Here is a 144,179-nt window from a genome sequence, read left to right as displayed (position 1 = left end):
CACTATTGCTTCTTCTCATGCTCTTGCACCTTTATTGGCACAACATAATAGTGATGGTAAAGAAAGTCTAGTTTATTATATAAGTTACACTTTCCTTGATTATGAGGTCCGATATATTGTGATAGAAAGGCAATGCTTAGATCTTGTCTTCATGACATAAAAGTTGATAAACTACATTTTGAATGCTAATGTAATGCCCGCCAAAATACCCTAGATAAATACAACTATCTAACATGCAAATGGAGATATTTTTTTTTATAAAATACCTACTAATGAATCATAACAATTCACTAGTCAAATGCATTAACATTCATTATCAAGATAGACAAATAATCATCATGAACATAGTTACAAGACCACATAACGCAAGCAGAAATAAACACAATACATCTGTAAAATACCATTTCCCAGGGTATCTCAATGCCAATACCTAATCCAAGCATATAACATAACCTTACCAAGAACATCTCATCATAGACATGATATCAAATTACCATCTTAGTTCAATGCATGCTAACTTACTAACATTCACTCTTTCCATGCATACATAAGGTACCTCTCTAATTTATATTTCATGATTTCTTACATTAATAATGAAAATGCCATTAAACCCCATTAGGTTTATTTTAAAGAACTAAACCAAATGTTCCTAATACCCATATATATCATTCATTAACACCATACATTTTCCTTTATATTATTGTCTACCATGTCCTACTTCATTCCTTAAATCACATTAGAAATATGTACAACACTGAATGCATAGCCATAGAGCCAATACCATTATTTCCATTAATGAATCTCTAACCAAGTTACACATGATACATCATTATAATAACTTAACATATCATCTACCATTTCTTATGAATAAAATTTCCATTTACATCAAGGAGAATAGCTCTCATCTATAAATACAATTTATCATGGATTTTACACATACTTATGCCATAAGAATCATATACATCGATCTGTCACATGTATCAATCTATAAGCTGAAGAGATAAGAGATCCATATCCACACAAGTATCTGACAAAAAACATCCCAATGGAAGAAGGCATCAAACAAACCAACCATGTGGAACCATAAGGAACTACCCCCTGTGCGAGGAGATGACACAAGATCCCACTCACACTCTAGATCTAGGCTAACACCTAACTACCATAGAGATGAAACTACTCCAAGACCACAAGACATGCCATAGTCAACCATACAGGACATTAAAAGACACCACAATACAAAGCATAAGGAACTAGGACCAACATGTAGGCAAGAGTGTCATCACATGCTATCACCAATAAGGATATCCTAAAACTCAGCCTAACATCCGTGATACACATGTGGAACTATCTCAACCTTTGAGGAATCAAGGGAGCTCAATTTATCCAGTTACCAGATTTACCACCTCACTCCGGTCTTCCAAGCCATTAGATGGGACACCACAAACACATTTATTATATTACTTAGATGAGTTACTACTGCCCAACCCACCTAAGATTAATTATTATGTTGTCACTTAATTATTACAATAAACCTCCAATGAGCTATCCAAATGGTCTAGACCTCAACTCCAACCAACAAGGAATCCTAGCAGTCTATTCCTCATGACCTCGATAGTCTCATGGAATCCCACTCTCCCTAACCATGCTCCTAGGCCTTAGGGTGTAACATACATAAAAATAACATCATAGCCACATCATGAAGGCTCACAACTGACATAGAAACTATCACATCGTCACTAAAAACATATAGATCATTACGAACACCTATGGCCACATATAAGGCACGAGCCTTACCAAAGCAATTCACACAATAACTAAAGCATAAACATGAAATCATGGCTAATGCAAAAGCATAGTCCAATCCTCATCAGTGAGGAATTACTCATCCCACTGAAGCTCTGATAATCATCCCTCAACAACGAGACATTCTCCCTCTGGTTGGAACAAGTATGCAAACTCCTTAATGGTAAGGCACATATCCTCTTACCGGAGCATAAAAATAACTCATAGAGATCCAAATGACATCAAAAAATATTCCAAGAAACTCAAAGCCTTCATCAAAATCCTCTGGAGAGTACTCTCAATTGAACAAATCTACAGGTCTCAAGACTGACAAAACCCACAAACTGGAACAGAACAATGCATATAAATTATAGATTGGCGCATTGGGGGTGAAAAATAGAGCACATGCCCCAAAAATTAGTGCATACACCCCATAAATTAGCGCATCATAGTCATGAAGCTAAAATGAAGGTTTATGAAGTCTGCAAGTGACGAGTGCACCTAGAATTGAACATAGACTGGTAAAACAACTCAATCTCATTCCCAGAAGGTGCGGGAGGATGAAAATCATGAAGGAAATAAAATAAAAGACATTATGATCAATAAGAATAAATTCAATAACAAAATCAAGTCACAATCGCACTCAGAAGTGCACAAAACCTCATCAACTTACACAAGAACAAAAGGAGATACAATAATGCAAAGGTAGGCATAAAATATCAATACAAAGACAAAGAAAATACAAAAAACTCTATACCATCCATAAGACAAGACAAAAACAAGAATGCATTTAACAACACTCAGGAAAACACATCTCCCGACAATTCCCATTGTAGAATTTAACCATGTTATTATATATGTATAACCAGACATTCATAATTTCTTTCCCCAAATCAAATGTAATCATTAATTATCAAATGCCTCTCCCCAAACAATATTTCCACATACATAGAGTAAACAATCTTTCATAATTAAAATTTGCAAAGAGAAGTGAAAGAACTCCAACCTAGAAATCGCAATCCAAACAAAGGAAGACTCGATGAAGAGCAAACCAATCCAAATCCAACAAGAAATCTTCAATCCAAAGCTTCAATGAATTCGAAAACAAAATTAAAATCCAAAATCCTCCCCAAAAAAAAAACCAACCCGACATCATGCATAGGAAAACCAATAAATAGAAAATCAAAGGCAAACTATAGGAAAATGTTGGCCAATCATAATATTGCATAAAAATATATTTCTTACCAACCCTTTCCAAATACCAAGGCAAGAATATAAAATATTTATTTAATTAACTTACCCCAATATCTCAGCCAATAGTAAAATAGGGTAGGTAGAATAAATAATTGTTAGAAATTAGGATATTAGGATACTAATCATTATAAACAAGATCGTAAAGTAAATGAAATGAGAAACATACATGCATAAATGTACACATTACACAAGATATACATGGGGAAAACCCTTTCGGATAAAAAACCCCAAAAAACATCATTTTATTGAACACTTACAAATATAGTCTATCATATAATAGACTTGAACTTGGGGATACTCCTCCAATACTTCCACATGGCCAATAATACCTCTTGTGCATAGTGATACAACTCACCATAAAGCTCCAAATTCAGATACTCTCAAATGAGAGAGAACCTTCTTAAATATAGGAGGAAGAGTGGCTTTACTAGTCACACCTTTTCAATAACCCCCACTCATAAATAATTAATAATCTAATCATTATTAGATTATAATTATTTCAAATGTTATATGCTTATAAAGCATATAATATATAAGGTTTGATAACCTTATATTAGAACATTATATATAAATGTTATAAGGATGTGATCCCTAATAACATTATGTTCTAATAATAATATATCAATTAACCCAAAAGGGTAAATAGGGAAAATAATATAAACAACCAATAATAAATTAAACCATGGGCACAATTAAATATAAAAGCCCATTAATAAAATAAGCAAGGGTGTATAAACAAATACCCATTTATAAAAGCCACAACTTAATAATTAAATAAATAACAAATAATCCTTGATAGACAACAATGATATAAAATCATTAATTAAATATAAATCCAAAGGATAAATAATAATATTTACACATTAATATTAAATACTATATCAACTATTTATTTAATTTATTATTATAAACTATGTTAATCCATTATTTTAATTTAACATTATTAAACTATATAAATCAATTAATTAATAATAAAATCATTCCATAACCATAACACTAAAAGCATTCCAACATAGGATAACTCAAGAAACCACTTGATGCTAATCAACAACTCACACCAAGACTCTAAACTAACAAGGGTAATCAACTTAAACCTAGAGTGTAGAATGAGTTTTCATGTCATCTCTGATCAACTTGTCATTGTGATAAGACACGCTCAAACCTGTGAAGCCAGGTGGAGTCGATGTCTGGTACCTGTAACCTGATAGTTCTGATACTTAATATAAGTACAGATCCAATAACCAACAAGATGAGAGGGGGAGGGGGGGGGGGTGAATCATACAAACTTAATCTTCCATAAAAACATCTGATTCAACCTCGGTAACATATACTTCAGTAATAAAACCAAAACTGTCAAACATGCAAACTCAAACATCATAAACCTCATAACACCAGATTTAACGTGGAAACCTAAATAGGGAAAAACCACTATGGGATTTCGGACCCACTAAGAAATATACTCTTCTAGAGTATGCTCGGTTAAAAGCAAATCCTGTTAAAGATTACAAACACATTGCTAGATGTGACCCGGTTAAGGGATTTCCCTCAGATCTGTTAGGATCTTCACCTTGTTAGAAGTGACCTTGTCAAAGGATTTCAAACACTCAATCAGAATGTCACCTTGCTAGAGGGTTTTACAAATAAGACTGTTAGGTCCACTCGGTTAAGAGATTTTTTGTCACTTTCACAAAATAACAGTAATAAAAATCTATCTGCAACCTCAAATCTAAAATGCTAAAGCAGATTCTTATTTGTTCAATACAATCTAGACATAGAACTAATCTTGTCTATCTGTTGGGCTTCTATACTCTGTTATTCAAACAGGTCTTCAAGCTTCTGTGCTCGGTAATCACTATGTAGCATCCCTATGCATACACTTGCTTGCATACATTGTTTATCAACAGTTTCCTATTTATAAACAATTAGGTAACCGCTTAATCTCCTTGATCACATTTCCCATGATCAATCATAGCCATCAGATCTTCAATCTTGTCCAGGTTCAATGCATCTTTTGATTTGAAAATGTTTTACCCCGCCTTGGAACTTGCATACATTTCTTGGAACTTGTGCTAGGGTTTTGCGGTTCAATCTGCATTGTAGATCTTCATGCCGACTTTCCATTGCCTTAGATTCATTAACAAACTTCATGCACGACATACCAATCATTTAATCAGTTCCAGCTCATCAGCTTCCTTCATTAAATACCGCATGTAAACATTTAATGCATTATGTTATAGCTCGGTTACAACTCGGTAAATACTAAACTTCACTCGGTAGACATTCCACCTTCATTAACCGATACCGATAACCTTAGGGTTTACCGACTAGGTTCCTTAGGGTTTACTGACTAGGTTCTTTGCTTGATAACATAGTATAGTATTAACCTTTACATTTTACAACATATGTATGATGTTAAAACAATCTAAACATCATGATCTCATCATTGTCTGACTCGATAATAGTTGCCCATTGAATACCTTATTCATCCCCTTATTCATCATATTCTTTCCCGTGTCTTTTACTGACATCTTTATAATCTTCATATCATACTTCTCAAGATATGGCAACATCATACTAAATTAGAAAATCAATTTCTTGACATTAATGACAAAATAAGAATATCAAGACAGTAAACATCTTTAATAAGTTATATCCATAATCATCAATAACCTTCTCAATATCCTTATTGAAATGCCAATAATCTTTCATTGTCTATTATAATGCAATATTGCCAACAATCTCCCCCTTTGGCATTGATGGCAAAACCAATTGATTTGACCTTAAAATATTCGGATTGCTGTGATTCTAAAATGCTGAAATGCTCTCCCCCATACATTAGACTTCTCCTATTTTCAGTCTTCATTTCAATCTGTAGTCTTCTCTCAGTCTTCTCCCCTGATAGGTCTTCTCCCCCTATATTAGTCTTCTCCCCCTTTGACAACAATTCCAAAAAGTAAAGAACTGAAACATAATTTCTTTCTATAAGAAGTTATTTCCTGTTGTTGTGTATCAACTGAGTCTCGGTCAGAGCATTTGTCTTCAATTCCTATTCCATGTATTGTTTCCTATATTAATTCCTGTACACCTTTAGAAAACATCCTAAAGGGTGTAAATCAGCATCAACTCCCAAAAGATATTCGATAGAGTCATCGGATTGATGCTTTCACCGAACTCGGTCAGTGAATAGAAGATAGGGGTATACTTATGAGATATTCAAAAGTATCCCTTGGTAGTGGCTTGGTGAAGATCTCTGCTATTTGTTCCTTTGTGCTAACATACTCCAACACCACTTTCTTCTCTTGAGTTTCTTCTCTAAGATAATGATATTTGATAGAGATGTGCTTTGTCTTAGAGTGCATAACAGGATTCTTTGAAATATTAATGACACTAGTATTGTCACAGAATATAGTTACTATCTCGGTAACTTTCTCATTTATACCTTCCAACTGTTGTTTGATCCATGCAATGTTGGTACAATTCAGTGCTGCAGCAACGTATTCAGTTTCTGCTATTGACTGTGAAACACATCCTTGTTTCTTGCTAATCCAACTCACTAGTCTTTCTCCTAAAAAGAAAGCTCCTCCACTTGTGCTTTTTCTGTTATCAATGTTGCCTGCCCAATCAGCATCAGTATAAACTTTTAAATCAAAATCATTTCCTTTTTGATATACTAAGCCATAATCCTCTGTGCCTTTCAAGTATCTAAAAATTCTTTTGATTGTTGTCATGTGTGTTTCCTTAGGATCTGTAGAGAATCTTGCAACATTACCTACTGCATGTGCTATATCTGGTCTGCTGTGAACAACATATTGTAGCTTTCCAATCATGGATCGGTAAAGTGTCTCATCAACAGATGCAAATTCATCATTCTTTGATAATTTACAGTTGGTAGTCATAGGAGTACTTACTGGTTTTGAATCCTCCATTCCAAATTTCTTCAAGATTTCCTTTGTGTACTTGGATTGAGTAATGAAAATCTCATTTTTCATTTGCAGTATCTGTAAACCTATAAAATACTTTATCTCACTGATTAATGACATCTCAAATTATTTGCTCATTTCATTTCCAAAGTTCTTGCGTAAAGAGTCATTTCCACAAAATATAATATCATCAACAAATATGACTGAGATTAGTATTCCATTTCCATCATTCTTCATGTATATATTGTTGTTCTCACTTGTCCTTATAAAACCAATCTTAATCAAATAAGAGTACAATCTTTCATACCATGCTCTAGGTGCTTGTTTCAAACCATATAAAGCTTTGTTCAATTTACATACTTGATCTTTATTCTTGTCTTCAACAAATCCTTCAGGTTGTTCAATAAAAACTTCTTCTTCTAATATTCCATTTAGAAATGCAGATTTGACATCCATTTGATATATCTTGAAATTCTTGAAAGCAGCATAGGCCAACAATGTTCTTACTCCTTCAAGTCTAGCAACAGGTGCAAAAGTTTCACCATAATCAATTCCTTCTTCTTGAGCATAACCTTTGTAAACTACTCTTGCTTTGTTTCAAATGACCTCTCCTTTTTCATTTAGCTTGTTTCTGAAAATCCACTTTTTACCGATTACATTTTTGTCCTTCGGTCTTGGGATTAGTGTCCATGTGTCATTCTTCTTGATTTGATCAATCTCTTCTGTCATAGCATTTATCCAATCTTCACTGTTAAATGCCTTTTTCACTATTCTCGGTTCAAATTCAAATATCAAACATGTGTTCTGTCTCAGTTTGTTCCTTGTCATCACTGGATCATCCTTATCTCCTATAATCTAACTTGGTGCATGATGTCTTCTGACATACTTGGCTAATATAGGCTCGATAGGCTCTGTATGATCTTCTTCATCACTCGGTAACTAGATATTCTCTTCATTTTCTTCAACAGTTTTCTCGGTAGGACTTGTCGGTTGAACATAGACAAATTCATCATAGTCTTCTGGTTCCTTGGAATTTCCTTCATCATTTCTTTCTGCAAATTCATCAATTTTTACATTTGCACTTTCTACTATTTTGTTAGATGATTTGATCAGACATTTAAATGCTTTGCTTCTAGAAGAATAACCTAGAAATGTTCCTTCTTCACTTTTCTGATCAAACTTGCCATTTCTATCATCTTTGTGAACATAGCATCTACTTCCAAAGATTTTAAAATAACTAACATTAGGTTTCTTATCATACCAAATTTCATATGGTGTCTTCAAAGTACCTTTCTTCAATTGTACTCGATTCAAGGTGTAAACTGCAGTGCTTATTGCTTCTCTCCAAAATGTTTGTGGCACCTTCTTTTCAATCATCAATGTTCTAGCACAATCCACAATAGATCCGTTTCTTCTCTCAGCTATTCCATTCTGCTGTGGAGTTCTCGGTGCAGAGACTTGTCTTTTAATACCATGATCATTGCAAAATGAGTTGAACTCATCAGATGTGAACTCTCCCCCTCTATCTGTTCTAAGACATTTCAGTTGTCTTCCTGTTTCATTTTCAATTCTTTCCTTGTACCATTTAAACATTTGAAAAGCTTCTGATTTTTCTTTTAAAAACATTACCGACATCATCCTTGAATAGTCATCCACAAATAATATGAAACATTTATCACCATAATAACTTTGAACTTTCATAGGACCACAAAGATCAGTGTGCACAAGATCTAAAATTCCCTTAGAAGTGTAAGACTTACTTGTAAAGCTTGATCTCGTCATCTTACCCATCTAGCTTCCTCGGCACATAGCATTCTTAGGTTTTTCAAGACTTTGTAGACCTCTTACTCGGTGCTTCTTACTTATTTTGATCAGATTATCAAAATTTACATGACAAAACCTTTTATGCCATAACTAGGTATCATCTATCTTTGCATACATGCACTTATTCTAAGTTGAGTCAAGGTGAAATGTGTTACCTTTTGTTTGTGTCCCAGTAGCAGCTAACTTTCCATTCTTGTCATGAACTTTGACAATTCCCTTCTGAAATTCTATTCGGTAACTTGTGTTGTTTAGCTGTGCTACACTCAACAAATTGTATTTCAAACCTTCAACCCAATAAACATCATTGCAACTTGCATTATCAAGAAGTGTTATAGATCCTTTACCTCTTACTGGACATGGTGCATCATTACCAAATCTAACATAGCCTCCATCATAATCTTCTAATGTAACAAACTTGTGTTTATCTCCTGTCATATGATGTGAGCATCCACTATCTATGATCCAAGAATCATTAGTGTTTATGTGTGATATTAGGGCTTTTTCTTCATACCTTTCTTCATCTGATCCATCTTTAATAGCCACATAAACTACTTCCTCTATATTAGTATCATCTGATTTATCATCATTGAATTCCTCATTAGCTATTAGGCATGTCTTTCTATCTCTTCTTCTAAAATATTGATGTCCTCTATAATGATTATCTTTCTGTCTGTCATCTCGGTAATCTCTCTTTTCAGTAGAATCTTTGTCAGGACAGTTAGAAGCCATATGTCCTATCTTATCACAATTGAAACATTTCAAAGGTAGTTTTCCTTTATACTTACCTTTGCCTCTCGGTAACCTTCTGGCTAATAGTGCTTCAAACTCTTCTTGCTTTCTGATTTCTTCATACAGTTTGTGTACTTCTTCCAGGTTCTTCCAAAATCTTTCACTTGCTCGACTATGATCTCCTTCAGAGTACTTATACTTTCTTTCATTGTAATCATTAGATTCATCAAGATGAAAAGAACTAAATGTAGATTCAACTTTATTTACCGAAGATCCACTGTTATCAAAGTTACTTAACTCAAATGCATGTAGCTTACCAGTAGTAGCATCTAAAGAAACTGGCATATTAGGTACAAACCTCAATTCATTGATTGTAGAGACTCAGATTGCATAAGCCGATAGAAGGGTTCTCAACAACTTACTTGTTATGTCCTTTTCTTCAATAGTTCCACCTGCTCCTTTGATTTGATTGACAATCTCCTTTAGTCTTGTACTGTACTGGGTTATGTTCTCACCTTCATTCATCCTCATAGATTCAAGTTGTCCTCTTAGACTATCTACTTTTGCTCTTTGAACATGTTCATCTCCTCCATATACTGATATGAGCTTATCCCACATTGCTTTGCATCATTGCAGCCTTCTAGATCATTAAACTCTGAATCGGTCAATGCAGATGTTATTTCAATCATTGCTTGAATATGTTCTTGCTTTGCCTTTATCTCTTCCATAGTCAATGGATAGGTGCTTGGTGAAACAAAATCATTCTCCAGATAGTATACAACATATTGTCCAACTCCTGATAGATGTAGCCTCATTCTTTTCTGCCATGTGGAGAAACTTGACTTGTTCAGCTTTGGTGCATCCCTCTTATACATCTTTGGATCTTTAACTCAAGTGCCTTTAAACTTTTCTTCTGGAGTCCAAAGCTCTGATACCAATTGATAGTTTTGATACTTAATATATGTACAGATCCAATAACCAATAAGATGAGAGGGGGGGGGTGAATCATACAAACTTAATCTTCTATAAAAACATCAGATTCAACCTCGGTAACATATACTTCAGTAATAAAACCAAAACTGTCAAACATGCAAACTCAAAAGCATATAAACATCATAAACCTCATACCACCAGATTTAACGTGGAAACCTAAATAGGGAAAAACCACTGTGGGATTTCAGACCCACTAAGAAATATACTCTTCTAGAGTATGCTCAGTTAAAAGCAAATCCTGTTAAAGATTACAAACACATTGCTAGATGTGACCCGGTTAAGGGATTTCCCTCAGATCTGTTAGGATCTTCACCTTGTTAGAAGTGACCTTGTCAAAGGATTTCAACACTCAATCAAAATGTCACCTTGCTAGAGGGTTTTACAAATAAGACTGTTAGGTCCACTCGATTAAGAGATTTTTTGTCACTTTCACAAAATAACAGTAATAAAAATCTATCTGCAACTTCACATCTAAAATGCTAAAGCAGATTCTTATTTGTTCAATACAATCTAGACATAGAACTAATCTTGTCTATCTGCTGGGCTTCTATACTCTGTTATTCAAACAAGTCTTCAAGCTTCTGTGCTCGGTAATCACTATGTAGAATCCCTATGCATACACTTGCCCGCATACATTGTTTATCAACAGTTTCCTATTTATAAACAATTAGGTAACCACTCAATCTCCTTGATCACATTTCCCATGATCAATCATAGCCATCAGATCTTCAATCTTGTCCAGGTTCAATGCATCTTTTGATCTGAAAACATTTTACCTCACCTTGGAACTTGCATACATTTTTTGGAACTTGTGCTAGGGTATTGCGGTTCAATCTGCGTTGTAGATCTTCATGCCAACTTTCCATTGCCTTAGATTCATTAACAAACTTCATGCACGACATACCAATCATTTAATTAGTTCTAGCTCATCAGCTTCCTTCATTAAATACCGCATGTAACATTTAATGCATTCTATTATAGCTCGGTTACAACTCGATAAATACTAAACTTCACTCGGTAGACATTCTACCTTCATTAACCGATACCGATAACCTTAGGGTTTACCGACTAGGTCCCTTAGGGTTTATCGACTAGGTTCTTTTCTTGATAACATAGTATAGTATTAACCTTTACATTTTACAACATATGTATGATGTTAAAACAATCTAAACATCATGATCTCATCATTGTCTGACTCAGTAATAGTTGCCCATTGAATACCTTATTCATCCCCTTATTCATCATATTCTTTCCTGTGTCTTTTACCGACATCTTTATAATCTTCATATCATACTTCTCAAGATATGGCAACATCATACTGAATTAGAAAAACAATTTCTTGACATCAATGATAAAATAATAATATCAAGATAGTAAACATCTTTAATCAGTTATATCCATAATCATCAACAACCTTCTCAATATCCTTATTGAAATGCCAACAATCTTTCATTGTCTATTATAATGCAATATTGCCAACAATCTCCCCCTTTGGCATTGATGGCAAAACCAATTGATTTGACCTTAAAATATTCGGATTGCTGTGATTCTAAAATGCTGAAATGCTCTCCCCCATACATTAGACTTCTCTTGTTTTGACTCTTCATTTCAATCTGTAGTCTTCTCTCAGTCTTCTCCCCTGATAGGTCTTCTCCCCTATATTAGTCTTCTCCCCCTTTGACAACAATGCCAAAAAGTAAAGAACTGAAACATAATTTCTTTCTGTAAGAAGTTATTTCCTGCTGTTGTGTATCAACTGAGTCTCGGTCAGAGCATTTGTCTTCAATTCCTATTCCCTGTATTGTTTCCTGTATTAATTCCTATACACCTTTAGAAAACATCCTAAAGGGTGTAATTCAACATCAACTCCCAAAAGATATTTGATAGAGTCATCAGATTGATGCTTTCACTGAACTCGGTCAGTGAATAGAAGATAGGCGTAGGACCCGTAACTTACTTCTGAGATATTCAAAAGTATCCCTTGGTAGTGGCTTGGTGAAGATATCTGCTATTTGTTCCTTTGTGCTAACATACTCCAACACCAGTTTCTTCTCTTGAGCTTCTTCTCTAAGATAATGATATTTGATAGAGATGTGCTTTGGCTTAGAGTGCATAACAGGATTCTTTGAAATATTAATGGCACTAGTATTGTCACAAAATATAGTTACTGGCTCAGTAACTTTCTCATTTATACCTTCCAACAGTTGTTTGATCCATGCAGTGTTGGTACAATTCAGTGCTGCAGCAATGTATTCAGCTTCTGCTGTTGACTGTGAAACACATCCTTGTTTCTTGCTAAGCCAACTCACTAATCTTTCTCCTAAAAAGAAAGCTCCTCCACTTGTGCTTTTTCTATCATCAATGTTGCCTACCCAATCAACATCAGTATAAACTTTTAAATCAAAATCATTTCCTTTCTGATATACTAAGACATAATCCTTTGTGCCTTTCAAGTATCTAAAAATTCTTTTGATTGCTGTCATGTGTGTTTCCTTAGGATCTGCAGAGAATCTTGCAACAATACCTACTGCATGTGCTATATCTGGTCTGCTGTGAACAACATATTGTAGCTTTCCAATCATGGATCGATAAAGTGTCTCATCAACAGATGCAAATTCATTATTCTTTGATAATTTACAGTTGGTAGTCATAGGAGTACTTACTGGTTTTGAATCCTCCATTCCAAATTTCTTCAAGATTTCCTTTGTGTACTTGGATTGAGTAATGAAAATCTCATTTTTCATTTGCAGTATTTGTAAACCTATAAAATACTTTATCTCACCGATTAATGACATCTCAAATTATTTGCTCATTTCATTTCCAAAGTTCTTGCATAAAGAGTCATTTCCACAAAATATAATATCATCAACAAAATATGGCTGGGATCAGTATTCCATTTTCATCATTCTTCATGTATATATTGCTATTCTCACTTGTCCTTATAAAACCAATCTTAATCAAATAAGAGTGCAATCTTTCATACATGCTCTATGTGCTTGTTTCAAACCATATAAAACTTTGTTCAATTTATATGGTATCAGAGCCTATAGGGCTTCATTGGTTAGTCTTTTGAGACTTTTTGGAGGCTTCAATTTTCAGATTTGGGGATCTTTCTTTTTAGGGGCGTCATACAACAATTTGGACATCACGGTTGAGTCCGAGAGGCTGTTTCCATCAATTTTGACTATAAAGTCGACTATATTTGGTGAGAACTTTTTTTTTGCCTATTTGGCTATAGTCGTACGGATTTCAATTTTTGTTTTTTAAAATATTTTCTGAAAAAAAATTTATTTCTCCACAAAATTTTTGGAAATATTTTGTTGATTTTTTTTTTTTTTGGAAAAAAAATTATTGGGAGGGGGGGGGGGGGGGGTCCTGTGACCACCCCCCATCCCGTACTCTGTGCATTTTAATTTCTATAGGCTTTCGCCGCCCATACTTGCTCTTCGAGCCCCGCAGACTGTCGGACCCCTCTGATTCCGGCTGCATGTCCACCGGTGATCCCTGCGTTTCCGGTTGCCAGGCCTAAGCCCTCACTGACGCTTTCCTCCTGCCGCTTCTCGGACTCCTGTCAGCCCTATGGTCTTCCGACCCCCGCGTTGACCGGCCTGTACCTCTTGTCGCTTCCCGGAAATCCCACCTGCTGGCCACTGCCACTTCTCTGACTGAGCCTTCCGCCGTCGGTGAACCTGCTCGCCGGCTCTTGCCACTGACCATCGGATCTCACCAGCCCCTCCATCAGCGATCTACCACACAGGTGCCACATGGGCTTCTGACTGGGCCCCCCGCCACATCATCACACCATGCAGAGATCTCTGCCAGATCAGCGAACATATGTCACACCTGCCACGTCATCCATCTGTACGGTACAGATGCCACGTAGGAAGGGAGGCAAAGTTTTGGTGATGGCCATACAAATGTCAAATTTAACCCCACAGTTTGCTGACATCATCATTTTTCAAATATTTTGCAAGCCCCTCTCATTGAGCTTTTTGATTTTGTAGTTCAACTTCAAATGGCCATATCTTGCTCATTTTCGCTCCTTTTTTGATGAATTTTTTTTTGAAATGGGCTATAATGTCATGCACTTCGTAGTGGTGGAAGATTTTTCTCATTTTTATGGATGTATTTTTCAGAAATTGCAGATCTTCATGACTATACCTATCTAATCCCCGATTTCGCAACTTCAGAGGCTTCGTTTGGGGTCATACGACCTCCTTTTCAGGTGCCGTTTTTTTTGAAAGTGCATAAGTTTTTGTCTACTTTCATAATATGCCATTAGTTTGAAATTATTTTGAGTAGAAATTGTACTTTCAATATTTGGTCATTTTTGGCCTATTCGGTACTTGTATTTTGCTTGGATCTTAGTTTAGATCACTAACAGTATTTGTTGGAGTCTCTTATATATCGTTTTGAGAAGTTGCAAATTGAATTCAGAAGTCCACTTTTCCTTGTTTTGCAAGTGGCCCATTATATACACACTAAGTATAAAGTGCCAAATCACCATTTTGGGGGGGGGTTTCTTGATTGAGTATTTTTGGGGGGTGTCTTGTGTGATTGTGACTCTCTCTATCTTGTGTTTTTTTTCATTTTGGTGCTATGGGTTCTCCTAAATTTCCACTTTTAACTCCTTATAATTATGCATCATGGAAGATTAAGGCATGGAGTAAACTAATGGAAAAAAGACTCATTCATTATGTAAATGGAACTATTAGAGAACCACCCGATCCTAAGGTTGATCCTAATGCTCAAATTGAATGGCTTACTAAGAATGCCATGACACTTGGAACTCTTAGAAAGTATGTATCAGATGACCTCATTTTTCACATTGATAAGTGTACCACAATTAAAGAGGCTTGGGATATTTTTCAGAAATTGTATGGTCAAGTTGATGAGATTAAGGGCTACAAGCTTGATAGTGAACTCACAACTTTGGATCCCAAGGAGTTTGATACAATCCAAGATTATGTCACAAAAGCAAATAAGCTAAGAGCAAAGCTAAAGGATTGTGGAATTGACAAAAAGGATGCTCAATTGGTTTACAACTTGTTGGACAAGCTTCTTTTAGAGTATGCAGCCTTTGTATCTAGCTTTCACATCGATAGGTTAGTTCAAGGTTCCTCATACACTTCTCCCTCATTTGATTCTTTCATGGAGATGTTGATACTTGAGCAATCTAAGTTGACCAAGATGGGGATTCTCAAATCTTCAAAGTCACAAGCTTTGGTGGCTAATAAATGGAGCAACAAGATGGAGCACAATCTTCCTCTCCACAACAAGATGATTCACCATTCTCACCTAAGAGGAAGACATATAAGGACAATCTTTTTTGTGGATATTGCAAGAAGTCAGGACATGATGAACATCATTGTTATAAGAAGGATATTGATGAGTTGAAGAATCTTCTTGAGAAGAACAAAATCAACCTACCTTCTAGATGGTCTACATTGGCTTCTTCTAAGGAAAAGGATAAAGGAAAGGATCACTCTTTTGGGACAGATAAAGGAAAGGGACAAGCTCTTTGTGCTACTACAAGTCATGATTTAGGGAGATGGCTTCTAGATTCAGGGGCTTCTCATCATATGGCATCTTCGTAGTCTATGTTTTCTACATTTGAGCCTTGCCACATGCCGCAAATTTTGATGGGAAATCATACATACATGGATGTGATTGGGAAATGATCTATTGCCATTGGGGATAACTCCTTCAATGATGTGTTGTGTGTACCCCACTTGACAAACAATCTTCTTTCCATCTATCAAATCACACATGGGCCAACTAGGAAAACTGTGGAGTTCACACCTGATTCACTTATCATTAGAGCCTTGGAGAGTGGAGTTATCATTGAGACTAGGGTGGTGATCATGCATCTCGGTTGTACTCTTTTTCATATTTTGGTCCTATTGACAAGGTTGATTCTTCCTATGTTGATGATTTAGATTTTGAGGAGAACATTGGGCACTTGAACTTGGGGATTCTCACATGTGACCCCATTCTTGAGCTTTGCATTTCATCTCCTTCTCTTGATATCACACCACCTATTTTGCCTGATGATGTAGCTAGTGCAACAGTTTTGCCTTCTTGTGATTTAGTGCAGCAGGATATATCATGTTTTCTAGCTTCAGTTGATTGGGATGACTACTTGACATACATTGCAGGTTTGTTTGTGGAGTCCTACATTGCAGATTTGGGAGATATCATTGATGACATTCATCTTCTCTTTGATGAAGATGATCCTTCTTCAATTGTTGCAAGGGAACACTCTAACCCTCTTGTGCATTCTCTACATGATCAATCTTTAGAGGTTGACATGATTGTGGATACTTTTGTCCAGCAGTTGGAGGAGGTCTCTTTATCTTTTGAGGATACATGTGAGTCTTTGGATATTGTTATACATTCTTCTCCACTAGATCTTGGAATGCCTTTTTCAATAGTGTGGCGCAGTTTACCACCTTTGGAGGGGGTAACTTTCAACATCGCCATGGGGACACTTGAGCAGTTTTCAAAGATTCCTTTCATCATGAGTATTTTTCCTACATCTTCCTTTCATGATTGGGGAGACTTCATGGATACACCTTTGGTTTTGTTTCTTCTTAAGGGGAGGAACGTGGTTCGACGTTCATGGAGAAGTTTCTTCATTCATCATCGATATTCTATCATTGGTGCAGATTCCACATTGAGGGGGGGCTTCCTAGTCTCTCTTCTTCTTCTCTCATATGGGGGGACTTTTTCCTCACATGGGGTTTTGTTCGTCACATACTTCTATGAGAGTTCTTTGTATCTAGTTTTCATCTCTCTTTTGGGGGAGGGTTTTTTCCCATTGGGTTTTTCTCTCTTTGCCCGCTTTGTGAGAGATTTCATTGCATTGGTTTGCATGCATTTGCATTTGTACATGTGCTCACATAACCATATAGCCCTGCCTATATAAGTAGACTCATATTCATTGTATGTAACAGTTGATGATCCAGTTGATCGGTTTTTTCATCTTGATAGAATACAATTTATTTCTATCATCTATTTTGTCTCTCTATTTTATTTTTCATCGAGCCCTTGATCTTGGCAAAATCTCACAAAAATCATCATCTCTATCACAAACGCAGTAGAAGACAATCACGACAACCAAGCACTATCAAAATTGTTGGTGTAAATAATTATTCATCTTGGATATTATTACACCTTACTTAAGTTTACTTAGGAAATGCATTTCATAGGAGTCTGGGTATGAGACACTTGGGTGTTTGTGCCACATTGGGATAGTGTGTGTAGGAGAATTTCCACATTTTGTGGACTTATCTTGTTGTTACATTTCACATTCAGTGGGCTATCCACCTCATTTGGAATATTATATTGTTTCTCCTACCTACCCACACCTATTTCCTACCTAACCCTTGTTTCTTATTGAGCCACATGTCATGTTTGTGTGCTCACATATCCATATAGCCTTGCCTATATAAGCAGGCTCATATTCATTGTATGTAACAGTTGATGATCCAGTTGATCAGTATTTTCATCTTGATAGAATATAGTTTATTTCTATCATCTATTTTGTCTCTCTATTGTATTTTTCATTGAGCCCTTGATCTTGGCAGAATCTCACAAAAATCATCATCATATCCAATATAATCATGTATTAGGGTTAGTACATGGTTAGACACCATCAAATCATCATAAATTAGACTAATCTATATCGATATGATCTATTGATGCACAAAAGACGAGATGAATCAGGGAGGGACACTACAACTGAGGTCCAGGTTATCATCAAATATGATCCTTTAAAACATCTCTTCTCCAAAACTGACCTTTCTGGGTGTTTAGCAAAATGGGTTATGATGTTGACTGAGTTTGACCTTGAATTTGTCTCTCAAAAGGCAATTAAGGGCAAGCTTTGATCGACGATTTAGCATCTAATGTGCCTTTCACCTCTTGCTCCACCTAATCATGAATCCTTCCTTGATGAATTTGATCTCCCTATTAATGCTGACGAAACTTGGGAGTTATATTTTGATGGATCTAAGTGTTGAACAGGTTTGGGGGCAGGTGTTATTCTAATATCCTCTATTGGAAAACCTCTTTCCTTGTCTTACTGTCTTAGTTTCTTATGTACCAACAACAATACTGAGTATGAAGCCCTAATAGCTAGTCTTAAAGTGGCTTTGGCTTTAAATGTCAAACATATACACATTTATGGAGACTCTCAATTGACTATTAAACAAATCACTAGGGAATATCAAGCTAAGTAAGATAAATTATTGCAATACCGTAATTTGGCTATATCCCTATTAGAAAAAATTGACTCTTATTCTATGGAACCGATTCCTTGAAAAAGTAATTGACATGCTGATGCAATGACATGTGTCACTTCTCTATATCTTTAGAGGACCCTTCAATGGATCTCACCTTCATTATTCATAACCTTACTTCGCCAGCTATTTTTGATAAATCTAGTGACATAGCCTGTTGTTATGCTTTAGAATATAATGAATGGTATTCTCATATATTTTGATATTTGACTGATGCTACCTTTCTAGATTCTACTAGCAAGAATACCAAGGCTAGGATTCGTAAGATAGATGCTAGATACATTATCTTTTCTAATGTCCTTTATAGAAGAGGTTATAATGGTCTTCTCTTACAGTGCTTTAATAAAACTGAAATCCCTATCGCCCTGGAGGAGGCACACTTTGGTGCTTGCGGGGGGAATTTTGGTGGTGAATCCTTGGTTCAAAGGTTGATTTGAATGGGGTACTATTGGAAAATAGTGGAAGAAGACTCCTTTGCGTTTGTTAAAAAGTGTCATTAGTGTCAGCAACATAATAGTTTGATCCATGCCCTTGCACAAGAACTTAGATCCCAAGTTGCCTCTTGGCCCTTCTCCTTATGGGGTTTGGATCTCATTGGTAATATTTATCCTCCTTCATCCCAAGGACATATGTTCATCATCATAGTTATAGATTATTTTATGAAGTGGGTAGAAGTGGTTCCTCTTCGATCCACTACTGCTGAAGTCATCTGTCAATTCCTCTTAGAAAACATTATTTCTCGATTTGGTATACCTTCCACTTTGGTCTCTAACAATGAGCCTTCATTAAAAAACAAATATGTGAAGAAATTACTCAAAAAATATCACATTCAACATCACTTTTCAATACCTTATACCAAGGCTGCATAGAGATTCTTAAAGAGCTCTTGCATAATAGTCATGAGACTTGTCCTGTCCCTCACAATCGACAAACGCTGGTGCAATATTTTTGTATCCGAGCGCTCCAACCATTTGAGAACCAGCATTGGTCAAGATAGAGGGGCATGGGGGAGATGCTCAAGAGCAATACCTCCCCTATATAACCTATTTGTCTGATTCTCAAAAATCCAAAGTTTGGTCATCGAATCGGGACAAAGACTCCAACTTCCTTCTTCATCAGCATTGCAAGTCATCCAATCGAACATCAGCCCCAACTTCGGACTTCATGCATAGGGAAGGTCATCAAATCAGGCATCAAACCTAACTTCTGCCTTCTTGTGCATGGCACGATCTCAAATTAGACATTAGACCCAACTTCTTCCTTCCTGCACATGGTGGGATCTCAAATCAAACATCAGAGCCAACTTCCACCTTCCGACGAATGATAGTTCATCAACTCGGACATTGGACCCAACTTTTGCCTTCCTGCACATGGCAGGTCATCAACTTGGACATCGGACCCAACTTCCACCTTCCTACGCATGGAAGTTTATCAACTCAGACATTGGACCCAACTTCTGCCTTCCTACGCATGGTAGTTCATCAACTCGGACATCGGACCCAACTTCCGCCTTCCTGCACATGATAGTTCATCAACTTGGACATCAGACCCAACTTTTGCCTTCCTGCGCATGGAAGGTCATCAACTCAAACATCGGTCCCAAATTCCAACTTCATGAGCATGGCTAGTAATCAAATCGGTCATTGACCCCAACTTTTGACTTCATCTGTAATGCAGGGTCTTTGAGATTGGCGCAATGCGTACAACTAGGGGAGTCGACCTATCAAGCACAACACCTCCCCTATATAAGCTATTTGTCTGATTCTCACAAATTCATAGTCTGCAACATCGATTAGGACATTGACTTTAACTTCTACCTTCCTATGCATGGTAGGTCATCAACTCAGACATCAGACCCAACTTCCACCTTCCTGCGCATGGAAGGTCATCAACTCGGACATCGGACTCAAATTCCAACTTCATGAGCATGTCTAGTAATCAAATCTCTATTACCCTCAATCTAATGGTCAAGCTAAATCCTCTAATAGAATCATCAAGCATATTCTTCATAAGGTTGTTAACAAGCATGGTAGGGATTGGCATACTTAGTTGACTTATGCCCTTTGGGCCTATCGAACCAGTGTTCACATAGCTACAAGTACCAATCCTTATAATCTTTTTTATGGCATCGATGCTATTATGCCTTTAGAGTTATAGATTTCGTCACTGAGAATTTCTCTTAAGGGGATAGTTGATGATGATTCTTATCGGGAACAACACCTTCAACAACTTGAAATTCTTGATGAACAACGCATAAATGCTCTTGAGCATATTGAAGCATATCATAAGTCCTTGCAACAAACTTACAAGGATAAAGTTCTTTGAAATGTTCCTTCTTTGTGGGTAATTTAGTGCTCTATGAGAATCAACGTAATGTGAATGCTTTACCTGAAGAAAGAGGAAAGTTTAGCTTGAATTGTCTTGGACCGTATATCATCACTAAAGTCTATGGGTCAAGTGATTACAAAATAGTGGATATGAAAGGTACGCATGTCAAGGAACCTATAAATGCTATGAATCTTCATAGATACTATGCTTAAATTTATTTATTTTTTGTCTTTCTCAAAATTGTATGATGTGTTAGTATGTCTTCATTAAAGCATGTAATATTAAATAATAATTATTTGATCTATATTGCTTCATTCTTGACAAATAGCTTTTAAAGCTTTGATTGTCTTGAATTAATTATGTAAATTTTTAGGAATTTACATTTTCTTATGCTAGCTTATCATGCAATTTTCTTTATGTGTTTGAGTTAGGATACATCATGTTGTGTTTAATTAAATCCTTAATTAGATCACATTAGTCATCTAGTTTTAACTTAAACACAATTTTCCTACATCATCAATTGTTTTATTTAATTAAATACTTAGGAATTTAATTAGATCACACATGTATCACTTTAATCATGTAGCACTGAGAAATCAATCACATAAGAATTAAATTAGACATACATGTACATTTCCAAATTTGTTAATTTTAATCAAAGAAATATACATACATTGTTTTGCAATTAAAAGAACACATTTGAGACTAAAAATATCATCGAGACTAAAAATATCATCATATATATCATCAATAAAGTTTTAAATACATCATAGATCACTAGATGCAAAATGTGGCCTCTAATACATCATATACATCTATGGATGGTGGCTACTCGAGCCCTCTGGCCCTTGTCGTGGTGGTCCCATATGTGTATAGTGAGTGACTCCTAGTCAAGCTCCTCCGATCTCGATCCATGAATATGCCCTGATACATGGCTGACTCCGCTAGGGCCTATGCTAGGTCATGTCGTAGCTGCTCCCTCTCCTCTTGTCGGAGCTCTATCTCTATCTGCACAGACTCAAATAGGTCCTCATGCCATCCTATAACCCTTTGAGATCTATGCATAACTTGTGATGATTGAGGGATACATGAAACATTGACAATATCAGACAATGCTAGCTGAATGAGAGCTTGCCACTCTTGGATGCTGACTGTAGAAGAGAGAATAAGGTTAATTACATAAATAATATTGTCTCAAGATTCATACAACTAATTTAAAGTAATGGTGAGTATATACCTAGGTCACCCTCCTACCAGTGTGGGTAAGATACAATAAGGGCTTGTGCCATGGTAGTCTATGGTCTAAAGCCTCTCCCCTCTCCATGCTCATAGTGCCTAGATACCCCAAGATGTAGGGATGTCTTAGATAATCAGTGTAGGTTGGAGATCAACCTCTCTAGTGCGGTCTCCTTTGTGACTCTCGCTGCATCCTTGGCTCTCTCCTCTGCTGATGGAAGATCTGGGTCTATGGGGTTAGGATCTATATGATCCGGGGCATCCCTCTCCTCCTCCTCTCTATCATCCTCCTCCTCCTCCTCACCATCATTCTCATCCTCCCGCTTGTCTGCACCACCATCTCCCTCCTATCCTCCCTCCCCCTCCATGTGAATCTCCTCTTGATGTCCCTCCTCCTCTCCCTCATCCTGGTAATCTTGAGTATCCTCGGGATCCTCGGACACCTTGTGGTCCTCACTAGTGGAATCAACTGATCTCATCCATGGACCAGGATTCCCCCTAGGATAGTCTAGAGGGAATATAGCTTCAGGATAGTTCTGATCCCACCAGGTGATGTAACTGTGCTGGACTCCGATGTCATCATTAAAAGGTACTACTACATCTCTCTCCTCATCATCTGAGTCTGTTAACTCTACCTCATCTGTGGTTGGCCTAGGAGCTGCTCCCAGTCTCACGATAGATTTGGAATGTCATATGAAGATTGACACGACTGATGGAACGCCTTTCTCTAAACCAAACTATCACCTCACTTGATCAAAGTAGAATGAGACGATGATATAACTATGGCGAACCTCTAGGTGGCGGTTCCTCTGCATGAGGTGAAGCTATCTATCCAGGCTTACCCATATGGCCATCCACTGGTATGGCCTCCATGTGATTTAATTCGATCTTAATCTATCTATAGTGATCCTCTAATGCGATAGATCACCCAGCTGCCATGGTCTGGTAAGTGGATATGCATAAGCCCTAGGCATGTGAATATCCAAATCTATCGGACACCTGGGTGGCCTCGTACATGTGATATGCTCAAACATCCATATCTGAAGAAGTGTACATGCATCAGGCTGTGACCCTCACCATAAGAATAGTCGCCAAGATCATGGTAGAGATGTGCTAACATGCTTCGTCCCCATGAAAACATTGTGTGCTGCTCCTCTATCCCCTATATCGTATATGTGAGACCACCATACTTGTGGCTTCCTCATCCATCAAGGCATATGGCTAGCCCCATAGTGGCTACCACCAATCTCCTAGCAAGAGGAATATTGTCAGTAGGGTGAAGTAGCTAGGAAATAAGAATGTGTCCCCTTGTCTCTGACGACATGGCTTTCTCGATGCAGTATATCTGCTCTCTCCTCTATGTCTCTATTGTCCAATCTATCAGATATCTAACTGTCTATCCCCTAATCAAGAGTTTAAGTATGTGGTATACATCCTGGGTAAAAGTACAAAGTTGTGTCACACTTTTATAAAGGAAATGGCCAAGGCTGATTCAAATTTTTAAATTGGATCAATAGAAAGTGAAATATATGTTTCGAATTTTGAAATGATGCAAACTAATAAAATGCATTTTTTTTGTGTATTTTATGTTTGTAATGTTTCAAAAAAATTAGAAAATTATTTGAATATAGTTTTATACAAAGTAAACACTATAATTTAGTTGTTGATAAAATGCTGAAATTGAAGCTACACAATGCATCACACTTTATATAGTAAATTTTACTTTTTTTTCTTCATTTTTTTTGTGTTTATTGATAACTTGAAACTTTAGAGCATGGGTATATTTTTTACTTTTTTTTAATAAATACATATTTTTCAATAAATTTGAAAAATTGCATGTACTGAAATATAACTCTTTTCATTTGGCACCACGTTTTTTATTAATCATTTATTCAAATTATAAAATAATTATATCATCTTGACATAGATTCTTTTCTCTACTGCATCGTATTTTAAAAAAAAAATTAAATAAATTTTAGTTATTTTTCTTGATAAGATAATCAACCTTATATTTTAGTGTTGATGGTCCCTACTTTCAATAAAAATAAAATATAAAATTAAAAAACTAATTAAAATAATAAAAGATATATATTTTATAAAATACACTTATAGATCTATAAAAGGGTATTTTTACATTTAAAATAAATAAATTATAAGAGTAGGAGTTGTTGAAACATCAAGTTTTTCAAAATAAATAAATTGGTAAGTAGACCCAAAGTGGTATAAAATATACATTCAGTGGACACTTCCAATTGAAAAATTTGTGGCCCATATATAACTTAGCTACACTGAATCTATATAGACCATATGTTTAACTAAAATTAATTTTTAGTTAGAAATTTACTTAAATTCACTTGTGCTGAAAAGTTGGCCTGAAACGTGACACAATTCTATACTTTTACCTTCCTCCAAGGTAACCGTCATCTCTCCCATTGGCAGGACAAAAGTATAGGTGTCTAGATCCCACCTCTCCATCAGTGCCATCAATATTTCCAGATGGAACTTGATGGATGGCATATTACATATCCACCATAAACCTACTGCCCACAACATATCTCTATCCTCTTGTGATAGACATGGAATTTGGCTCCACAGATTCTGATAGGTCATCTTGATGGTATGCTCTCGCATGTAGGGTAATCTCTACAAAATCAACAATAAAGAATCAATGATCTATTCACAAATCCGATTCATCAAATCAACATCTACAACCTAATCTTGTGACTGCCCTTGGTCACCTTGTCTAGGGACCAAGGCGCCATGGAAGGACCAGGCCGCTCTGACAAGACCGGGGCACCCTAGTGGTACCATGACGCCCTGGGAGGACTAGGGTGCCCCACAGGGACCATGGTGCCCCAGTGGGACCATGACGTCTTGTTGGGGGTACATGTGCCATCAAGATGCATAATCATCCTAAATAGTCAACACAGTCAAATCAAAGGTCAACAAAAAGTACAAGTCAAGTTGAGTGGAGCTACCTCATCGAGCACGCGATCTTGGATAATAGACTTCCATAGGATCTCCATCCGTGTGGGCTTCTCTGGTTGTCTTCGAGGCATATTGGGTGCTATGTGGGCTCCTCTCCTACACTACAAGACAAAAAAGTGAAAATGACAAAAGGAAATGTCATTGTCACTATTTAAGGTTTGACTTTTTCTAAACCCTGATTTCTCCTTTTTCACTTAATCCTTCATATCTTGAGCTAGAGAACTTTGCATTTTGTGACGTCGGTTGCGTTGGAATCGTGTTTTAGTTCTCAATATTACCAAATGTTCCATGATAAGCTTTGACCTTGAATCGAGCCTTGTTGTGAACATTTGTCATCATCTCTCATCACAATTCCATGTGGTAAACATTATACCTTGTCAACTCACTAATTAGCAAGCAGAAATAGGGGAGACATACAACTACCCTTGAGTTTCATATTTTCCTTAGTAAGCATTTAGGTGATTTTGTGATTTTCTCTAACAATGTGGTTTTGTACGATGCAATTCCTAATAGTGTATTGTAGATACCATTGGGGTCTTCATTCAACACCTTATGGATATATCCTTTTTCATGAAATGTTTACTTTTATGTACTTTATGTGGCATATGCACATAGTGTCATATGACTGCTAAAGTGGGGGCTAAATGTAACATCATAAATTGTACACCCTTAATTGGGTGGTACAATTCCACGCTTAGGTTTAGCACTCGTCTTAGTGTGTTTCAATGTTGCATTTTAAATTCACTTTAAGCATTTAATTATTTAATTAAATTAAATCTAAAGTATTCTTTTATCCCTTCACATATCATAAAAATGGGCCCTTAATCCTAAGTGTGCCCCTTTTCATTTTAATCTTTCAATTAATTAATTCATCAAAAGCCCTAATTATGTCCAATTTTGATTTTCAAGGCCCGATTTCACATATCAAAACATCTCAAATCCTTTCATCCTCCTAGGAATCACCTTATAATCACAATACCTCCCATCCCTAAAAATTTGGAAAAAAGTTGATCAGACCATGGTGATTCACCATGTTCCTAACTTTTTCTCCCCAAATTTTGGAATCATGTTTTGGCGGTATTATAATATTTAAAACCTACTTGTTATGAAAAAATATGATTCCTAGGTTTGCCTATGATCAAAAATAAATTCTAGGGTTTTATACATATAGCCTTTCCTTTCCTCATTTGAAGGATCCAACAAATTAGCAATTGAAGGAGCCTCTTATGAAGTGAAAGTGCAGGTTTATATTAAGTCTTCAATCAACAAATCAAGTCTATATCAAGCCTTTTCATTATCAAGTAGAGCTTGGAGGATATTGTCGAATTAGGGTTTGGTATGGTTTCATTTTATTCTTAAATATTTTTATAAGCTTCATGACACTTGTTTCAGATTTACATTCATGCTTTAGATCCATTATTTCATTTGAGATTTGAAGCATTTACATTTACACATACATTCATTTAGGGTTTACTCTCTAAGCATAGGGTATGACTCAAGATTTACATTTAGGATCAACTTGCATACAAACAAGGTTCTCGCACACACACTTTTTCAGCATTACATTGGCTATTTGTGTAGGTGGAAATCACCAAAGCAAGGGGTTTGACTAAGGAAAAACCCTAAATAGCCACCTTGACACCATTTTCCAAGTTGCAGGCACATGTACCTCCTTAAATAATGTTAGGGTTTCATACATATAGCCTTGCTACCTCTAATGTTTCACCTTGTTCCTCAAATAATGTTAGGGTTTCATACATATAGCCTTTCCTTTCCTCATTTGAAGGATCCCATCAAGAAGCAATTGAAGGAGCCTCTTATGGAGTGAAAGTGTAGGTCATTTGAAGTCTTCTCAAGTATTCATCAAGTATAATTCAACCATTTTAATTCAATCATTGTGGAGCACCTTTACATCATTCATTTGTAAGCAAGTGTGTGTGTTAGAAATTTTGTCATGCCATTTCATACAACATATGTGATTACATTCAAGAAGCAAAGCATCATTATCAGTCATTGCAGATCTGAGCTATACCTTTCCATTATTTATTTCAAGAATTTGCAATATTTCACTCAAGGTTAATTCCTAAGTCAGGGTTTAACTCAGGCAAACACCTATTCCCAACATATTTCCCTTCTTTTTGTGTGTAGGAAACAGGTACATAGTCGTACTCTTTAGATTAAGCTTTATTCATAGAGACGAATCAACCCCCTCTGGCGTGTGAAAAGTTCAGAGGACCGATGTGATGCGCCATGGTCCTAACACTTTTTGGGAAATTTTGGGGATTAGGTCTGATTTAGCTTACATTACTCAAATCTAGGTGCGTGAAAAAATCCCGCATCCGTAGCTTGTTGTTTTCATACTTTTACCTCCATTTTTTCAGCATTTTACCTAATTTCAGCATTTCAACTTACAAAAGAGGAAATCCCTATCAGTCCAAATTCACTTAGCATTTAGTCTTTATTTAATTTATAACTAGATCTAGTGAATTCCCCATCCTCTTTTGAATGTAATGTCCCTAAGTGAAAAATTAGTGGTTTTCATTCTTTTGGGTGGAAATCCTAATTTTTCCACATTACATTTTAAAATTTAAATATTCTAAGCAAATAAATAGAGAGAGTTATAATTTGGTTACACATACATACAACACAAGAAAAAATAGACAACCCAATCCTCCTCCAGTTATCTCGTTCTCGCTTCCTAATCCCCAACGTATTCTTCCACAAGCACCTCATATCTCACGAGCTCTTGGCAAAGAGTATGATCTTATTGAACAACTTAAAGCTACTCTCGCCAAGATATTCCAATTCAAACTTCTTCCATGTATCATGGAATGTTAAAATATGTCTTAAAGACTTTAGATGTCCCACCTATAGTGGCACCTAATAATGTGTCTTCTTTGTTTGACTTAATGATGACACCTATAGCTCAAATTACTTTCACACAAGATGAACTACCCTCTCATGAGGTTCAACACCAATATGATCCCCTTATGATTGTTGTCCTTATTAATGGTAATGCTATACAAAAAAATCTTGTAGACAATGGTTCTCGCCTCAAAATTTGTAGCATTAACCTATTGCACAAGATTAAGGTAGATACCTCACTCATCAAACCAGATTATCTTACTATTCATGGCTTTGACAATGTCACTAGGTCTTCACTAGGTATTATAACCTTACCTATTAAGGTAGTACCCGTTACTTTACCCACTCCTATTCATGTCATGCCCGATAATTTAACTTACAATCTGTTATTACGATGACTATGGATTCATAGTATGCAATTCGTGCCTTCTACTTTGCATACGAAAGTTAAGTTCATTTACAACAACAAGATGTACACATTGTTTGCGAATACTAATTTACAAGCTTTTTTGCAACATCTTCTTCCAAATCCTCTTTGGTAGACTCTTCCTTGACTACCTCTAATGTTTCACCTTGTTCCTCAAATACTCTTGTTTCTTTTAGTGATTCCAATGCTCCTGAAAGGGATCTCGGTCAATCTGAGTCTCCTCCCAAGGAAACCTTCTCCCCCAAGGAGGTACTCTTAGGTGATGATTGGGGATCTTTATAATTTACACCAACCTTTGTAGGAGAATATAGGCTTCCCCCAATAGAACCTAAGGTAGAAAAGGAAAAGGATACACATGAATTTGAAAAGAAACCCACTTTATCTAAACAATAAGTAACAACTTTGTGGCTGCTTCAAATTATACATCTCAACCCTCTCCAAATGATTATGACATTCAAACTTATGAGGCCCTGTCTTCCCTTTTGAAAATGGATACTCTTTATGGTCCTGGTTTTCACATCTTAGCTAAGAGTGGATATAATGGCAATGGTTGTGGTTCTCAAGAACAAGGGATAAAAGTTCCTTTAGAGAATAACTTTTGTGAAGGATCCTTTGGGTCTTGATTGATAAACCAGTTTTTTTCCTTTTGGCAAGACAATCGACATTGCATGACAACTCCTGATCAATACGCTCATTGTTTTTGGTGAGTTGGTCATTGTTGCATGATAGCTCCTAATAAAATATGGATTGAATGAGGAGGTATGAATTTATTGAAAATATTATTTTCTGATTTAGTTAGTATATAGTAGAATTAGTAGGCATTGTTTTAATAGAAATATCTGCCAACTCATTATTAACATTATAATTACAAAGTTTTAAGTACTAAACTAATGATGACAAAGAGACAAGGGAATAAATTTGAATGACACCATGACCAATTCAAATTTGAAGTAATTATTACTTCAAAGGCATGCACACGTCACGACTGTTGCCAATCTATGAATCAAAGAAGTATAGAGAAGTGGCATGCAGATGGTCTGGTTTGGTTAAGAAAATCAATGCAAAACATGTGACATAAATCATCACCCCTGTTAAAAATTTTGGCTGATAGAAAAAGAAAATATTCATTTTGTAGTGGGATTAACATTGAAATTGACAGAGATATTCCTAAAATTTGCAGAGCTAAAATGGTAAACAAGAGAAAGACAAAGCTGAAAAACTTCAATTTGGATCCTAAAACAAAAAGATGCTATAAGAGGTAGGTTATTTTTTCACTTCATATGGATGTATGAGGGATTTGAGTTGGAGTTAGTTGAAGAATTTGTCAAAAATTTTCATGTGAATGTCACGAGAGTTGGAGGGGAGATTATTGAAGTGAACCCACAAGTTATCAGTGAATTGTTTGGGGTTCCAGTAGAAGGGGAGCTAGTAAATAAAGGTCATATCAATTTAGAAGAGTTGGTGAATGCATTTCATTAGGAGCCACAATAGTGACTTGAGCTACAATTGCATAAGGGAAGCATGAAAGGTGTAAGCCATGCAAGTCTGGATGAACCCTAGAAAATTGCAGTGATGTGGTTGATGAAATTTTTCACTTATGTGAGCTAGTACGGGACAATACTGGGGTTGGGAATGCGACTTTTGACACATTTAAGGTATGGAAATACCCAGCCTGAAGTCAAGATTAGTCTCCTAGATTTCTTGTTTTCTCAAATTTCTTCTATGATATCTAGGGTAAAAGATAAGGGTAGCTTAATACGATATCATAGTTTGATTAATTTGATGATAAAGCATCATTTATTGAAAAAAGAATCTAGAAAAGAAGAGTGGTTTAAATTTATTTTTGCACCTGTTAAGAAAACTAAGAAAAAGTTTTAGAAGGGACCCACACCAAAAAAGGTAAAATTTGAAAAAGGAAAATCATCTGGAAAAAGAAAAAAACAGAAATTGAAAAGGGTAAATCTACTAGGGTAACCCGTTTCTCCTTAAGGAGAGCAATTCGGGAGCAAACAAAGGAAAAACCTAGCATTATCACTACCCCTACACAAGCTCTTGAGAACAACCCTAAATAGTATCCCAAAGTTTCTTAGGAGCCTCTTGAAGGTCACCTTGAGACTCAGAGCCTTGCACAGTCCCCTGCCCCCACAAAAAAAATTGTTGTCTCACAGTCCCTTGAGAAAAAAGATGAAAACCCTCCTGATAAGTAATGACTTGTCTTTATTACAGTTGATGAGAGATCTTCTGATGAGCCAAAAATGTAGGATTCTACCCACTCTCCTTCTTAGTTAGGGGACAGAACAAAGGAGGTTGAAGGCGGTCAAGACCAATATTCTCCTTCACCTCCTCTTGACCAACAGCTACCTCCTTCACCTCCTCCAATATATGTTAGAAGAGAAGGAAAAGAAGTGATGGTTGAAGAGGAGCCCTATGAAAAACTAGATAGAGGAAGAATTGAGGAAGAAAAATAATTGATGAGAGTTATGGTACTATCTAGATTGGAAACAGAAATGGAAGAAGCAAGAAGGAAAATGTAGCTTCTTGAAGAGATCTTGAAACAAAAAATGAAGAACTACAAGAAGTTGTTCAACGCATAGAAGAACTAAGTAAAGAGATAATAGAAAAAGAAGACAATTTTAAGAAACAATTGGTTGAAACAAAAGAAACACTTTGGTAGGCTAATGTTCAAGCGTTAGACAATACCGCGGAAATAAAGAAATTGAAAATGGATTTGGAACAAAAAGACAACCAATTGAGAAATCAAAATGTAAAAAGTCATGATCATGAAGCCTCTACTTCATCTACTCCTAGATACCTCTCCTTAGCTGCCATTAAATATAAACAGAAAAATGTTGAATTGAGAAAGGAGATTTAAAATTTGGAAAAATGTAAAAAATGAAGACAATCAGAGACTGGAACAAGTTGCAGAACTATCCTTAAGCATTATTGGTTATGAGGAAACCATCTAGATTGTATGCATTATTCTTGAGAGAAAGGTTCTTGCAGTGGAAAATTAATCAATTAGTTTTGGGAAGGAAAATTGATTATGGTGATGATGATGAATTTGTCGAGGATTTCTACAAAAGTGATCCTACTTTCCAAAATCAAATGTGTGAATATTATCAACATGAATTTCTTTTGGGAAATTTTCCTCAATCAATTTTAAATATATTTGCTAGTGAGGTGTAGATTAGATCCTTTGTGCCATTGTTGCAGAATCAAGTTATGTGGAAAGACATATTGAATTAGTATAGAGAAGAACAAAACAGACTGGGTCTTCCCATGAGGGATGAAACTCCATTGTTAGTGGCATTCATGACCAAATTTACTTCAATAGAAGAGCTAAATAGAGAGGCCCCGATATACATAAATAATTTAGCAATAAACAACAATATTGAAAGACTAAAATGGATTCAACCACCAAACCCTAGTCTAACAATGAACAAAGATCCACCATAACATATGAAGATAACCTAAGACAATGCAAAATAACTCAAAAATCACAAAGATTATACCATCACATGTCCACTAGGGTTTTGATCTCCATTCTTCCTATCTCCATTGATCTTGTTTGATATGCTTGCTCTCAGATTTTTGTATGCACAAGAGCTCAACAAAGAACGGAATGTGGTTGCAAGTAGAATTGTAGTGTAGTCAATTGATCTAGTAGTTAGGGTTTGGTAATGAAGAAAGCATCTCCTTAAATAGAAGACACAATAGAAAATGGAGGGTTAAGATTGAGAGGTGTAAAAAGGAGGTCGGCTAGGATTAGAGGGTAGGTATAAGAAATACCAAAATAATGAAAGGGGTAGGTAGTGTAGGAAATAAGAGATGAATGACATGTGTCATGTGTAGAAAAAGATAATGAATTAATTAATTAAATAAAGATTTATTTAATTAATAGAAGAAGTAGGGCAATTAAATAAATAAAATATTTATTTAATATAGGAAAGGGATAATTTAAATAAATAAATGTATTTATTTAAATGAGAAATAAGGCTAGAAGAGGATAAATGAATTAATTAAATAAATAAAGATTTATTTAATTAATAGAAGAATTAGGCTTAGATAATTAAATAAATAAAATATTTATTTAATTAGACATGACAATTTTGGGTGTCTACATTTTGCCCCTCTTTGAGACAATGCGGCTTGTCGCGTTGTTTCAAAGAAGACAAGATGAACTGATACAGAGTTGCCCCAGGATGGGAATGATATGCCCCCTCGAGAGATTGGATGAAAAAGTCTGGAAAGATTGCAGACAATCTCTCGATAAGAAAGATGGGATAGAATGGACTGATTGGATAAAGTGACAAAGTCACGGGATGAGGAAGACTGACTCGGGAAATGAGGGCGAGGGCTAGGGTAGGCTATAAGATAGACCACGGGCAAAAGACATCCTCATTGTCATCCACACCCATAGAAGATCACAGTGCAGAGCGAGAAAAGAGCAGCAGCAGTCAGCAGCGATGGCATTCGTTCATAGATTCGACCGTGTCCGCCGATTCCAGCGACCAGCCGATGCAGGAGAGCCGGTAAGTACCCGAAAACCTCCTCGTACTTTCACGCATTTTGAGTTTTGTCATTAATGCATGTTTAGGAGCAATAAATGCGCTAGGAATAGGATAGTGTAGAAGTGCAAAAACGCGCAACCGCGTCTGTGTCAGCGCCAGGCGCGTTTGTGTCCAACAGGCGCGTCTGTGTCGGGTCCAGGCGCGTCTGTGCCTGGAACCGCGTTTGTGTTGATTGCGGATGCGTTTGTGAAATTCAGCAGCGTCTGTGATTTTTAGTAGCGTTTATGTCATGCAGGGACGTCTGTGTTCCCTGGTCGCGTTTGTGTCTGGCATAGGCACGTTTGTGTTCAGAAAGCGCGTCTGTGTTGCAGAGGCGCGTTTATGCAGTCTATAAGCGCGTTTATGAGTTAAAAGCGCGTGTGTGTTGAAACAGTGCGTTTGTGTGTTTAAATGCATGGTTTTAATCCTTTAGGTCAAATCGGCAGTTCTGTGATGAACATACGCTTTCGATTGGATAAGCTGCTGAGAGGATACACTCAAGCAGGTCCTCTGGGAAGATTAGGATAGATCAAGGCACTTTGTGATGAACAGGGAGCACCAGGATATGCAGCACTTTGTGATGAACAGGGAGTGCGAATGTGAGTGACACTTTGTGATGAACAGGGAATGTCACACACGTAGTACTTTGTGATGAACAGGGAGCACTACTAGGATAAATAGCAACACTTTGTGATGAACAGTGAGTGTCACTAGGGTAGATAGCCATATGCATTTAGGTAGCAAGTAGCATTTTGTGATAAACAGTGAATGCCACGATAACTAACAAGATTGATTTGCTTGACTGCAGGAGTATTTGCCGATGTTGGAGTCACGGGAGAAATTCCCGTCGACACAGAGACTGCGACCAGAGTTGTCTATCTAGGACATGATTTCCGTTGAGGAGATGGGTCTCACACATATGCTTTATCAGTGGATACTTATGTCCAGACAGGGCCACACGAGGATTGGCAGTGGGCTGGGGAGGGGCCTTGGAGACGCTGATGGCAGAGCACACTAGGTATGCATGGGGGCCATGTGTCCTAGCACATTTATATTATGAGCTGCATCAGTTTGTATACCATGGATCAGTGGGGTTGGGCTGCGGTGTGACTCTCTTGCAGGTGTGGGCCTATGAGCACCTTCCCATCACACGGCCTATTCATTTCAGAGGCAGAGGACAGGGACAGAGTTTTGTGCACCTATATGCGATGATTACATCCCAGCCTCGGATTGGGAGATTGGAGCACTGGAGGAGAGTCATTGATGACATTGACATGGTGATCTGGAGGCCGTACCTGGGGTGCGAGGAGTGGGAGGACGATGCACTGGAGCTGCCCTACACCTTCCGGAGCAGGTACCTGATTGGGCGGACGCCCTATATATTAGAGAGACAGCTGGTGGACAGGGTATGCAGGCAGTATGGCAGGATTCAGAGGATGCCCCGAGGCTCGGGCATGTATGCCCGTACGGTCAGAGATCAGGTGCAGTTTGGCCCACTGCTATCATATGATCAGGCAGTTATGCAGCTAGCGGAGATGATGCCGATGCCATGGGACATGTGGCCAGAGGTAGATGATGCAGGGATGGACGCAGAGTACTCTGCGTACTGGGCAGAGCATCCATTTCCTAGGTTGACAGATCCAGCAGAGCCAGTGGATGGAGAGGGTGGAGGAGAGGATGATGAGGGAGGAGGGGAAGGAGGTAGGGGCCGGCGGAGGCGGAGGGGAGTGGTGGGAGAGAGACGGGTAGCACCTCGGAGGGAGGGAGGTCAGGAGAGAGAAACTCCAGTGGTGAGAGGACGGGGTGGACTGCCCCTACAGGTGCCAGCAGCACAGGGTCCCAGAGAGGGACAGAGACAGGTGCAGCCAGAGGGACAGAGACAGGTACAGCCACAGGTACCTATACAGGCACAGGGACAGGTGCAGGTAGAGGCACAGGGACAGGCACCTGTAGAGGAGGAGCCACAGGCAGGGACGGAGAGCGGAGACTCTGAGGAGGATGAGGTGCTTAGGCTGCGGGAGATCTGCCAGGGCCAGGCAGATGAGATTGAGGATTTGGTTCGAGAGAGGAACCACCTCAGGATCAGGGTCCGAGACACAGAGCGGGAGAGGGATCAGGCCATCCAGAGATACACCGAGGCCGAGACAGCTCTGAGGGCAGGGAGGCGGGCAGCAGAGGATGCAGGGGCAGGCTACGCATATGTTTTGCGAGCCGGAGAGGAGATCGCCTACTGGAGGGATCTATATTATGCAGCCGTGCCAGCAGATCAGCGGGCTAGGAGCTTCCATAGATCATCGCGCACAGCGACGGCTACAGGAGGGAGCCGCAGGAGACAGGCATCCAGCGGTGGGGTTATGGGGCCTCCACCACCACCAGAGAGACAGGGGGATCCAGGGGCGGGTCCATCTATAGCTCAGACTCCGTCGAGGCGAGGCGGCTCCGAGGGAGGGAGTTCCTCATAGCTATAGTGGGCTCCCATTGTATCAGTATATGTACCATTATTGTATTGTAGACACCTGCGGGTGATTCTTTTGTAGCCATATGATTCTTTTGACAGCATTGTATTATGACACATTTGATTATATATGAGATGATTCATTTTTTGCGGCAGCTATATGCATGTGTACCTTATGTGATGAAATGTTCTTATGTGATGTTTATGATATGGATGCAAATATGTATATGATGCAATGCAATATATATATTTTTTTGTTCTTTTATGTTGTATATGTGATGCAAATGAATATGATAATGCAAATGATTATTTACTTAATGAGAATGTGAGATGTGCTAACATGTGTATGCAGGATGTGATGCAATTGTGATATCTATATGTATGTATGAAATGCTTATATGTGGTGATGTAGGTGCAACTATATGAAATGCAAATGTTTTTTGGTGTGTCATTATACTCAGTCATGTGATAGCGGGCTACACGGACTTGAGAAGGACGATGGAAGTCAATCAAGAAAGGGGGATGAAAGACAGAAGATATGAACGTGAAAGAGCTTCTTGTGCGTTATCATCATTGAGCTTTATTATGGCAGAATAGGTTATGACAATCGAGGCATTTGTTCGGCCCAGAAAGTCATTGTACCTGTTTGCATGGAGATAAGACAGTCACAAACAAGGAATGCCCCAGTTCATACTAGACTCACAGTGTCCTCATATCCTTGGACAAGTCATAGCATTACTAAAAGACAATCCACAGACAACAAATGCAAATAAGTGACGATACCCCATCCTCGCCTTTCTAGTCAAAGACATCCTGGAGATAGAATCTCTAGTCAAAGACATTCTGGAAAAGCTAAAAGACATGTCACCAAAAAGATAAAACCAAAAGAAAACCAAGACTCGACACCAACATCCACTGTAGTCCTCAAGTTTAGTGTCTCTTGTCACTTGTATAAGTCAAATTTTGATTGTGGTCACAATGTTCACTTTCACAAAAAGGATAGATAGCACTGAACCATATGTTGTCTGAGTCTGTTGAAAGATTTGATTTTGTTGAAGCTCATTGTTGCTGCTGTGTCTCATTTGAAACTGACTGAATCCATGAAACTGATACTTTATTGTGGAGAAGACGAAACTTTATTGCGGATTTGCGATGCAAATGTTGCTTTATTGCGGATTGCGCGCGGATAGACTTGAAGGAAACTAGAAGAAACTGTACTCCTCGAAATATGTGATGTTCTCAGTTCCACACCCATTACTAGACGTAGGAATTGGCCGTAGTCACAGATAGGATCTGATTTATTATGGATGGAAAGGGAGTGAAAAGGGAGGATTTATTATGAATGGCTAACCAATCTTGGGTAGATCAATAACAAGCCATGATGGGAATGGGTAAGTTTATTGTGAGTGAATTGGTCGTGAGTGTGTGCGAAGTGAAAAGATGAAAGAGAATCCTGAAAGAGGGAGGAGCAAAGTCTCTACGCATGGCGCTGGTGACCCAGTTTTCACCATGGTACTTGCCCAGGGCGCCACCGAAGTGGTTTTCACCGTTGGACGAAATTATTTTTCTTTACTTTTCTCGATTTTTCAATTTTTTTTTGTTTTTGTTGTCACAAGGCGCCTGTTTGCCAGGTTTTCACCAAGTAACGATTTTTTTTTTTTTTTTTTTTTTTTTAATTTTTTTTTTTTTGATTTTTTTTGTGTTTTTGCATTAGGATACTCAAAAAGAGCTTATGTGTAGAACCTGCGAAGGTGCATGCTGTTGATAGGATCCTCCAAAGATTCCCCTTCTGTAGTTGAGAGTTGATATGCCCCAGATCCATATGCTGCTGTGATGATGTAAGGACCAAGCCAGTTGGGTTCAAATTTGCCCTTCTTTTCTCTATCTTGCTGATTCTTGGGGTTCTCTCTGAGGACTAAGTCACCTACCTCAAATGTGCGAGGCTTGACCTTGTGATTGTAACTGCGACTCATTCGTTGTTGGTAAGCCTTGAGATGATTAAAAGCAGTGTGTCGTCGTTCCTCCAGCAGTTCTAGTTCTTGTAAGCGAGAGACCCTGTAGTCTTCATCGTTGATTATGTTTCTCAAGGAGACCCGTAAAGAAGGTAACTCGACCTCAATAGGCAAGATGGCTTTAGCACCGTAGACAAGTGAGTAAGGTGTAGCCCCTGTAGGTGTGCGGACACTGGTACGATAGGCCCAAAGTGCGGGATTGAGTTGGACATGCCAGTTACGGCCAGCGTCGTCGACTGTCTTTTTAAGTATTTTGAGAATTGTTTTGTTAGACGCCTCAGCTTGGCCATTACCTTGGGGGTAATATGGTGTGGAGAAACGATGAGAGATATGGAAGCACTCACAGAGTTCACGAACATCCTGGTTCTTGAAAGGACGCCCGTTATCGGTGATAATGGAAGTAGGAATCTCGTATCGGCAAATGATGTAGTTCAGGATGAAAGTAGCGATTTGTTTCCCAGTAACTTGTGTGAGAGGCACGGCTTCAATCCACTTTGTGAAATACTCTGAGGCTGTGATAATGAATTTATGTCCATTGGAAGAAGGAGGGTGAATCTTGCCTATGAGATCGAGTCCCCACTGACAAAAGGGCCAAGGAGATGCAAGTGGCTGTAGTTCCTGTGCTGGTGCATGTATGAGGTCTCCATGAATTTGACACTGCTTACACCTCTTGACAAACTGATATGCATCTTTTTCCATAGTAGGCCAGTAGTATCCAGTCCTGATGAGTTTCTTGGCCAAGGTAGGACCACTAGTATGTGGACCACATATCCCTTCGTGCACTTCTCGTAACGCAATCTGAGCTTCGTCACTCTCTAAACATCTAAGGAGGGTGCCATCTAGACCTCGTCGGTATAGGATATCAGCTAGGATAACGTATCGGGAGGATCGACGGATGAAAGTGCGGCGTTGGTTGTTCGATAAATCGGGAGGTAAGATGTTGTCGCGAAGGTATGTGAATATGGAACCATATAACTGGGATTCAGGACCAACAACACATATCATTTCCGTAGGAGTGATCTCATATGACGGAATCAGCAGGTTGGCAACCAGGAACTCATAACAGGTCTCATTTTGCGGTAGGTCAATGAGTGAAGCAATTGTAGCCATGGCATTAGCAGCGCGATTCTGTTCTCTTGGTATCTGCTCAAACTCTATCTTTGCAAAGTGTTGTTTCAGATCATCTACCAGTTGTTTGTAAGGCATTAGCTTTTCATCTTTTGTTTGATAATCATCAGTTGCTTGACGGATGACAAGTTGAGAATCGCCAAAAACACGAAGTTCCTGGATCTTCCACTGAACTGCAATTCTTAACCCAGTTGTTAATGCCTCGTATTCCGCTATATTGTTGGTGCAAGGAAATGATAAGCGGTATGACTTTGGTATAGAATCACCTTGGGGAGTTATAAAGAGTATACCCGCTCCTGCCCCATGCTGTGTGTATGAGCCATCAAAGTATAGTTGCCATGGCTTTGCAGGTGATATTGTTAGAATGGACTCATCTGGAAATTCTGACTGTAGAGGAACATCATCTATCATGGGAGCATCTGCCAGTTGATCTGCGATGGCTTGTCCTTTGATTGCTTTTCTGTCCACGTATTCAATGTCGAATTCACTCAAAATCATTACCCACTTGGCCAGTCGCCCAGTAAGTGTAGCTTTGTTGAGCAGATATTTTAGTGGATCAATTCTGGCAATCAACTTGGTCTTGTGAGTGAGCATATAATGTCGTAATTTTTGTGAAGCGAAGACCACAGCGAGACATGCACGCTCAATTGGTGTGCAGCTTAGCTCATATCCCACCAATGTGCGACTGATATAGTAGACTGCTTTTTCCTTGCCGTCAGATATTTGCTGTGCTAGTAGTGCCCCCAGTGCTGTTGGAGTAGCTGATATGTAAAGTAGCAATGGTTGATCCGGAATTGGTGGCATCAAAACTGGCGGGTTCAAAAGATAGTCTTTAAGTGCCTGAAAAGCCTGTTGACAGTTCTCATCCCATTTGAACTTAATGTTTTTGTGTAGCAGGTGCTGGAAAGGATTACACTTGTCTGCAAGTTGTGCTATGAATCTTCGTATGGACTGGAGTCTCCCTTGTAAAGACCGAAGTTGACTGATATTCTTGGGTGGCGGCATGTCCAAGATAGCCTTGACTTTTGCTGGATCCGCTTCTATTCCTCTTTTAGACACAATGAATCCTAGGAGCTTCCCGGAGGTTACTCCAAAGACACATTTCTTTGGATTTAATCTTACCTTGTATTTTTCCAGCCTATCAAAAGCAACTGAAAGTATGTCCAAGTGTGTATTTCTGTCTATTGATTTAACCAAAAGGTCGTCGACATAATCTTCCACCTTTACATGCATGAGATCATGGAAGATAGTAGTCATGGCTCGTTGATACGTGGCACCTGCATTTTTCAGCCCAAAGGGCATGACATTCCAGCAGAAGGTTCCCCATGGACAAGTGAATGATGTTTTATGTTGATCTTCAGGTGCAATCCTGATCTGATTATATCCAGAGAATCCGTCCATTAAAGATAACATCTCATGGCCTGCTGTGAGATCAACAATTAAATCAATGTTTGGTAATGGGAAATCGTCCTTCGGACAAGCCTTGTTGATATCCCTGAAGTCTGTACATATTCGGATGCTGCGATCTGGTTTGCTAACAGGTACTAAGTTGGAAATCCATTCGGGATAATCAATTGGGTGTATGAATCCGACATCTAGTAATTTCTCCAGCTCTGCCTTGACTAGCAATGCCACCTGTGGATGCATTTTCCTCAATTTCTGTTTTACTGGTTTTGCCCCCGGTTTGACTGTTAAATGATGCATTACTAAGTCGGGGTCTAGTCCAGGCATATCAGCATAAGACCATGCGAAGTTGACTTGTCGTTCCTTAAAGAAGCTTATGAACCTTGCTTTCTCGGCCTCTGTCAATGATTGAGCCAAAAATATGTTGTGTGGAACCTCTGCTGTACCAATGTTTGTCTTTATAGTCTCCTCTACCAACATGGATGATTTTTCCTCGTATGATGCTGGGAGAATGTCAAGCCTTCCATCTTCGGGCGCCTCAGAGAGGTTTTCACCCTCAGATACGTCCTTTCTTTTTACTTTTTTAGAGTCAGAGAGCGCCACAGTGTGGTTTTCGCCATAAGACCCTTGTTTTGTCTTTATTTTCACATTTTTGCGACTAGAAGGCCCGACACCTTCACCAAAGTATGCCATGTTATTTAGCTCTATGGCATATCCTGCTTTATGGTCTCCAAGAGGAAGATCATCGCGAATGCCAAGATAATCAACAATAGCTTCGTCATTTTGAAATGTATCAAACTGTGGTGGTCCATCCTGATCCCAGTCAATGAGTTGGGGGTGAACGAGGGGAAGGTCTTTAGTGTTTTTAGAGTCCGCAAGGCTAATAGTGAAGATGTGGTTATATTCAGGTATGTCAAGGTAGTCATCGAGGTCGTCAATGACACTCTCCTCATCAGTGTCGATCGTGAGTGAGTCCAAATTATCATCACTAGTAGCACCCTCAGGGACAGGTGTCCTCATCCTATGTGATCCTGACCTAGGGCCCTGAAACGAAGCTTGTGCGGGATCCTTATGGGTCGGTTCTTGACCAACTCTGAATTTATTGTAAAACTCCTCCTCCTCTGTAGGTTCATCTGGCTCTCTAAATGTCTCATTAAGTTCATAGTCGCTGGAGGATTTGTCTGAACCCCATTCCCACTCATTGGAGTCTGTGGAATAATTATCCTCTTGTTGAACTTCAGCCACTTTGACTCGCCATATCTGTTTTGTTCTCTTGTTTTGAATCTTGGGATTTAGAAAACCAAGCCCCTTAGAGCGTTCCCTTCTTGTAGTTAGCTCAGGTTGTAGAGGCTCCATGACACCTTCTTTGCGTAGTCCGAGAGGACTTTTTCCATCATACCCGAATCTCTGCAGAATTTTGAAACCTTTACCATAGTTTTCACAGGGTATTATAATTTGATCATGTGTATCATCTTCAGCGTCCTTATATAGCATTTTATATAAACTTTCTTCCTCTAGTTCGCCCCATTTTTGAAAGAAGGTAGGATCCCATTTGAGGAGCATGATGGAGATTTGCTTATTAGGATGTGGTCTCCCATATTCCTTGGGGGAGTTCATGACTTGTCGTAAGAACATTGTTTGATTCAGAGTGTATTCTCCCATGCCTTTGTCTTGAAACTTGGCTCTAAGTTCACCTTGTTTGGATGTCGAGGGCTTTAATGACTCAGGATCAATATATGCTGAAGAAGGAGTAGCCTCACGATTGCTGGGAATGATAATCTCAGTATGTGATCTCAAGTTATTGCAATATATGAATGGATTTGGATCACCATTGACCGTTACCTCGACTCCATTATGAGGAAATTTTATGCACTGATGGTACGTTGATGGGACTGCTCTCATTTCATGAATCCACGGACGTCCTAGCAATATGTTATATGTGAGGTCTAGATCCAGGACTTGACAAATCACGTCCTTTGTGACTGGCCCTATTCTTAGTGGTAAGATGACTGTGCCCTTGGACGAACGCTCTTCATCATCATAAGCCTTAATAGTGATTTGGTTTGTAGCATTCACAGCTTTGTCAGAATATCCCAATTGTCTGATGGTGCTCAATGTACAAATATTAAGACCTGCTCCTCCATCTATCAGGACTCGTTTTATTCGGTGTTTATGTATGAAGGCTTCAATATGTAGAGGTGCATTATGAGGCTGACTTATGGAGGCGTCATCGGCTTCTGTGAATGTGAGGGAGTGTGGAACGGATAGGTATCCCACCATGGCTTGAAACTGATCCACGTTCAGATCAGTAGGGACAGCAGTATCTCTCAAGGTTTTGTCAAGGACAGCTTTATGTGCAGGAGATATACGTAAGAGCTCAAGAATAGAGATGAGTGCGGGTGTTTTCCCTAATTGCTCTACAAGATCGTACTCAGGCTTAGTTGACGAAAGATTGGTATTCTTAGTAGAGGTACCTGGCAATGTGATCTTACCTCGACGGGTTGTAACATGACATTCAGAGGTAGATGCGGACGAAGATCCCACACCTTTTAGGACAATTTTAGGTCGCTGAGGAGGATTCTCAGGATTTTTATTTTTGATAGTAATGGTAGAAATATGATTGTCCATTGAGATGTGATTAATAGTGGAATCATAATTGTAAGATGTTCTGGTGTAATTGGCTTGATCATCTGTGACTTTGCCTTTTTCCTTGTCATGTTTCGGGAATGGTTCCTTAAACACCTCATGCTCTTGGTTAGATGAATGTCCCTCAATCTCAATATCTCCTCTGTCAATGAGATCTTGTACAATGTTTTTCAATCGATGGCAATTACTTGTCTTGTGACCCTTGCTCTTATGAAATTCACAATATTCATCATCATTCCACCAATTCGGTTTTACCTTTGGTTCATATGGAGGAAAATCTGGGACCGTGATCACTTTGTTTGCTACAAGCTTTTTGAATGCTGATTCAAGTGGTTCTCCCAATGGAGTGTACTTCCTTCGTGGTTTAGCAGCCGTTTGATTGTTCACTTGATTGTTGGTAGAATTTGATCCAGAAAAGATGAACTTTGGTCTCACTGTGTTGGCATCAACAACACCATCATTAACTGTGTTCTTGTTCTTGTTCCAAAACTTTGGTTTGTCCTTTCCCTTAAAGTCCTCTTTGTTTTCTTTGAATAGTTTGATAACTCCTTGTTCAATCAAGACCTTTTCTGTTGCTAGGCCCTTTTCAATGACATCCTTAAATGTAGACAAACAAGCTTTTCTGAGATCATAGCCAATAGCCTTGTTAACATTTTGTGTGAACATTTCCACCATTTGTTTTTGCGGGATTTCACAAGAGCATCTGCTAGCTAAGTTTCTCCATCTTTGTAAAAATGACGCAAAAGATTCTCCTTCTTTTTGTTTCGTATTGCACAAGGTAGTAACTGAGACATCTGTTTCAATGTTGTAAGAGAAATGTTGAATGAATGCCTCTGCCAAGTCGCCCCATGACTTAATACCAGGAGGTAATTGAGAAAACCATTCCATCGCTTGATCTCCTAAGCTCTGTGGGAACAACCTCATTAAGTATGTTTCTTCTGCCGCTACCTCAATGCAAGCTGTGAAGAATTGTCTTATGTGTGCCTTGGGGTCTCCTCTCCCTCTATATTTGTCGAATTTCGGCGTTGCAAAGTGCGGAGGAAACGGAGGCATTGGAATGCTCTTATCAAAGGGATAAGGGCATATATCTCTCATAGTATATGTGGGTTTTGATGTGCCCATGTCTTCCACTTTCTTTTGTAGATCTCTAATTTGTTGCTCCAAATTATTTTTGGGAGGAGATGGATTTCTTGTAGCATATCCCATGTTTGAAACACCCATTTGAGGAGGAGCTTGTTGCATATATGGATGATACTGATCGTAGACATGTCCATATGGAGGTCTATATTGTTGTGACATGTATGGAGCACTTGGCATAATTTCTTGTTGAGGGACCCCATATCTGTTTTGTGTATATAAACCATATTCAATGGGCCTTTCATTTTCCATTATGTTGCCCCCAATTTTGGCACGAGGTCTTCTTGTGTCAAAATTTTGAGGAAGTCCTTGAGTATCCATTTGTCTTGGTTGACCCATATCTTGAGCATGTGTTTGAACATAAGGCCTCCATGATGGTCTTTGAGTGTAAGTATCATGCATTTGAGCTTGTGTATGTGGGATTGCTGGTTTCTGAAGCAAAACTGATGGTGACTCCGGCATCATATTATTGGGTCCTCCACTATTTGGTTGAGTTTGTTGTGAAGGTCTACTTTCCATAAGTTGAGATAAGTCAAAATCATGTGGTATTTTAGCTCCACTTTGTGCCATCATGTTTAGAAAGTATTGACGATCTCTCCTCATTATCTCTTCAACCAATCTATTGAATTGAGGATCCATTATAGATTCTTGTATGTCTGCTGATAGTATTGAAGAATTGTCAACATTGTCATTGTGTGTAGCGTTGTGTATAGCGTTTGCGCTTTCCATATTTGGATTGTGTCTATAAACATTCATGTCTGGTAATGTAGTGTGCTCAGGATTGTAGAAGACATCATTGTCATACTCATAAGAACTCATGTTTACGGACCCTTGAGCTTCTTTAGCTTTTCTCCTAGATTTTTGAAGACGGGTTTCAACCATGAACTAGGTGTTTAGCAATATGTGAGAGTCTTAGACGAAAATGACAAGAGTATGTAAGACCAAGAGTTGTATGGAGTGTAAATGAATCTGAAGTTTACTTGCAATGTCCAAAGTGTAAGACCAAGTATGTACGTAGTAGAGTAGGTGTGACTTCCAAAGAGAGGATAGTTTCTCTTGATGAGGTAAGCTGATCTTGACTCTAAGTAAGACCAAATGAGACCCAAAGGTAAGAAACCTTGATGAGGGACCACTTAACAAAGTGTTGTAGTATGTAGTGTGTTGACAAAGTATAGTGAGGACAAGCAAGTGACCTTTTGACTCAAGTTTAGACAAGTATGAATGTAAAATGAGGTATGAAGCAATGATGAACTGTGTAAGACCTTAGAACAGGCTGAATGCTAGATGAAACCTGAAGAGACAACCTAGGAAGCTCGAGTATGCCGAAACTGATTTCTTTGTTTGCTTGACTGTTAAACTTTTTTTCAAATCCTGACACAGACGCCTCTGTATACTTCACAGATGCGGTTTGAAGACACAGACGCTATTCTGTTTGACACAAACGTGATTCTGAGATTTCCTGTTGATGTTTGTTGGGACTGTAACAGTTTTTTGCAATTTTGGACACAGACGCTTCTGTATACTTCACAGACGCGATTTCCAGACACAGACGTGTCTCTGTTCGACACAGACGCTGATAAAAACACAGACGCTATTCTGTACTTCACAGACGCGTTTATCATACACAGACGCGGTTTTAACAGACACAGACGCGTTTCTGTAACCTTAGTGCAATCTTTCCTATCTGTGAATTTGTTTTGCTGTGACCAAATCTGATTTTTCGACTGTTTTTCGTGACAAGAGGACACAGTGTTGATGACCCAATGTTTGCAGACTGTTTAGACTCCAAAAAGTGTGTTGTTTGATGTAAAAAGTTTTTGCATACACTTGAAGACACAAAAGACACAATGTTTTGCTGTTTTGTCTTGATTGTTTGAATGTTTATCATAAGTCAAGCACAATTCTTATGGCTGGCCAGGACAATAATTGTTGATCCCACATGGGGTTTTACCCCCGAGGCTACGCTATTCAGAGCGGATACTTAGATGCTTGACCTCACTGGCTCCACCCTCGGCACTCACTTCTCGGGTCAGCCAAGCATCAGTCCCCATGAAAACTCCCCATGGCGAACTTTGTATCTCTACTAAGAACCGTATGTGTGTGGGCCGCTACCAGAGGTCCGACCTCCTGCCTCAACAACTAGAAGGATTTGGGCATCTAAAACAATGAGGTGCTAGTAAGGGCATCCGCTCGTGTGGCCATACATGCGGCACTTTCAGCTCTGTAAATACAGAAGGCTCCCAGCCGGTAGGGGTTACGCCCTACAAATGATCAAATAAATTTGATCAAACGGGTTTATGGGGAGACATAGTGTCGGTATGAACTAATCAGCACACGTTATTCATAGTTTTCACCATGAATACATTTGATTATAGTGGCTTGGAAGAAGATGGCTTTTCTTTTGCTACCACTTGGGTCGTTCTCTTCTCACTAGTAGTCCTAATGACCACACGGGAAGACAGGCCCTCTAAAGAATAAACAAAAAGAGCCTATTGCTCAAGACACAAAAGACAATGGTTCAATTTTAGTGCACCAATCGAAGTGTTTGCTAAGCTATGAAGACAAGGCACACAAATAAAATTACAAAACCCTAGCTAAGGCCCTGCAACAAAATTGTTAGTAGTTTGGGTTGTTTCAAGTGATAACCCCTTTCTGCAAGCACACAAGTTAGGTAAATTTTAAGAAAACCCAAAAAGACTTTGTGAAAAGGGGCCTTCAACAAAAACGTATTTGCCTCCAAAGCAAGCTGCACAAACCAGGTTAGCTAGATCTGCAAAGGTTAGCCAAAAATAAACCAGATCTGAAACCCTAAGTACAAAATCCGAAAACCCGAATCGAAAAACTTAAAAAAAATTTGCAAAACAAAATGCACAGACGCTGTTATACCAGACACAGACGCGTCTATCCGACACAGACGCGGTTCTGTGATTCGCAGACGTGATTTCAGAACACAGACGCCTCTTTATTCTGCAGACGCGATCAGATGGTTCACAGACGCGATTCGGGATCACAGACGCGACTTTCGGAAACCTGCAAAAAATAAAATGACAGAAACACAGACGCGATAAAAGATATCACAGACGCCTCTGAAATACAAAAACGCGATCCGAACACTCGCAGACGCGGAAAAAACCTAAAATGTCGTCGAAATCATCCGATCTGCAACTTCAAAAATGCAAAATCTGCAACAAAAATGTTAAATGCAAAGGGACAAGAGTCCCACCGGGCGTGCCAAAATGTATATGGTGAAAATGGATAGCAATAAACAACAATATTGAAAGACTAAAATGGATTCAACCACCAAACCCTAGTCTAACAATGAACAAAGATCCACCATAACATATGAAGATAACCTAAGACAATGCAAAATAACTCAAAAATCACAAAGATTATACCATCACATGTCCACTAGGGTTTTGATCTCCATTCTTCCTATCTCCATTGATCTTGTTTGATATGCTTGCTCTCAGATTTTTGTATGCACAAGAGCTCAACAAAGAACGGAATGTGGTTGCAAGTAGAATTGTAGTGTAGTCAATTGATCCAGTAGTTAGGGTTTGGTAATGAAGAAAGCATCTCCTTAAATAGAAGACACAATAGAAAATGGAGGGTTAAGATTGAGAGGTGTAAAAAGGAGGTCGGCTAGGATTAGAGGGTAGGTATAAGAAATACCAAAATAATGAAAGGGGTAGGTAGTGTAGGAAATAAGAGATGAATGACATGTGTCATGTGTAGAAAAAGATAATGAATTAATTAAATAAATAAAGATTTATTTAATTAATAGAAGAAGTAGGGCAATTAAATAAATAAAATATTTATTTAATATAGGAAAGGGATAATTTAAATAAATAAATGTATTTATTTAAATGAGAAATAAGGCTAGAAGAGGATAAATGAATTAATTAAATAAATAAAGATTTATTTAATTAATAGAAGAATTAGGCTTAGATAATTAAATAAATAAAATATTTATTTAATTAGACATGACAATTTTGGGTGTCTACAGCAACCATTATCCATGTAAGAGGGTAACACCTTAGTTTGAATTTGAAATAAGGATATGTCTATATATCCACTTGTTCTTGGTAGGAAATAGTTAGTCAGTCATCCGTCATTTCAATATTCTCAATCTTTTCAGTTTTGTAATTTCTAGACCTTGTTTTTCTCCCCTCTAGAAGCCAATTTGAATGCAAATCAAAAGTTGATCTAAATTTCGATGTTAAAAGATCCCACCAGAGGAAGAGCAGGGTCCACTCAACCGAAGGGAGGTAATCTTATGTTATCTTTCGTTATTTTTTGCTTTTTTTTTAAAAAATCTTTCCTTTAGCATTTTTTAGACTTTAATTAAAAATCAAAAATTAATTTTAAATTTGTAGCTATCATTTGCAAAAAAGTAGCACTTAAGATCAGTTAAATTATTCATGAATGTTAGATTAGCATTTCATTAGGTTAGTTCAAATTTGGATCTTCAAAGTGGTTCAATTGGTAATTGCATTTAGATTATGGTTTTAACAACATATGAAAATGGTGATGGAAGTAGAGATTAGACAGAGGCTGGGTGAACTCACAATAATGGTTCCCACTTTTTTGCCACTTTTGACACTGAGATGAACAATTTTAAAATAATCTTCAACTTCCGACAACTATAACTTTTAAACTATTAAGAATTTGAAGATGATGTAAATTAGTGATTTGTAGAATTTTGTCTGTAGATTTTGTATATATTTTTTTCAAATTTTTTTGAAGGATTTTTTTTTAATTTTTCCATCTCCCACGAAAAGTAGTTTTTTACAACAAACTACATTTTTTAAGAGTGATGTGCCTTCCGAAATGCATAACTTTTTTTCTATAAATGATAAAAACTCAATTTTTTCGAATTTTGGTTTGTAACATCAATATCCAAGGCTTGCAGTTGGTTTGATAGTGATATGTTCAATATTTTTCATTTTATTAAGTTTTGAAGTCCGACTAGTCATAATTCAGACATAGGTTTACGTTTGAACACATAACTTATTCTATATATATCGAAATTCAATTTTATTTTTTTTGTTAGAAAGAAGACATCAATATCCAGGGCTTAGATATTTTTCAGAATTTTTTTGAATTAGTTTCCTATTTTTCCCAATGCGTTGAACAGAGAAGTTCATGTTCGGTGAAAAACCTATATTTGGTAAAATTAAAAAAACAAGTTCATAATAAACTCAATATGTAATAAAATTATATTCATTGGAAAGCTTTCTTCGAGGACTATAATACTACATTTTGGGTTGTCAAGATCATTCCATTTGAGCCTTCAACTAGAGGTTTCAAGGCCAAAAATCTGCAAAAAAATGTAGAAATCTTCAGAGAAGTGTTAAAAAAGGGGTTCGAACGAAGGGGGGTTCGAGCGAACCCCCCATTTTTAGGGGGGTTCGATTGAACCCCCGCGCTATAACTGAAAAATGACATAAACGGGCATTAAAGGTGCTTCACTCGAAAGATGGGGTTCGAGCGAAGTGGGGTCTTCGCTCGAACCCCAAAGGGTATTCCGTTCGAACACCCCCACTTCGCTCGAACCCCCCGTAAACAAAATTTTCTACTTTCGTCAATTTCCTTCGTTGGCAAAAGTGGGAACCAGCTTTGTGAGTTCACTCGGCTTTATTGAATTAACTCATGGGATTTAGTTTCATTTTGACTGTTGTTTAGAATAATATTTCAATTTCTTGCAAGCGTAAAGTAGGTTTATTTTTCAACAAATTAGAATAGAATGTGAATTTTGAATGTGTGTAGTAGATTAGAGTTTGAATTTAGTTGTAGTTGTAGCTTAAGAATTTCATGAATTTATCCCAATCAAGCTATTTTTGATTTAAGCTAATATCACCAAAGTCTCATTTTAGGATAAGTTAAACACCTTAGTTTTTAATTTTGTCAAAATAGAATATAACTAATAGCTTGGAACTTAGTCTTAAGAAGTAGTTTCTAAGAGCTCCTAACAAAGCATGATTGAAGTGAAATCACTATTATTAGTGCAAAACTCCCCCCATTTGAATACATCCTTATTGCATATAGCTCTAAGACACACCTGGCTTGATAATTAAGAGAATAAATGACGTGAGGTGACATCAAGGACCTAGCCCGTCAATCCCTCTCAACATTTCTACCAGTGATGCATCTCCAACTTATGAGGCAACTCTTCTTCCTTGACCTTCATGTGCCATGTGTTCTCAGGTCCTTTATAATTGTAAGTTCTTGAATCTACACTCTTCCTATAATTATATCCTTAGTATCCTATATTCAACACCTCCACATTCTCAAGGACTCGACCTCTCTCTAATACCACTTGGTACAATACAAGTTCCAAGGGCCTTAACAAGCTAGTATAATGAAGAAACAAACTCAACTTTGAGTAATACATCGAAAAATAATAATTATTAATGCTAGGAAAATTTTACATTAGGAGTACACAAGCCTTCAAAATGTTACATCTTCAAATACACATGGGCCTTCTTATGTGGATTAGAATTAGCCTTACTTCAATTTGTTGGTATTTTCAAGTAGATTCCTATCCCTACCAAAATTTATCCACCTCCCCCCCTCTCTCTCTCTCTTGTAGAGGGAGTTATTATATTCTTTCTTGGTCATGGTGGTTCCATTCATTCTAGTTATGTGTTATCACTTCCTTCAAGTTGTAATTGTCATATTGAATATTGTTCCCTTCCAAATTGGGCGCATGGGAAGATTTGTTGGCCACTGAAAATTTGTCCCACTCAAGTTGCTTTCCCAAGTGTGCTTTCCCATTTCCTAGTAGTTGCATCCATATGGAATGATCATCCTCACCCTAATAGGCAAGGATACATGTCAATACTCTATTTACACCTAGCACTTTTGAGATTATACAAAACTCTAAACATGTCTTTGTTGTCCACAGTCAAGGCTTCACTAGGAACTTAAAACTTGTCAAAGAGTTTTAATGTTCCTCAAAGTAGATTTTATTTAGACTCTACATCCTTTCTACCTTTTTTGGAGCTTTTGAGTCAATTAAGAACTCATTTGAAAACTCCAAGTCTTCTTTGTTAGAAATTGGGGGCCTTGAGGAAACTCAAAACTCCAATTTGTTCCTACCATGGGCTTAGCCTATAACTCATCCTAAATTCACCCAAACTTAGCCAAATTCATTCAAACTTGAAGGAAAAAAAACCCTTTTGCCTCCTCTTGATGATGAAATTGACCTTGTAGAAACTTGATGCATGAAAAGCCAATCCATGATGCAAGGTGGAACTTGATCTTATTGATGGTTCTAGGAACCCTTAGAACCACCGTTACCTCATATACATTCCTGATATAGGCCAAACCTTTGGTTGGCCATACCTTAGACAAATTTTAGTTCATTTTCCACTAAATATAGACTAGAGATACCCATTATGGCCTTCTATAAGATGGATGTGTCATTTGGCCAAAAATCCACATAATCTCTCATTAATTATACATCTACTCCCGCAAGAAAAAAATAAAAGAAAATAAGTAAACATAAATAGGAAATTATTTTGATTGATTTAGGATTCCAAGTGAACCCATATGCTCCTACATCAATATATAACTCTAAAATCTTTTTTAGTCAACCTAGGAAATTTTCACATTATCTAAGAACATAACCATTGTGGTCATCTCTTTGTATTGACAATTTTGGTATATAACTTTAATCACCCAAAATATCAAATCCAACAATAAAGCAATGCTTTCCAAGATGAAAGCTAACATACATGACTTATACTCTCAAGTGACTCTGATCAAGTATCAAGTGAATGTGTTTACTACTAAATTGGGATAAGTAGACCTTCAATAATTGATTGATACTATCAATTGGTTGGATGAGACTCGAGATCTAACAACTCTCATCAACATCACTTTTTTTTATAGTATGGTGTACCCTTCCCAAGTCCCTAAATATTAACATGCCCACATTTTTTGAAAAATGATCTATCACATGGTTAATAATGTAAGAGAATTCTGAGGTGTAAGAACAATCTCACATCACCCAAAAATATTTTCTTTCACTTTTTTTTTTCTTCATGTTTTCATATAATATACCAATCATAATAATCACTACAAATCCCATTTCATTTCACCATAATTACACTTTTCATTTTGTGATTGAGCATATATATGTGTGTGTACATACATACATACATACATACATACATCCATGTATCTATTAGCCCCTAATTTTAAACTTGTAAATTTTAAATTTTTGTATCAATAATCCTCAAAATGAGAGCTCCCAAGTCGATTGTGCACCACCTTGATCAAGTTAGAATTGATGTTGAAGCTTAAATGAAGAACAAAGGAGCTCCAAAATACCCTTACACACATGCAAACTTGATTAATTATCAGTTATTTTGTAAAGGTTTAAAATCATTTGAAATGACTGATAAATATAAATATCCTCATGTTGTGGGTTGTTTTGCCAACTTAGTAAACTACTTGAAACTACAGATGGAATTTACAAATTAATAATAAAATTATGGTATTGGCCCTTTGGTTTTATCACCAAAGTATCCTAAATCCATTGATCGGTGGCTTGGACTAATTGTGAAAGAAGTTTAAAATTGTGGGATCACTTAACATATCATAGTTTGTCGGTGAATTGTATTAGTTTCGAAAGTGACCGTTGTGGTCAACACATAACTCATCGGCAAGTTGTCAAAGTTTATGAAAGTATCGATGCCTTCCTTTATTAGTACTTGCTGTTAGGCTAGTACTATTGCAATAGGTTGCACCCAATTTTCATTAACTTGTTATTATTCAATTTCTTTTCCACCAATTAAATCTATGAATTTTTTCTTTCAATTATTTTTTTTCAATTTTTAAATAGTTAAGATGCATGATTTTTAAGTTTTCAAATTATAGATTTTTTTTTTCTTCAATCTAATTGGCACAAATAATTTACATCTTATTACCGGATTTATCGGATCCACTTTCTACATGAATTTGTTTAGGCAAATTTTTAGGTACATTAAAATTCTATTTAGTATGTTTTAATTTTTGTTTTAAAATTATTTAAAACCTTTATCTAAATCTTTAAATCTTTTAAAGCTTTATTTTAGTTATCCTCATGCAATTTGATAATATAAAATTTTGATAATAAATTGAAACTTTTTTAATCAAATAAATTTATAAATTTTGTCTTTATTATTGAAACTAGGTGAAAATATTTTGATGCTAATTAATTGATTATTAATTAATTGTGAAAATCTTGGTAGTTACCATTACAAGTAACAAATATTTTGCTTTTCAAGTAATTTATAAATAGTAGGTTAGCATTATGCTCACCTAATTTAATACTATTAAATTTTGATAAATAACAAGATTAAAACAATAATAGAATAATAAAATAATATAACATAGAACATTTTTAATATAGTCATACAAATTATAAAAAAATAATATAATGTTTAAAAAATATTTTAATAATTAAAGTATTAATATTGACAATAATATAATAAGTCAACAATATAATATATTTATAATTATATATTTTTTTATATATAAGTTAGTTAATCTCTAACTATATTTTATCCTTAACCCTTACCCTAACTTAAATATTTTTCTTATAGTCCTAATTTTACTCTAACCCTAATTGAATCCTAGTTGTAATTCAACACTAACCTTAGTTTTACATTAAAACCTTAATTGCATCCTATCTCTAATCCTATCTCTAATTCTAATTCTAACCCTAATTACATTGTAACTACAATCGTATATTTCTTCAAACTCTAATCTAATGTTAACCCTAAGCCTAATGAATTTTTATTCCTAACCCTATTGAAACACTAACCATAATTTAACCCTAATTCACACCCTAAACATATCTCTCATTGTAATTTTAACTTTGAACCTAATTCTCTATTTTCGTTAATTAGTTAATTGTTATATAGAAAATGTATTTTTCCAATCTCACTATTTTGATATTTAAAAAAAATATTTGTACATAATCTTCATACAAATGATTTTTTTTAAATTTAAAAAACAAAAAATATAATTATAAATCAAACTAAATAATTTTAGAAATGCAATAGAACCCAAACCCTAATATTAACCTAATTTATTTATAAAACTATTGTTAAACATAACCTTAATACTAATTGTAACCATAATTGAATGATTTTCTAACTCTAGTTTAATTATAACCTTGGTTGAACCCTAATTGTAATTGAACCTTTATTGATTACTTTAATGCAATTATAATTTAATATTAGTCATTATAAAATTGATTTAGTTATTTTCATCAATAAAAAATGCACATCTTTGGATTAGAAATGCCTTCCATGTCAATTCTTTGTAGTTGCACTTTAATACTCACCAATTTAATACTTTACAATTTATACATTTTGTATATTTGACTATAGAAAAATCTATTAAAACTTGTAATTTGAATTAATTTGAGTTAGGGTTTTCATTATTTGGATACAACTTCCAATACAATCCCACATTTTGTTGCCATTATAGAACTACTTTTTAAGTATAATTTATCATTTGTTCACTAATCACATTCTCAAATAAATATTAAATTTTAGAAGAGTTATAGTATTCTTAATTGAAAAAAATTAAATATTGTTTACATAAATTTATAAAATTAAAAGATTTACTAAGCCTCTCATTTATTTACTACATTTATATGTACTAGTTTAATTGAGTTATTCAATTACCTATTCATTCATTATAATTAATATAGTATAAATTATAAATCTCTTGTATTTGCTAATTGTTTGCAAAAAAAATATTCAATTTCTATTACAAATAGGGTTAGGATTATAGTTTAATTATGATTACATTTATAGCTTAGTATTAGAGTTCAATTAAGAGTAGGGTTCAATTAGGGTTAGTACTATGATTTGATTAGTGTTTAATTAAAGTTATAAAAAAAAATTGAGTTTGGATTAAATTATGGTTATAGTTTTTTTTTTTTAAATAATGACTGGTGACGCTGGCATGACATGCCCTCCAGCTCCACGTGAAACGATTTTGACATAGAGCTATGAACCCGGGGGACCTCATCCCCACACTTCACTTGTTCAAACCCGCGAGCACAACGACCCAATGAAGACACAAGGCTTGCGAGCACAATGGCCCAACAGGGGTTTGAACCTTGGTGGCTGCTTCACCAACGAAGTGTTTTAACCATGACACTACATGTCCGAAGACAAATTATGGTTATAGTTCAAACATGGTTAGGGTAAGGATTTAATTAGGGTAAGACTTAGATATAAAGTTAAATTGGAGTTAGGGTTGTTAAGGATCAATTAGGCTTATAGGTTAAACTTTTGATTTAAGGTTAGGGTTAAATTATGGTTAGGATTCAAAGATGTTAGGAATACAATTCAATTAAGATAAGAGTTATAATTGGAATTAAAGACATGACTTTTATTAGAGTTACAATAGGGTTAGGATAAGGGTTAAGATTAGTGTTCAATTTAGATTAGGGATTATTATGCGTTCAATTTAGGATTTAATTAAATTTATAATTAACATTCAACTAGTATTATAGTTAGGGTTTTACAACTTAATTAGGGTTAGGATTCAATTAAAATTACGTTACAAAATTATTAATCTCTTCTATTTGCTAATTGTTTGCAAAAAATATACTCGATTACTATTACAAATCTAAACCAAATACTAGCCACTACGTGGCATTTGTTTATGTGTTGGGTATGTGGCACTTGTTTATGTGTTGGCTTAGTTATAAGAGAGTTGATGCATTATCTCATCGGTGAGTTGGCCAACTTGCACAAAGGGAGTTTCTAGTTTGTTTGCTAAATGAAGAGGTAGTTATTATAACTACCAAAGGAGAACCGTTTTTATAGTTGCTGAGGAAAGTTTTAGAAACTTTTGAGAAAATTCTCTTGACGTTGCTACCACTATCCTCCTTGCGTGCACGACAATGAGATCTTTATATCAGCATGTGGACAACCATCAATATGCCTGAATTGTTTGATATAATAGGTCAAAGAGATGCCATATTAAGGAATGAAATTAAATGATTGCAGAATGTGCACAAAATGGATTTTACAAGGAAGCTCTCAATATCTTTTGATTTATTGAAGGACTCTTGACACATCTTAACATTGCAAGCTTTGATCAGTGATGAAGACTTCATCGCTGCTAAGTTACTTCAATTCCTCAAAATGTTGAAACAAAGTCAAATGGAAGGAACGTCAGTGTTTTGTGCTTCTTGGAAAAGTTGGCGATATATATGATGTTGTGGGTGATGGCCAAAAGAAGATAGTTATTATAACTACCCGAGGCACAAAAAAAACACCATGGTCATTGGATATGCACAAAATGGCTTTCAAGCACATGCAACAGGCATTTATAAACCTGAGCTACATGACCATCATCCTTTCTGTCTATAACAACAACGCTCAGAAGTCATTAGAATTTTTTGTAATGAAATCCCCCACGATAAATGATGTCACTAGCTCCCAATGTGTATGCCTAGATGCAAAGAAAGCATTGATGAAGATGTGATAACTATGAAAATGAAGGTGTTTATCTTTTCTTATCTCATTATGTGCCAGGAATTCCAAGGAAGTGTGAGCAACTTGTGGAATATCTTATAATGGAAAATATATTTCAAAGACAATCAACAAACATGCAAGGGAGCATTGATGTAATTGGAGTGTGTGCCTTTGAAAGAAAGATGTTGGTGAATGATAGATTTATGTTGATGATGAAGGTACCAACCTATGGACATTTTGCAATGCACAATCCTTTTGAAAACCTCTTGGAGTTGTCTTATCTTTTCAAATGGATATATATGTTTTGTGATCTCAAATGGCTAGATAGTAAGATGATGACAAGTACAAATGAAGCAAATGAAGATGCAAAAGTACATTAGCATAACTCATGACTTGGGTTTTCACCCAAGTTACAAATTTGAAGTTGTATTATTGTAAAAGTGACTTGTAACTTAAAGTTATCTTTTGGGCTTAATTTTTGCAAAAGTTAGGTTAAACCTAACTTGTCTCGACATGGATAGTTACTAGATGTAATGACTTATGTAGTTATCCTAAGTGGTTATCATAGGTAGATGTCCTAAGTGGTTATAGGATAGTTATTCTCTCAAGACTATAAAATCAAGGCTCGGGTTATTGTAAAGGTAGACTCTTACAAAGGGGAAACTTTAGAGAAATTCCTAGAGAGACATTTTGATGACTTTTGCTCTTCACATTTTGTACCTAAGAGATTTTCAACTTGTAAATTTTCAAAAGGATAATAAAGAGTGCATTTGATTCGCATGTCTTGAATATGCTCATGAGTTATTGTTATTGATTTCTCATATGTTAAATTGGCAACCCCTTTGCTTATTTGTGTAATCCATTGGTTTTCAATTTTAAAGATATATGTAATTGATGAAACACAATCGTACCTTGTTATCTTGGTTTGAATGTGCTTTGGAAACTTATTTCTTCGTATGTCAAAATGTGTTTTCCATTTTTCTTAGTATAGTTTTCTCTCCTTTTTGTACTTTCAGGTTAAAAGTCAACAAAAATCCTAAAAACCCCCATCATACGAGGGAGCTGACCCTCTCAAATGTAGTGGAAGATTGTGGTTTTGCTACAATCTCTCCAACTGTTGGCATGGTTGTCTTCTCTTTAAACAGGGTCAGTTTCAAGGAAACAATTACAGTGACAAATCTTTACCAACAATATCTATGTGTGTGTGTGTACACACCAATCTACCAATTTTATGTTCTATTTTTAACCAACAGTATCTATGTGTGTGTGTGTGTACACACTAATCTTTTATGGAATTTTGATCACTAGAAAGATATATTTTGGTTCATAAGGTTCTTCTAGGTTTAACAAGTAGGCTTACACTTAGTTTTACTATTCATATTATGTGACAAATTTTAAAGTTTGTGGTTGCAAATGAAAACATATCAAGGTACATTAGACCGAAAAGTGTTTATAGTGTGAGATTCATCAACATATTTTACCAAATTTAAATTAGGATATTATTTTACACATTTGACCAACCACATATTTGATTAGGCATTGGGCTTTACTCTACCTTGTAACAAACTAATCTCATTCCTAATAATTAATACTACTTTATTATAGTGCTTATAATCATTTGAAAATAGTTAAATGGAGAAAGAGTGCAGAGACTCAAATTTGAGCGTTATATTGTAATATCATTTAATTTTTTGTAACCATATGACTAAGACCTTGCATGTTAGAAGACTATTGTAACATTTATAATTAATTCTTGACTAAAAATTAATAAATCTTGTATTATTTCTTATTAAGGTAAAACAAGTTTTGAAGGGCCTTGGAGCCCTGAACAATCAAATCAAAAAACAACATAGAACCAACAACTAACCATTAGCTCGTGTGGAGGAGGAGTAGGCGGCAATGGAAGAATTCAAATTTCAAATTCTCTGTAAGGCGGGAACTCTGGTTCTAATGGAGGTAGCGGCCAGATCGATGGAGCTAGCCAGATGGGGGAGAAGGATAAGCCTCCGGATATTCTGCAGGCTGACGGTACTTTGTCGAAAAAGAATGTGGGTCCTGGAAACGCGGTTGGGGGGTCCAACCCACATGAAGCTGTATTGGAGAATGGAAAAGAAATTATAAGGTGTTCAACCCTCTTTGGAACTAGACCATCTGGGAAATCTTCCCTGCCTCCTGTTCAGAATATATCAGACCCGACTGGTGGTAAGTTTGCCATCTCTATTCCTGACTCGGTTTTGGATCATAACATAAGTAGTATGTCGAACTCTCTGGTGGGTAAGTTCATGGGACCACGACCAAACATTGAGGTTGTTAGGGCTTATGTTAAACGGAAATGGGCTTTGAAAGGTAATGTTGAAATTTCGGCTCTGCCTGAAGGCCTTCTCTCCTTTGCCTTTTCTTGTGAACAAGAAAAAATAAGGATTCTTTGTGGTAGCCCTTGGTTGGTCAGAAAGACAGCTCTAGTCCTCTAGAAATGGCACCCGAATCTAAATATGAGTGAATCTCTTCTAGTGCAAGTCCCAGTTTGGGTTAAGCTCCCAGGTCTGCCTCTTGAATATTGGGCAGAAAGTATTTTCTCGGGTATTGCAAGCTCTTTTGGTGAGCTCCTCTCAATAGATCCAGTCACAGCCTCAAGAAGAAGGTTCACTCATGCCATCTGTGTAGGGGTTGCCCATGACGCAGATATGCTTGAGCAGATAGATATTGTGTCTAAGTTGGTTACTTGGAAACAATAGATCGAATACGAATCCATCCCCTTTGCTTGTTTCCACTGTAAAAAAGCAGGTCACTAGGCTAAACATTGCCCTCTAAAGCCCAGAGGGGATAACAAGCAAGCCAAAACTATAGTTGAGAGTAGAAAGGCTCTAGAGAAAATGGTCTGGAAAGTCAAAAATACAGAAAACAAGGAAGTTGACCCAACTGAGATCAACTATTTTGGACCCCTGGGGGAGAACAAGGATGTGGGCTCCTCAGCCTCTATTTCTAAACATCATTCCCCCCCAAGAATCTTTGAGGAAGGAACGTATGGGAGCATATAATATCCTGGGAGGGCAGATCCCAAGAGAGGAAATAAAAAACAACATGAATCTTCTAAAGAAACTACCCATATGGTGATTGTTGACACCTTGGCTAGTAAGGAAGCTTCCAACAAAGAGAATCAGAAGGATAAGGATATTAAGGAAGTAGAGAAATCTGAGGAAGGGGAGATCACTGGATCACATGAAGAGAAGGCTGACTCTTCCCCTCTCGCAAATAGTTCAGATTTTCAAGAGGCCCAGAACTGTGTTATCTTGGGACTGAATCTTTCTGATTCAGATCATGCCTCTAAAACAGTTAATAGCTCTTCACATGACTCCAGATCACCTATCTGGGGTAATGAAGAGGAGATTTATAGACTCCTTAGTGATCTTGAAGCGGGTTTTGAGAAAGAAGCTGAGTGGAAAATTCCAAAACACAGGAACAAGAAAGGCTCCACTCCCTCTGCTGCCCAAATAAGGAAGTCTAGGAGAATTGCTCAAGTTGATGTAGGGTATGTCTCCTCATCCCCAAGATGACCTTCAAACCACAAAGTCAGAGATCAGGAGGCTAGCAAGAACATAATAGATGTGACTCGGAGGACTCTGAAGGAGTTAGGAATCGGTAGTGATTATGAAGATTGTTTCTTGGAACATAAGGGGACTTAACAATCCCCACAAGCATGATATTATTAGGAATATGATTAGGGATAGTAAACCTGACATTATTCTTATTCAAGAAACTAAGATGAGTAGAGAAAAGGTTGAAGCTTTGAATTTCTTTAAATCTGGTAGCATCTATGGTGGTAGCTTTGAAGGTGCCTTTGGAGCCATTGCAACAATCTGGAATCTCAATAGTGTTAGAGGTCAAGTTCTTATTCAAGAGAGAAATTTTTCTTGCATTAAGTTTGAGAATTTAAAGGATGACACCTCTTGGGTCCTCACAAATATCTATGCTCCCAATACCTTGAAAGCCAGAAGCAAGTTTTGGAAAAAAACTTATGGAAATAAGGGACAACTTCAAGAACCTCAGTTGGCTGGTCATGGGAGACTTTAATACCCCGTTGAAAGAGGAGGGAAAATTTGGTGGTTGCCCTTCTTAGCTGGACAATAGACCGACCCTCATAGATTTTATAAACATTCGGGCCCTTAATGATGTGGAGATGCAGGGTTTCAAATACACTTGGACTAATAGGAGGGCTAGAAATTACCTTATTCAAGTTTGCCTTGACAGGGCTCTTACATCTGATGATTGGTTCAAACATTATTTCTGCTCTCTGTCTGCTCACATTCATGTTGGGTCTGACCACTACCCTATAACTCTTATTGCTGACCCTATCAATAGGAGATGGCATTTTCCCTTTAGGTTTGAAAAAATGTGGACATTACATCCAGATCTGATTCATAAAATTCAGGAATGGTGGAACATTCAAGTTGAGGGTACTGCCATGTATAGAGTTGTGAAGAAACTTAAAAGCATAAAAGATAACATAAGGACCTAGAATAAATCCAACTTTGGGAATATTTTTGAGGCCAAAGGAAAAATGCAGGAAGACCTCAACAAAATTCAAGTCCATATCTAGAAGGATGGATTCTACACTGTTACAATTGCATAAGAAAATGAGATCCTCAAAAGATACCACAATATCATTGCAAAAGAAGAAGCTTTTTGGAAGCAAAGATATAGATGTATTTGGCTGAAGGAAGGGGATAAGAACACCAGATTCTTCCATATGTCAACTATCAAACACAAAGTTTCTAATAAGATCAAAAAACTGATGGTGGACAATGTGGAGATGGCCAAGGAGGAGGAGATTAGAAATGAGGCAAAAAGTTTCTTCTCTGATATTATTTGTAGGGATCAGAGCTTGGATGATGATGCTCAAAATGCCTTCTTCCAGAACATTCCTTGCCTTATTGATGAGCATAAGAATGCTTTTTTGACTTCCATCCCTTCGGACTTGGAGATCAGAAATGCTGTCTTTTCTTTTGAGGGCAATAAAGCTCCTGGTCCTGATGGCTTCCCTATGTTCTTCTTCCAAGAGTTCTAGGATATTGTTGGGAAAGATGTCTTCAATGGGGTTAAAGAATTTTTTGGGGAAAGAAGATTACTGAAAGAAATTAATGGCACTTTCATTGCTTTGATCCCCAAAATTCAAGGAGCTGACTCAATGGATAAGTTCAGGCCTATTAGTTTATGCAACTCTTTCTATAAGATTATTTCCAAGGTCCTCACCTCCAGACTCTTGAATGTCCTTCCCTCCCTGATCAATCTTCAGTAGAATGGTTTTGTGCCAGGAAGGCAAATTCTTGATTCCATCATTACTGTCCATGAGAATATCCATTCCCTTATTATGGCGAAGAAGTAGGGTTTTATTCTCAAGCTTGATCTCTCCAAGGCTTATGACCGGGTGGACTGGTCCTTCCTCATGAAGGTTCTCTTGGCTTTTGGCTTCTCTAACAGATGTGTAGACCTCTTCAAGCAACTTCTCTCCTCCGTCTCCTTTTCTGTTCTTGTTAACGGCTCCCCCTCCCCTTTTTTTAAAGCCTCCAGAGGTTTGAGGCAAGGGGATCCCATCTCCCCTATTCTCTTCATCATTATGGCCGAATGCTTTGGCAGGTACATGGAAAGTATGGTGACTAGAGGTATCTTTAAAGGTCTCCAACCCTCTTTTGCTGATCACACCTGCTCCCACCAGCAATTTGTGGATGATACCATCATTATGGGGGATTCCAATATTTCGGAAGCCAGAATCTTGAAGGACACCCTGTGCAAGTTTGCGTCTGCTTTTGGCCATCTTATCAATTGGGTTAAAAGTGAAGTGTTTTTCATCAACACTCCTGAGAGAAGACAACATAGAATTAGTAGAATTCTGGAATGTCGGATTTCTGTTCTTCCTTCTACCTACCTTGGCCTCCCCTTGGGCATCTCTCCCCCTGATTCCTTTTGGAGTTCTTTGGTGGATAAATTTTAGAGAAAGCTTGCTGGTTGGAAATGTTCTCTCTTAAGTCAGGCTGGAAAGTTACAACTTCTTAAAGCATCCCTTCAAAGCATTCCTATTTATGCTCTTAGTCTCTTTAGAATCCCTGTTAAGTTTGTTGATGCTATTGAAAAAATCCAATTTTTTTTCTTTGGTCTGGGGTTGAGGAAAAGAAGAGAATGGCTTTAGTGGCTTGGGACAAGGTTTGCAGATCAAAAAGAAAGGTTGGTCTGGGTCTGAGGAGAATCGGGACTCTCAATGAAGCTCTTTTGTCCAAACAAATATGGAGATTGTTCCACTCTGACAGTGAGTGGTATGAAATTTGGAGAAGTAAGTATCCTCTCTTGTCTTCATCTCTTTTCTCTTTCATCAACTTTGATTTCAGCATCAATGACTCTCACATTTGGAACCATGCTTCAAGGTGTAAAGACAACATAGCTAAAGGGGTTAAATGGAGAGTTGGTAATGGTAGGAAAGTCAGATTTTGGGAAGATCCCTAGTTGCTTGATAAGCCTTTTCTGGAAATCCTTGATTGGGCCCCTTTTGCTGCCCCTTGTAAAAGAGTTTTTGGTTCCTTGGTTGAGGGGTACTAGATAGGTGACAAATGGCAAAATATTGAAGGTATACACCCCGATCTCATCAATCTCAAGAAACACTTGTTTTCTGCTTGGCTGAATAATGAAGAAGATATTCTTATTTGGAAACTTGAGCCCAAAGGCAGCCTAACTGTTTCTTCCATGTATGGAGTGCTGACTCCAGCCCCCTTAGAGAACCCCTTCTGGTCTAAAGTTTGGATCAAGGGTCTTATTCCGAAGATCAATATCTTCTACTGGATTATTCTCCAAAACAAAATTTTGACACTAGACAACCTGAAGATTAGAGGTTTTAATCTCCCCAATAGGTGTGTTTTGTGTCATGAGGAGGAAGAGTTCATGGACCACTTGGCTATTCACTGTTCTTTCACTGTCTCTATTTGGGAAAGCTTTCTTAAGAAGTTTTGTATTGTATGGGTGTTCCCTAACTCTATTCAAGACTTGTTCCATTCTTGGAGCTACCATTGGTCTAATCCCTCTTTGAGAACTTTGTGGCAGCTCTCTCTTCCTCACATCTTGTGGGGGATTTGGAAAGAAAGGAACAAACGCATCTTTAGGGATACTCCTCTCCCCCAGGCTGTTGTTTTTCAGAAAATTCAAAGGGCTACAGTGGAGAATCTCAGGACCATTGGAGAACCTTGCACTCCTGTCAATTGCCTGGAAGCTCACATCCTCAATTCCTGGAACCTGAAGAGTACTGTTAAGATTGATACTAAACAAAGTAAGAGACTTGAAGCTAAGTGGTACTCTCCCCCTCCTGGATGGTTCAAAATCAACTTTGACGGTGCTGCTAAAGGCAATCCTGGACCAGCGGGATGTCGTGCAATTCTCAGAGATAAAAATGGCATTTGTAAGGAAATTGTTGCTATTCCTATAGGTTGCCAAACTAACCATATGACGGAAGCTATGGCTGCTCTCCAAGGCATCCTTCTAGATAAAAGGTGGAACTGTACTTATCTCTGGATCGAGGGGGATTCTAATAATATCATTAACTGCCTTAAAGGAATTACCAAGCCCTCATGGACTATTAACAATATTATTAAGGTTGCTAGGGATCTTATTAAAACCTTTGATAAATGTTTTATCTCTCACATTTATCGGGAAGCAAATGGCCCCACTGATTGGGCAGCTAACGTGGCGGTCACTCATGACAACATGATTACATGGAAGGGTGAAGAAGATCTTCTTAATGATGCCAGATCGATCATTTTCGTGGATCGATATAACTGACCTCAATTTTAAATGGATTATATAATAATTAATAACATGACTTGGAGGGCATGGAAGGTGTGCAAGGACCAAGATTGAGGACCAGAGGCAAGAAGAGGGAGAAAAAGCCAAACAAGGAAATCGAAGAGCTCAAAGTTGCTTCGGCGAATTATGACCTATTGGTCATCAAGGCAGCTAAACTTCTTAAGTCTCTGTAGGTGTTGCTAGCTGTCTAGGTCTCTCTTTCCGATTTTTTCTGCTGTTCCTAGTTTTTTGCTGTCCATCCAGGTTGCTGGCTATCTAGCCAGTCTTTTGTATGTTGTCTTTATGCTGGTCTAGTTGATCTTTAATGATCTTTCTTTTGATCTTTATGTAAAAGGTTTCAGGTCCTTAAAACCTATTTTTCTAATTAATCAGAACAACTAACCATTAACAAAACAATAACTAACCAACAAACAACAAAATGGGTGTTAAGGCCTAGAAACAAGTACTGTAATTGCTTCAGGATTGTAGCAATTTCAAGATCCTACTAAATCAAGTGATTGTGTAGGTTCATCACGTCTTGAATAACCTTAGTCCAATCCTTCATAGGCTTAGAATGAATCCAATTTATGGAAGACGAGCACTGCATTTTAGCAGTAGACTTATTACTCTGATCCTTATTTGCAACCTTACTAGCCGCACCACCTTTCTTGACTTCACCAACAACCCCAACATTAGGCTCGAGAGTCTTACCTTTCTCATCCTTCTCCATAATATTTTGATCATTGACCTTATCATTAGGAATTTGGTGGCCAAGAGTACTATTTTGGATAGTAGTCTGGCTAACATTAACCACAGTTTCAAGTTTCTTATGGACATTTTGTTGGTTGTTCCAATTGATTTCTCAGATTCACCTAAGAGTTAGCCCTCTTCTATCAACAAAAATATGAGATCAATGACCAATTAACAAGAATTACTCAAGAAATGAGTAATTCCCCTACACTTTAAGCTCTGCAAGACCTAGGCGGGTAGACCTTTGTAATACTCATGGATTTCCATACATTTCAATGAAGTATTACATTTAAGCAAATTAATCTCAACATATTTAACCATAATACATATGGTTTAATCCAGAATTGGTTCAATTTTGATTCTATATCATCTATTCATTAATGAGAGCACAAATAATTTAAAACCTATACCTAAAAACAAGAAAGTAAAAGAGATTTTTAGATTTAAACATTTGATTCCTTTCGGGACTTGCATAGGAAACAATCAGACCAATCCCTTATCCATTCATAGAGTCAACATGCAATAATCATTTGTGACAATGACAAAAAAAACACAAAACCAATGATCTCTCAAACCATCAATGCATTACAAAGATGAGATTTCTCATGGACATGCTGGTAAAATTCTTCTTAATCTTGAGATACATTACAATATTCTCCAACACCCAATTGGAAGCCAAATTTAACATATTCCTTGAATATGAGCCTTCAATTTAACATTTGTTACAACAAGTATGTAACTTGAATCTTTCAAGCCCTTGATTATCCTGACTCAAAAGAAGACTGAACACACTCAAGAGACATTACAATATGTTTTCACATCAATACTACAAACTAATTTGTTTTCCATTATCCCAAATCTAATTACAACATGTTGAAACTAAAATTTTAAAGGAAAAAATAGTCCTAAGCTAACCTGTACAAGCAACTACATATGCTAAAACTGGAAGTGGAACCCTGTGAATGAATGAAAGAAGATATAGGAGAGAAGACAATTCCAGAGTTCATCTGTAGCTGACACCTATCCTTTCCCAAAATCTGAATTGCAAAATCATTCTCCACCCTCTTTCATCTCACTAAAAATATTTGCCCACACTTCCTGAACCAATCTGCACTATGTTCTCTTCTAGTTGCAACTAAAAATGATAGCAATTTTGATGACTTTGTCCCCTTTGATCAACCTTTTGCCTTTTCACTCCCATGAAAAATATTTCATAATGTGAAAGATATGCATGCCTTGGGTGACAACGTTTTACATAGTGAAACTATTAATTTGCAATTGCTCTATTTTTACCCACAAATTATTTGCATTTCATGTGCAACAATACATTCCTTGATTCCTTTTCAAAAACTAAACACCTCCCATTAAATACATTTTATTTGATAAAAAATAATTTCCCCCTTTTGAGAAGATTCTGACTTGGTGGAAGTGAAACCTATTCACCACTTGATATGTAATTAAGGCTTATAAAATTAAATTGTACTTAATCCAAATTACAAATTTTCCCGATCGTAAACAGATTTGTGTGGCTATGTTCTTTAACCGTTGAAATTACATAATTGGGTTCATTTAATCAATCATCAACTTAATGACATACTAATTAACAACTCATGAAGCAAAATCAATATACTGAAACCAACAAAATAAGTAGGAAGAGACAAAAACCGATTTGGTAACGAAGCTCACCCAATGTTCGGGCTACATCTTCGGGCTTGCTCAACTGCGACATCGCTCCATTATCTGATGCGAAGCTCAAAAGGCTTTGTTACATCACAACTTGGTCTTCAGATTGCAAATTAATCCTTTGTCACTATATGGAAAGATTGTAGCATAATCAATGCACTTCAATCTGCACACATGTGGACAAGATGCCTTCAGCTTACCTCTCCGTTTCTCTTCAATCTCGAAGAACAAACAAAACAACCTCTATGAGCAATACTTCGTCAGTTGAATTACAAAATGCTTCCTCCTTCGAGCTCTCTTTATAATAAGAGTTTTCGCTCTTTTAGAAGGGGCCTATGTTGTTTACATTCAACATTCTTTTCTCCCTCTAAGAAAATTTATTTGCTCCAACATTTTCCTAATTCTCTCCCTGAGAAGTCCTCCATGATTATTTTTACAAAGCAATAAGATCCCCTTATATACATTTCTTGGGTGACAACGTTTCACATAATGTGAAAAATATACATACCTTGGGTGACAACATTTCACATAATGAAAATATTAATTTTCAACCATACATTCCTTAGATTCCTTTTCAAAAACTAAACACCTTCTATTAAATACATTTTATTTGATAAAAAATAATTTCTCCCTTTTGAAAAGATAGTGACTTGGTGGAAGTGAAACCTATTCGCCACTATAGGTGAAGAATTGTCCACATATCACTTCACTGCTGAAGATAACTTTTCGAAAGAAAATAATCCATTTGACACTCACCATACTTTATCCACCTTTGGATTAATATCCATATCTTAAAAAAAACGTTAAGTTGCCTTTGTACTCCCTTTGCCTATTGCATTCATTTGAAAATGTCTAAATAACATGTGTTTGAAATACTTGATTTAATAATCCCTAATCCCTAATCCCTAATCCCATGTATCTACATTCTGCATATATTTTATTTTAAATGAAGTCGTTTTGTTGAACTTGCAATCATTGCATTTGATTTAACATTAATGGCACATGTAGGGAGGACGTTGGAAAAGGCTATGGAAAATGATTTTATACTTGCCGGATGCCTTTGCTTGAAAACTTGTAAAACACTTTTGCCGAATCTATTTCATACATATTCTACAATTATCGCAACCATGAGATGACATTGCTGTGAGGCGTCTAACAGTGCATGTGCCTCATTTATACTTTGCTGGATATCGATACAACTTTCTAATTTTCCCATTTTAGTGCTGGCATGGAGAATGCTATGAAAGGGGCATAGTGGAAAATGGCTATATACACCTGGCCATTGCATTTGCTTGAAATTTTCTATAGCCTTTTAATCAAATCTACACTCTGCATATCTCGTAACCGTTGCAACCATAAGATCACAATTTGATGAGGCATAGTATCAAACAGATGACATGCCATTCCATATTTAGCATACGTTTCAGCCAGAGTCTTTCCAACTGTAGTATTTGCTAAAACCCCATTCCTTATTCTTTGAGGGAAATCGATACCATGCTTCGAAGCTCTGTTGTATCACTGGAGAAATATTGTGGAATTGGGTAATACACCTGCTGCTACATTTGCTTTAAAAGCTTCGAAAGCATTATCAACAAATCCAGTTTGTGCACATCACTGCATCCCATGAGACCACGAGACAAGTGCCTTGTCTTACTCCCAGATTTTGCATACATCTCTGGTAATTGTAAATACGACATTCAACAAGATTCCTCCATGCTTTGGTGTATATCCATATGCTGCTCCAGGCTCCATTATGGCGTAGGCAGGGAGGCGACAAAGGTTGTGGAACCTAGTTTCACACTGCCATTGCATTTGCTTTAAATTTTCTAAAGCCATATCAACAAATCTATTTTGTGCATGTCTTGCAAACATTGCAACCATGCACACTTCCTTCGCTGCAATCTACAAACCCTACCCCTCTTTCTGCACAAACAAACTTAGGGCACATCCATCAATCACTCGAAACACCAAGGCTTCTTTATCATCTTGTCGAGCTTCTCCAGAAACTATTTGCTTTAAAACTCGAGTGGCCCCCACAGGCTTTAATTTTCACCCTTTGCCTTGCTTAAACCGAACGCGTCTATTTTGGCTCCAAAATGGCAGTACGGAGTTGCGTATTGACTAACATGTCGCTATCACGCTATATGAAAGGTCTGTTTTGGAGCAAGAATAGCTTCGACCGCTTAAACTTGGCACTCGTTGAGATTGACAAATAATTTCACCGAGCACTCTAGCTCTTTCTTTCTTTGCCTTATGAAAAACAATGCGGGCCCCATTACAATATATTTAATAATGTTTCAAATCATTATTTAACATTGATTTAAATTAGAACTTTCCTTTTGCCTGTGGACCTTGGAGGAGGCCTATCATATTCAACATATCTAGACACTCAACCTTGACATATGCATTAAAATCATAAAATGATTTATTCGAATCTCCAGTAATACCTTATGTCTCTGTTTTTCATATAGATATATTATTTAAAAGATTAAAATCAATCGTGAGAACACGACTGCAATGCCATGAAATAGGTCGGGTCCCTTATGGGCCCGACCTAATTTTTTCTTGCTTGCAAACAACTGGACCCCATGATAAACCTCAAACCACCTCAATGTGCATTCGGATAAAAAATGTGAAATATAACCACTGGTAGGCATGCTGACTGATATGTTGGGAATCACCCTGTAAAACAAATTATTATGATGATGCCCTAAATGTGAGATATTAATCACCAAAGTTGACTACTTAGCATTTTCTGCATTGGAACCTATCAGAACCCTTTCAAACCCTGTTTCATATGCATCTTCAAAAAATAGCAAACAATGTTGCAAAGATCTGAAAAATTGCATGGGAGATCATTGAACTACAAATAATTCAGTGGACCAATTAGTTTGATGTGCAAGTCATTGAGTTGAAAGATAAAAATCAAAATGCAAGGCTACTTCAATAGTTTCAACAATGTTTTGGTAGTAAAACTGAACAATTTGCATTTCATTTTGGCCTGGGAAAGACATCAAATGAAATTCGGGAGCTCTACAAACTGGCATGCAAGATCATTAAGATATGGAGAATCACAAAAAAAGTTAGATTACTATGACAATCATCTAGATGCAATATTTTAAATCCCCAATGTGAGATCTTTGAAAAACATTTCTTCGTGTAAACAACAAAACACTGCAAACTGCAAATGGTTTATACTTGGCAAACATATCAAATGATATCCTAGGGATCTGAGAATTGGCAGAGGGATACATCAATTTGCTGGAAATATAGAAAAAAAAACATTTGGTTTGTCATGACAGTCATCTAGATCTGAAATGCAAGCCTCCAAAGTAGGCCACTTGGACAATTATGAAAATGTACATAATGCAGACTTGTGTTAACCCCTCAAACTAGGTTCTTGAAATATGAGTCTAATATGATCATGGGAGGCTGCAAGTGAGTGTGTATACTTGATGATAGCAAGTGAACACATTCCCAAAGCCATTTTTCCTAACATTTGCTAGGCTCCAACTTATTCACTCCCAAAGTAGGCAACTTAGAAAAGTTTTTTCAGGGGTGTTATTTCACGCGTCTTAACAAAATTTTCAATACGATCACTTCGAATTCTTTCTGAATTTGGAGGTGCCAACACATTCTTCAATAGTATCTGTTGGATCTCAAATCAATAGATTGGATAAGTTCTAAGGTTATGTCGAATCCTATCTTCGAACCTTCCAATTGATTTGGCCAACTTATGGAGTGAACCAATTAGGTTGCTAACTACCTCACTTCAGGCTCTGCAGAACCTAGGCGGGTGTACCTACTCACCAACCAGTTCTCCAAATTGGTGCTTTTTATAGCAGATTGCACGTTGTATCTTCTACCTTTGTTGTTTATCTCAAAGTGGCATATATCTTTAGGATACATTATCTTACTGTTCTGATTTAACTCTCACTTCAATCTGATTATTTCTTACTCCAACTGAACAAAATTTAAAAGGGTAATTGGATAATATTATAAGATCACATTTAATAACTGACCAGTGCCTTGTCCTGATTGGGCCACAAAGTCAATTGCCTTTTGGGGACTCACATAGAACTCTTATGAGATAATTTTTAAACCCTCAATTCTCAGTGGGTCTATCCCCGAGTGTTTCAAAGCAAATTGCATTAACTTTAATTCGCTCAATTTTCACAATCAAAGATTCGGAGGACACAGGCAAGGAACCGGAAGAGGACAAGCAAACAAGAACCCTGAAAGTTGAACAAAGCCTGGAGATGGAGACTATGGAGGAGACCCTCAGGGTCGTAGACACTATTTCTGCCCTCCATATTGCTAAAGATGAACAGATATCCCCTGGTAAAGTTACTCCTTCTCCTGGTCCTCACCCCGAGGCCTTGAAGGGTTTTATGAAAACCATTGAATGGCTTATTGACGGGAATAAGAATACTGTGGATGAATACAAAAAACTCTGTAACAGAGTCATGATCCTGGAGACCATTAATATTGGAGAGGGGAACACTATGGCCAATTATATTGAAGATCTGAAGAACACAATTGCCAAAGCGGAAGACATCAGTGATGCCTTTAACCCCCGGTTTGAGAAAATTGAAAAGGAGATACATGATAGAAAAACCCTGGAGGAAACTAACGAAAAAACGCTCTCGGATACAGTTGCCAAAGTGGACAAGATAGAGGAGTGTCTCAAGAACATTGCGGAGCAGAGTCTCAGCATTCTGAAAATCTCAGCCAACAACACCCATACCCTCATCAGCAAGCTCGATGATGAAAAGGAAACCCAGGAAATTGACCTGGATGCAGAAGGAACCGGGGAAGCCCAAGGTCCCAGAACTCGCACCCGTGGAAAGAGGAAGGAAAAGAAAGTGAATAAGGACCTGGAAGAGCTAAAAACAGTAGGGGCGACCTATGATGAGCTGGTGACTAAGGCAGAGGATCTGCTGAAGAAAATTACTATGTAGTGTCTCCTTGGGTTCTTTGCTGTTTTTTGTTGTTTAGCTGTTTTTTCTGTTTGCTAGTTTTTTGGACCAGTTGCTTTGTATGAGGACTCTGTTGTCTCAGCTTTTTATTTTATCTATGTTGTAATGGTTTCGGGTCCGTAAAACCCATTTTTCATTCAATCAGAACATTGTTTTTCCAAATTAAAACGAAATTCATCAACCTCCCACACCAGAGAATTAAAGCAACCTTGCCAATTTGCTGCCAATATCACAGAGAATAGATACCCAAAAACAATCTTAATCCATAGACTTGCACAATGAGAGCATGATTAATTAAATTATTTTATTTATTTGTGTAATGTTTGCAAAATAAATACTCATCGTACAAAGTGTATAATATGTGTTACCTATGATTTTCTCTTGATCATTCCCCCTCCGGTCCCGATTTCCCTTTTATAATGTTTTGAGAGAGAGCTTCAACTGTCACATTATTTTATTACAAAAAATCATCTTGCCCTAAATACATTAGTTATCACTTTTATTAATTTACATTTCAATTTTAGGTTTATGACCTCTCACATCAATTAGTGCAACTTTATTTTTAATTAACTATCTTTAATAAATTAAAATATTTTAATTTTAATCTCTTTATCTTTGTATTTCGTAAAGATAGTTAAAATAATTCTTCCTGACCATAACCTTTTGTAACAACTTTCACTTGATGGAAAATAATCCCCTTTGCAAACCTTTACCCAGATAACTCACCTTGAAAATATTTTCATATAATATTATGTGAAAATAGTCTATTGGATTAAAATAATTTTCCTTTTGAAAATGGAATAATTTCACTCTTTTGCAAAATCTAATCACCTTTTTCCCTATCTTGATTTAGCCATCTTAATTTTTGGATACTTAGTATAAAAATATTTTCACCCATTTGTAATGATTCTTTACCAATCTGCACTCTTGTTTTATTGTCTGCAAATGAAAATATTTCATTTTCTTTGAAGTAATTTTCAGATTACTTTGATTTTTCTTTGTTCCTTCCTCTCGAAACATTTTATTTTCTTTCCCTAACTTTGTGCTACCCAAAGTGGAGTTACGGCAACTTCATTTGACTTGGATGAAATCTGAATTTTGATGAAACCCCTTTCAGCCTCCTTGGAACTTGCATGCTTCATCGACATCCTTTTTCGGTATAACACATTGTTTTGGTAAAACATTTTTTGTCTTGTTAGATATTCATTATTTTGCTGATAGTTATATCGAAATAGCTTTGTCTTTCGGTGTAACTTCTTTTGCACTCCTTGAGATGAAATATCTTCAAGCTACTGTGACAATGTTTGATGCATATCCATCCACTGTTTGGAGTTCCCAACAGGCCGCGTACTGGCAAGATTTTATAATAAGTTATGAAATCTGGTTTTGCACCTGCCAAGAATTTGCTCAGAGGTTTAATCAAATCCATTTTGATGTACTCTGTGATAATCATGATACCGTATTCTTTCACTGCATTTTTCAAAAGGTTCATGTACCATATCTGCTTTCATATTGTAATTGCAATATCATTCGCTGTCCAAAGCTCCTTGCTGGTAAAGAAATAAATTCAGCTTTTATACTCCAACTTCAACTTCATAGCAAATGCCTACAGAATCAAGGATGCTAGAAAGGTTGTGGAGTATGGCTGCCAATTGTAGTTTCTGAAACTTTCTCAACATATTCATTTATTTCTTGAAAGCGTTGAATCAAATGCCTTTGCTGTACTTCATGGATGAAAGATTTTTTTTTCTATAATTGTAAGATCATCTGATTTATCACCCTCTCCAATAGTTGCCCCAATGCTGATTTAAAATATTTAAAATGTTTTTTAAATATTGTTGTATTGAAGTTATAGAAAATAGGAAAAATTTTAATTTCTCCTCTCACTATTTTGGAGTAATTTCATTACAGAAGAACCGAGCATTTTCAAGCTACAAAAATTGGTAAGTGGGAATGATATTTAAAATAAAACATGGGTTTTTTGTCCATTTTTGAGCAGCTCGCCAAATTCAAGTACCTCCTTTGTAAATCAACTCTGCGGGCTACATTGCTCGCTTGAGAAAAGATTAAAATAACATGCCATATGATCTTGGATGGTGGTGAAATAGGACCTGGAATCACTTGAAACCAAAATAATAGGTGGGTTACTTTCAGAATTTAAAAGTTTGAAATTTTTTCTCAGACGCGTTTTTTTGGTTCAGGACAGTTAGGAAACAATTTAAAACCCTGTCAAAACTTCTCTTTAGACCACCCACACTGAAAAGCATGTAGACATCCTAGCCGAGAATCCATAGTGAAAAGCGGTTCCATAAAACTCCTCTTGAGATGAAAAATATCATCCGTCAAAGTTGGCTTCAAAGTTGTTTTGTCACAATGTTGTTCTGAAAATAATGCGAGCTGCTGAAAGTTGAGGCTTTGGAAAAATTTCAAACGGATCGACAAGACCCCTTAAACTTTCAAAGGGGTTCATGATGATATGGAAAATTACAAGGAACAACTGGTTCGATATTGGGATCACTAGGTTGCAAAATATGAAACAGAGGGCCACTTTTAATAGTTTTTTTTATGGAAAACTAGATAAATTGCAAATGATATGGGTGTACGAAAAATATCAAACGAAGTAACATGAATTTGGAAATCGATATAGGAGTATCTGGACATATAGAGAATTGATTGGGACAAACGGATCTGTATGAATACTCATAGATGCAAAGATATTAAATCTCAAAAATGGCTATTCAAAATGGTTGTGTGACTCAGGCTTATGTGCACCCCAAATTTTGCCATTTGAAATATGTATCAAATCTGAGTGTAGGAAGCTAAATGTGGGCACACATACTTATTTAAGGGTGGTAAATACAATTGCAAAGCCAAATTGCTCATCCGGATTAGGATTTATGGATGCATTTTTGGGGGTATCCACTGAATTATCTCATTTAGGGGACCCTAAATTTTGCCATAATTTAGGGTTCCAACAGTATCCTCAAGCATATTAATTTTGCTACAACTAGCGATTTGGCCTCGGTGTGCAATGGGTACACAGAAGAGGCATGGAAGGTCAATAAGGAAAAAAATTGGTCTATTTTTTTGCATACATTTGTGCAATTTATGAGATCTCAATCAGTAGACCATTTAGCAAGCGATGTTGTATGTGCAACAAAGGTCTAAATGGAAAAATGATAACTTGAAACCAACTATGAATTCATATATAGAGGTTGAAACATGACCGAAATAAAACCTATGAAATATATATATATATATATATATATATATATATATAGAGAGAGAGAGAGAGAGAGAGAGAGAGAGAGAGAGAATGTTTCTTTTGTCATATATAAATTTGGTTGTAAATATAATTTTCTTCATATGCATCACCACTTGTTTCATTCCTTTTGTCAATATGTGAGTTTACAATTACCTTGAAATTATTAATTATAATTGCCTAGGCTAATGGAAAATTATTTAAATAAAACATTTGAAATAATTATATAATTTAAAATTGTTGAAGCCTTGACATCTAGTTTTTTGTCCAACTACTAAAGTTTTTGAGAAGATCCTGCTATGGGTAAGGTTTCCTAATCTCCCCTTACATTTTTTGTTTGGCTCTTGTTTTGAGGCTATAGGAAACTGGTTAGGTAGTTTTCTGATGGTCGATGAAGGTTCTTCTAATCTCTATCATTCTATCTTTGCTCGTATTTTGGTGGAAATGGATGTATCTGAGGGGATCCCTACAAAAATTTCAATTAAAACCTCAAAAGGATGCTGGGTGCAGTTGTTGGACTATGAAGGGGTCTCCTTCAGGTGTAGAAGATGCTTTTAAACAGGGCATATGGCTGTGAAATGTGCCAAATATCTTGGTGGAAAGATGCTAATCAACATCTTTATACGGTGGAGAAGAAGGTTGGGAAGAAAAAGAGTTTTTCTTAGGTTGTTTCTGGTGAAATGATTCTTAAGCCTATAGATCTTGTGCCTCAGGATGTGCAAGCATTAAAGAATAATGCTGAAATTGGGCTGGTTGGGAGTGATAGGGAGTTGTCGCTAGACCAGGGTGCTATCACTTCAAAGCGAAGAGATAAATGCAAGCCATTGGGGTCCCAATGTAACGAGGAGGCTTCGTTGTTAGTTGATGGTCAACTCCAACATGAGGTTTCTTGTACGATGGGTCAAGCGAGTTTCTCCAAGGTTAAATCTTTGGATTGGCATATTGAGGCCGCTAGGCGTGAAGAAGGTTGGCACACTGTGAAAGAGAAAAAGAGAGAAAAGTGTAGAAAGACCCCTTTGATATGGTCCTCTATTCCTACTCTAAGGGTGGAGATAATATCAAAACTTAATTTCTGTTTTGCATGTAGGTTGTGGGTTGATATTAGTTGTTTGCGATCTGTTAATGGATCCCTTTGTTTTATTTTCTCTTCGGGATGGTGGTATCCTTGGTTGTTACCATCATTGGTAAGGGCCACTTGTTTCTTCTTGACTTTGATGGAGGTAATGGTGGATGAGCAGGGCTGTAGTTGGTAGATGTTTTGGGGAGTGGTTGCTTGTATGCTTCAGGCTTTTTGAGTTTTTTTGTAAAACTTTGTTGTATTCCTTGTTTATCAATAAAAATCTACATATTACCGACCATATATATATAGAATTTAAAATAATTGTTAATTAAGATTACAAGCTTAATATAATTGATTAAAATATTTATAGATGTTTCATAATTATTTTGAATTTTAAAATAACAATTGATAACCGAGAAAAACATTTTATATATATTAGAACCCTATAATTAAATAATTATATAGTAAAAATATTCTATATAATATCAATTTTAATTTTAATTCCAACTCTAATTTACAAAATTAAATCTTGCTTAGATTATAACATACCATTAAATTAGTTATAAATATAATATTAAACTTAATCTTAAATCTAATTTTTAAATATAATATTTATTTTAAACTTATAATTAAATTTATTAATATAATTAAAAAAATTACAATAACAAACATAATTCTAGCTTATTTTATTTTAAAAAAATAATAAATATTCAATTAATTATAATTATAATTATATTAAAAATAATTCTATAATATAAAATAAAAATTTGAAAACTAAACCTAAATTTTAATATAATTCTATTTGTATTTAAACACCTAATTCACACTTTTCAATTATTTTACAGCTCTTATACATGAGCATTGTATTATTTTTCATTGTTAAAGAAAATCCAAATCTAACACAAAGCTACAAAAGCTCAAGGTCACAATAAAAAATAGACCATTATGGTCATTACACTTGAAATAGGTGTGTGCTCGGATTTGTGGTGATCACATTGAGATAAAAAAGGCCAACATATCAATGAAACTTTTGAGTACAAAGATTAACTAACTTAAACTAGTTTAAACAAGTTAACTTCCCAAGATGTGTCTCATTGTTCTCTATCTCATAGGATCCCTAAAGCCAATGTTTTGCTCTCAGATCATTGAACAAATGACTTAGAAATGACAACTCCAAGAACTAGTGATATTGTGATCTATGTGTATGAATGAAATCTAAGATCTATATGATATGTTCAAGCTATGACACTAAGCTATGATGAAGATAATGATATGATAAAGATATTAACAAACTATACTAACATGATATACTATGATATGAAATGCTTATAAATGCTAAAATGTTATTCTAACTAAGAGAGGCTAAAATGCTTGATATAATTAGATTATAATGTAGATGCATAAAACTTGGATGATGGATTATGAAGAAAGGGAGCTCTATTTATAGAGGAAATAGGGAAATGGATGGTTAAGATTGAATAATCTTAACAAGGGCTAGGATTAAAAGTTACTCAATCCATGTTTACAATTTTCACCAATGAAATGGTGACAATTGTCAACAAGAGGCGGCTTGAAAGGAGATGTAAGAGACATTAAATGCCTAAGAAGACATGAGGGTCACCCTAGGAGGATGTGGTTAGGGTTAATTAGGATTAACCAATGGATAAAGCTTTTACCCAAGAGGTAAAATCTTGTGCAAGGGTCAAAGGGATAACTAGGGTCAAAGCAATGAGTGCTTGATAAGACCCCTGGGTTAGATGAGGGTTAAGTTAGAGAGAAATTCTCTAACCAAGGGGTAAGGTTGAGTTAATCATTAATGGTTTGGAAGACTTTAAAGGTTAACTTGTAAGAGCATTACAAATTTGGGGAACTCAACAAGTTAACTTGTTGAAGAGATAAAGTCTTTAATGCATTTAGAAGACTTTCTTCCAAATTTGAGAAGTGTCTTCCCCAAATTTAGGGATGTGATATGATTGGAAGAATTAAGGCTAGTTAAGTGAGATTAGGGGGATTCTAGAAGAATGTTTATGATGCAAGTGGGAAATGTAGGAAGATGCAAGTGGGAGGAAATAAGATTTTAATTAAAATAAAAATGTTTTATTTCAACTAAAATGGATGCAACTTGCATTCGTAGGAAAATGCAAGTTGGGGGGGGGGTTATAAATAAATTTTATTTATTTATATGCAAGGATGATTTTAATTAAATTCAAATTTAATTAAAATGGTGAAAAGGGGATTTAATTAAATAAAGTGATTTATTTAATTAAAGGTTAGAAAGTGGTTAGATGATTTAATTAAATAAAACTTAATTAATAGGGGGATGTGGTTTAAATAAATCTTAAATATTTATTTAACTAGATGGTCAGATTTATACGTCTACATTTTGCCCCTCTTTGAAGTGACGTATGTGCGCATGTTGATTCAAAGAAAATCGCTTGATATGTTGCAAATTTTTTATCGATATGGTGTCGTGTGTCAAAATGTTTGATATGATGCCCCAGCTATGGATTTGATGAATGATATTGATGATGCCCCTCGAGAGATGAATCAAGGGTGTGTTCGATTTTTGACCTTTTGATTTTTGTTTTGATATGATAATGTTGACGATGTTTGAATTTTGGATACACACAATTTGATTCATCTCCCGAAAGTGATGTTGATAAGGTTGATAAATGAAAAAGTGGAAAAATATATGCCCCACTTATTAACCCTCTCTATTAACCTCTTAAAAAGGTAAAAAGTGAAAAAGAAAATTCATTTTACACTTGTCTTCTTGTGATTTTTGCAGTTGGAGCTTTGACGATGATGTCGATTCCTTACCATTCTCATCATTTCGAGCGCGTCAGACGATATCAGAGACCTGCCGCATATGGACCACCAGTAAGTGACCCAAATCCCTGTCATTTTATATAATTTTCACAGCTTTTTGTCAAGTTTTTCATTTTTTAGGGTCAAATTTTCATGTTTTAGTATGCAGGAGTAGGTCTTTAGTGCATACACAATGCAAAATATTGCATTCAAACCCTAGGTTTAGGTTTTAGCGTATGCAAATGATAGGTTACCGCATAGATTTGGTTTAGCGCATACGCAAAACATATTAGCACATTGGAGTTGATGGTTAGTGCGTAGGACATGTTAGCACATAAGTCGATTAGGATAGCACAATGGAGGTCTGTTTTAGCACATCTACTGTGAGGTTTAGCGCGTTCACCAGGATTTTTAGCCAGTGTAGAGTAGTTTAGCTCATTGAATGTTTGATTTAGTGCGTGATGCTGAAAAATGATTTATGTTTGTTGGTTAAGGTGATTTGTGATTTGGAATGATTGAGATATGATGTGATCGATGTGTGTAGCTCATTTTGATGTTGATATGGGTCTGATGGAGTTGTTTTTGCTTGATATGGGTCTTTGGATTGAATTTTCTGATATGTTTCTCTTATATGGTGTATTGATATGAGTCACAATATGGATCACGATATGGGTCATTGTTTTGATATGAGTCATGATATGAAGCACTAATATGGGGCATTGATGTGGTTCACTATTTTGTTTCACTGATATGGATCACTGATATGGGATACTAATATGGGGCATTGATATGGGATACTGATATGGGATACTTGGCTCTTCGATATGAATTTTCTGATCAAATTTCCTGATATGTTGCTCGAATATGGGATTCTCTGATATGTTGTTTTGATATGTTTCATTGATATGTTGTTCTGATATGGGATATTGATATGGATTACTGATATGTTGCTGATATGATGCTCTCTGATATGGATTTGATTCATTGTTGTGTTTCATATTGTGTCGATATGATTTCTGATATGATGTTTATGTGATTCTTGATATGAATTCCGATATGATTTTGATGTTGTCGATATGATGCTCTTGATATGATTCACTGATATGTTTCTGATTGACCTTGATATGATATTCATGATATTACATTTGCAATGTAATTGATTGAGTTGATTTGTATTGATAGAATTGATCAAATCGATAACTGATGGTGGATATGTTATGATTTTTAGGCGGTATTAGGTGTGCTACAGTCTCGAGAGAGATTCCCAAAGCTATGGGAACTGATCCCTCAACTCACACAAGTAGAGAGATATTATTGAGAGATGTGGATTATCATCTCTTCTTGACATGCCCCGATATACCATTAACCGGGGATTGTTGACAACTCTGGCAGAGAGGTGGCATAGCGACACCAACACCTTCCATCTAGCGATAGGGGAGATGACGGTGACGCCTAAGGATTGCTACAGGATCTTGTGGATTCCAGTGGTAGGAGACTTTCTATCCTATGAGAAGACTGAGGAGGGTGGTATAGAGGCTTTGCGGTGAGTGTTTCAAGATGACCACATCAGTGGTTATGAGATCTCATGGCAGGAGATGTTGGATCTAGATTATGCTCCGCTTCCATCAGTACTGTCAGGTTTTATTGGTGGCTTCTTATGTCTCGACCATAGGTCAAAGGGACTAGCAGTGGGATGGGGTTTGGTTTTGGAGGACATGGTGACACAGGGCAAGAGGTTTGCATGGTGGTCATGTATGTTGGACCACCTATACAGGGAGCTCCACTAGGTTGTGTATTGGGGATACACTAGTCTATCAGCAGGAGTCACATTATTATAGGTGTGGGCCCGGGAGCATATAGCGGTGACACGACCACTTGCAGATAGAGACAAACCAACTAGCCATCCGTATGCATATGGATATATAGGTGTAGCTGTCCAACATAAGCTAGGAAAACTAGAGTACTGACGACGAGTTTTGGATGATATAGACATGGTCATCTAGAGGCCGTATATGGATTGTGAGGTATGGGTTGAGGATGGGCTAGAGATGCCCTATGTATATATGTCTAGGTATTTGATCAGGTAGATGCCCTTTATCATTGAGATATTTTTGCACAGTTTGGTCTACAGACAATATGGGTGACAGCAGAGGATACCATAGGGAGCCTATTTATATGCTCGTCGTCAGCAGGATGTACCTGAGTGGGGGTCAACCATTGATAGTGCTATAATGGTGGCAGAGTATATGAGTTTAGCAGGCCATATTTGGGATTATGGAGCTTGTGGTAGACACAAGGATGACTAAGGAGTACTCAACATATTGGATTGCACATGTGGTGGCTCGATTATTCGATCTAGTACCGAATTTTGATGATGATGAGGAGGAGCGGCCACAGAGGCAAGGAGGTCATAGGTGTATAGAGGATGATGAGGGGGATGATGATGATGAGGGTGATGATGGGGGTGATGGTGGTGGTGGTGGTGGTGGTGGTGGTAGAGGTGGTGGTTTGTTTCCAGGGGTAGTTGGAGGTGCGGCGGGAGGTAGACGACCTACATAGAGGAGGAGATCAGATGTTCTTCCTCCATCGGTTCCTTAGATAGGGACAGGTGCAGCAGGGACTTCCTCCCATGTGCCCATCCAGATTAGGGTGCCTTCCCATCAACAGGATGCACATATTAGGGCTCTTCAGATCTGTGCACAGCAGTTGCAGGCATATGTTTTGACACAACAATGATAGATTGCCCAGCTGCAGATCGAGAGAGATATGGCGGTGGAGTGATAGGGACGAGCAGAGGCCCTTGCTGATAGACTAGATAGAGAATTCGCAGGCACCCCTCTCAGAGACACACTTAGGGAGATACAGTACTCGACCAAGGAGGCCAAGTACTACTGACATTTATACGAGGATCTCGTCCCTCTAGAGAAGAGAGCATCGAGTTACGCTGTAGTTGCATCCGCTCGATCCAAACACAATCATTCTAGGATGGAGAGCAGAGGCATGACAGGACTAGTACGACACGATCCTCTTGGTGGGGACCCAAGAGTGGGGAAATTTTTCACGAGACCCTCTGCCTGTGGAGATAGTTATACTTGATTGTCTCATTTTGTGATATAGATCATCTTTGATGTACTCATAGACATACATGATATTCAATTGTATATTTTGACCTTGTTTTGAGATTATATGAGATATGCTAGCGATTTTTCCTTGATCCACATTGTGATGTTTTATGATGTTGCATTTTGTGATGATGATGCTTATATATGGATGATCTCATGATGATGATTTTATGATGATGATTTTGTAGATGTATTGAGAACATGATGATGCATGGATGCAAATGTTTTTCTTGATGACATTTGTATATGCATGTTTTTTAATGTGATGATATATTGATGAAATAAATGTTAGTTAGATGATGATGGTTATCTATATGTTTTGAAGGTGATATATACGTACCTGATTAAAAAAATGTCGATATGATGATGATTTGTGTTTTTATATGATAAATGTATTTATGTGATGGTTATATGATATACATAGGATGTGATGATAATAATGATGATAGATGATGTATGCAACTAAATGCACAAATGAATGCAACTATTGATTAGTTTGATTGTGTCTCGTTGTCATTCCTTTTAGCCAATCGTTTGTGCTTTTTTTGTCATCATTTAGCTCTTAAAATGTTGGAAGTTGATACAAGCATCATGGTATAATTGAACTATAATGACTTGAGTATAACTTACATGAGTTTTGATATTACAAAATGACACAAGCGTTGAGGTATCATTGAACCAAGACGACCTGAGTGTTGTTTGCAATAAAACAGATAAGAGAACTATTTTTATGTGCAAAATGGGAAATGTCTTCAATGATATGTTTACAATCATGTCTTGAGACAAATTTGCATCATATGAATGATCACCTCACAAATAAAAAACCAAATAAAATATGAGACTCTTTCATTGCTTCTCTATCTTAGTGCATCCTTGAGTTGTTTAGGAGATCTAATAATTCAAAAATCAAGATACAAACAGTCGAAACTTCATGCTAAGTGTAAACAAATTATGATTCAAAATAGATCATCCATCATGTTTTGCTTTGTGTTGATTCTAACAGTGCTTTTGATTTTAAGTCTGATGGTTAGTTTTGACATTTGTCTTCGTGGTATGCTTTGATCCTTGTTTGTGATGTGCTTTGTCTGTTTGATGAAAACTAAAGTGGAATGCCCCCACTGAGATTAGGATTTCCCCCCCCATCTATGGACACTTCTTTTGATGTGGATATATACATTGATCACCAAGCCATGGTGAGAGATTTATGAGGATAATTGTTCGGATAATCAAGGGTACTGACTACGCTAAGTGTGTCCAATTTTTTTCTATGTGTTTACAAAAGCTTTGTGATGGCCATAGGCTTAGTGCGAATGGATACAAAAAGATATGATATGGGTACATACAGATGGAAGAGCCGATCTATCACAAATAGTGCATGTTGCTAGGTTTTCACTAGTTTTTATTGCACCTTTTGATTTGTTTTGTATTTTTCCCGTATTCATGCATTGTATAACTTAGGTATAGAACCTTTTGAGATGCACACTGTTGATAGGTTCATCAAACAGGTCCCCTTCTAAAGTAGATAACTGATATGCCCCTGATCCATAAGCAGATATGATGACAAAAAGACCTAGCCAATTTAGTTCAAACTTGCCCTTCTTTTCTCGATCCTGTTGATTGCAGGGATTTTCCTTTAGTACCAAGTCACCGATTTGAAATTCTCTTGGCTTTACCTTGTGATTATAGCTCTTGCACATGTATTACTGATATTCTTTGAGGTGATCAAAAGCACGTTGTCAATGCTCATCTAGCAGCTCTAATTCTTGAAGTCTGTTTACCTGATATTCCTCATCTGGAATGAGTCCTTTTAATGATATTCTGAGTGATAGAATCTCAACCTCAATAGGTAAAATAACCTCTTATCCATACACAAGTGAGTATGGTTTAGCTCCTATAGGTGTGCAGATGCTAGTTTTGTAGGCCCATAATGCTGGGTTGAGTTGAATATGCCAATCACGTCCAGCCTTGTTCACTATTTTCTTGAGGATTTTCAAGATGGTTTTGTTTGAGGCCTTTCCTTGGCCATTCCCTTATGGATAATATGATGTGGAGAAAAGATGTTGGATATGGAACTGCTCACATAGTTCTTGCACATCTTGATTCTTGAAAGGTCTTCCATTATCTATGATAATGGAACTAGGAATGCCATACCGACAAATGAGATAATTCAGGATAAACGAGGATATTTGCTTGTCAGTAACAATAGTCAATGGGACAACCTCTATCCATTTTGTAAAATATTCAGTGGACATGATGATAAACTTATGTCCATTTGATGAGGAAGGATGAATCTTGCCCACTAGGTCAAGTCCCCATTGACAGAATGGCCATGATGTGGTGACAAGTTGCAGCTCTTGTGCTGGTGCATGTGTAAGATTGCCATGAATTTGGCATTTTGGACATTTTTTGGAAAACTGATGATTATTTTTCCATGGTCGGTCAATAATAGCCCATCCTTATAAGTTTCTTGGTGAGAGTAGGACCACTTGAATGTGGGCCACAAATACCTTCATGAAGTTCATGTAAGGCAGTTTTAGATTCGTTACGATCAAGACATTGAAGAAGAGTACCATCAAGACCTCAGCGGTAAAGTATGTCAACAGTTAGGGTATAACGGGCTACTTGACGAATAAATCCGCATTTATGGTTTTAAGATAGGTCTAGTGGAAGGATATTGTCTTTTAAGTAGGTGTAGATCTTTCCATAGAGGGGTGAGTCGAAACCGACTATGTGGCATATGAATTGGGATTCTGAATTGTTATAGGTAGGGGAAAACACTTGTTCCACCAGGAACTCATATCAATTATGTTGGTCTGGTATTTGCAGGAGTGAGGCAATGGTTTCTATGGCATCTGCAGTTTTGTTGTTCACCCTTGGAATCTGCTCAAATTTGATGTCCATAAAATATTTCTTGAATCATCCATCATGTGTTTGTAGGGCATCAACTTGCTGTCCTTCATTTGATAGTCATACTTAGCCTGATTAATGACCAATTGGGAGTCTCCAAAGACTTTCAACTCTGTGATCTTCCACTCTACGACCATGTTGATGCCTGTGACTAGAGCTTCATACTCAACAATGTTATTTGTGCAATAAAACATTAATTTGTAAGATTTAGGAATAGTGTGTCCTTCTGGAGTGATAAATAGAATGCCGACACTTGAGCCATGTTGGGTGTGTGATTTGTCAAAGTACAAGATCCATGGTTTTTTTGATACTGTGAGAATATCCTTATTTGGAAATTCCACATAGACTAGATGACTGTCTTGTAATGGTTCCTCCACTGGCTCATCTGCGATAACTTGTCCTTTGATATCCTTTCTGTCTGTGTAGTGAATGCCAAATTCACTTAGAATCATGACCCATTTAGCTAACCTCCCTGTGAGAGTGGCTTTGCTGAGTAGATATTTTAATGGATCGATCTTTGCTACCAACTTGATTGTGTGAGCTAGCATGTAGTGGTGAAACTTTTGAGAAGCAAACACCACTGCCAAACAAGCTTTTTCAATGAATGTGTAGTTGAGTTTGTATCCGTTCAATGCCCTGATAATGTAGTATATTGCCCTTTCTTTGCCTGTTGGATATTCTTGTGCTAACAATGCTCCTAGTGATACCTCTGTAGCTGATATGTAAAGAATAAGAGGTTTGCCAGCTATTGGCGGTACCAAGATAAGTGGATTCATTAGATATTTCTTGAGTTGGTGGAATGATTTTGCACATCAATCTTCCCATCTGAAATATTGTGGTTATTTCTCTTTGATAGGTCGCTCCTGCATTCTTCAAATCAAAAGGCATGACATTCCAACAATAATTACCCCATAGATAGGTAAATGCTATTTTATCCTGGTCCTCAGGTGTTGATTTGATTGTAGCCTAAGAAACCATTCATGAGTGATAGCATAACATGTCCTGCTGTTAGATCTACAATCATGTCAATGCTGGGTAAAGGAAATTCATCCTTCAAACAAGCCTTTTTAAGATCCCTGAAGTCTGTATAGATCCTGATGATCTTATGTAGTTTAGATACAGACACAATGTTAGAGATCCATTTTGCATAATCAATTGGTTAGATGAATCCTACATCAAGTAACTTCTTCAATTCTGCTTTAACCAATATGGTGACATGTGGGTTCATTTTCCTCAGTTTCTGTTTGACAGGCTTAGCTCTGGGAGCTATAGATAAGTGGTGCATGATTAGATCCGGATCTACCCCTAGCATATCTACATAAGGTCAAGAAAAATTGATTTTCTTTTCCTTGAATAATTTGATGAAGTTAGGTCTTTCTTGTTCTGTTAGTGATTCTGCCAGGTGTATGGTTCTTGCTGCTTCAGTGCCGATATTGATTGATTGAGTTGGTTCAATCAAAATTGGTGATCTCTCCTGATAATGTTCAGGAAGAGTGTCAAGTCTCTCATCCTCAGGCCCCTCAAAGAGGTTTTCACCATCAAATACGTCCTTTTTTTTTTACTTTTCTATGATCTAATACTGCTATTAAATGGTTTTCACCATAAGATCAATTTTTGATTTTATTTTTGTGACTAAGAGACTTGGCACTCTCCTGATTGAGAACTTTGTTATGAGATTCACTGGTGGAACATATTTTCAGGTTCATGGAACAAAGGTATTGGATAATGGTGTCATCATTTGGGAAGATAGGTATGTTAAGTTGTTCAGGTTGTTCCCAGTCTATGAGTTTAGGATGTATGAGGGGTAAGGGATCGTCTAGTGGGTTAAGGTATACAACAATGAGTGTCATGATGGAAACGTTGTCAAAATTGGCATTAGTGAGGCCAAATTCTATGATGATACCCTCTTCAGAATATATGTTGCTTGGAACCTTATTGTCCTCACTAGAATCATTGATATGTTGTGACCCAACTTCAACTGGTCTAGCCCCTGAACCTTGTCCATCATTGGGTATGTGATGTAGCCATAACTGGTAAAAACCTCAAAGAGAATCAACTGGCTTATGCAACACGAGTAACACAACCAAAGTAGAAAGAAAACATAGCCAGATTACATAAACAAATCATATCATTGCTTTAGAACTTCTGGCAACTATCTGGTTATCATCATATAATCATCAAAGAACATCTGGTTACCCGGGTACATGCAGGCTATCAGCCAGATACAATCCAACTGAGACTCTAAGAATCATCCAGATCACAAAATGCGAATCTCAATCCTTATTCTAAATTATACTTCCTCTACACCTATAAATGATTACATAATAACATATTTATACCCACTGAATAATATCTGGGTTGACCTCATAAGATTACATTTACCAATGTAGGAAAATGAAACGTGTAATTAGGTCGACCCTAAATTAAAGAAATCTTTCCAGAAAATAACAACCAAGAGGTGCGGTTCAATAGGAAGGTTGGCCACACGCCAAAGAACATTGGAAAAGACCCAAAATAGATCCACATGCCAAGAATCACCCCGATAATGAAGGAAAACCAACTGGTAAGCACAAGGATTGTCCCGAAACCCAGAAACAGTCAACCAAAAGCGACAACTGACTGGAAAAGAACCCAAATGAACTGAAAATTTGGAATTAAGAACATGAACCATCCTAGAAATCGAAAATAAGATCTGTCACGAAAAGAAAGAAACTATCGGTACCAACCGCTAAGAACACAAAAAACTGCATAAAGAACTAGACAAGAACAAAACTGAAAGGAAATATTTTTGGTTGAAGCAAGATTGCTCATCGACCCGGGATGATCCTGCATTAGACAACCCAGGTAGAAAAAGATGTTCCATGAGAAGAAACTCATGAACATCTAAAAGGATTCAAAATAAAGACCCCATGCTCATTTATGATCCAAACATCTTCTTTATTTGCCAACCTCTGCTTTAGCTCCTTCGGTGCCTCAACCAACTTCTCTAACCTCTGACTCTCTTTTTTAATCTTCCTTTGCTTCAGATCTACACATTGTCTTTGTTTACTGCCTTCTTTCTTTTGCAACTCTAATTTATTTCTGCCACAAGACTTCATCCAGTTTGTCACCATAAGCTCTCTGTCATCTGGTTCCATCTGTCCATGAAGCTCATCTATTAGATCCTTTTGTAAACTCATGTCACCCTCTGGTATAACCTTTGCAATTGGTTCTATCAAATCTTTCTTCAAACCTTATCAGTACTGCAACGTTTATCAAGACTCAGATTCTTCACCTCCTTCTCTTTCTCCTTCAAAGAAATCAATGTGAACTTCTGCCCATCCTTCTCAATAGTGACTAGTTCCTTTCTACAGTCATAAATAGCTCCTCTATCAAATTGCCAAGGTTTTCCCAACAAGACATGACAAACACTCATAGATATAACATCACACAAAACCTCATCCCTGAAAGGCCCAATATTAAAATTTACCAAAAATTGTTCATTTATCTCTATCTTTTGATCATCTTGCAACCAACTTATCTCATAAGGACAAGGATGCTCAAGCCTCTTCAATCCAAGCTTCACAACCATCTCCTTAGATACCAAATTGTCAGTACTTCCACTATCGACAATAACCTTGCAACACTTACAACCTGATTTACACACAATCCAAAAGAGACTCTTCCTTTGAGTAGATTCGATATCCTTTCTTCTGAACATAAGGGATTCTCCTTGCTCCGGTGCACAGTCTGATCCGGTACCTTCACTTTCTAGTTCCTCATTTTCCACACAACTTCTTGCCATTCCCTACTTATATTCATAGAATCTATGTCTGGTTTCTCCACACTTGTAACATTTGCCAGGAAATTCTCTACTGGTATTGCTACTGCCTTTCCTCTGTATCTTCTATTTTGGTTCTTCACTCCACTTAGGTTTTGATTCATCTTCCTCAACTGATTTCTTGATACTGTCACTCATCTGTCCTTTGAATTTCTCCTTCCCTCTAGTTGGTTGTCTTCTTCTCATCTTCTCCCCAGCCTTCAAAGAATACTGGTAAGCTTCTTCAACTGTGGAAACCCTCAACATACTCATTTCATCTTGAATGTTAAATGCAAGTCCATTTATGTACCTTGCCACCTTTTCTCTGTCCATCTCTCTATGTCTAGATCTAATCACCACCTTGTAGAATTCTTGAGTATATTCCTTCACAGTCATGTTTCTTTGTTTCAGGTTATGCAACTTCTTGAACAACTCCAACTCATAGTCTCCTGGTATGAGCTTGGCCTTCAATCTTGCAACCATATATATCCACTTGGTGATCTTCAATTCACCATTCTCCACTTTGTCTTCCTGCAATTCTTTCCACCATAAGGAATCATGCCCTTTCAACTTAGTTTGTGCCAATCAGACTCTTTGCAAGTCCTTGACATCCTCAAACTTGAAGTAATCCTCCAACTCTCTGATCCAATTGATTAGATCCTTTAGGTTCAGTGTTCTGGAAAAGTTGGAAACTTCAACTTAATGAACTTTACTTGCTTGCGCTACTGCTCTCAAGAATATTTTCTCTCTTTCTTCTTCTGGTCCTTCAGCCTCTTCAATCTCTTCATCAACTTCTTCATATTCATCCTCCAAATCAAGGCTTCTCCGCAAACTAGCCAAAGCATTTAGGATTTCACTCCTCACTTCATTCTTGAAGTCTTCCATCACCTACTCTACCCTCTAGGGGTTTGTCCTTTTAGGTGGCATATCCTCTTCCACTCCGATGAACTGCCACAACTCGACGATTTGACTACCAGTTTCAATTGCCTCCCCTTGGTGATCTATTAAACACACATACAACCTTCCTCCTATCAGCAATTTGTCCACCGAAATGAATACCTCAATGTTCGCAAACAATTATTCCACCAGCCACTCCATAACTGGTAAACCCTCAAAGAGAATCAACTGGCTTATGCAGCAGGAGTAACACAATGAAAGCAACAAGAAAACATAACTAGATTACATAAACAGATCATATCATTGCTTTAGAACTTCTGACAACCATCCACTTATCAACATATAATCATCAAAGAACATCCGGTAGTTAATCAGTTACATGCAGGCTATCAACCAGATACAATCCAACTGAGACTCTAAGAATCAACCGGATCACAAAATGTGAATCTCAATCCTTATTCTCAATTCTAATTCCTCTGCCCCTACAAATGATTACATAATAACATATTTATAGCCACTGGAACATATCTGGGTTGGCCTCATAAGATTACATTTACCAATGTAGGAAAATGAAATGTGTAATTAGGTCGACCCTAAGAATTAAAGAAATCTTTCTGGAAAATAACAACCAAGAGGTGCGATTTAGTAGGAAGGTCAACCACATGCCAAAGAACATCAGACAAGACCCAAAATAGATCCACATGCCAAGAATCACGTTGGTAATGAAGGAAAACCAACCGGTAAGCACAAGAACTGTCCCGGAACCCAGAAACACTCAACTGGAAGTGATAACTGATTGGAAAAGAACCCAAATGAACTAGAAATTTGGAATTAAGCACATGAACTAGCCTAAAAAATGAAAATAAGATCTGCCATGAAAAGCAAGCAACTACCGGTACCAGCCGGTAAGAACACAAAAAACTGCATAAAGAACTAGAGAAGAACAAAACTGAAAGGAATTTTTTTTTGTTGATGCAAGATTGCTCATCAACCAGGGATGCTCCTACATTAGTATGGGTGTATATGTGTGGATTGTATCTACCTCAATGTCTTCAGTCACATCAAATCAAGTATCCCAATCATATTCATTTGTGTCTGTCTCAAAATCACTTTCTAAGACTGCACCACTGTATCTGACAGGAATATTGTATGGTGAGAAGAGTTCGCTGATAATTGATATAAATTTGGTCGCTTGTTTTGATTCAGGTTCTGTGCTTGCTTGTAATCTTTGGATTTTTTCATAAACATACTCCTCCCTTTGAATGGCAAGTTGTTGTTGTTGTTCATATTCGTCTTCTCTTTGTTTTCTAATTGTTTTGTTTGTTACTGATTCTGTACTGGCTTGATCAGGTTCTGTTATTTCTTGCACGTGATGTATCTGTTTATAGGAAGCTTCCTCTCTTTTGAATAGAGAGTTCCTCTTGTTGTTTCTCATATTCTTCATCTTTTTGTTCTTTGTTTGTCTTTTCCGCTGCTTGATGTATCACTTCTTGCCATGATTCGTCTTTATGTGTTACATTTCTTCTCCATTGGGGGTTTTGATGAGGATCTCGTTTTATACAGGTTGAATATGCTGGTCATACCCAAGTCCAAATTTATTCTTGGCAAGTTGTGTTGAATTGGTTCTGTGATGCCTTCTTGACGCTTTCCAATAGGACCCTTTCCTTGGTATCCCATCCGCTGCATGATTCTAAATCCATTTCCATACCCTTGTGTGGGAATAGTGATGTTAGCAGTTGATGCTTTGGTTTCTTCTTCATCTTTGTATAACTAGTTCAAAACATATTTGTCTTCTATTTCATCTACTAGTGTTTCTGCTTGAATGAACATACCATCAAAATTTTTGATAGGTTGTGATGAGTGCTGTCTTGAAGTTGATGGTTGTCCATGAGACCTTGGTAAAATTGGCAACTTTGATAGACACAGGGATTCGAAAGAGTATTCTCCCATACGTTTATCTTTCAACTTCATACTTTTCCCAAAATCTATGGATAGAGTTTTGAGTTGATCCTTGTTGTTTGATGATGTGGAAGCGAGAGCTTCCCTGTTATGGGGTACAAGAACATTTTGAACTTCTTTGAGATTATTGCACTATTGGAAAGGATTAGTGTCTGTTGTGATGGATATTTCTCATCCATCATATGAGAATTTCAGGCACTGATGTTATGTGGATGGCACCGCTTGCATTTTGTGGATCCAAGGTCGACCCAAAAGTATGTTATAAGACAAGTCTATGTCTAATACTTGACATAGAGTATCTCTCTGAACTGGCCCTACTTGAATGGGTAATACCACGAGCCTTTTTGATGATCTTTCCTCATCATCATATGCCTTTATTATTATCTTTTTCTTAGGATCAATGGCTATTTATGAGAAACCCAATGCACAAATAAGTTTTAGAGTGCAAATATTTAGACCGGCTCCTCCATCTATTAGTACTCTTTTCACTCGATGTTTATAGACTAGGACTTTGATATGGAGTGGAGTATTATGTAGATGATTTATAGAGATGTAATCATGTTATGAGAATGATAGATTATGAGGCACGGTTAAATCTCCCACCATGGCTTGGAATCAGTCAATATCCAAGTTATTTGGAACTGTAGTGTCAACAAGAGCCTTTTCCAGAATATCCTTGTGTGCGGGTGAGATCCTGAGAAGCTCTAATATGGATATGTGAGCTGGTGTCTTCTTTAATTGGTCTACAAAGTTGTATTGATTGTTTGGATATGTTGTCATTTTGGAGGCACTCCCTTTTAAGACATATCTAGATTGGGCCCATGTAGTCACATGGACCGGGGCATGTTCTTGTTTGTTTTTTATCGTAATGACATTAATCTAATTGTCAGATGTCGATATGTGATTGATAACATTATTGTATACATGATTGATATGGGATCCTTTGTTGTTCGTGGATGATGATGTGTCTTTTTCATAATTTGGAAGTGGATTCTTAAAGGCTTCATGATCATCATTGGTCTTATGACCATCTACCGTTGTGTCACTGTTATCTATCAAATCTTGAACCAAGTTCTTCAACCTTAGGCAATCATTTGTGTGATGCCATTTGTTTCTATGATAGTCACAGTAGTGAGCATCATTCCACCATGATGGTTTGACTTGAGGCTCAAAATCCCTTATGTTTGGCAATGTGATGAGTTTATTTGTCAATAGTTCTCGAAATGCTGAATCAAGGGTTTGTCCTAAAGGTGCAAACTTTCGTCGATATGGTGCTGGTTTCGGGTTAACATTATTTCCCTAATTGATGTTCCCTTGGTTGATGTTTCCTTGATTGTTCGTTCCTGGATTGTTGGTTCTTTGATTGGCATTCCCTTGAGTGTTGGTTCTTTGATTGATATTGCTCTGAGTGTTGGTTGGTGGAGTAACACCAAATAAGTTTAACACAGGTTGTTTTGGTTTAACATTGTGAACTATACCATCATTGACAACATTCTTATTTCTCGTCCAGAATTTGGACTTGTCTGAGTTGTTATAGTAATTGTTGTTATAGGTGTTGTTTGAGCTAGAACCTTCTTTAGAGAACTTCAAAGTTCCCCTCTTGATTGAGGCTTCTTCTATCTGGATGCCATTTTTGATCAAATTTTTGAAACTAGGTAAACATTGTAGTTTCAATTGATAGCTCATCTCATCATTAAGATTGTCTATAAAGATTTCCATTTTCTCTTTTTTTAGGTATGGTTTGGGGATATCTAGATATTAATATCTTCCATCTTTGCAAGAACACCATGAATGTCTCATTGTTTTTTTGTTTTGTGTTGCAAAGATCAAGCATGGTAATTTCATGTTGAATGTTATAGGAATATTGGGAAACAAATTTTTTTACCATCTCCTCAAATGATCTGATGGGAGGTGTGACTTTTGAAATCCATTCCATTGTTTGTCCTCCTAGGCTTCTTGGAAATAACCTCATCATGTAAGTGTCATTATGGGCAAACTCCAAACTCATCGTGCAAAATTCCCTTACGTGATCACGAGGATCATTTTTACCATTGTATTTTTCATACTTTCATATTTTAGAGTTAGGTGGGAATGGTGCCATGTTCAAGCTTCGATCGAATGGATAAGGACAAATATCCTCGAAGGAATATCACGTGGTAGTTCCTTGTTGGATGTCTTCCATTTGTTGTTGAAGTGCTTGTAGTTGTTGCGTGAGTGTAGTGAGGGGATTGTTTCCAGTGTTGGTATCTTGATGGTTGGTGTTACCTTGATTATTAGTGTCATCTAGGTCCTTGACATTGGTATGATCATGTGTAATGGAACTATGTGTTCTTATTTTTTCCCTTTTGATTTTTTTAGTTTGTTTTGGTTGTTCTGTATCAAAATCCTCAGGGATTTTGATACCTTTGCTAGATAGCAGGAGGAAGTATTTCTATTTATCACTTTCGATGAGTTTTTCAAGAAGTTTGTGTAAGCCAGGGTCTTGTTGTGCCTCCTCAATAACTTCATATATTATTTCTTCCTCATCTAGATTCATGTAGTTTTTCCAAGTGTTAACTTATTGGGGTCCCCTGCTTGATTCTGGTTCTTCTTCCCACTCCACATTTTTATGTGATCATGTAGAAATTGGCATGGATTGATTTGACTTAATATGTGATTGGATTCTTAGGTAAGTAAGCCAAATTGATCCTTCCACTAAAGTTGATATCTTGTGATAGTGCCGACCTTTGCATGAAAGCACGTTCCTTCAAGGATGCTTCGTCAAAATCAATATTTTTTACCATGGAGATAATAGCGGAAACGGTGTTAAAATGTCCTATGTTTTAGAAGGAGTTAGCGGTTGATATAGAGGAACTTGTTTCTCTTCAAGACCTTCTTTTGACTAGGTTGTATCCTTTTCAAACTTGTTTTCGGATAAATATGCTTCTTCTTGATGTGTTGAAGAATGTTCACGTGAGTGATCAAAGTTTCAGTTGTGAGATTTATTGGATGAATATTTTGTTTTAACCTCTAGTCCACTCAGTCGAACAGGGGGTTCGATATGCCTCTATTAATATGACCAAGTATGTCAAATAATATGATAAAAGCTTCATGTTATTGGAAACTAAATAGATGTGACTAACTTAGAAAGTTAACTTGGTATTTTGATGTTTGATATGGGTTGATTTGAAACTTGTGATCACTAACTGATATTGTGTTGATACAATTTCCTCTATCTATGTTGGATTTGACAAAAGACCCAAAAGGGTATCTAAAACTGGTGGTGAAATTTTCAAAAAGCTGATAAATTGCTCTGTTTTTTGGGACAATCTTAGATATGTGCTAAAACAGATTGTTTATGTGCTAAAGTATGACTCTAATGCGCTAAAAATTTGTTCAGATGCGCTATGCTACCCTTGGTATGCACTGCTCGTGTTTGTCTTAGTGCAAAAGTTTATTCTTGCAATGCGCTAATGTCTGGTTAAGATGCACTACTAGATTGAATCTATGCATTGCACTGATGTTTAAATGTGCTATTCTGGACTCCTAATTCGCTAAGTTGTCTTGGTTTTCTCAGTTTGATGATTTTGTAAATTTTTTGAAATGGTTTGGTGTTTTTGATGGATGATCCTATAAAAGATGATTTGAAAATATAGTAGACAAAAGCAAAAATAGTTTGTTTATGCTAGACATATAGTGTAGGTTCAATAGGATCTTTTCAAATCCTTGTTTGTTTTCATGTGTTTGCACAAGAAATACACATCAGATAAACCTCTCTATTCTCAATGGTCATTTAAAATATCAATAGCCCACATTTGATACTCCATCAGCTCAAACAACCCTGTCACCCCCTAGATGGCACCCATTTTTTTGCCTTTATCTGGAAGTTAACTCAAAGAGGATTTCTCCTCAATTGAATCGTTATCCTGGGAGATATATGGTGAGTGTCTTGGGGGTGGATTCTTCCCCCACCCTTGCACTATGATATTAGAAATGTTTGGTAGAACTGACACGATGAGGCTTCTAGTTCTAAAGTTTGTAATCAGGCTTCCGTTAGGTCTTCAATGATAAACTCCCTCGGGAGGCTTCCCAACCTTTAGAACAAAGGCTTTACGTATCTTAAAGATACTAGGGGAAGGCTAATCACTGAGCAAAACTGTTGGAGGGGATTTTCATCAGCCTCCACATTTGATTATAGTGGGTTGGAATACTTGGCTAAAATTTGTTCCCCACTTAGGTCATTCCCGTCACACTAGCCTTATAGGCACCTTGGGAGGGCGGGCCTGCTAAAGGATTTATCTTAATGCTAAATTGAAAGAAAGCTTGAAAATGGTGTTTTTGGCTTTTTGATCACCCAATTAAGGGGAGAGAATATACCTAACACCTTCAAAACACTGAATACACACTTTCTTTTTATCCAATATCACAATTGTTTTCTAAAAGCTATCTTGGAGATGTTGCTCCAAAAGACGTGGTTCTTTTTAACCCAAGATAGCAATGTGTGAAAGATAGAAAAACTTGAACTTTTGAAAGTAAATCCTTGTCAACAAAAATGAATCACCAAATTGAACAACAATAATCTCAAATTGAAAGCTTTGAAATGGTAAAGTGAAGGTTCTTTTTAAGCTTTCCAAAATAAAAGTGAGGTTCATTTTAAGGAGCACCAAAGGAAAATGGTATTCAATTTTAACCCTTTGCGAAAATTGGAAAGTTTGTTTTGTTCTTTTTAGACCTCAAAGGAGTGTGATTCCTAACTTGCATAAAAGAAATATTTGAGCTATTTTTCCTTTTATCCGTGTAAGAAAGAAAGATGAGTCTTGTTTTAAGCACCAAAAGAAAACATGAAGTTTATTTTAAGCACCAAATGGAAAAATGAGATTCATTTTAAGCTTTTAGAAATAAAAAGAAAGGTGAGTTCTTTTTACTAATTTGAAAAGAAAGCAAAGAAAACTGCACTAACTCCTTTTGTTCTTGCACAAAACTGTTAGAACCTGCACACAGTCAGTTAGCAAAAATCAAATTCTGATGGTGGGCTTCACAAGCCTAAAATTTTACTCTTTAAATTTTTTTTTGCTCTTTGTCTGTCTATGCGCTATACTGTGAACCTGATGCACTAGATAATGACACCAAAGCGCTAAAAGATAGAGAAGATACGCTACTCTGAAGCCTTAATGTTCTAAACTAGTGTTCCTACATGCTAAAATATCAAAGAGAACTGAGCATTAAAGTGAGGTTCCTATGCACTAAGCTATGCCTTCTACGTGCTAAACAGTGAGAGAAATGCACTAAAGTAAGCTGTGGATGCGCTATTTTAATTTTTTGATGTGATCTTTGTGTTCAACTTGCAAGAAAATGATATTAGATTTGAGGACGAGCCCCACTATGGGCGCCAAAAATGTATGCTCGGATTTGTGGTGATTAAAATACTAACATTGAGATCAAATATATATACAATATTTTTCTCGGTTATCAATTGTTATCAATTGTTATTTTAGGGATGTGATATGATTGGAAGAATTAAGGCTAGTTAAGTGGGATTAGGGGGATTCAAGAAGAATGTTTATGATGAAAGTGGGAAATGTAGGAAGATGCAAGTGGGAGGAAATAGGATTTTAATTAAAATAAAAATGTTTTATTTCAACTAAAATGGATGCAACTTGCATTCGTAGGAAAATGCAAGTGGGGGGGGGGGGGGTTATAAATAAATATTATTTATTTATATGCAAGGATGATTTTAATTAAATGCAAATTTAATTAAAATGGTGAAAAGGGGATTTAATTAAATAAAGTGATTTATTTAATTAAAGGTTAGAAAAAGGTTAGATGAATTTAATTAAATAAATGGAGAAATTAGTTAAATAAAATTCAAGTAATTGGGGGATGTGGTTTAAATTAAATTTTATTTAACTAGATGGTCAGATTTATATGTCTACAATAGGTAGAGCCATTTTTTGTACAATTGTCTAAAGTGATCTGGAATGGTAGAAAACACTCCAAGCTCCCTGGAATGAATCCGCCCCTTCCATGTGTCGGTTTAATTTCTAGCAGGCAACATAAAACATGCAAGAAACACGTTTGCATGATGGCTCACCAATACATAATTTTCATACTCTAAAATGAGTTTTTTAATCCATTTATCAATGTGGGACCCAACTAAATTAGATTCAATTAACTTATTCGCCAGACATATATATTATTTTAATGGGAAAAAACAATCCCAAGCCCTAATATTATCCTTGAAATGAAAGTTTTAAAAAATAAAAAATCTCCTATGTCATTTGTGTGGAAATTAAAATCGTAGGCAATAGGCACTAAGGGAAACATAGGCGTGACAATGAAAAATGACCGAAAAATCTTTAAAAATGATGGACAGTTGAAAGTATCTCAATAGTCTTGCATTGCTAGAGATGCCCTACCAGTCGTTGATGTAATCCGAGAGGTCATCCATTCCATATAAGACACCTTTGGAGAAAGATCATTTCTAATAACATTCACATTCCTAGCAGCCTCCTGTAATAAGGTCAACATTTTAGTTTTATCTTTTATACCCTTCACCAAATCACCACCACCATCAACATTGTCTAGCTTGGTATGAAGGGCCTAAATTCTCTCCTTTATAATGTTAATCTCATCAAAGATTCATTGAGACAACCTAAGCTAACCATTACCTCCACTCCTAGCAAACCCCATAACATCCTCAATATTCTTTAGATAGAGTTATGACTAGAAATATCCTCCTTTGTATGACCTTGTTGCTTACTAGCATGTGACATTTTCATCTCTTCTTTGTGCATTTACTTATCAGGGTAAATACCCTTAGTGGTTTGTTCTTGACTAAGACCTTGCATGTTAGAAGACTATTGTAACATTTATAATTAATTCTTGACTAAAAACTAATAAATTTTGGATTATTTCTTATTAGGGTAAAACAAGTTTTGAAGGGCCCTGAAACCTTGAACAAGAAAATAAAAAAACAACATAGAACCAACAACTAACCATTAGCAAAACAATAACTAACCAATAGACAACAAAGTAGGGGCTAAGACCTAGAAATAACTATTGTAATTCCTTCAAGATTGTAGCAATGTCAAGATCCTACTAAATCGAGTGATTGTTTAGGTTCATCATGTCTTGAATAACCTTAGTCTAATCCTTTGTAGTCTTAAAATGACTCCAATTTATGAAAGATGAGCATTGCATTTTAGTAGTAGACTTATTACCCAAATTTTTATCTGCAACCTTACTAGCCACACAACCTTTCTTGACTTCACCAACAACCCCAACATCAGCCTCGATAATCTTACCTTTCTCATCCTTCTCCACAATCTTTAGATCATTGACCTTATCATTAGGAATTTGGTGGCCAATAGTACTATTTTGTATAGTAGTCTGGCTGACATTAACCACAGTTTAAAGTTTCTTATGGACATTCTTCAATAGTATCCTCAAGCATATTATTTTCTACTACAAAGATCATTTATAATATCATTCACATCCCTAGCAACCTCTTGTAATAAGGTCAACATTTTAGTTTTATCTTCCATACCTTTCCCCAAATCACCCTCACCATCAACATTGTCCATCCTGCTATGAAGGGACTCAATCCTCTCCTTTATAATGTTAATCTCATCAAAGAACCATTGAGACAACCTAAGATAACCATTACCTCCACTCCTAGCAAGCCCCATAACATCCTCAATATGCTCTAAATAGAGTTATGACTAGAAATATCCTCCTTTATATGACCTTGTTGCTCACTAGCATGTGACATTTCCATCTCTTCTTTGCCCATTTCCTTATCAGGGTAAATACCCATATATGCTTCCCTTCTCCTTTGCCCCTTTCTTAGCCTTTTTATCAAACTTTCTATTCTTAACTATAGAATCCTCATCATTATCAATGTAAGAGCCATTTGACTAGGAAATATGTGGTTTGGATCTTTTCTTAGATTTATTATAAGTTGTCTCCCTTTCATAACCATAAGCCTCCCATTCCTCTAAATGATTCGACCTTGTCCTCAATATTAGTAGACATGTCCGGGTAGTAAATTTTAATATATTTATTGCGAAGATTATTATTTTTAGGGTTTAGCGGGACTAAGATTGATTTTACATATTCCATAACTAATAGAATTAAGACCTCATGGAGAATGAAGACTCTAGTATTTTCATTGTGATCCCTAATCCGAACTTCCAATAAGGACAATATAAATAAAAGGAAAACAACATAGCTAACTTGGGGAAAAAAATATTCAGTAAAATAAAATGATGGCTAAACAAACTTGTGAATCTACCATCCAAAGTAAAATAACTCATGATGGCCTCCACAATCTTAACCCAAAAGGGTGTAATGGAATCACGGGTGTATCCACTATATTTGGTCTTCATCAACTTGTACATTTCCTGGTGTTTGAAGAAAGTATTCAAGGCATCATCTGAGGCTTTCTGATCCCTAATTTTTTTCCTTCCTTTAGAAGGAAGACTGATAGTTTGAGCAATGAGCTTTTCAAAAAGTCACTAGCTCCATCTTATAAATTATCAAACCCCATTCTTCTAACCTTTAACAAAGTCCTTGGTAGCACGTGGGTTGGTGCCATGAAATTTCTCAATAAATTGGGTGACACCACCCTCAATCTTAGATTCCTTCTTCCATTTGTCACAAGAGCTAGGATCCACACGACTACTATCCTCACCCATGAAATTATTAAGCATTGAGGCACCACACTGACCACAAAAATTATGGGATAAGCTATTGTAATGTAGGAATAAGTAGATTGAATACAAATAGAGTAGAAAGAGGCTCTCAAAAAATCCAAAATTTGTAGGAAATAAATGTACAAGGGGTCATAATGGCCTTGTAAGGAGATGCCACCTTAACATTCAATTATATCATAGCTTATGAGAGTGTGAACCTCAAGGGGGAGGGGTTGTTAATATCCCACCATTGAATAGACCCCAAGGAAACCCTTAGGCTTGCAAATAAGTCAACAATTGAATTATCCTCTTAGAATATATGGGTAATATAACACTCATCAAAGGTTTCCATGATAGATATGCAATCAATAATCAAATATTGGATAGTCCAACTAGGGCTATGAGTCTACTTCAAACAATTGATGATATTAAGTGAATCCCCCTCAATCTAGACTTTTTTGAAACCTTTGGATTGAGCTAACTTTAGGGCAATGTAGGATGCATTTTCTTTGACTAAATAGTTTGTTTGAGTTCCCAAAGGGAGTGCCACTATAGAAACAAACCTACCATTGTGATATATCAACACCCCCCACTTCCTAGAGGCCCTTGGTTCCCCTTGGAATTTTTTTTATTGTTATATTTAATTGTTTCATTTATTTTCTTACTGGCAAGATTGATCCATGCCACTCATATTAGATTGAAATGATAATAGGGTGGCATAATGGAGGCTAGTGGTAAACATTTAAAAGAGTGATAGAGACTAACAACATAAAGGAACATACCCTAATCAAAACTACCAAGTATAAAGATATGAAAAACAAATATACCACCTACTAATGACTTGTGACATATCATACTGTTGATAATAAGGAATAGGAACATATCGTTATATACTACAAGATGTATGCAAAAGATATAAGAGTATGGTTAGGAATAAGTGAACATGAATGGATGAGATAGAAAGGGGAATATATGTATGAGCAAGACATATAAGAGAGATAGAAGAAATGATATATATTATATTAAGAATGATTTAAGAGATAAACATGTATTGAGATATTAATGTTAATGTACCACAAATATATGATGGTTTATTTGGTTGTTATATGAATGTGATGAATGTATATGTGTTTATATTTTGAATTATGTACTTTGTATCCTACTATAATGCACTATAATACAATAAATAGGTCTAATAATCTTCTTATCCATTTATATTGAGGTATAAACTACACATCTAAGAGCACACATAAAAATATTTGATGTGTCACCTCTCTCACTTACACTTTGGTTCCATTTTCAAAACCTTGGTAGGAGATAAGGAAAGTTTGGAAATTTTAAAGAAAGTTTTTACAACAATGAATAAAATATTAACAAAGGATTATAGACATAAAATAAGCATGTTAGATTATTTGTAGTATAATACAGTAGGTCCTATCCTCTAAGAGGGATTTGAGACCTATGGGATAATGAATTAAAATAGGGCATCCTAAAGAGATGGGGCCACTAAAGGCATGTCGATTGATCCATTTGGGATGAATAAAAAGATTAATAAAATACCAAATTAAAAAATGTATGGATAAGGGAGATAATAAGTAGTTGGGAGATATTGTAGAAGAGATTATGATAGCTATTAAAATGAACATTGAGGAAATATATTGAAACAAGTTTAAGAAAGACAATATAGATACCACATAAGAATAAAAATTCTAAGAGAATTAAATTTAGAGCATGCCAAGGGGGTTGTATATAAGAATATTAAGGATAGTGAGAGTTGTGAGAACACACCACAACTAGGAAAATTAATTATCATAGAGCACAACAAGAGTATTGTGTTGACTACGGTGTTAGCATGACCAATGGTAGGAGATCTATAGGTGGAGTCCTTCTCATGAAAATTGAAAAGAAATATACACCCCAAGGTTTCATAAGGCTAGGTCATAGCCGCATAATATAGATTAGTGTGAATAGTTGTGATTGTGAACAAAGGAGACTAGTGGTATTTGTAATATTGTATATTGTACCTCGTGCAATTTCATGCTACATAAATACCTTCATTTTACATTGATTGGAGAAATTCTTCACCTTTTTTTCATTTCTATATGCATGGATTTTCTAAAAAACCTTTGCCTTATCTTTTTACCTTCTCTATTGACTGTTGATTTGTAAACACTAGCACACCACAAAGACATCCACACACCATGATAGAATCCTATAAATCTGCAGACTGAATGTGGTCATTAGAGTGTTACACCTATGATTGGCAGGGTTTGTAACATCTTTTCTCATGCCCACCAGTGTCAGATTTGAGCCTAGGGTGTTTATATTGTCTTATAAGATCCATTTTTTCTCTCTAGAATCTCTATCTTGACTCTACAACATTAGCAACTTCCTTGGCTCTCTCTCTAGGATGCATTTCCTTTTGCAATGTGATATTGATGATTCAGATTCTTGGTGCTTTGGGGAGGATCTCATTTATTCTTCTTCTCCATCTAAAAGGCTCTTTGCTTTGAGTATATAAGGGGAGTCTCTTTCCTCTAAGATATCTCTTTTTATCTCCATATCATATCTACCGATGCGTTCCTTTCTTATTTTTTTATCAATCTATCTATCTTGGCTGTCTGTAGAGGTGGAAACACCAAATGAGGGTCTGACTATGACATACCTCTAAAACATAGTCCCAAAATTTTCATCTCTTTTTACCTTGTGTGCATGTTTTTTAAGTGAGCTTGTGATCTAGCGGGAGGATTCAATCATGGAGAAGTTGTGAGATATTCTTCTCCTTTTCTCTCTTTCAATACTTAATTTGTAGACATATTTGTTTCACTCTACTTTTTATATGCTTTTGTTCTCTATCCATATGAGACGTTAGTGTGTCATGCTATCATCCTTGACTTGCACACACGTCCTCGGGCAGAGACTATGCTGAGGTTACCAAAGAGTCTTTGTGACTTGTCCTTTCATGTTTGAGAAACCTTCTATCCAAAAAACTCTGTTATAGGTTTGGGTAGTCAAGTAGTCTGTATCTCCTAGCTCACCAAAGCACTAGTTTAGTGAGGTGGAGTAGGCTTATTTGCTCCTCTAGGATTTTATCACCTTGAAAGTGTTGAATTTCCTCCTCCACATTTTGGTGAACTTGATGTAAAAAATTTGTTTTCTTTCATTGTGTGTGTGTGTGTGCTCAGTCTGTCTTAGATTTCACTTAAAATAAAGAAACTATATATTTGTGAAATATTCCTCAGTTAATACTTTGTGTTTGAATCCTTTATTGCACACCTGTGGAGTGGTCAGAGTATTGTAGAACTTGTCTATGATATTTACAACCTAGACTACCACCAAGGCTGTTGTGAGGAGGACTTCTAGACAATATTCCTCCTAATCATTACAGTTCTACTTGTCTTGGTTTGATGTTCATAGATATGCCAGATCCAAGTGATCTCTTTGCTCCTTGTCCCCTTAAGGGTGTTATGACTGGAGTATCTTCTAAATCGGGATCACAAAATACTACCCCTATAAATAGTCCCCTGGATCTCCTCCTACTATTGACTTTGATTCCAAAGTCACTATTTTGATTGATCAGATTCAATCATTAGAGGATAACTAGAGAGCCTTCAAAGGGTTCTTAAATTGAGAAAATGTTCTCCCCATGTTGGGAACGTGGTTAATAATTTGAGAGATATGTTAATTTTAGATAGTAGTGGTCTAGAGATGTCGAGGGCATTATCCTTAATTGTTAAATGTCATTTACACCTTATAGATGCTCCCTCCTAGGATAGTCATTTCAATGCTACTGGTACTTATATCAGTGTTGACATGCCTAGAGTGACATTACACATGGTTGACATTGCACCTATGATTGATCCCTTGATGCCTAGTATCAATATCTCTAGTATTCCCTAGGGGGGTTCGATAGTATGTCTAGTAGCTCTACCACTACTTCTACAATAGCTCACACTACTTCCATCAGTGTCGATGGGATGAATGGTATTACCCCTAGTGGTAGAACTTGATCTCATGCTAGTGTTGGTGGAGGTGGTGGTCATGGAACCCATTTATCCACTTCTATGTATAGTGCACCTCTACTCCCTTATCCTGGTAATCCCATTTTAAATACGATATCACACAACATGGGACAATTGCAACAACAAATCATGAATCTTATGTCTACCTCTGGTCAATCTTTTCTTCTTTCTTATTATCACAAGAGCCCGCTTGGCTTGAGTATCCTTAATTTACCATCCTTCCCTAGGGGGCTGAGGCATTGAAGTTTGATTGGTTTAATGGAGGAGGGGATCCTAATGTGCACATCAATTCTTTCATGACCATGTTTAGTGATTATCATAGTTTGGATTTTGTTTTACTTAAACTATTATTTTGGTCCCTTAAGGGAACTATGTTGGAATGGTATAGTTCCTTGCCATATCACTTCATCCAAACATTGGACCAACTCATGGATTTATTTTTAAAATTGTTCCAAGACAACATTAGTAGCAGGGTCACCATAGCTTACCTTGTTCATTGTAATAAAAAGCCGAATAAGAAAGTTACAAATTTTATCTCTTGGTACCAATCTATGTCTACCAAAATTTCCTTTTCATTGCTAGATAGTGACCTATAAAGGATGTCTTGGTTCCCCAGGTTGCACATGGTGGGGGTTTTACACTACCGCAGGGGCAGGAACCAAGTTGGGACCTCAAATCATGCATGGAGAGGCCAACTCTAGACTGTTTTAGAGATACTCAGGGACTTGGACCAACATATGACAAGGATTATGCTAACCCTTCTTCACTTTGGGCTCTTTAAAACCTGGGAGGGTGATCCCTTAATGCTCCTGTGATCTCCGCACCACACTTGCAGATGACATTAACATAAAGAAGAAGGTCTCACTCCTAAAAGGGTCTTAAAAAAGAGGGAGAATGCTACAGAGTGGCTAGCTCTCAGTGATCCTCAACCTACTTTGGAGCATGAGACAACTTTTGACAAGCAGTGACATATACAAAAATGAAAGGATATTATCAATTTACAACAAGCTATCGATGAACTATGAGTAAAGAACTATTACTAGAAATGACTAAAGCCACAACCAGTGTCTTATCCATCAGACAACTAAAATTGTAAAACATAAGATGAAATATAATAGAACATAACATTAATCTAATAGCTGGAGATCTTAAGATAACACTGCTTTACAATGTATCTCATCTATCTGTCCCAACCCAAAATACTTATCAGAATCCATGTATAAGCCCCATCAGTTTGCAAATCCTATCCTAGCAATTTTATCGACCCCTTAGATCAGAGCATACAATAGAAAACACATACATCACAACAATGTAATGAACGAGAAAAACCCTTGATCTTACTCATTCAAAACATAACAAAGTTACACACTGGAGAAAATGAAATTAAACTATGCTTGCATTCATTTAATAAGCTATTTTCTATTACAAATTATCTTACATATAACTCCTTCAAGAACCTGAAAAAAAATAAGACACAAGACCCATTTTATTTGCTCTGCAAATTCCTATTACAACCTACTCATTTCACGTAGACTTACCATACATGACCAAGGGTTTGGATACAAACTTGTGGACCAAATTTCTTGACCTTTGTCTCATGGTCCTGAATTCTCTTTTATAGAAACAAGGGAGAAAACAAGCTTCAGGATAGAGGAGACACCTACCACAAGCTCATAAGACTGCTTGTAACTTTCCTACAAAAATATTCCTCACAGTCTCTAAAAAGACTATCCATGCTAGCGTTCATGATGAAGTAGAACCAAAATTCTTAACTGCATTTTGGTAGAAACAAAACCTTTTGATCCATGCCACTATCACTGCAGATGCTTCCAAATGGACCGTGAGATGCATCATCTTCGTTCTACATAACATTTCCCTTTGGGAAGGGAAATTAGATCCTGACAAGAAGTAAAGTCACCCCTAAAATAGAGGAGGACCTCCAACCTTAATGCCCAAGATCAGAGAAAATGGAAAGAGGAGATCACAGAGGAAAATAAAGTGATGGGAAGGCACTGTAGCTTCCATGCCGTTGCTGAGATGATCGGCTACCGCCCCAATCCCAACCTTGTTCTACTCCTTTTCCTCTCTAAGGCTCCTTCTTTAACCCTTTGCCAACGAGTGACATAGAAGAGATGGAGGATGAGTCCTATAGGGATTGTTCTGATAAGAAACCGATTTCAAGCCTCCATTGACTATAAGCATACTCACTCCCAAAGGAATTTCATCCAGTATCACAAAGCTCAGTGTAACTTATAGCACGATACTGCTCAAAAATAATTTCACCATTTCAAAACCTTCTGAGAAGATTATGAATTTTATTTTTCTTTGTACCAATTGAAGACACCACCTCACTATATTTATAATGAAAATACCTTTCTTGGTGGTGTTCATGCATGGGAAAAATCATCATTCCAATGCTTTTCTACTCATCCAGCTAGCAAATGGATTCAAGAAATCATATCCATCAAATCAAAACATCATCAGACTCAAACTGCCAATTCACTACCCTTATGACCAAGTTCACCTTACGTGAATGATTTTGTTCTTGATTTCTTGATTTCTTGACTTTAAAATTTCTGCTTCAAAATCCCCCTTTTTTGGATACTGAGTCCTTATCATTTGAAATTTTCTCAGCAACACCTTCTTGATTTTTGCCTTACTGTGAGAATCTCTGACAATATGCATCCTATGATTTTATTGACAGGTCCTTGATCACTTCGTTTCCAGCTTATGAATCATCGCTATCCCCTTGATCCTTATGAAGATCTCAACTTCTTTCCATGGTGGCAATTAAAGCTTGCTGATATTGCCACCTCTGGTACTACCAACTTTGTCCACTGATACGACTTGACCCAACAAAACACCTCCTAAATTGGCCTTTTGATAATCAGTCAGCATCCACGTGCCTTGAAACGTCTCTGTTTATTCCATGTCAACAAGCTCATCTTCTTCTGCCTTTATTTTCCCGCGTGAATAACAATGAAACAACCCCAATCACTCCTTTTGAAAAATGCTCTATATCCACCGTAGATCTGTCCAGCATGGCACATCATGCAATCACCATCGGTCAATATTGATATTGACCTTCCAACATAGCAAGTAGGCTCGTTAAAAGTTTGATGAAGCATTGCCAAATCATATATAAATCTCAACTCAACAACCCCACTGTTGGACTTATTCAACCTGCTTGGGACATGTGGCATCATCTCGTGATGTCGCGGTCCTTAACCTTCATGCATCTTTCATCGTGGGACTGCGAGGGTCATTTGATTTGTTTGTTCATTACTTGCAACTTTACAAAGTCCACCCAAAACTTTCTGCTTTCCTTTGAGCATCTTTCCGCTTGGGTCATAACATCGCCGTTCATTTAAACACATACAAATCATGGGACTTTTAGTTGCTTGGTACTTAAACATAGAGATATAATCTGAAACATTAAGACTAGACTTAGAGAAAATAAATGCTCACAGAAATATTAAAAGGGGACCCGACCATAATGGAAAAGACATAGTCTCTAGGAAAAATTAAAAGGCCGACAGAAGAAATAACACCTAGGGAAAGGAATATGGTCCTTTCTGCCGATGGAAAAGACCCTCAAATTTAAGTAAAAAGGTAATGAAGAAACATAACAAGCTTTATGTTTTAAAATAAAAGGCACACCCGAGAACATCTAAACCTAAGAATCTTAAACCCTGAGGGTAACACAAAGAGAAACATTAAATCAAAATGACAAAATATTGTCAAGGACACAAAATTTTGCATAGTCATTTTCAGGACTATCAGGATGTTCATCTGTAATCTGCAACTAACATTGAGAGAAAAGTTCTCTTAATCAATATCAAAACTTTGTGAATCTGTGTTTTGTAATCACTAATTACTAGCATATGACAACTCCATTCAAAGAATCTGCAATGAATTCTCATGCTAGCGCATTTGGGGGTATGTCTTCCTTGGAAGGGTCTAGAAAGAATAAGCTTGTGGCTAATATCATTACTGTACCTCAAGAAAATGAGAGATCTATACTAGGACCACAATGCAATAGGGTCTTACTAAGTTAAATGATTCCAATTTTACCATTGTTGAAATATTATTAAAGGATAATTTGATAACCCTTCCTAATATTAGAACTGTTCCTGACAATAGATCATACCCTCGCTGGTACGATGGTTCAAAGTTTTTTCAGTTTTACGATATGCCAGGACATGACACTGAGTTTTGCATTTGTCTTAGACATCTTGTACAAGACCACATAGAGAGTGGAGCTATCTAGGTTGGTGAGAGGAAACAAAAATCTAATAAGTTTATTGACAAGGCAAATATGGAGTTGCAAATAGACACAAATCCTTTTCCACTACATTCATCTAACTTTGTTTCTGCATCATCTTTGAGTCTAGAATCAAACACATGCCCATATTTTGATATGGTTACTATCAGTTTCATATCACCTCCTAGACAAAGGGAACAAACCATCAGTATATATTTGAATCATCTGGATGCCCCTTATTGTGGAGAGTCCACTCCTCTATACATCCTTATGAAGTTAAATGGTTAGATTGTTGTAGGTATGATGGTTGATCCTTTGTCTAGAGTTAATGTTATTATGGAGGAGGCCTCCTTTGTTAATGGTTGGCATAGGCCGAGATATGATGAGTGTTGTGCTACCCTTTGTATGTATAACGACTTGTCTCTTATCCCTTTGGGAAATATCACCTCAATGGTCTTTGTGGGACCCAAGGTTGTATTGAGTATGTTTGTTATTATTCTTGAATCAGGTGTTTTTTGGATTTGTTTATGGTAAAAATGGAAATAACAATATTGAAAGACTAAATGAATTCAACCACAAAACCCTAGCCTAACAACAACAAAGATCCACCATAACATATGAAGATTACATAAGACAATGCAAATTAAATAAAATCACAAAGATTATACCATCACATGTCCAATAGGGTTTGGATCTCCATTCTTCCTATCTCTATTGATCTTGGTTGATATATTTGCTCTTAGATTTTATATGTGCACAAGAGCTCAACAAAGAACGAAAAATGTGGTTGGAAATAGACTTGATCACATATGAAAGTTCAAAAGCATAGTTGGGGGTTGATAATGAAGGAAGCATCCTCTTATATAGAAGACACTATAAGAAATGGAGGGATAAGATTGAGAAGTGTAAAAGATAAATGGTCGGCTATGATTAGAGGGTAGGTAAAAGAAATAAGAAAATAATGAGAGGGTAGGTAGTGTAGGAATTAAGAGATGAATGACATGTGTCATGGGTAGAAAAGGCTAATGAATTAATTAAATAAATAAAGATTCATTTATTTAATAGAGGAAATGGGATCAATTAAATAAATAAAAGTATTTATTCAATTTAGGAAAAAGGATACTTTAAATAAATAAATGTATTTATTTAAATGAGAAATAATGCTAGAAGAGGATAAATGAATTAATTAAATAAATAAAGATTTATTTAATTAATATAAGAATTAGGTTAAAATAATTAAATAAATAAAAATATTTATTTAATTAGACATGACAATTTTAGGTGTCTACAGGATTAAACTAGGTATCCATTGGTTGATTACCATGGATGCAATTCCCTTACTGATTCAAAAGTTCTTTAAGTTTCTACATGAGGGCTCACGCATGTTGTCCAGGATATTAGATATCAACCACTGGTAGCCTGTAGGGATTTTTCGTTTGATCATTTTTGGCCTACTCTGGTTGGGCATTTTCTTCCCCATGGTGATTTGATATACACATCTTATTAGTAGTATAAGATAAGGGAGTTGTCTCCTAAGTCGGTTAAGTTAGGATATTCATTGTCTCTTCCTACAACGATCTCTACTCCACCTTCCCTATCTTCTCCTATGTTGTAGTGGGTCATGTCTTTTATCCCTTCTTTATCAAGGGATATGGATATACTTATTCCTCAAGGTAGACCTCCTTTCCTACCTAGGACTATGCAACCTTTGATGGTTCCTTCTATTCTTGTGACTGCTTTAGATTTAGACAAGGGAAAGATACTCATGCTATCAAAGTCCATAGCCTGGCCACCCTTTGAGCTCCCAATCCTAGCTGACATACCTCATCCTACCCGATACATTGGGTGGGCACTCACCTTGTTATCACTCGTCACTATTGGCTCCTACATCATAGCCTCTAAGGGTACCCCCTATTCCTCCAACTACTCCTAGAGAAAAAAGAGGAAGGGCACCCATGGCTGTGTTTATAGTGCCTATTTTAGCTACACCTTTTTCTCCATTGGTTGGGTCTTATCCTTTATTGGTAATGACCTTAGATGCCTCTACTATGGATCATGGTGCTTTTTTTCCTTCTCAGAACTCCATTCTTGATCCCCATTTACACTAGAACCAATTTACCCGTGAGTGGAGTGTGAAGCCAATTTGAAGGCTGAAGTGAGTTATTGGTGTCCACTCTTGCCTTTATTATTCCTGAGATTTCTCCCACTCTTGCTCCTATTGTTCCCTTTTTTATGATGTCAGATTCATCTTCTATCCTACTACCATCCACTTTAGGGATTGTTGGTGATCCTCACCCTAAGTGGGTTTAGGTTTTTATTGCTTCCTCCTTGGAGCCGTCTCTATTCATCTCTTTGCTTGATGTACCTCTCTCTCAACCTTTCAACATGCTACATACATGGGTGGTGTTTAGTGTAGCCTTTCTTGATCCTCCAACTTCACAACCGCATCTTCATATGAGCTTTCTTGGGTCTAACCCATTACAGTTTATTGGAGGCCTATGTCTTTGATACAACCTAAGCACAAGTTCAAGTAGAGCCATGTTCTAGAATTTCATCATAAAAAATTATCTCTGGTAATCTCTTCATCTATTCCATTGTTTTCTTTAGTGCTTATTTCTTTTTTTTCTTTTTTCTATTTTGTTGAGGAGGTTTTGCCTTGTTTGGAGTTTGTCTCTTCCCCTTCCAAAGGTCGGTGGTATGAATCTTGTTTTGTCACCTTGGGCTGAGTCACATGCCTCTTCTATTTTGGGGCACTTGTTTGATTCTTTAGAGGAGATATCAATGCTTTCTATGATCTTCACATGATCATTGACTCTTGCCTCTGAGGAGATTTTGGATGAGAATGTGAAAGTTGCCTTGTCCTTGGGTCTTGTTGTTGGTGTTGTGCTTGGTGCTACCCTTGTTGTTGTTCCTCTTCAAGCTCATCCTCTCTCCCCATATGATTAGGATTGGGAAGATGATGACCTATTGGTGAATGACCCATAGGATAGTACCTCCTTTTTATTTATCTTTTAGAATATGGTGTGCTCCTCTCTGTTCCCTTGTACTTGCTTTATATGTCTATTTCCTTTAGGAGGACCCAAGTTATTCCTTTGGTGCTTGGAAATAGTAGGTTGATTGTCTTTATATGTTGTTCTCTCCTAGAGGATCTGAGTTACTCCATAGGTTCTCAAAAATAGGGGATTTTATTTGGTTAACCTTTTTTCTTTTTGGTCATCTCTTTTCTTCTTTTTGTTGTCTTTTGCTTTTTGGTATTAGGGACAATGCAAAGTGTTGGGGGCATTTAGGCCCTCTTCCATGTTGACCCGACTTTTATTTTATGTTGTTTTTCATGTGCCTTTTTCATATGATTTGTAAATTTTGCCACCATGATGAAATAATCATATGCAACTATATATCTTATTTCATTTCATTGCTATGGGTTATGATGCTAAATCAATGGGTCTCATTGTACCTCTATGTTTTTGTTGTTGCTATTGGTCTTATGTGTCATATGTTTTAAGGTGATATTCGACAAAAGCATCTTGCTATGTTAACATGACATATCATCTCTTCTCCTTATAATGACATGTGTTGCATGCATACCTCTCACATATCTATATCCTTGCATTTTTCTACAATTTTGCATTTTACATCGTTAATATCTCCGCATCTGGTTTATCTATTGATCTTTTTATCTTTTTCCTTTGTGGGGGCAAAACCACTTGATCCTTTTATTTTTTGCCTTTGTGGGGGCCAAACCACTTGACATTTTTATCCTTTTCCTTTGTGGGGGCCAAACCACTCGATCTTTTCATATTTTACCTTTGTGGGGGCCAAACCACTATTTAATAAATTATTGATTGATGTAAGCTTCCCTATCATATGGTTATATAACACAACACAACTTGCTGCCCATATTATTTTTAATCATTATCATGTTATCTCTATGCCTTATCTTATCAAAATTCTCACTTTTTTGTCTAACATGTTTGTCTACAACTATCATGTTTATGATGAAACATCCTAGCAAGATCCTACGAAGATTTAGATCATTTCCCTAGGGGCAACTTCAGTTAGAGGATTCTGCTTCCCCTTCGTGTCTTGGTAAAATCATTCTAACTTTTATCTCTACTTTAGGTTCACATCTCGTAATAGTGATATGCTCGCTAAAGTTGGGGAAAAATGTGACATTGTAAATTGCACCTTGTGTAATTTCATGCTACACAAATACCTTCACTTTACATTGATTGGATAATTTCTTCACCTTTTTTGTCCTTTCTATCCACATGTCTTGCCTAGTTAGCCTTTGCCTTAGCTTTTTCCCGACTCTATTGACTATTGATTTTTGGATGCTAGTATGCCATGGAGACATCTGTATGTAGCACTAGCATCCCACAAATCTATAGACTATTGGTGGTATTGGCCATTTGGTGGAATTGATTATGTGTTGCATTGATGTTTTGTCATTGATGCCAACACTAGCTGTTTGGATGCTTTACGGACACCTTTCTGGTCTCGGTAGGATGAGTGGTTTCTGGTTAACTTGGATCCAACATGATCCGGTAGGCTCTGATATAATCTGGTGATAGAATTGGCTTGTTTTCAATACTCATACTCATACTTGGTCAGTTGGTTTTGGTCTTGTGATCGGTTGATATTCTGCTTGCTTAGAAGATTGGTTTCTAGTTCCGGCAAGGGTTTCACTGGTAGAGATTTTGATGGAGATCCTTGATGAATTCATTAGTGGTGTTGGTGCAGCTTCTAGTGGAGTTTCAGGATGTTGTTGGTGATCATGTTTGAGACTTCGTAGTGTTAGCACATAGTTGTATAAAATATTTTATGCTATATAGAGGCCTTTTTCTTTTTTCATTTTTATCATATGAGCATTTATTGCTGGTTTGCATGTGCAGAAATTTTATTAGCACGAGTAAAGTCCTCTAAAGGACTAGCTATTTTAGGAGTATCAAGGTATTACTTGGGCACACTAAGGGCATGCACTAAGTATTGATTGCACAAGGAATCCATTATGGAGGCATTTTGTTAGCAAAGAAGTCATTATGGTATGATCCAGGATTGTCTTCTAATATGTATTAGACCTTGTGAGAAAAGTGGGGATCACTAATGTTCAACAATGATGGTCCATCTGTGCTAAATTGCATAATTTCAATCATTGGCATAAGTAGTCCCTATGAAACAACATTGGCGAGCAAAAGAAGGAGTATCAACATAACTTATACGGATGAAAAAACATGCGGATGCTTTGGAGCGTTTAAAAAATACTCAACATGGTGCCCGCTCTTGAGAAAGACATGTCATTGGGATAGCTTTTTCTGATGAAATAGAAGGCGGTTGTTTTCCTATCGGCATACATCGGCTTATCGATAAAACATAAAAATTGTTATACCGATAGCCTATGAATCCATCGGTGTAACTTGTAACGATAAGGCAAAGCTCATCATATAGTATTGGGAGATCGAGAGTAATGAGAACAGTCTATCCCGATACCCGATGACTAAAGGGAACCGAAGGTGGGCCCATCAGAAAAGGGAACCATATCAGAATAGTACAAAAATGGTTAGGCCGATCCCCGATGACATGAAGAGTCAGAGGGTGGAACTATCGGTATTACTTAGACCAATAAAACAGACTTGGAGACATTAAACATAAAGGTGCATCGGAGACTCATCGAGACTTTGGGAGAATAGAAAAGGGTTATTCCGACCCCCGATGAAGATAGAAGCGCACACGTGGACATCGGTGTAAGCTATGCTGATAAAGAAAGAATCTAGTAAGGATTCATCGGGACATCAGAGGAGGAAAATTTATGTTATACCAAAACCTGATAGGACCATTTAGGTGAATGGTGGGTTGCGAGGAGTTCTTCGGTATGAGTTATGTTGATAATGCGACGGGCTTATGTAGAATGCGGATTGGTATACCGAGATCATTGGGGAATTAGAGAGACATGAAATAAACTATGCCGATACCCGATGAGTTAAGTAGAAGGAAACCAACGGCAAGTGCATCGGGGAGATTTATGCCGATGGAGCACTAAAACAAAAGGCAAAACCGAGACTGAAAGGGTGCCCATCGAGATGAAATGAACCATTGAGATACAGAAAAAATTGCTATCCTGAGACCCGATAAGTTGGTCAGGATAGTTTGTGTCGATCAGAAAGTGAAAAGCGGTAAAGTCATAACAATCAGCGCCAAACAATTGAATCATCGGAAAAGGTCTCGCCGATTAGCCGTTGGAGGTCCTGATGTGAAAAATTGACATAAATGGCTTCAATTAAATGCTTCTGTGGAGTAGGTCTATTGCCACATGAAGAAAATCCATCAAGATTGTGGTAATTAGGTACAAGATTAGACTCCTTGGGATATATAACCAGTGTTGCATAACAATATTTCGCACAGAGTTATTGCAAAAAAGGTATCAGGTGTTCTCTGAGCTACTGAGTGTGGAGTGAAGAATTTTGCAGAGATGGAAGGGTCAAGCTCAAAAGGGAAATGAAAGGTTGTAAAAGTGTCCAGTACCACGACGAAAAAATCTAAGGGTGATGTCAGTGAGGCTTGAAGAAAGCTAAACCAAGATATGATAGATCAGATGGGCTCTCCAGGAGCCAGGTCACATAGAGCTAAGGTGAATTTTCCTAGTCGCAAGCAGTTGGAGGACAGGTACAGAGAAATTGGAGATGTACTCACAATAGTGTGAGAGCATGAGCCGTTTCTTTTTCATTACCTCCACAGGGATGAGCCTATGCCAATTTCAAACCCATGGAACACCAATTTAGGTAAACTCGTGGTACCTAATGTTTTTGTAAATATTGACTTATTAAAACTCCTGGTGAGACATTATGATGCAAACAAGCAATGCATTTTGTTTCCCAATGGGACGGTTTTTGTTCACTTTGCAGTAGCCACAATTCAGGAAGTTTTTGTAGTGGATTTGGAGGCAGATGTGCCTTTGTCATTTATAGATTTGGAGGAGAAATATAGGAAAATGGATACTACATATCAGGGTTGGAACCTCGCAATCCACAAAGCGGAAAAGGGGAGAATAACAGAGGAATATGGCCCTCCTTATGATATAACTATTTTCAAGAAGTATCTAAAATATACATATATGGCTTGTGGCCAAGTTGGAGGAGTTGAAGCTCCCAATGTGGTGAACATAGGACCGTTGGTTTTAGCATTGGATATCCAGATGCATGAGCCTAGAGATTTTGATTTCGCTTCATACCTGGTGGATAGAATGCATCAAGGTTTCATGAACTTAAAAGATAATCCAGATAATTTTTTCAAGAATTATTCGCTGTTGCTGCATATTGTTTTATTCTATGGGAGATTCAGGGGATTATGGCCATAGGGTTTGAGTCTAAATACAGTAGGGAAGAATGGACATGATCAACTGGTGTAGTTGTGGGTTTCTCTCTGGGATTACAGATATGTGAACTCTCATTTCCTCAAATTTGAGGAATTATTTGTTAAACCAATTTTCTTGCTCTTTGGTGAGCCACTGCAGGGATCATTCTCTGAGGATGTCAAGAAGTTTCTTAGGCCTCATGAGCACAAAATCCAAAGGTCGATCACAATTGGGGTGATTGGTATTCATGCCAAAACTTCACTTTTGTTCGATGCTATAGATTTGAAGGTTATCCTTATGTGCTACCAAAACCTACATTAGACAGGATTACTTTTTGGAAATTGTAAGGCAATTAAGTGTTTCTAATGCCAAGCATTTTGGAGGTGCACACAAGCAAGCCTTCCTCCCTGGTACACTTCACTTCTAGGACTTTAAAATTATATCTACCAAAGCATATGAAGCCATTGATAGGAAGCTGATGGATGAATACAACCTGTTCTAGCATGTGTCTAGGATGCATTATGATCCTGAGGGTTACATCCATGCAAGTAGGAAGAGGTAAGAGTTGGGAGACTATCTTCATCAAGAGGATGAATTTGAAGACATGTGTAGAAATAAGGAGGTGGAAGAGCTGGCGGATGTTATGGAAACTTTGGAGAAAAAACTAGAGGAGAGAAGGCAGAGATTAGAAAACATGGAGGAAGAACCAGTCCAAAGTGATTCAGGGAGAACGAGGTTGTTTCCAAGCTCTGGGCACTTGAGAAAGAAAAGGATCTAGAAGCACATGATAGGCTCATCATTGCACTGAAGGAAGAAACACATGAAAGAATGACAAAGCATGTTTCTTTTGTGTCAGATGATCAATTTATAAAGTCTAAAGAGTTCAAATCATTCCTGTACCATTTCAAGGGTAAGAAGTTAAGGAAAGCAATGCCAAATATTACCCCTAAAAATGAGGTAGAAATGAAGAAGAGATTGAAGGAAGATATTGACATAGAAGTTGAGACTATGACCCCACAAAAGGGGAGGCGACTACTAGTAGAGGCTGGAATAATTGTGTTTCCAGGTTGGGACCTGAGTGCCTCGTTTATCTTCGATTCTTTGCTGAACTTAGACAATAAAGATATAAAATTGAATATCCAAGGAGTAAAAGACATTTTTATTGGATCAAGGTACAATCCAAATGAGGAAGAAATGTTGTTGTGGGATTTATACCCTCCCAATAAAAGGCCAAAAATCATAGATGTGGACAAAGCATTTGGTCACATGATGACCCTGAAAGTTGGAGAAGTAGACCCTATGGTTACGACTGATATAGGTATTAATATTTAAAAATTCAATAAGGCCGAGATGAAGCATGAGATAGCAGAGAAGAATAAATACAAGGCCTTATATGAAGAAACCCTTAAGAGGAATGGGCATCTGATCCCTAAAATTACTGATTCAAGAGGTCAATGGAAGAAGAAATTCGAAAAATTGGCTTATGAGCATACTAAGTTGAAGAGGGAGATGAAGAGCATCAAGGTTGACACTGCCTGTGTTTTGCTGAGTAAGAGATATGACAATATGGAGAAGGCATTGGATGAGTTCTGGGGTGTATATCAGAGAAACATGGACAATATGGTTTCACACACCAGAATTCAAGATAAACTCAACTTGTTGTTGCAAGATGCATCGACTAAAGAAAAGGTAAAAAGGAAGGTTCAGGTTCTGCTTGTCACACATGAGGAAGCTGTAAAGGAATTGAAGTCAAAATTTGACGAATGTCAGCAGATTGTTCAACATGGAGTTCCCCATTTGGTAGATGATGCAAGAGTAATTAAAGATAAGACCATATGGCTTTCTGAGTGTAAGTCTTTACTTAGTGCAGCCCAAGCCATTGCCAAAACAGATATCCTTGATATGAATGCCATTGCCGACCAGTTTGAGAATCTTTACATGATCGAGAATACAACCAGGGATGCAATCTTCAATGCAACAACCTACAAAGACCCAGGCTATTTACGACACATTCAGAAGTGTGAACATTGGCTCAATCAAAAGCCTTAAGTCATTGTTTAGTTTTGTGTTTGTAATGCAATCGGTGTTTTAGTTAGGCTGTTTAGTTACTGTTCAGTTAGTTGTTAGGATAATGGAAGGGTGTGTCTTTCCATTCGTGCCTCTTAGCATATGTATTTATAATGAGTCACTTTGATTGTAATTGGAGGGATTTTAGAAATAATATACTGCCAGGCAGGACTGTAAGTTATATGTATTAGGGAAGTCTATAGAACAAAGAAGTATCTTTTTATGCAAACAAACTATAATGGAGTATTTTAAAGTGCAGCTTACGTATGCATCTCTTAAGGATTAATATATGAAGGTTCATTGTTTCTTTTCCTCAGTATTGTGCATACTTTTGTGTTGATGAGTTATTCTGTCCTCTTGATAAATCTGTTATACGATTTGCTATGATGTGCCATCACATGTTGTTACATTAAACGTGATACTGGGTTTTCATTGTTGTGTAGCACATACTGAAACCTTCATAGTTGATGATCAATATTGTCTCAGGAGTTGATAAGATTTTCTGTCCATAAAGTGTCATAAGTACCCCTTGGATAAAAACACTGGTCTGCTATTTATCTTTTAAGGTTTTGGTTGATCGTACATTCAAGGTCCTTGATAAAGAAACATTCTTCTTAAATTCTACATGAACTTATATTTACATATTTCTTTTGAAGTCCTGAAAGCATCCTTATTTTCATTATACTATCATAAACATTTTCATTTCTTTTCAAAGTATTCAGTTAAAGAACATAATAAAGCATAGTTGCAGAACAACAATTTGCCATTTTTGTAATTTGCTAAAAGACTTAAATCCACTTTAAATAATCTCTTTGGTGCTTGAAAGGAAAAGGTATACCCACCTAGGTTCAGTGGAGCCTAAAGTGCAGAGGGATTTGGTCTTCGACCATCCTTGTTTGTTGGCCAAGGCTGATTGGATTACTTGAAGATTTGGCAAGCCTTTTGGTTTTCCAATTTGTGGTTTTGGGAACCAACAGGAAGATGGAGATCATTTGTGTGCTATGTGGACCTATTCTTGGTCTCGGTTGATCTAGGTTATGGACTGACTTTAATGAAACATGTGGATAGGACCTATTGATGTATTTTCAAGATGTCTTATGTGTTGATGTTATTTATTTGGTCTAAGGATGACATGGTTTGTAATTATGTAATTGGTTTATTGTCTGGTGGATGACTTGATTGTTTATGGTCAAGGGTTTGTATAAATAGATGTAAGATCTCATTGTAGATTATCATGGTTATTGTAAGAGGTCATGGTTAAGGAATGTAATGTGCGAATAATATAATATCATTCAAGCAGAGGAGTTGGTCGATCATTGGAGATAGAATTGGGTTTATGTTAGAGGATTTAGTCCTTCGGTATTGAGCTTAACCGAAATTGTACTCAGGCATAGGAGATGTTATCTTTTGCAGTTCAATACTTCTCTGGATTGTAGTTTGGATTTATATGTAGTTAGTGAGGCTCCTTTTGTGATGAGCAGTGCGCTCTAGGCTGTTGGCCTTCCTGCATGTGCAGGCCCCTCAATTATAATTCACATACTTACTCCAGAAATATTATCTGACTGTGGGTAGACTTCCCGCTGTGGTTTTTCCCTTTACTGGCTTTTCCACGTACAAATCTTGGTGTCAAATGGATGGTATTTATTCTGTGATTATTTTTTATGCTTAATTGGTTTATCAGTTATTTTGGTATCAATGTTTTGGGTTCTGGTATTAAAGTTTAAATTGCTAATGCTTCCGGTAATCTATGACAACTAATTCACCCCCCCCCCCCCCCTCTCAGTTGTCTTCTGGTTATTTGAACTATCTAACAAGTGGTTGTTTGAGCATTATGCCCATGATTGGTAGGGTTTGTAACATCTTTTCTCAAGACCAACGACATCGGATTCAATCCTAGGGTATTTATCTTAGCTCAGAAACTCTATTTTTTCCCTCTAGAATCTCTATCTTGACTCTATAGCTCTAGCAACTCCCTTGGCTCTTTCTCTAGCATGCATTTTCTACTCTTTCATAATCTGATATTGGTGCTTCAAACTCTTGGTACTTTGGGGAGGATCTCATTGCTTCTTCTTCTCCATCCAAAAGGTTCTTCACTTTTGGTGTAGAAGGGGAGTCTCTTTCCTCTAACATTTCTCATTTCATCTCCATAGCATATCTATTTTTGCATTCCTTTCACAATTTGTTTTATCATCTATCTATCTTGGTTGTCTATGGAAGTGGAAACACCCAAAAATGGGTATGACTATGGTAGATCTCTAAAACATAGCCCCAACATTTTTGTCTATTTTTGCCTTGTGTGTAGGTTTTCGAAGTGAGCTTGTGAGCTAGCTGGAGGCTTCAATCGTGAACCAAATATGAGACATTCTTATCCTTTTCTCTCTTTTCATACTTAATATTGTAGTCATTTTCACTTTCTATTACTCTTCTATTTTTCTTAAAATTTTACTTGAGACATATATTTGTCGCACTGTACTTTTTGTATGCTTCTATGATCTATCTATATGGGACGTTAGTGTATCATGTTGTCATTCTCAACTCACATGCACATCCTCGGGTAAAGACTATGCATAGGTTACCAAAAAGTCTCTATGACCTATCCTTTCACATTTGACAAACCTTCTATCCAATAAACTCTGTTATAGGTTTGGGTAGTCAAAGTAGTTTGTATCTCTTGGTTCAGCAGAGTGCCATATTAGTGAGGTGGAGTAGGATTCTTTGCTCCTCTAAGATTTTATGACCTTGAGGGTGTCAAATTTTCTCCTCCACAATATCATTACTCTTGGGACTAGAAATATAGTGCCTTTACTTATGGAATTGAAAATCTATCTCTTTTTTTCTTATTTTTTTATTTGAATCTACATCAATAATTGAAACAACAATATAATCTAGTAATTCTACTCTAATTTATTTTTGATCACAAAATAAACAACAACAGAGCAAAGGTTAAGGAATTTTAAAAAAAAAATTCTACTAGACAATACTCATCAAAAGATCATTCAAAAGATTTGATGCTTAAACCAAATCCACTTAATCATATTGTCATAAACTAAAGTAGCACAATTCATAGAAATATAATGCAATCATCAAAGGAGCAAAACAACAACAAATTTTTCAGAACTCATACAATTGTAAGGCCATACCCATGGATGCATATAGGACAAATCCCTGTTAAGCTCTTCACAATATTTATGCATCCAAGTTATCATTGTTATTAAACAATAAAATGATAAATATTACCATCTAATAGGCTTGTTTGAATCATTAACATAACCCAAGATATTAAATATGAACACACTTCATTCACACTTCAAAAGATTCAACACCAAAAATTGCATTAATATCTCATAAAGAATATATATGTCAATAATCTAACCCCTTTCACAATTAAAATGAAGGTATACATAGAGTTTACAATCGCAGATTTACAAACCCAAAACTAGGGTTTTTGGGTGAAATTATAGCCCAAAATTTTTAAAATCAGCAAGAAAATACCCTAAAACTGCTCCTAAACCAAAGATACAGCTCCTTAAATTTATTCTAGGTGGTAGAGGACTAATTTGGGCAGCCAAATTTGAAGAGAGACACAACCTTCTCCACCATTTTGAACTATTGGTGTTTTCTTCATGAGTTTGCATTCAAAATGTGAGGATTTCTTTCTCCTCTTTGTTGCAGTCAATTTGATAGTTACTGAAGCTTTCTAGATGTAGAAAATAATGAGTAATCTTCCCTTATCTATTATATTTGATCGTATACAAAACTAAAACTTAAGTACTAGAAAACTAGAAACATTTGTTGACTCCTCAGCTGGTTGTCCCTTGCTCATTTAATTCAAAATTTCCTTTCAAAATTAAAGTATTTTTCTTCATTGACTTGGCATTATTTATGGAAAATGTCGCTAGAAGCTCTCAACGATGTGATGCAACTCTTCAATGTCTGGCATCTTGGTATATTTCAATTTGATCACCAAATTCTTCACAAAAGGGAAAGATTTTTTTTTTGCAACCTCAAATTGAGGAATCTCATCCTTCATTATCTCTAAAAGCTATTTGGTTGACATCATTTTTTTAGTTATTTGGGGTGAATAGTCCTTATGCATTTTGTCTTTGAAAGCTTCTATAATGATAGAAGCACCATGTAGCTCAAGCTTTTCATTATGAAGAGTGGCATGAAGACTTTCAACAAATTCCTCCACTCAGGATAATAAAGACTTGATGGTGTTGATTTTCTCAATAACCTTATCCTTAGCCTTCTTATATTCATGTACAACCATCTTAGTCGCCCTTATCCATTCAATTATTGTATCTCTATTTGTATTCTCTAGGAAAACACCTCTATCATGCAACAACCTCGCATCAAAATTATTTATCAGCTAGAGAGTGGGGAGATAATCATCCTATAAAAGAATTAACTCTTTAATATTAATATATTCTTTTCCTTCTTTGATTAACAAGCCATCAAGAATAGTTAGTTACTTCTACAAGAAATCATAGTCTGCCAAAATTTGACGAATCACTATTTCTCATAGCTTTTAAATTTTAGCTCTCCAATTCAATGTAATAGGAATGAAAGAATCTCCAAATGACCCAATGCCTTATAGGCATTGAGTTAAGGAAACTTGAATGCTTGTGGAAGGAGCATTTGTATCAACTAGTCCAAGGAGTTGGCTCATGTATTTTCTCAATTCTATGTTTTAAGCTTTTAGCTCCTCCTTAGTCTCCTCCTCCTTGTCCATTCTCCTAAAAATTACAACTACAAAATGGCTTAGAGAATTTTTCTCCCCCTCTTTATTTTGTTGTCCCTTATCCACCTATTAGATTTGGTAATCTTTAGGTCTCATTTCACTTTCCAGTCTATCAACAAAGGGAACAACTATTTGGGCCTTTTGGTGTTTGAATGCATCAGTAGTAACCATTATGAGTTTACTTTCTCACTTATTATGTTCAAGAGTTTTAAAGGATTTCTCAAGCATAGAGAAATGAACTTCTTCTACCTCCTTCTGTCTCCTTTCTCTTCGAGTGAATGCCTTGACTAGCCAAGCAGGAGTTAATCTCACACTTTTTATTTCCCTTTTTTGTTTCCCTACATCATCTCAAGGGTGCTATTCCCTCTCTTGGTATTCAACATCTCCAATTTGTTCTCCTCTCTAGCCTCCTACCTGTTCATGAAGTTATTCATCCTGTGTATGTTAAACTTTTTCTTGATCCTTTTCCTGCTAATGTTCCTTTAGTTCATCAGTATGATCTTGTTCAACCATTGATGCATCAAATTCTTGAAGTTGTTCTTGGTTTGGAGACATAAATGCATCTTCTTGTTCATGTTGTTCATAGGACACCTCATGTTCTTGTTGAGATAGTGTCTCCTCTAATTGTTTATTACCATGTGGAGGGAGATCATCTTGTGGCTTCTCTTGTTTCTCTTCCCCAATGTCCCTTCCCATCATGGAAATCAAAGTTTCTTTTGTAGCTTGGTCAAAGGTATCCATCTCTATAGAAACATCAAGAAGTTGCAAACTCACTTGAATATAGGGGACTTCAATGTTTTCTTGAGGCACCTCTTCTTGTGGCATATTTGTTTGTAGAATGTCTTCTTCAATTCTTACTTCCTCTTCACTTGCATATGTCTGTTGTTCAAGCTCAATCCATTTGTCAAGTTCAGCCTCTATATCAGTTTATATGTGCACAGTTTTATGAGGCAATTCTTGTTCAGTGGTTGGACCTTGGGGAAAATATATAGAAGAAGATGGTTGAGGGCCTTCTCCTCAGAGTTTTTGTATGTGGCTCAACATGAGTCACAACAAGAGCTTGATCTGTTTGGTCTCCTTGTTGTAGGACTAGAATCTAAAGCGTTGTCCTCTTCCTTCTCTACAACTATGGTCTAAGGTCCTCCTCTTCTTCTGATCAATCTTGTATTACCCTTATAGGGGGAGGACCTTTGGGACCTTTTCTCAACCTCTTATATACTACATTATCCTCCTCCAAGACCTCCTTGGATTTCTCCTTTGCCTTAACTAAGATTTTTCTTTGATGAATTGAAGATGAAGGAGTAGAAGAAGGAGTAGATAGTGTTTCTTTTCCTTTCTTGGCTTGAGGAGTAGTGTAAGTAGATCTTACTTGTGTTTACTCTTCACTAATTTATGTGCATTTTCAATCTTCCTGCATAGCTCTAGAACAATTAGCTTGTCCCATAAATATCAAGGTATCCTATGAGGAGGAATAGTACATCCTACAAATGGAATGTATGTGAATGTTATAAATTGAATAAAGTAGCTACCAAAATGATGGATCTCCTTAGTTTTCTCCATGGATATCCTTTTACCGAAATATCCTTCAATATTTTTAATCACTACAAACATGAAGAATTCATTTACAATGTGGTAATTTCTTCTACTTCTTTGGAGCTACAACCATGGATAAACATTGTAGATGTGTGTTTGGGGTTGTGAGGGAGCCTTCTTTCGTTAAACCCAGATAAGTAGACTATGAAATGATCAAATAAACAATATAAGAGGTCATGTAAAACTTGAGATCCTTCTCAACTCTTATCAACTGCTCGTCTAAGTTATCACTTATCATTCTTCCCAAATCTACAAATTCTTTTCTTGCAATAATAGTTGTCATGCTTGTGAAGTGTGATACCTACAATTGCAACACAAACACTCAATAGATCATTACAAGCATGATTAGAAAATAAGAAGCAAATTAAAGATGAACCATGACAAAGAAACCTATCACCTCCTAAGAGATGCGAGTATGGATTTGCTATCATATTTGGATAAGCAATCCCTATGACTTGACTACACCTAGATGGAGGATTTGAAATGATAATGATATGCAAAGATAAGATTTATTAAGATAGATTGATCCAAGAGACTAATTAAGCTAAAGATATAAATGATTAAGCTATGATGATGATGCAATTAAGATAAAAAAGAGATTGATTAAGCTACATGATTCAACAATTACACTAGAAAATGATCAAATTAAGCTAAATCTAAGATGCAGTTGCCTATAACAACAATGCTCAAATGATATGCCTATAGTAAAAATGCCTAAATTGATAATGAGATGGGATCCTTTGTGCTCAAAATGGGGGATATTTATAGGATTTCCAAGGCTAGGGGTGAGGTGGCAGGAATCAATGATCAAGATTGAGTCTCAAGATATCAAGGGTGAAATTGGAGGAGGTTGGAGAAGAGGTTGAAGGAAGAGACACTTGTTATCTCTGTGGTGAAAAGTGTCAAGGAGAATTTCTCATGAGAGGGCAAGTGTCCAAGGGAGGAGACATGTGACCAAAGTGCCATGTGTTTCAAGGAAAGAATGTCCACACCATAAGAGGTTAGGATAAGGAGGTTAGAATATGCAAGATAGGATAGGGTTAGGCAAACCCAAGGTTAGGTGGAATGGGTTAGGTTAGAGGGATGGTTAGGTTAGGTGGTTATAAGTTAGGAGGCATGTGGGTAATTTGATTTTAAAAATTCAAATAATAGGAAAAGACTAATTAATTTTCAACAACTCATAAATTAATTTGTTTTAATTAATTAGAGGATTAGAAGAATTGATTGAAATGGGGGGAGGATTAATTGAATTAATTAATCAAAGGGGACTATTGAAATGAACTTAATGAATAAATCCTTAGATTTATTAATAAGTAGATGAAAGGGAGAATTTAATCAAATTGCTAATGAATTCAATTAAATTAGGGAGGGGGATTAATTAAATAATTTCTTAATTAATTAATTATCTTCAGACCATTTTTAGGTGTATAGATTTTGCCCCTCTTTGAAGCAAGGTGTGATGTCACGTTGATTTAAAGAATAATCTCATTTTGATGATGATATTGGTTCGATAGGATGCCCCAAACATTGATTGATAAATTGTGGTACGATGATGCCCCATCGGAGATCAATTGAGATAATTAATTTTTGGAGTGTGTGAATTTTTGCGAAATTGATATCCTGATTAGAAATGATTTGATTTCTGCAACTGTGGTTGATGAAAATGCAAGTTCTACGATCACAGTGATGTGGTTCTTGATTATTGATAAATCTTGATTGACTAAATTGATAAGATCAAGATTTAGTCTGGTTTCAGGAATGACACCTTCTGTATAAGACAAAGATGATCAAAGCATTTGGTTTGAGAAACGATATATCCTGTATAAGACATGATAAAAACGTTTGGTTTCAGGAAAGATACATCTTGTATAAGACATGAAAGAATCGATTTAGATGTGATTGATTGATAGAATTGATAAGGTTGATTGAGCAAAGAAAGGACAGATTTGTTGATATCAAGTTGTATGAAGATTCAGATATGCTGATGTTGGTTCGGTTGAGGGAGTAACATTAAAATTGAGCTGGGTTGACAATATCTGGAGAGAGATGAGTCATCGGTATGATTGTGTACACACTTATGATGATACCTTGATGATTCCTGTGATAGATTTAACCTTGGATAAAATGAGCATGCAGGATCCCATGCAAGAATGAGATGCAAGCTAAATGCAAAGCTACGACCGAACTAGTCATTAGGTTATTGCATTTTTTCATCATTGAGCTTTTTAAAATGTGGGAAGTGAGTGCAAACATTGATGGTATAATTAAACCATGATGACCTGAGCACTACTGTCCTGGATTTTAATATTGCAAGTTAGCACAAGCATCGAGGTATAATTGAACCAAGATGACCTTTAAATGTGTTGGCATTCTACACTCTTATGTGAATAGTTGATGTTGTCATTGATGGCAACAAACTAGCAATCAACTGGAAATCATCTAGCTAACCATCAGAAATTACCGGAACTGGCAATCCAGTCACTTCACCGACAGCGGCAATAATGCATACCGACACTCAAGCTAACATGGAATAAACTTTATTTATTGTAATTATCATTTGTAAAAGCTGACATGGCATATTGTAAAAGACTCATATATATGTGTGAGATCTTATAAGTCATTTGCATTGAGGATAGATAAGAAGATATGATATAGATGAGATTTTTATATAAGGTGATATAGTTGACAGTGAAGGTTTTGGTAATAAATTGAGCTTAAACCAGTATTGAACCTAGCCTAGTTGATGCTGATATGAAGCAGTACATTGTATTAGACTTTGATAATCTATTTGTAAGTCATTGAGACTTCTGTTTTGTAATTGAGCAGTGAGCTCTAGGGTGCTAGCCTTCCTACATGTGCAGACCCCTCATTGTAAGTAATATTTATTCATTGGCTAGTGAGTGAATATTGTGGGTCACAAATCCCACCAAGGTTTTTCCCACACCAGGTTTCCTCATTAAATATCTTGTGTTATGGTGTGTTCTCTATGCTGTCTCTGTTATTCTTATTTACTACATTAATTCTTATTTCCTGGTACACAGTTCTGGGATACAAAGTTCTAAATAAGTTTAAATATTCTTCTAACTGGTTAGACACTAACTCACCCCCCCTCTCAGTGTCTTTGGGACTGTCATTGATTCTAACAACTGGTATCAGAGCCTAGTCCTCTATTTTCAAAAGCCTAACAACTTGAGGAAGATTATGACATCGGTAGATATGGAGAACTTAAGAAAATAATTGGAAGGAGCTCTTGTAGATTATGATGCAAAGAAATTGAAGAATATCAAACTTGAAGATGATCTAAGGACTGCACAAGAATTCATTAAATGACTTCAAGAGAACCTTGCTATAGCACAAAATAAAAGAAAAGAACTTCATGAGAAGATGCAGAAAGATGATGAGGAAAAATAAGTGAGAGAGGAAAATAGTAATATGAAGAATGAAATGCAAGATATGAATATGAGGTTATGTAAAGACATTGAAGACAAGAAAAAGAATGAAGAAGACTTGACTAGAAGACTTAATGATGCTAGAAATGAAAATCTAAGACTTTGTCATGAAAATGATATGTTAAAGACAAATTTGATTCACATGCAATATGATAAAACTGATCTTATGAGACAAAAGGGAATTTTGGAAAATGAGTTAGCTACTGCAAATTAACACAAAGAGAAATTCAAGAAAATTTTAGAGGAGCTTGATGACATGCTGAAAAGTTAGAAACCTAATGGAGATACTAATGAACTTGGATTTGAAGTTGGAGAAAGTTCCGGTACTGCAAACAATCTAGATCAGAACAAACCGGTAAGACAACCTAATGCTTATAAGTTTAATGGCAAATGTTTCAATTGCAACAAATATGGTCATAGAGAAAAGTAGTGTAGATTTAGAAACAAGCAGAATATTAATGCACCCACCGGTCAATGTTCCAAATGCAACAAAGTTGATCATAATTCAGAAAACTGCAAAATGAATGTAAAATTCTATATCTGTGGAAGATATGGACACCTATCTAATCAATGTAGAACACAAACCGATGTAGGATATGGAAAGGCTATTCAGAGGAATAATGTGACTTGTTATGCTTGTAATAAAATTGGACATATTGCTAAATTTTGTAGAAGCAAGACTTCACCGACAAACAATAAAGGATCCAGTTTGAAAGGCAAAGAAAAGGTAGATGAGGTAAAGCAATAATTTTCAAAGCAATGGATTAGGAAGAGAGATCAGAATGTTGATGAAACTATCTCTATACCAGTAGAATAGAGTAATCCTCCACCGACAGGAGATTCTTCATCCAACTGAGAAGTAACCCTTTGGGAGTATTGTAGTAAGTTGAATATCATGCAGATTACCCTCGATCAATGGTGAGAAAATAGATTTCTTCCTTACCGACAGATATGTTAAGTTTTCACTTAACCGACAAGCATTTAATGCGGTTGGTGAGAGAAATATCATTATAAATCAGCTAATTTCCCTCATTTTTGATTCACTGAGCATTCAAATTAGAAGAGAGCACAAAAATGAGCGAAGGCATTCAAGGCGAAGGTGCGGAGTGATTTCTTCAAGCATTCAGAATATTTTCAGGGAGCTAAAGGTATTTTTCAATGGCTTCTTCTTCTTCTCCTGAGTTTGTTCAGAACCCAAGTATATTCAAGATAATTCCTGAAGTAGCTAAGGAAGATGACACTATAGGGGCATTTTCAAAAATTCCTAAAGGTGTAGAGTTTGCAGAAGACCCTAGGATTTATATACATTGCAATATAGAAGAACTAGGTTCTGAAGAATTGATGAAAATGTTTACTAAAGTGATTTGTGATGAAAATGGTGCTGTCAAACCCGAACACAAGATTATAGAAACTCTAGGTTTTGTGGAGATATTGAACATTCCCCAATTTCCAGAGGAAGTAGTAAGAATTTTTTTGAGTAGAGAACATGGAGAATTCTTATGGTTGGATTTTGTCTGCAAAATAACCTGGCAAGCAATTAGGGCGGTAATTGGTTTACCCTCAACCGACAACAGACCTGACAAAACAAAGAAGATTCCTAACAACAAAGTGATGACCCTAACAGGAGCAACATCTAACAATAGATCATTGAGAGTGAATGATATCAAAGACATCAATGTAAGATTTGTAAGTATGGTGTTAGGATACAAGACTACACATGCAAACAGGCTAAATTCAGTTTCTAGTCTTTCTATTAACAATGCTTATGAGATGGTTAACAACAATGCAATGATAGATGTGTGTGAATGGCTGAAAGATGAACTCATTGACAATTTGAAAAAGATTAAAGGAGATAAGAAAGGGACATTCCATTTTGGAAATCTTTTGGTATATTTAATGTTGTATTTCACTAAGGAAATCCCCGGTGCAGGACCTAAAGAATTTGGATATGACATACCGGTAGGAAAACAATTACAGGAAGATTTTACCAGCATGGGAACTACAAAGGACAACAACATAACTAAATACTTCAAAACCTTCCAAGCTAAAATGAAAACTAGAGAAAGGCTACCACAAAGTTTAGTGGACAAATATAACAAAGAAATCTATTTTGTTATCAAGAAAGATGAGACATGGATGGAAGTTGTACTCCCTAGGATTGTATGGGTGACTGAAATGGGATATGAGGTAGATCTTAACATTCTTGAGACATATGCTAAGGCTTTAATAGATGCACCGAGAGAACCATCAGAACAAGTTTTTGGTAGCGTTGAAACTATTGAAAGTGATGTAAAAGCATTGAAGCAAAGGAAGAAAAGAGAAAAAATTATTAGAGATGCTTCTAAGAAAGTGAAGGAAATCAAGGAAAATGTAATGAACATTAGTGGCATATCGGCTAGTGAACTTGAAGGAATGCAACTAGAGGCACACATTTCTTCTGGAACCAATAGTGACAAGGTAGAAGAGTTTAAAAGAGTTGAAAGGAGGAAGAGAAAACCTTCACCGGTACCCTCCCCTTCACCTAAGAGAATAAGGACTTTGAGGAAGAAACAACATGCAGTAAAGGGACCACCAAAGAAATTGACACCAAAGAAGAAACAACAACTTGTTACCCCTTCTTTGAATGACTTATTGAATGAGATAACTGATGATGGAAATTTGGCCAATGTACACCAACTGTATAACACATTTAATGATTCTGATAGGGAAAGCATTGAGAACAGTATAATTTTACATCTAGACATATATAAAAAGGTTTTAATTGAAGTTGTGGATGACTTACCCAATGATTTGTATAGGAGATTGGAAGAAAAAAGGATTGCAGTGATGGAATTAGATAAGAAACTGAAAGTTGAAAAACTTCTAGCTGTACATCCTGTAAATTCAAAAGAGAAAATTGATGAATTAATTTCTGAGGCTAACTGATCTATTTTTGCCAGTGGACATCGACAAGTAAGTTTAATGGCAGGAAGAGTAAAAGAGATTGCAGATGAAACTGCTGATAACTGGGATATATTTTTTGTGGAGAAGGAAAAACAAGAGGAAATGAACCGACCAGAGAAGACATTTAAAGTATATCAAAAGGATATGGAAAAGGGCAAAGGTAAAATTGGTGGTATTCCAAACATCAAGATCACTAGCAATTTACTACCACCTTTGGATACTGCACCGGTACATACAGATGATCCACTGGTTATTGACACTGAAGGTATTACACATGATGACACAAATCCTGAATCTGAGATACTCTTCACCATGAATGTGGATACTTAGGAAGTGAATATTGTTGTAGATAAGGACAATGTAGAGGTTAAGGAAGACAATATTGATAGTGGCAACATGGCTGAGAAACTGGTAGAGACTGTTGAGGTTGAGATCCCAACCCAAATAGAGCAACCATTAGAAACAGAGAAACCTACTAAAGGAATAGATGCTGGCACAGGGCCACCAGAGACTAAGATATTGATAGTTGGACTTACAGAGGTACATACTTAGGTAGAGGTACATACCGAGGCAGAGAAATCGACAATCACCATGACATCAAAGTAGTCTGAGAAACCCTTGCTAGTTGAGATGCAAACACAAACTGATCCACCAGAGGTAAACACAAGTAAAATGGTTACAACTGATGGAAGCACAGAGGTAAATAAGGCAATTGGTCAGACATCCAACACATCAACAAGTGAATTCAGACCTACCAATGTTACAGAGGTACTTTTGGATTCAATAAAAAAGATAACGGATTTCAATGCTTTGGCCTACAAGGTAATTGATAGCATTGTACCAATTCTTAAATTGATTGCACCAAAATGTAACATAGATCATATTAAGGATTCTTTAAGTAAATTGGACACATTGTCCAAATTTATTGCTGACAATGTAATAATGGTTGATAAAGTGAATGAGGATACAATAAAGGAGAGAGTTGAGAAAGAGAAGAACAAATTCTTTCATGACACCATAAAGAAGTGCACTAAACATCTAAATACATTATTACTGGCACTAAACTCTACTATTTTGGAGTAAAAAGAGCTATATAGGGAAACATGCAAACCTCACCTTCTGACATCAGACATAGACAAGGAGATCAGCAAAATGCAAAAAGAAATTGATGACATAGCTGATAACATAATAGGTTCATCTGGTGACATGTCAATTTTTGGGCAAGAGATGAAAGGTTTTGAGGAAAAAATATAGAAACTTGAGAACGAAAAGACAAGGATAAGGTGTAATGCCAGAGAGCTTAAGGATAAAATTGGTCCTAAGTTGGAAAATCTTATTTCTCAGAGAATTGAAATAACTAAGGCATTACTTCAGGGAGAACAATAACCAGAAGATCAGATGCATCATCTCACCGGCACGATCCAACAGACTGAGGCAACCTTGAATGACAACAAAAGGTTTATGCAGAGTCTAAATTTGGTTTTAGCATATATCTTTTAGATTGTAACCAATCGGTTACAGACTTTGAGGTGAAATTTTTGCGCACTTTTGACAAATTTTGACAACCTTTGTCATTGATGTCAAAGGGGGAGTAGAGGAGAGAAAAATGCTTATTCAGAGGAGATCATTTGCTTAGGGGGAGCACATCTTTTTGGAAACTTTTTGGACTTTAGTTTTTGGAACATTTTTTGGATTTTTCTCATGAGTGTTGCCATCAATGCTAAAGGAGGAGATTGTTGGAATTCTACACTCTTATGAGAATAGTTGATGTTGTCATTGATGACAACCAACTGGGAACCAAGTGGAAATCATCTGGCTACCCACTGGAAGTTACCGGTAGTGGCAATAGACTTCTACATACATTGAAAGACACTTCACTGGCAGCGGCAATAATGTATACCGACACTCAAGCCGACATGGAATAAACTTTGTTTATTGTTTTATATTGTAATTATCTTTTGTAAAAGCTGACATGGAATATTGTAAAAGACTCATATATATGTGTGAGATCTTATAGGTCATTTGCATATAGGATAGATAAGAAGATATGATATAGATGAGATTTTTGTGTAAGGTGATATAGTTTACAGCGAAGGTTTTGGTAATAGACTGAGCTTAAACTGGTACCGAACTTGGCATAGTTGATGCTGATTTGAAGCAGTACATTGTATTGGATTTTGATAATCCATTTGTAAGTCAGTGAGACTTCTATTTTGTAATTGAGCAGTGAGCTCTAGGCTGCACTGCTAGCCTTCCTGCATGTGCAGGCCCCTCATTGTAAGTAATATTTATTCATTGGCAAGTGAGTGAATATTGTGGGTCACAAATCCCACCGAGGTTTTTCCCACACTGGGTTTCCTCATTAAATATCTTGTGTTATGGTGTGTTCTCTATGTTGTCTCTATTATTCTTATTTAGTGCATTAATTCTTATTTCTCGGCACACTATTTTGGGATACAAAATTCTAAATAAGTTTAAATATTCTGCTAATCGGTTAGACACTGATTCACCCCCCCCTCTCAGTGTCTTTGGGACTATCATTGATTCTAACAAAATGATCAAAGGCATTTTGTCTTCATTTATGGATCAATTCTAACTCTTGTAATCTAGATACTCATTGTTCTTCATCTGGGATAAGACCTTTTAATGATACTAGTAGAGAAGGTATCTCTACTTCTATTGGCAGTATTGCTTCTAATCCATAAACAAAAGAGAAAAGTGTGACACTTGTTGGTGTGCAGATATTGGTATGGTAGGCCCATAGAGCAGGGTTTAATTGAATATGCCAATCTTTGCCAACATCATTCATTGTCTTTTTAAGGATTTTCAAAATAGTCTTGTTTGATGCTTTTGCTTGGCCATTCCCTTGTGGATAGTAGGGTGTGGAAAATCTATGTTAGATCTTGAATTTCTCACATAGTTCTTGGACATCCTGATTCTTGAATGGTCTCCCATTATTAGTGATAATGGTCATGGGTATTCTATAGCAATAGATGATGTAGTTCAAGATAAATGCAGCAATTTGTTTTCCCACGATATTGATGAGAGGTACTGCCTCAATCCATTTTGTGAAATATTCTGTAGCTACAAGGATGAATTTGTGACCATTAGATGAAGAAGGACTTATCTTTCCTACTAGATCAAGACCCCATTGGAAGAAAGGCCAAGATTTTGCCAAAGCATGAAGTTCTTGTGCTGGAGCATGAATCAAATTCCCATGGATCTGACATTGTTTGCCAAATAATCTCATTCCATAGTTGGCCAATAATAGCCCAAGCGTATGAGTTTTTTTGAAAGGGAAAGACCACTTGAATGAGTGCCACAAATGCCATTATGGACTTCATGTAAGGCCTTCTCATATTCTTCTTGTTCGAGACATCTTTAAATAGTACCATCTAGACCTCATTTAAACAGGGTATCCGCGACAAGAGTATAATGGGAGGATTGGCAAATAAATTCTCTTTTGGTTCTTCAACAAATTGAGAGGTAGGGGGTTATCTTTCAGGTATGTATAAGTTTGGCCATAGTGGGAAGAATCATGCCCAACCAGGTGACAGAGCTGAGAGTCTCCAAAGACTTGAAGTTGTGTAATGTTCCATTCTATAGCCATTTTGATACCTGTAACCAAATTTTCATATTTTGTTGTATTGTTGGTGCATGGAAAGCTTAATTTGTATGCTTTTTGAATTGTATGACCATGTGGTGTGATGAATAAAATACCTGCTCCTGATCCATGCTGTATATATGAACCATCAAAGTATAATTTCCATGTTTTTGTGGTGACCGTTAGGATATCAACATCGGGAAACTCAATCTGTAAAGGATGATCATTTTGAAGTGGTGCCTCTGCTAGTTGGTCTGCAATGACTTTCCCCTTGATAGATTTTCTATCTACATACTCAATATAAAAATCACTTGGAATCATGATCCATTTTGCTAATCTTCCTGTTAATGTTGCCTTGCTGAGCAAATACTTCAATGGATTGATTTTACCTATCAACTTGATGGAGTGAGATAGTAGATAGTGTCTTAATTTTTGAGAAGCAAAAACTACCGCCAAACATGCTTTTTCTATTGGTGAATAGTTGATCTCATATCCCACTAATGTTCTACTGAAGTAGTAGATGGCTCATTCTTTGTCTTCATTATCCTGTTGTGCAAGTAGAACTCCTAATGATACTTCGGTGGTTGATACATAGAGTAATAATGGCTTTCCTGGAATTGGTGATATTAGGACGGGTGGTTGCATGAGATAGGCCTTGATATTGTTGAACATGTCCTCACATTGATGGTCCCACTTGAAATGAACATTTTTGTATAATAGATGAGTAAATGGTTGACATTTATTTGCTAGTTGAGCGACAAATCTTCTGATTGACTTTAGTCTTCCTTGAAGTGATCTTAGTTGACTGATATTCTTGGGAGATGCCATTTTCATGATGTCTTTGACCTTAGCTGGATCTACTTCGATACCTCTAGTTGAAACAATGTATCCCAATAGCTTTCCTGTAGTGACACCAAAGGCACATTTCTTAGGATTTAGCCGTAGCTTATACTGTTCTAATTTGTCAAAGATCTTTTTTAGTATTCCTATATGGTCTTCTCTGTTGTATGATCTAGCCAAGATGTCATCTACATAATCTTCCATGAATGTATGCATCATGTCATGGAATATCGTTGTCATAACTCTTTGATATGTAGCACCTGCATTCTTTAGTTCAAAAGGCATGACGTTCCAGTAGAAAGTACTCCATGGACATGTGAAAGCTATCTTTTCTTGATTTTCAAGTGCTATTTTAATCTGATTATATCCGGAGAAACCATCCATTAGAGAAAACATGGAGTGTCCAACAGTTAAATCTACAATGATGTCAATGTTAGGCAAAGGAAAGTCCTCCTTTGGACATGCATTATTAAGATATCTGAATTTTGTGCATATTCTCATACTTTTATCTGGTTTTGAAACAGGAATGATGTTTGATACCCATTGAGGATATGCTACAGGTCTGATGAATCCTACATCCAGTTATTTCTTTAGTTATGCTTTGACCAGGTCAATGATATGTGGATGCATCTTCCTTAATTTTTGTTTAACTGGTTTGACTCCTAGATTGACATTTAAGTGGTGCATAATAAGCTCTAGATCCAATCCTGGCATGTCTACATATGACCAGGCAAAATTGATTTGCCGTCATTTGAAGAATTCCATATATTGTTGCATTTCTTCTTCTGACAGAGAAGTTGTTGGATGTAGGATCTTTGGTTGCTTTGTTGTCCCAATGTTAACTGCCTCTATTGGTTCAATGAAAATTGATGACCTTTCTTAACAGTACTCAGGTAAAGTGTCAAATCTCCCATCTTCTGGCAGGACGAGGAGGTTTTCATCGTTAGATGTGTGCTTTCTTTTTACTTTTTCGTGATCTAATTTTGCCAAGAAATGGTTTTCAGCATTAGACGTGATATTTTTTTATTTATTTTTCTTTTTGCGACTAGGAGATTTGGCACCCACTTGACTGGAAGATGCGTTGCTGAAATTCTTGGTGAAAGTTGTTGCGGGTTTGATTGCATTAAGATATACAGATATGGCATGGTCATTCGGAAAGGTATCAATGACAGTATGACCTTGATTTTCCCAATCAATAAGTTCGGGGTGGATTAGAGGTAAGGGGTCCTCAGGTTGAGATGTTTTGAGGGTATCAAGGGTCATAATAGATATGTCAAAGTTTTTGATACGTATGTCAATGTCTAGAGTGGTACTCTCATCAGAATGACCTCACACAAGGGGTTCTTGATCATCCTCAATTAAGTCCAAGTCAGCCGAATGTGATTCTAATTCAAGTGAGCTAGTTCCTAACATTTGCCTTGCATACGTGTGAACTACATCAACTCCTACATCTTCTTCAAAGGAAATTTCTTCAGTTGATTCCTTAGAGTGATAGGAATCCCATTCCCATTCATCAAAATCTGTTTCACTTGTAGCTTGCAATCTACAAATTTGTTCATATAGCTTTTGATTTGTTTCTTCTACTTTTCTTGCTATATCTTTTCTTCTTTCATATTCAACTTCTTTTAGACTGAGATTGAGTTATGTGAACTTATCTATCAACTCTCCTTGACTTGTATTAGCTTCTTTCTTGTTTTGATTGAGATTTAATGCTTCTTGGGAGGTGTTTTTAATTTGTTTTTCCTGTTGATTTGAGGCTTTCTTCTTTTGCCATTTCATGTTTGTTTGTGGTTGTTGCTTAGATGATGTTTCTTCTCTTTCAATTGCCAGTTGTTCTTGTCTGTTTTCATATTCCTCTTGTTGTTGGCTAAAAGATGTGTCTTCTAGTAGAGTAACTTGTCCATACCCTAAGCCTACTTTGTCTGTAGCCTGCTAGGTGTAAGGTTGGATAGGCTCTGATATACCTTCTTTTCTTTTTCCTATAGGACCTGTTCCAGTGTATCCCATTTTTCTAAGAATGTTAAATCCTTTTCCACTTTTTTGTAGGTATGCAAACATTGTTGATCTTTTGTTGGACTTCTTCATCCTTGTATAGCCACTGTAGTACATCTTTGTCTTCTGTTTCCTCTGATAATGTCCCAGCACTAACAAATGCTCCATCAAATATTGAAAGATGTTTCACAATTGGTTTTTGTTTAGAGTTTGATGGTTTTCCAAAGGAATTAGGAAAAAGTGGTAATTGTGATATTGAATATTCTCCATTCCCTTGATCTCTTAGCTGCATTTGTTTTTCCATACTTGACAAAATTGAGGCAAATGATTTTTCTTTAGATTGTGTGTTTGAAGATGATGCCTCCCTATTATGAGGAACAATGACTTCTTGAATTGGTTTGAGATTACTACAGTACTGAAATAGATTTGAATATGCCGAGATCATGATTTCCTGCCCATTGTAGGGAAAATTTAGACACCGATGATATGTTGATGGGACAACTTGTATATCATGTATCCAGGGTCTTCCCAAGAGTATGTTGTATGATAAGTCCAAGTCTAGAACTTGGCATGTTGTGTCTTTCTGTAAAGGTCCCACTTTGATGGGTAACATCACAATTCCTTTAGAGGAACGCTCTTCTTCATCATAGGCTTTGATGGTGATTTTTTTTGGGGATCAACTACATCTTCTAAATAACCTAGAGCACAAACTAGACTCAAAGAACAAATGTTTAAGCCAACTCATCCATCTATTAGGACACGTTTAACTCGCGTATTATGAATGATGACTTCGATATGAAAGGGAGCATTATGGGGATGTTGCAATGACATGTCATCTTCTTCAGTGATTGATAAGCAGTGAGGGGTTGTGAGGTGTCCCACCATGGTTTGGAATTGATCTATATCAAGATCTTTGGACACTGTTGTATCTACTAATGCTCTTTCAAGAATTTCTTTGTGTGCAGGTGAAAGCTTTAAAAGTTCTAAGATGGATATTTGCATGAGCATTTTTTGCAATTGCTCCACTAGATTATATTGTTTTTGCAATGGATGACATGTTAGGGGTAGGACCCGACAAAACAAATTTATCTTTGCTTCTTGTGATAGCATGAGCAGGTTCTTGATTTTAATTTTCTTTAACTACAATCACATTTACCACACTATCACATGTATGAGCGTAGTTTACCTTTGCTTTACCCTTACCATTATTTGTTGTTGATGATTCAACCTTCTCATAGTTTGGAAGCAGAGTTTTAAAAGCTTTATGAGATTCATTTGTCATGTTTCAACTATTACTCCATTATCAATCAAATCTTGGATGACATGTTTCAACTGCTGACAATTATCTGTGTGATGTCCCTTGTTTTGATGGAAATTGCAATAATGGTTATCATTCCACCAAGGGGGTTTTACTTGAGGTTCGTATTTCCTTCCTTTTGGCAAAGTAATCAATTTGTTTGCAAGAAGTGTCTTTAGTGCTGACCCAAGGGGTTCACGAATGTTTGTAAATTGCCTTCGAAAGAAATTTTTGATAGTTGCTTTTTGGTGATTGTTGTTTTGCTGAGCCGTTGCTGAGTGATTGGATAAATTAAAAATTGGTTATTTCAGTTTCACATTATTGTTATCCACTATCCCATTATTGACGACATTACGGTTTCTATTCTAAAAATTTGACTTATCATTGTTGTTGTTGTTAGTGTTGTTAGGGGGGTGAACTCCTTTGTATATTTTCAACTCACCTTTCTTTATCATGGCTTCCTCCATCCTGATTACATTAGCAATAATCTTTCCAAAACTTTGATGTCCTTGCATTTTTAGATGATAACTCATTTGATCATTTAGGTTATCGATGAATATGTCCATTTTTTCATACTCTGGTACTGTATGAGGATATCGTGAAGCTAACCGTCTCCATCTCTGTAAAAATGTCATGAAAGGTTCTCCACTCTTTTGTTTGGCATTACATAGGTCTAGCATTGTTATTTCATGTTGTATGTTGTAAGAGTATTTTGAAACAAACTTATCCACCAATTTTGAGAATGATCTGATTCTGGGTGGAAGTTTGGAGAACCATTCCATAGCTAGTCCAGTTAATCTTTTCGGAAATAATCTCATCAAGTAGGTATCCTCATGTGCAAACTCCATACTCATTGTGCAAAATTCTCGTGCAACTACAACACAAAAACTCAATAGATCATTACAAGCATGGTTAGAAAATAAGAAGGAAATGAAAGATGAACCATGACAAAGTGACCTAACGCCTCCTAAGAGATGCGAGTATGGATTTTCTCTCATATCTAGATAAGCAATCCCAGTGACTTGACTACACCTAGATGGAGCATTTGAAATGATAATGATATACAAAGATGAGATTGATTAAGATAGATTGATCCAAGAGACTAATTAAGCTAAAGATATACATGATTAAGCTATGATGATGATGCAATTAAGCTAAAAAAGAGATTGATTAAGCTACATGATTCAACAATTATGCTAGAAAATGATCAAATTAAGCTAAATCTAAGATGCAGTTGCCTATAAAAACAATGGTCAAATGATATGCCTATAGTAACAAAGCCTAAATTGGTAATGATATGGGATCCCTTGTGCTCCAAAATGGGGGATATTTATAGGATTTTCAAGGCCAGGGGTGAGGTGGCAGGAATCAACGGTCAAGATTGAGTCTGAAGATATCAAGGGTGAAATTGGAGGAGGTTGGATAAGAGGTTGAAGGAAGGGACACTTGTCATATCTATGGTGACAAGTGTCAAGGAGCCTTGCTCATGAGAGGGAAAGTGTCCAAGCGAGGAGACATCTAGCCAAAGTGCCATGTGTCTCAAGGGAAGAATATCCACACCATAAGAGGTTAGGATAAGGAGGTTATAATGTGCAAGATAGGATAGGGTTAGGAAAACCCAAGGTTAGGTGGAATGGGTTAGGTTAGAGGGATGGTTAGGTTAGGTGGTTATAATTTAGGAGGCATGTGGGTAATTTGAATTTAAAAATTCAAATAATAGGAAAAGACTAATTAATTTTCAACAACTCATAAATTGATTTGTTTTAATTAATTAGAGGATTAGAAGAATTGATTGAAATGGGGGGAAGATTAATTAATCAAAGGGGGCTATTGAAATTAACTTAATCAATAAATCCTTAGATTTATTAATAAGTAGATGAAAGGGAGAATTTAATCAAATTGCTAATGAATTCAATTAAATTAGGGAGGGGGATTAATTAAATAATTGCTTATTTAATTAATTATCTTCAGACCATTTTTAGGTGTATACAATAGTTTTTATGAACAATGAAATTATTCCGGATTTGGTAGCCTTGGCACCCTACTAAGGAGCATGACATATTCCTTGACATCTACATGCAAATATGCTCAATGAATGATTTTCAATTGGTCCAACTGGCTTGGCTTCTTATACTTCTCTATAATATTTTCATTTATATTTACCATGGAATCTTTTTCATTAATGTAGTATTATTCCCCTCATTCTATAGTCACCCTAGAATAGGTATCATTCTTTTGAATGTGAAAGGCATCTTCAAAGGAATTTGGAAAAAAATTATAGAATTACATCTCCCAAAGGGCTATAGAATCTTTGTTCATTTGGATTATACTTTGATGCACAAGACATGATCAACTTTGGAGACTTAAGTGCCATAGGAAAACCAGCTGCATGTACCAATCCAAATGTAACTAGTGAAGTAGCCCATGTATTTCTTCTTGTAGGTGGGGTCATCCTTTGAAGGAACTCTTCAAAATATACATGTCCAATATCCATATCAGTGATTTCTCGATCCAGTGAATGCAACTTTGTGGGTAGAAGGTAGTCATTGAATTTGTACTTCATCGAGATAACTCTTTGCTATGACATTACTAGATCTACACTCAAAACACACACCTTTTAGGAGATTTATTAGACTAAAAAAAAATTATAGGCTTGATGAGAACATCTTATTGAAAGAAAAAACTAAGTACACAAAACCTCAATACAAACAACTGCCATAGGTTAATCAAAAATATCTTGGAAATCTTGGGGGTCAGGGGTAGAAACATCCTTGATTCTGACATTGAAGCATTTTAGGCATCTTGTAGGGTTGATAACATTTCTACCCCCAATCCCCATGCTAATACATGAGTGAAGGAATAAGCAAGGGGTTGGGGGTTTTCCTACCTCTAATCCCTCTAATCAAGAACATCAAAGGTTGGGGTATCAATATCCCCGATCCCCACACTATCTTGTGCAACTTATATATTCAAGGATGTAGGGGTGGAACATCCCTAATCCCTAAATTAGGGGAGTCAGGGGTGTTGCATCCTTGATCCCTGTAATACCCCAAAAATGGTCACCTAAACCATGGGCCCCTAATCTCGATAAAATCACGAAGGTCCTAACCAAAAGGCAATTAAATCAACCTTGAGCACCTAATTAATTAATTCTTCAATCATTAATGTCACATGGAAAATTAATCACTCTATATTAATTAAATATTTATTTAATTAATTAAATCATTCCAGGTAAATCATTTTGATCAATTATCCTATTTATTTATCTAAATATCCTAGCGTATTTAATTAATAAACAAATTCTCCATTTAATCACAAAAAAAGGAATTAATTTACAAAAGGGGAATTAATTTACAAAAAGAGATTAATCACAAAAAGAGGAATTAATTTACAAAAGAGATTAATCACAAAAAGAGGAATTAATCTACAAAAGAAAGAGTTAAATTGAAAACAAAAGAAAATAATTAAATTGAGAGAACAAATCAAACTTAAGATATTTCTTTTTCTAAAATTGAGATAACTTGAGAAATCAGAAAAGCAATTAAATTGAATCAATCATTTTCTCTAAGAATAAAACTTAAAGCTTTTCTTGAGGAAAGAGGTTCAGTTATATTGAAAAGCCTTTTTCTAAATAAAAATCTTGAGCAAATTAAAGAAAAGTGCATTAAATCACCTATTTTTATCTCAAGTGCATGGAATCACCTATTTTATCTCAAGTGCATGGAATCAACTAAATTTTATCACCAATGAAAACTCAAACTTATAATCTGAATGCATTCAATCAAGCTATAATTGGAATCAATCTCAAGATTAACTTAATCCGATCTCTCAATTATTTCAATTATCCTGAAAAGTGCTTTTTCTTGAAGAATGTCAACTGTTCATTGTTAATCGATCTTAACCATTGGTCTCTCTTTTGAGTCTCTATAAATTCAACCTTCTTCTCTCATTCAAAACAACCTGGAGATTTATTGTTATTGTGTAGTTTTTTCTCTGGGGTCATTGAAAATATTGTGCTTTGAGATTATTGCATCTTAGTTTAGCTTTTTGCATACTTAGTTTAATCATTATTGCTTTCATTCATTTAGCTTAATATTCATTCGTTTACCTTAATATTCATTCATCTAGCTAAATCTTGCATACATTTAGCTTATTCTTGTGCTCATATAGATTAAATCCTTCGTCTTGGTGTAGTCTAGTCATTGGTATTGCTTAGACAAATCTGAGAGCAAGTCTATACTCGCATCTTTTAGAAGGCAATAGGTCGATTTGTTATGGTTTTTATATTCATGATTATATCTGTCTAACCATGCATGCAATAACTTAATTGAATTGTTGTGTCTTAAAGCTTGCAGACTTATTCCACTTTTCACACACACATTTTTGGCGTCCATCATGGGGCCAAAGACTTAATCATTCAGCCTTACAGATGAACTTATATTTTTGTTTTTCGGATTTTTTCCGTACAATTACTGCAAAAACCCGTACTATCCCTCCCGAATTATCGTATGACTGGGTGAGAATACTCGTACGATTTTCTGGTTTTTAGTATTAAAACATACTGCAATTTTAGGGTTTTTCTTATTGAATTTTTATGGTACTAATGCTAACCCTGGCTTGTTTTTTGTCTGCATGAGAGATTTTGACAGCCTAACCAATTTTTTGCAGAACGTTTGTCCAAGAACACGCATGTTGCACAAAAACAATATGACTACTGATTCGTTGTTTTTTTAGGTTGCCTAAGGAGATTCAAGTGAATATCGTGTATTCTTTAAATTCATTTTTAGGCACTTAAATTGCTACCTGGTTAATGAACAAATATGTCTTTTGTGTTTTAAGAAAAATCTAAGAGGTAGGAGAGTATGCTCTTGTCTACACAGACAATCATAAATATAGACCCTTGAAGCTTTTTCTAAGTTTTGATATTTGTGTACCTTTAGCAAACCTGTTACAGTGGTAAAAAGTAATCACCCTGTGAGAAAGAGCCAAGTGAGTACAACTGGACCTGAGCATTCCAACTTACTATAATAAATAGGGCTCTAGTTAAAGTCTTAGAGGACGAGATTATTTGAGTTTTCTCTTTGAGATCTCTCATATCGAGCATTTTGTAGGGCCTCATGGTCTCAATCATGTTTACGTGACTACAATTTGTTTCGGTACCTTGTCAGGCTATAGGCCTCAATCATGCTTGCGTGACTTCAAGAAGTAATTTCAAAAGAAATTCTTGACTAAGAACTATAAGATAGAGGATACTAGATTCATCTCCGAAAGGGGGATAATATTTGTGCAAGAGAGATAGTAACTCTCCCAAGATACTTGCCATTTTGTGCCCCCATATCATATGGAGTTGGCTAATACGATGTTGAGAATCCATTGTGTGAGACTCAACGACCGTATTCTGTTTAGCTATTGGGTGTATACTAGAATATGCAAACAAAGGTTTTCTTCTCTAAGACAATTTCCGTAGGGTTAACATGCTGTGGTTGAAGTCATTATACATCTTGCGTGTTTACTATTTTTTCATCCTTGAAACTAAAACTGGAGAAAACAATCAAAAACGTTGAAAAACTAAGTGATCAAAACTTTGTCCTTGTCATAATGTCATCTCTATCAGTTATCAAAACTGTCTGTTTTAGAATTTCATCTCTATCTAGTCCATTGTCATACGAGTCTACTGAATTATCGCTTGGCTATATACCTGTTGTCATACGAGTCTTAATTGGTCCTATCAGTTTACCGTATTGTCCTGTCACAATTGTCATCCTTGTCTTCATAATTGTTGTTCTGGTCCTAGAGAATTGTCGTCTGACCTTCAATACACTGTC

This window comes from Cryptomeria japonica, chromosome 7 (genome assembly GCF_030272615.1).
Source record: "Cryptomeria japonica chromosome 7, Sugi_1.0, whole genome shotgun sequence".
Lineage (NCBI taxonomy): Eukaryota > Viridiplantae > Streptophyta > Pinopsida > Cupressales > Cupressaceae > Cryptomeria > Cryptomeria japonica.
The sequence above is the reverse complement of the archived record's forward strand: the minus strand, read 5'-3'. Positions refer to the sequence as shown.